This window comes from Barbus barbus, assembly GCF_936440315.1.
Source record: "Barbus barbus genome assembly, chromosome: 28".
Classification (NCBI taxonomy): Eukaryota; Metazoa; Chordata; class Actinopteri; order Cypriniformes; family Cyprinidae; genus Barbus; species Barbus barbus.
In genome coordinates this window covers 18422236-18532254 of record NC_136756.1, presented here as the reverse complement: position 1 = coordinate 18532254, position 110019 = coordinate 18422236, and the positions used below count along the sequence as shown (strand labels likewise).

At 37.2% G+C, this 110019-nt stretch overlaps 11 protein-coding genes and 1 pseudogene across 17 annotated transcripts; 8 read left to right on the top strand and 4 right to left on the bottom strand.

Annotated features, from left to right (window-relative positions):
- Nucleotides 1-3623: 3623 nt before the first annotated feature.
- Nucleotides 3624-13469, bottom strand: LOC306848539 (properdin-like). 2 transcript variants are annotated; one of them, XM_079383150.1, is made up of 13 exons: nt 13384-13469; nt 13079-13123; nt 12569-12657; nt 12268-12350; nt 11827-11971; nt 10291-10457; nt 10032-10202; nt 9756-9950; nt 9498-9671; nt 9005-9196; nt 4169-4280; nt 3945-4056; nt 3624-3849 (listed from the first exon to the last, which is right to left on the bottom strand). In XM_079383150.1, the coding sequence occupies exons 4-13, from the start codon at nt 12320-12322 to the stop codon at nt 3841-3843; spliced, it is 1332 nt and encodes a 443-aa protein (XP_079239276.1). In that variant the 5' UTR covers nt 12323-12350; nt 12569-12657; nt 13079-13123; nt 13384-13469; the 3' UTR covers nt 3624-3840. The 2 variants fall into 2 exon arrangements, with proteins under 2 accessions (XP_079239276.1, XP_079239277.1); XM_079383151.1 differs by having other exon boundaries at nt 13285-13430.
- A 3277-nt stretch (nt 13470-16746) lies between these two features.
- Nucleotides 16747-28442, top strand: LOC306848329 (peroxisome proliferator-activated receptor delta-like). Its single transcript, XM_079382806.1, has 8 exons — nt 16747-17494; nt 21009-21462; nt 22498-22649; nt 23108-23246; nt 25289-25488; nt 25725-25928; nt 26120-26363; nt 26599-28442. The coding sequence occupies exons 2-8, from the start codon at nt 21063-21065 to the stop codon at nt 26844-26846; spliced, it is 1587 nt and encodes a 528-aa protein (XP_079238932.1). The 5' UTR covers nt 16747-17494; nt 21009-21062; the 3' UTR covers nt 26847-28442.
- A 580-nt stretch (nt 28443-29022) lies between these two features.
- Nucleotides 29023-32384, top strand: LOC306847842 (uncharacterized protein). 3 transcript variants are annotated; one of them, XM_079382027.1, is made up of 8 exons: nt 29023-29219; nt 30073-30204; nt 30273-30553; nt 30631-30746; nt 30836-31077; nt 31152-31262; nt 31351-31468; nt 31621-32384. In XM_079382027.1, the coding sequence occupies exons 1-8, from the start codon at nt 29059-29061 to the stop codon at nt 31738-31740; spliced, it is 1281 nt and encodes a 426-aa protein (XP_079238153.1). In that variant the 5' UTR covers nt 29023-29058; the 3' UTR covers nt 31741-32384. The 3 variants fall into 3 exon arrangements, with proteins under 3 accessions (XP_079238153.1, XP_079238154.1, XP_079238155.1); XM_079382028.1 differs by lacking the exon at nt 29023-29219 and adding an exon at nt 29450-29639; XM_079382029.1 differs by lacking the exon at nt 29023-29219 and adding an exon at nt 29484-29955.
- A 110-nt stretch (nt 32385-32494) lies between these two features.
- On the top strand, nt 32495-36490 carry LOC306848813 (Fanconi anemia group E protein-like; the record flags this gene model as incomplete). The annotated part of the gene is given in 12 exon segments (XM_079383572.1): nt 32495-32550; nt 33533-33619; nt 33621-33675; nt 33679-34098; nt 34284-34328; nt 34397-34453; nt 34546-34689; nt 35294-35417; nt 35539-35614; nt 35721-35787; nt 35867-35992; nt 36247-36490. Coding segments are annotated over 12 exon segments (1359 nt in total). The 3' UTR covers nt 36349-36490.
- Nucleotides 36491-36670: 180 nt separating this feature from the next.
- LOC306847883 (large ribosomal subunit protein uL1-like) lies at nt 36671-39472 on the top strand. The gene is made up of 6 exons (XM_079382109.1): nt 36671-36868; nt 37292-37363; nt 37918-37998; nt 38415-38563; nt 38662-38834; nt 39257-39472. Exons 1-6 carry the CDS (start codon nt 36864-36866, stop codon nt 39425-39427), a joined length of 651 nt encoding a protein of 216 aa, XP_079238235.1. The 5' UTR covers nt 36671-36863; the 3' UTR covers nt 39428-39472.
- A 4953-nt stretch (nt 39473-44425) lies between these two features.
- LOC306847844 (innate immunity activator protein-like) lies at nt 44426-54151 on the bottom strand. Its single transcript, XM_079382032.1, has 10 exons — nt 54070-54151; nt 49647-49760; nt 49176-49309; nt 48031-48153; nt 47571-47802; nt 47406-47459; nt 47062-47287; nt 46188-46343; nt 45248-45944; nt 44426-45154 (listed from the first exon to the last, which is right to left on the bottom strand). The coding sequence occupies exons 2-10, from the start codon at nt 49699-49701 to the stop codon at nt 45062-45064; spliced, it is 1770 nt and encodes a 589-aa protein (XP_079238158.1). The 5' UTR covers nt 49702-49760; nt 54070-54151; the 3' UTR covers nt 44426-45061.
- Nucleotides 54152-55248: 1097 nt separating this feature from the next.
- Nucleotides 55249-58542, bottom strand: LOC306848590 (protein FAM107B-like). The gene is made up of 5 exons (XM_079383233.1): nt 57989-58542; nt 56363-56390; nt 56051-56195; nt 55730-55874; nt 55249-55535 (listed from the first exon to the last, which is right to left on the bottom strand). The coding sequence occupies exons 1-5, from the start codon at nt 58034-58036 to the stop codon at nt 55437-55439; spliced, it is 465 nt and encodes a 154-aa protein (XP_079239359.1). The 5' UTR covers nt 58037-58542; the 3' UTR covers nt 55249-55436.
- A 541-nt stretch (nt 58543-59083) lies between these two features.
- Nucleotides 59084-60732, bottom strand: LOC306848544 (protein CFAP276-like). The gene is made up of 5 exons (XM_079383159.1): nt 60246-60732; nt 60018-60134; nt 59748-59863; nt 59377-59489; nt 59084-59284 (listed from the first exon to the last, which is right to left on the bottom strand). Exons 1-5 carry the CDS (start codon nt 60321-60323, stop codon nt 59214-59216), a joined length of 495 nt encoding a protein of 164 aa, XP_079239285.1. The 5' UTR covers nt 60324-60732; the 3' UTR covers nt 59084-59213.
- Nucleotides 60733-60759: 27 nt separating this feature from the next.
- On the top strand, nt 60760-75509 carry LOC306848533 (endosome/lysosome-associated apoptosis and autophagy regulator 1-like). Its single transcript, XM_079383141.1, has 22 exons — nt 60760-61019; nt 63159-63279; nt 63409-63589; nt 63860-64007; nt 64240-64320; nt 66799-66904; nt 67009-67158; nt 67818-67906; nt 68049-68226; nt 68412-68540; nt 68711-68801; nt 68936-69041; nt 70658-70792; nt 70925-71188; nt 72096-72269; nt 72373-72523; nt 72610-72703; nt 72852-72953; nt 73462-73588; nt 73717-73895; nt 74556-74721; nt 74877-75509. Exons 1-22 carry the CDS (start codon nt 60912-60914, stop codon nt 74943-74945), a joined length of 2949 nt encoding a protein of 982 aa, XP_079239267.1. The 5' UTR covers nt 60760-60911; the 3' UTR covers nt 74946-75509.
- A 178-nt stretch (nt 75510-75687) lies between these two features.
- Nucleotides 75688-80765, top strand: LOC306848812 (basal body-orientation factor 1-like; annotated as a pseudogene). Its single transcript has 10 exons — nt 75688-75814; nt 75911-76163; nt 76258-76323; nt 76469-76610; nt 76719-76799; nt 77639-77779; nt 79623-79648; nt 79745-79849; nt 80489-80557; nt 80666-80765. The product of its transcript is annotated as a basal body-orientation factor 1-like (transcript).
- Nucleotides 80766-81383: 618 nt separating this feature from the next.
- On the top strand, nt 81384-95750 carry LOC306848541 (mitogen-activated protein kinase 14A-like). 2 transcript variants are annotated; one of them, XM_079383154.1, is made up of 12 exons: nt 81384-81871; nt 84066-84195; nt 85088-85146; nt 87642-87753; nt 87895-87924; nt 88480-88527; nt 88639-88753; nt 90340-90411; nt 92115-92194; nt 93639-93717; nt 94025-94198; nt 94823-95750. In XM_079383154.1, the coding sequence occupies exons 1-12, from the start codon at nt 81753-81755 to the stop codon at nt 94888-94890; spliced, it is 1086 nt and encodes a 361-aa protein (XP_079239280.1). In that variant the 5' UTR covers nt 81384-81752; the 3' UTR covers nt 94891-95750. The 2 variants fall into 2 exon arrangements, with proteins under 2 accessions (XP_079239280.1, XP_079239279.1); XM_079383153.1 differs by lacking the exon at nt 92115-92194 and adding an exon at nt 91198-91277 and having other exon boundaries at nt 81458-81871.
- A 375-nt stretch (nt 95751-96125) lies between these two features.
- Nucleotides 96126-109688, top strand: LOC306848537 (SRSF protein kinase 1-like). Of its 2 annotated transcripts, none has more exons than XM_079383146.1 (16): nt 96126-96210; nt 96914-96968; nt 98329-98456; nt 99047-99155; nt 99252-99339; nt 99585-99672; nt 99950-100056; nt 100843-101008; nt 101253-101278; nt 101992-102199; nt 102323-102670; nt 102942-103042; nt 103430-103537; nt 103679-103748; nt 106360-106452; nt 108320-109688. In XM_079383146.1, exons 1-16 carry the CDS (start codon nt 96198-96200, stop codon nt 108502-108504), a joined length of 1893 nt encoding a protein of 630 aa, XP_079239272.1. In that variant the 5' UTR covers nt 96126-96197; the 3' UTR covers nt 108505-109688. The 2 variants fall into 2 exon arrangements, with proteins under 2 accessions (XP_079239272.1, XP_079239273.1); XM_079383147.1 differs by lacking the exon at nt 106360-106452 and adding an exon at nt 105733-105825 and having other exon boundaries at nt 96137-96210; nt 108320-109684.
- Nucleotides 109689-110019: the final 331 nt, after the last annotated feature.

The window sequence follows — 110019 nt, the reverse complement described above, 5'->3', positions numbered from 1 at the left end:
CCTCCATCACCCTAAGTACTGGAGCCCCTCAAGGTTGTGTTCTGAGCCCCCTGCTGCACTCACTGTACACTTATGACTGTGTGGCCACTTCCAACTCCACCACCATCATCAAGTTTGCTGATGACACTGTTGTGTTGGGCCTGATCTCAGACAACGACGAGACGGCCTACATACAGGAGATTAAGAACCTGGAGAGTTGGTGCAGTGCCAGGTGAATAGTCTACACCTGAACATCAGCAAAACTAAGGAGCTGATAGTGGACTTCAGTACGAAGCAGGAGCGGTCATACCAGCCGATCACGATGAACGGGACTCCAGTGGAGAGAGTGGACAGCTTCAGATACCTGGGTGTTCACATCACGCAGGACTTGACTTGGTCCTGTCATACCAGCACCCTGGTGAAGAAGGCCAGGCAGCGTCTGTACCATCTGAGACGCTTAAGGGACTTTAGACTTCCCTCTCGGGTGCTTAAGACTTTTTACACCTGCACCATCGAGAGCGTCCTGGTTCGGGAACTGCACTATGCAGGACAGACGAGCCCTCCAGAGGGTGGTGCCATCCACACCGAGCTCCCTGACCTGCAGGAGATCTACAGCAAGCGGTGCCTGACCAGGGCCAGGAAGATAGTGAAGGACCTCAGCCATCCCAACAATGGACTCTTTTCTCTGCTGCGTTCAGGGAGACGCTTCCGCTCCATGAAGGCGAACACAGAGAGAATGAGGAAGAGCTTCTTCCCGCAGGCCATTCGGAGTCTTAACCTCTCTCCACTCTAAGCACATCACCCCACACTTCCACTTTGCACATTTTCAATTACAATCTGCACTAATTTGTAGAAGGTTACGTAAGGATAAATGAGTTGATTCACATACCATTTGTGTAACTGAGTTATTTGGGACTGTATTACACTAGTTTAGGGTAGTTGCATTCGCACTGGTGCGTCGGTCAGAACACAGGAGGCATGAATATGAATCAACACTCTTTAATTGAAGTTCAGCAAGTGATCAGCACGACACAGCACAGCCAGACCACTGGGCATTATTTGCCATATTAATCTTCAGCAGTGATATGAAAGGTAACTGTAGGCGTGTGTGTGTGTGTGTGTGGTCTGAAACAATCAATAATAAACAACAATTAGAAACATCGACAACTTCAGCATAATAACTGGCATTTGTACTATTCACTAACTGCTCCTTGTAAATATTAATTCTCGGCAGTAACACCACTTCTCAACGCTAGATGGCTCATGACGCTCATAAATGGAATTATTTGCTGCGTCATCACACAATCCGTTAACTAGCACTTGTAATCTAGAATAACTACAGAACGGGAATATACAACATTAAATCTACATCTATACACAATGTAAATATCAATCAGTTATGTTCATTTGAACACTGAATCCAAGTATAGTAAATATATCGTGAGGTGAATAAACATTTTAGGCGCTGGGTTTAGCGTCATCACTTATGTTCCCGAACGAACTCACAACATCTTATTAATTATGCATCATAGGACACCTTCAGTAAAGGGCAATCATAAATGAACTTACATGTTGTCATTAACGCACAACTTGGACACATATATCTTCAATCAAGCAAAGTTAAATTCAGTCCGTATTCTGGAGAACCCTATACGTTACCTCGACTCAACCTGAACTGAAAGTTACTGACGTATACGGTAGCCCGTGACCTGATTGGTCATTCCTTCTCAACAATTTGTCTTTAGTATTCCTTTTACTCACTTATACACTTTACTGCACTGCACAGCACACGGACACTTTATCACTGACATACACTTTACTTTTTATAGAATCTATATAGAATCATTCTATTTTTATTCTTCATATCTTTTTTATTCTCATATCTATTTTTTATTTTATTGCTAGTTTATTTCTGTATATATGTTTACTGTACTTTTTCTATTTGTATTTTTGTAAAACTTGAGGTTTTTCTTAATTTTGTTGGACAATTTGTTGGACAGTCGTACAATACATTTCACTACATGTCGTACTATGTATGTATATGTATGTGACAAATAAAATTTGAATTTGAAGTGCTCAAAACTAGCCACTTCAAAGGGCCCTTCGGAATTAAGGATGGACACTTTGGGGCCCCATGATGCTTTGCGCAGAATCTTTGCATGATGACAGCGCCTCTGTGTAAAGATTTCCCGAACAAGCAACCGTATTTTTTTTTAAAATAAGCCGAAAAACCCGCAACCTGTGACCAGGGATTTTTTCACACAACTTTACAAAAAAAAGAAGCCCAATCATAACGCCGAATCTGCCATTTTTGTCCGACAAATAAACCAAACCAGACTGGAAAATGGATTGATGTTGGTGGATTTGAAATTGAAAAATGGTGTGTATGTGCGGATGAAAGAAGAAACCTTTGTGATGTTCATTCATGTTTATTTCATGCTATAACTAGTAAAGAGGAAAAGATGATGCTCGTACCGCTTTAACTGAGGCGCTTCAGCGATCTTTCACCACACATTAAATAGCCATAAAATGGTATGTATTGTTTGAATTTCTTAAAAAATTACAACATTTGAGAGCGTTTCATAGGTCATATATGTTTTTCAAAGAACTTGTTCATGTCTATTAGACACATGAAAAAAAAAGAACAGAAATACCAGGTTCCTATTACTTCTCTTTCTGTGCATTGAGCAATTTTCTTACACAAACCTGTTTACATTTGCAGACAGGGCAGCTCACTTCTTCTGAACATGCAAAATGTACATTTATTATTTATTATTAGGCTACATTTGTTTGCCTCTATGTGCCCACATACTGTATTTTGATGCAGCTAAATTCTCAATTAAACTGTTTTCATTAATACATTTGACTGTTTCTGTTGTCAGACAACGGAATGAATATGTAATATGCGCTGGGAAAGAGAGACCTCGGCGGGTGAAGACCGTAGGTATCCTTTATGTATATACATATAAACGGTCATGTATTCAGTTAAGTAACTTAACGTTATACATAAATGATGCTTTCAGTTTGTTATCATGATGTCTCAGCCAACCAATTTAATGAAATTAAAACATACCCAGTTTTTATGTGAGAATCTTCCAGAAAAGAAAGGAATGTCTTTCGAACGCCTATAGCAATTTAATTTCAATTTACAAGTACTTTATTGGCTTGACTGTGTTTACATACGATATTGCCAAAGCATTACACACAAAACAAGTCGTCATTTCGAAGACTGCTGCGCCATCCTGTGGTCACATACTTCATCGAGGATGTTATAAAATTGGTTGTTATTTATTTTGGGACATAAATAATAGTCATTTATTTATTTATTTTGGAATGTAATCGTTACTGTTCTGAAATGAGGTAGCCTTAATAAAGTTGTGCTCATAATATGCGACTACAGGAGGGCGCAGCAGTTTTTGAAATGAGGGAGCTAATATAGTCATACTACATAGAGTCACGTGGTCTATGAGTGAATTTGTCGGGCCAGTGGCGCAATGGATAACGCGTCTGACTACGGATCAGAAGATTCTAGGTTCGACTCCTGGCTGGCTCGCATCTTTTCTTCTTTCGAATAACCAGTAATAATGCTTGTGTAGCCTAAGAGAAGGTAAGTTATTTTATCCCATGTACTACATCACAAGGTGTTACTTTAAAACTTTATTGTGGCAGCAAAGCAGTTTACAAAGGTGTGCATTAATCAACATCAATACAATCCATATAACAAAGGTTAATAAAGCATTTTTTCTGTTAGTAGCACATTTCATAAGAGAACAGCTTGGCATGTTGAATCCTTCCAGCTGCTGGTAAGGTTACTGTGTAAGCCAGCAGGTCCTCTTGTCTTCAAGCTATTCTGGAGACTGCTCATTCATTCTGGAAAACAGTAACAACATGTTGTTAAAATTCAAATGTATTCACTATAATTAACAAAAAATAATACACATAAGCTCTGAACATAAAATTACAACCTCATCCTTGCACTCAGGAACATTTTTACATTCTTTTCTCTCGGTTTGTCGGTTATCCAAACCCTCACAGTTAACAATTGGATCCCCTGCAAAAATACTGCGGTCTTGGGAACTATAGGAGATAAAGAAAACCAAAAAATATGTAAACTGATTCTTAAACAATGCACGATTTATTATAGACAATGTCTTATTTCAGTTAGTAGCATGAGATGTTTTTCTCCTACCGGTATTTAGAGATGTCAGCAACACACTTTCTTTCTCTTGTTTGTTCAGAGCCTTGCCCACAGTCCGGTTTGCAATTACTCCACTCACTCCAGTCTGACAGGACGCCCTTCACTGAACACAGTCAGAGAGTTATTTGTTACTCCATAACCTACAATACCTTACATCTACGATGGTTAGGAAAATCCTCATTTTGTCTGAAACTAGACAAACATCCTCTAATGTCATCATTCACAATATGTAGAGAGATTATACAATTAGTTAAAAAGCATACAAAAAAGGTTGCCAGTATTGTTAAATGTAATCTGACAAATTTTAAACACATAAGATCATACCTATCAATGAAGGCCGCAAAGCTCTTCTTGCATGCGATGATCTTCTCACACTTTTCTTACTGTTTAACTAGCTGGTCGCAAGCCAATAAAACAACATTGCAACCATTGGAGTCACTCTATAAACGGGCTTTAAAGACATTGGACCGTAAGGGTAATAGCTATCGCATAATCAAAATCTTGTCGCATAATCAAAAAACACAATATGTTTAGCTTTGAAAACTTCAGACACTTTGCTGATGCCTATCTTGTCTTTAAGATACTCCGTGGGATTGCTCCACCACCATTGTGCCAGTTTATAAAACAGAAAGATAAGGTCAATAGAGTTACCAGAGCAACCACCAGAGGGGACTGCATAGTTCAATATAGACAAAGTAGGATTGGAAACACAGCCTTTTCTGTCAGAGCCACAATTTTTTGGAATAGTCTGCCCAATGAGTTAAGGGAGTGTAATAGTCTCTCCTCTTTTAAAAAACAGCTTAAATCTTGGATTAGAGACAATTACAATTGTACCCATACACCAAATACTTAAGTCCATGAACTTTTTTTTTTTTTTTTTTTTAATATATACTGTATTTACTTTATACTGAAATTAATTTAAGGGTTAGGTGAGGTGAGCAATATATTGTCTGTTTGAGGGTATGTTTATATTGTTTTAAAATTTCTGCTGTATTTATTACATTGCTACTGTATTAATTAAATTTATAGTGTAATTTTATTGACTTTTGTATTTTAGGGTGCCTGTTAAGAACTGGCTAGGGACAACAGATGGAAATTAGCACTTGTAGCTAACTCTGGCTTGTTTACAGCAAGTTACTTGTTTGTTGATCAATGAGCATTGTCCCTATCAAATAAATAAATGTAGTATATGCTGCATGGCTGCGCCTGAATATGCCTACTTCAATACTACTTACAGTGGGGGAAAAGTTATTTCATCCCCTGCTGATTTTGTATGTTTCCCACTAACAAAGAAATTATTACTATAATTTTAATGGTAGGTTTATTTGAACAGTGAGAGACAGAAAAACAACCCAAAAAATCCTGAAAAACGCATTTCAAAAAAGTTATAAATTGATTTGCATTATAATGAATGCAAACATGCCTTAAAGCATGTTCTAAAATATAGCCGCAGTGTTTTATTTATTTTAAAGCTTATTTATTTTTTATTTATTTTAAAAAAGCCTAGCTTGTTGTGCAATATATATATGTATATATATGTATATGTATATATAGGTATATGTATATATACCTATATGTATATATATACATATATATACATACATACATATATATATATATATATATATATATATATGTGTGTGTGTATGTATGTATATATATATATATGTGTATGTATGTATATATATGTATGTATGTATATTTATGTATGTATGTATACATATGTATGTATATGTATATATATATATGTATGTATATATACATATACATATATATATATACACATATGTGTATATATACACACACACACACATACATACACATACATATATACATATATATATACACACACACATATATATATATATATATATATATATATATATATGTATATATACATATACATATATGTGTGTGTATATAAATATATATATATATATATATATATATATACACATGATACAAGTGTATGTGTATGTATGTGTGTATATATACATATACATATATATACATATATACATATACATACATATATGTCAGGATCCTACCCTGACAGTCTTGTCTGTCTTGTCCCTGTTCAATGTTTCTTTGTTTGTTTTGTGTCTGAGCACATGGCTCTGTCTCTGTTTGTGTTTGCCACGTGCTCCTCTTGTCCAACCTCCCTGTTTCCCATGGTCACGCCCCCTTGTTTAGTCCTTGTCTAGTCCTCGTTTGCTTGATTGTGTTCATCTGATCCTCGTGTGCTCTGCTGCTTTATATTGCGTTCCTTTCCCTTGTGTCCTTGCTGGTTCGTTTTGGTGTCTACCAGTTTCTTGGTCCTAAAGATATCCTTTGATCTAGCTCAAGTGATTTTTGATCTCTTGTCTTGTTATTTTATATTCTTGGTTCCTTTTTTGTTTTCTCTAGTTCTGTCTAGTTCTTGTTTTTTTGATTGTGTATTCTTATCTAGTGTTTTCTCTTGTTTAGATTTTCTTTTTGTCTGTCTTGTGTCATTGTGTTGTCTTGAGTCTTGTCTTGTTTGTTATTGTGGTTTGCCCTGTTCTGTCCTTACCCAGATTCCCTGGCCTCTGACCCCTACCACCTGGAAGCAGCTCTCCACTCTCACGAGTCAGGTCTCTGGTTCTGTGAGTCACCCCCTGGCGGCTAGACTGGGGCGACTTCTGAGATTCACTTCAAGCTACGGGGTCCCTGTCTTCCTGCCTTCCTCTGGAGCTGCTGCCTCTATGCTTGAGTCCGCTGCCACCTTGGACAGGCTCAGTGGTCATCCCTCCTGCCTGTATTGTTGTCTGCCCTGCCCCTCTGTTTGGACCGATTCACTTCTCACTCCCCTTGCTGTTTCTAGTCAACGTCTTGTCAATAAATTACCATTGTCCGCTCATTTGCATCTGGGTCCCATTTCTTGCAGATCCCTGACACATATATATATATATATATATATATATATATATATATATATATATATATACACATATATATTTTTTTTTTTGTTTAAATTAATTCGGGATTAGTTATTCTCTTAGCTAGAAAGCTTTTTTTGGCACAAAAGTGTTATTTATTTTAAAGCGTATTTATTATTAAAAAAAAAGCCTAGCTTGTTGTGCAGTATTTTGTTTTAGTTTTTTAAGGCTCTGTGGCTTTAGTATATTTTAATTTTCTTGTATTTTTTATTTAAATAGTTTAAATTCATTTGGGAATAGTTATCCTCTTTGCTATAGCTTTTTCTGGCACAAAAAGAAACAATAAACAATTCAGGAGTGTGTACAGAGTGTTAATGTCTAAAGTGTCATATGTTACAAAATAGTAAAAGTAACACTAAATAGTAAGTAACACTATAGTCCAATCTAAAGGGTTAACTCAAAAGACATAAATACAACAAGGTATTGAATTTTATGAAGATTAGACTTTATTACCACATGGTGTTATGGAAAAGAACCATGTGACAGAAATTAAAAGCAATAATTTGAGACCAGAAAAGCATCACATAACTGTAAGAGTTAATAATAATACTAATAATGACTATGCACCCATTTGTAAGGAAGGTTGTAAATAATAATAATAATAATAATAATGACTATGCACCCATTTGTAAGGAAGGTTGTAAATTAACTAATTTCTCTGTCCAAAACTGTCACGTCACGTGACAAAAGAACGAACGACTCAAACCCGAAGACTCTGTCACTGTCGCGCGATGAACGAAAAACTCAAACCCGAAGACTCGGGAGGTGAACTAATTCCAGTACAGGACCCATAGAATGTTGTGCAATGCGCATGCGCGACTGAACGAATCACTCCCAGAGACTACTCGTTCTTCCCGAGTCACATTAAAGATTCGTTCAAAATGAACGTTCAAGAACAACCCATCACTATTACACAGATATAAATGTGGATGCCCCGACGGACAGAGATTAGATGCGGCGGCTGTCATTTCGGTTTTGTTGCTGTGGTCAATAAAGTCTTATTTTAACATCTGGAACTCTGCTTCTTGAGCTTTATTGACAAATTTGAGAAGACCATCGTTTGTTTCCACAACATTTTCTCGTGTTTTGATGTTGCCCGTGTTTCCTGGATTAACCCTTGCCTTGCCAATGTTGTGCCCTGCCAGATTATGCACCCCTTCGTTGAAGTCGCTGCCTGATTGCCTAATTGCAACCCCACCCCTAATCCTAAACCTACCAATACTAGGGGGTGCATAATTTGGCAGGGTGCAAAATTCGGCACAACACCGGTCGGACTCTGTTTGCACCTCGCTCGGACTATTGCTCGTGTACCTGGATTATCTCTCTGCCTTGCCCTGTTGGATATTGTTCGGCAATCGATGACCCACGCTTGCCCTAAGAATACTCATTGTCTTGCCTCATTCATGTCTGTTTGCTGTTACTGAACCATGCCTGTTTGTGATCACGCCTTTGAATAAAGCTTGCAAATGGATCCGCTCGCCTCTCGTTGGCTCTGTAACATTTATACAGGTAACAAACTAAGATTAGGAGCAGTCCCTTTAAGAGAGTGCTCTTAATCTCAGCTCTTTACCTGTATATAAAACACCTGGGAGCCAGAAATCTTGCTGACTGATAGGGGATGAAATATTTATTTGACTCATTAAAATGCAAATCAATTTATACATTTTTTGAAATGCATTTTTCTGTTGTTATTCTGTCTCTCACTGTTCAAATAAACCTACCATTAAAATTATAGACTGATCATTTGTTTGTCCGTGGGTAAACATACAAAATCAGCAGGGGATCAAATAATTCAAGCTGTCAACTAAATCTATTGTCCACTAGACAAAATGCAATTTCGGACACAGCTATGATTTTTCTTTGCACTTACTGTCACAGTCGTGTATGTCATAGCAGTTGCCATGTTGAACAATTTCTCCTTCACAGAGGCTTCCATTGTGTTTTATATCAACACAGTCCCTCTCTCTCCTTCGGGTTCCCTCTCTGTTATTGCATTTAATTTTTCTAATGGATGGTTGTCTACATGGACTCCACTCACCCCATTCGGTCCACATCCCATTTACTGACACACACAAAAAAAACAGGCAGAAACATGTTCAAAGTTAAACAATCAATTATTTTTTGTTTGTTTAGATCAGAGGTCTTCAACCGTGCTGCTGGGGACCCACTCTCCTGGAAAGTTTATTTCCAACTGGCTGCATCACACCTGCCTGCAATTTTCAAGCAGTCTTCAGGAGCTTGATTGGCCGCTTCAGATGTGTTTGATTAGGGTTGTAGCTAAACTCTTCAGGATAGTGGGTCCCCAGGAACAGGGTTGAAGACCTCTGGTTTAGATAAATCTTTCATTGTGTCACTCTACTTACCCGGACAGGGGACAGCAACGATGCAGACACCAGTTTTTTGCTCTTCACCTCGACACTGTCTTCCACCATGTGCGGGTTTAGGAGAATCACACATCCGTCCTTGAGTCTGCTGGCCCACTCCACACGTCACAGAGCAGGGTGTGGAACCTCTCCAAGCGCCCCAGTTTCCGTCAGCTGTGGAGCAGAGATATAAAGCTGTGGTTTCTAAAAACCTCTTGTACGTTTGGCTGTTTTATAGAAGACAACAAAGTATATTACATGGGCAGAAAGGTAGTCCGCTGCATGGACGGCCGTCTGTGTTGGAGCCTTCGCAGTCATTGCCACGTGGAACCACAGATGGAGGAGGGTTGGTGCATGTCCTTATACGAAACTCTTTTTCAGGATTGCGTCCTTCATAAAGACAAGTAACTGGACAGGGACTCCAACTTCCCCAACTGGACCACCCGCCATGAGCTAGACATCAAATGAGAGCATGTTCTTAATTTTCAGTATCTTTAGTAAGTAAAAAAAAAAAAGAGCAAAAACTACACTTACTCGGACAGATTATTTCAGTGGAGCAATTGGTTGTTTCTTCCTCTGCACCGCTACAGGAGCCCCCACATTGTGGAATGGGTTCAGAGCATGTTCTTCGCCTCTTTCTCATTCCATCGCCACATGTGACTGAACATAGCTGCCATTTCCCCCACTCTGACCAGCCACCTTCCACTGAACAATATATATATATACAGAAACATGAGAAAGGACATGGAAACCTATATGTTGAAATGTAACAATTGCTTAATGTTCTTTCTACCTGGACAGCAATCTTTTTTCACACATGGTTTAGTTTGAACCGTTCCTAGATTTTCAGGATCTGCGCAATCACCAATTCCATAACAAGACCTTCGCCTTTGGCTGACTCCTTCTGTACAACTCACCGAGCATTCGCCCCAGCGAGTCCATTCAGACCACGCTGGCCGCCTGGAGGTCAACAATCAACATACAAGACGTTTCTAAGGGATATGCTGTGCGCATCATTTGATCTCATTCATTTCAATTCAGCTAATTCAGTAGCCTCAAGAATTACATTATCTGAAAGGTAAAATGGTGATGGGTGAAGGTCTCCCAATGTATTTTCTTTTCATAAAAAATGCAATACTATTTATAAAGGTTTCCACAAAAAAGACCATTAACATTGCATTTTAAAGTTGCGATGTAATGGAAGTAGTGACAGATAGTCTCCGCCATATTGTGACATACATCAGAATGTAACAGACTATAGAAAAAAGAAAAATGTAGTGCAGGGCTTTGTTCTATGCATTGGTAGATGATTGGATTTTGAGATGTGGACATTGCACTCAAAAATGAATACCAGTGTTTCCCACACATAGACGAATCTGTGGCGGTGCGCCACAGATTAAATTCCGACCGCCACATATTCAACACCGACCAAAAAAAAAAAAAAACAATACCGACCGTCACATATTGCGTTTCGTTATTCTTTTGTACGCTATTTAAAACACGCAGCGAATTCGTTCAACTGCATTTCCTTTCCCTGCTGAGGACCATCCTGAACCGGAGGTATCAGTCTGAAACAGATCTTAGTCCGACCAGTGTAATTAGTTATGTTATTGTTTACAATATTTTCAGGCTTCAACTAGTGCTGCTCAAGCAGAAAGACAAGGTCAGGGAGAGAAAGAAATAGATTTGTTAGGCATTGAAGAAAGAGTAGGAGAGGAGGAGAGAATTAATGTAATAAAGTTCTGTGTAACCAATTATTAACAGTTTTTTAAAATTATTAACCTTTAGGAATTTATTTAGGGGATCCAATCGTATCCCCTATCCAATCGTTCTTTTCATCTGCACCCCCCCCCCCCCCCCCCCCCGGACAAACATCTACCCCCCCCCCCCCCCCCCCCCCCCTCCACACATTGCCTACAAACCTGTGGGAAACACTGAATACAAATTTGTAGACGGTTGAGATGGTGTGGGATTTCAGTGGACTAAAAGTTTGAAGGTCAGCAGAAAGAAGTCTGCCATTTTAATTTTCACTGAAATATTAGGACATTTTATTTAAAATAAAAAAGACCTCATTTCAGACCTATAACAGGCATTTACCAATAACAGATGAAATTTCATTTAAGACCTACTTATTTAAAGTGAAAATGTCTGCGTGTTATAAATTTTAAAGAAAACGTAAACTTTAGGACTTAGAAATAGGAAGTAGTTCTCCCATTTTAAAATGAACATCTGTTTGTTTGGGGTTTTTCAATCTAATAAACAATAATGAAGCTCATTTATCGTGTTTTTGGACATGGACATATATAAAAATCACATCACTGACACTCACCCACAGGACCTACAAATGCCATCTGCATCTTTGTAGCCATAGTTGGTGTTCAAGCAACAGTCGTCTTTTTTAACCTGACCCAAAAGACCACTGCATTTCCCACTGGACAGGGTAAATGATGAAAAACAGTCCACCATCTGTGAAACTTCAGAAACACGCCAAATTAATGAAAGAATTAAATACTTATTACACTTATTGCCTGGTATGTGTCATGGCACAGATTATCAGGATGCATTAATAGGTTTATTTTATTATAATTAAAAATGTGCATGATTCAGTTGTTTCAGAGATTTAATTACTGACTATAATTTACAAAAACAGATAATTTACAAAAAGAGATAGCGTGGAAGTCAGTACAAAAAGTATTTGAGAAAATAGTTTTGCTTAATATTCATGTAGATACAACTGAATATTTGTATGTCATCACAAAACATTTCCAACCTGATTGCTGGACATAAATCCCAAAGAGCACAATCCCCCACAAGATTAGATTCATGGCTGAATCAGTGTGACAGAAATGCTTTCTGAAAGTAGAAGGACTTGTAAATAAAATGACTGCAAGTAAACGCTGTCAAATTATGACTAGTCGTCACAAAAAACTGAAGCCACAAACAAATGTGAGTGTGGGTTAATACAAATTAATTGATAAATTGATCAAACAAATGAAAGGTTCAAATACTAATGTGTTAAGTTCATAAAATTACGAATTCAATATTTTAACCAATAAGATTTAACCACTTACCTTACACACTTCCCTTTATTGTGACAGTTTAAGAGACGAGTGGTTTTGTTTCACCCTGCCTAGCTGCCTCAAAAGTAACTTTCAAAAACCTTAGAGAGATGTTTATGAAAACAGGAATTAGGCTATTCATTGTGAAACATGTTAACCAGCTTCCCTTATTCGAAAATGATTTTGCAGATTCATCAGCATTACTTGCTGCTGGTTTGTAAAAGAATACAATTGTTTCAGTTCCACCCCTTCCGCAGTTCAGGGGTGCGTTTCCCAAAACCATCGTAAGCTAATAGTCGTAGTCTATTGAACTCTATTGGAAACGACGGAATTTGCGACCATTTGCTTTTGGAAAACGCACCCCAGCGCAGTTGTTGCGCACAGACACGTACAACCCAAGCGTATCTCTTTGCTAAATTCTTAATAAGTGTCCTAACCCACCAACAAGCATATAACATTATTTCAAATAAACGCTGCATAATAACCTACATGCAATCATGTTTTCATGCAAAATAAACTTACCCGATCCGTGCAAGTTTTGTTCAGGGCTGTTTCAGGAAATTTCCCCTGAAGAGAGAAAAAAAAACTCAACACAAGAACTCCGTAGAACTTTTTTTTCTCTCTCAATTATATGGATGGTATATAGGGTAAATAGCAGCCTAATATCAAAGTTCACGAGAAATTAACATTAACAATAAGTCATGTCTCAAATCTTTGGACTATTATACTTTGTCCTGAAATATCTTCCACTCCGATATTTATGCATGTAGCCTATGTTTGTTTCGTACGGACAGAGATGTGTAACGGGTTTAACATGATTAGCCTACTCCCAATGTTCTCATGCCTCTTGTCCGCTTTCTCGCCAAGTGTCATTGACTTTTGCATGTAGGCCATATGAGTTCGTGTTTTTTTTTTTTTCTTTTTTAGTTAAGCAATATCAGAGGAAGAGGGCTGTTTTCCCGAACATGACATTGTAAATGTGAAATTTGATAACCTGCAGTTCAGAAAGAAGTTCATTTTAAGTGTATGACATGCCTCTTGTCCGCTTTCTCACCAAGTGTCATTGACTTTTGCATGTAGGCCATATGAGTTCGTGTTTTTTTGTTTTTTTTACACAGTTAAGCAATATCAGAGGAAAAAGAAAAAAAGAGAAAAAAAAAGGCAAATCAACCCAAGAGAAAGGGGACGCTAGTGACGCCAAAAGAAAGAAACAAAAACCAATTCTAGCTTATTTAAACTTCTAAAAACAGAGTAAAATAACAGCAAAAACAGGGAGCAAAAGAGATCTCTATTCACGCTTTTCAGCGTCCTTTTATCTGCCAGCGGAAACTTTACTGGCAGCAGATAGGTCGGCGTCACATCGCTTAATGATGACTGACAGCTTCGTGAGCCAATCAGCAGTCAAGGGAGGCGGCCTAAGAGATCGACAGGGAAAGGAGAGAGAACAAGCAGGAGAGAGAAAAATAAAATAAAAATACAGGTACTCTCACAAGGACATTTATGAACGTAACAAAGTGACTTACATTTTAGATACAGTAGCCTGTCTGTTTTGCTCTATATCTCCAACGAAAATAGTTCAAAAGCAAGTAAGCAGAAGTGTTGAGCATCTCCGATCAACATAGATGTTCGCTTCCTGAATAAATCCATGTTTTGAACAAGCAAATGACTCAATTATATTACCCATTCATAAAATCATCAGTCACCGAATCAGTCCTTTGAACGAATCGAATGATGACTCATTTAAGATGACTAATTTAATAACGACTACTGGATGTTTTAGTTTTGTATATAAACTATATAACTATAGTTAAACATAATTTATTATCCACGATCATTTTTAATATTCCTATGTTAATAATGTTATATTTAAAACATTAATTTTATAAAAAAAAATTATGCAATTTTAATTGTTTTAAGAGCATTCATGCCACCCTTGATCTGCATTAAACAGTCTGTGTAAATAAATCTGATGCCACTTAAGATGTTTATTCAAAATATTTTAAATGGGAGTTTGCATTGTCATGCAGTGCCATGGGTCGGCACTGACAAGACAGCACAGCCAAAAAAGGAAAAAGACTGATGAAATGAGAGTTTTTTCAAGCTGCATATTGCACAACCATATTTTTAGGCATGGTGCAATCACATTAAGGTTCTTCGTGGTTATGCACTAAAATACATAAGTATGGTCATGTGGAATCTGAAAGCACCACAGATTTCTGTTGGATTGTATGCCTGTGACTCACAAACTACACATCCTCACATATTCGTGGGGAAGTCGTGGCCTAATGGTTAGAGAGTTGGACTCGTAATCCAAAGGTTGCGGGTTCGAGTCTCGGGCCGGCAGGGATTGTAGGTGGGGGGAGTGAATGTCCAGCGCTCTCTCCACCCTCAATACCACGACTGAGGTGCCCTTGAGCAAGGCACCGAACCCCCAACTGCTCCCCGGGCGCTGCAGCATAAAATGGCTGCCCACTGCTCCGGGTGTGTGTTCACGGTGTGTGTGTGTTCACTGCTGTGTGTGTGCACGTTGGATGGGTTAAATGCAGAGCACGAATTCCGAGTATGGGTCACCATACTTGGCTGAATGTCACTTCACTTCACATATTGCATGATATGGTGTAAAATATTTGAGCTAATTTGAATATGCTACCAATAACAAATAACAAATGTGTTACCAATAACAATAACAAATTTACATGTTACAAAAACAGCATTGCCAAGCTACAGAACATGCTACCTGTTTCAGGTGCAGAAAAGCTAGTTAATGCATTTGTGACCACTAGACTGGATTATTGTAATGCACTGCTCAGTGGTTGCCCTGCATCTTCAATAAACAAGCTACACATAGTTAAAAAAAATGCAGCCGCTAGAGTCCTTACCAGGTCAAGAAAATTTCATAGTCTCTGCACTGGTTACCTGTTAAATTCTGTATCAGCAACAAAACATTAGCCTATTACTATAAGGCCCTAAATGGTTTAACTCCTGTGTACTTAACTAGTCTTTTATCATGCTACAATCCATCAGGTCACAAAACTCGGGGCTTTTGGTAGTACCTAGGATAGCAAAGTACACTGAAGGAGCTTTTTTACAGTTGGCTCCCAAACACTGGAACAGCCTTCCTGATAATGTTCGGGGTTCAGACACACTCTCTCTGTTTGAATCTAGATTAAAGACACATCTAATTAGCCAAGCATTCACATAATGTATCTCACAACCTTGCACTTCAGTTTTATCTGATCAAATGCACATGACCATTCTTTTGTTTGGATTGAACGGCAGCTACGCTAATTGTTCTCTGTTTGCTTCTCTTTTTCTGCTACGGGACTTGCATCCTGAGGTAACTAATTACACATCTTCAGTCTGGATCCAACCCTTGCAGAGATCTGAGATCACCGAACACCTGAGAAGAGATGACACCAACCCCTCAGAGGACCTCAGATGATGTCAACTCTGAACCAACATACAAAACTACCAAATTTTGCTATAAGTTTGATGGCAACATATAATGATTGCTGTTAGCGTTCATTGTCTGTCTGAATAATCCTACATTCTGCCATTTGGACATCACCTTGACATAGTCACCACTGATAAGATACTCCTAAATATAAAGTAGAAACTTAAATTTTCTGTGAAGCTGCTTTGCAACTATTTGTGTTGTGAAACACAAACTTGTCCTCAAATGCTTTGTAATCCATATTCAAGATGAGATTTGAGAGCTAAAACAAGACAAAATCATAAATGAATGACCTGTTTAATCTATTCTATATCTATCACTCCTGTTTCGTTGTATGGACAGCAGGACATTCAGCTAAATATCTCCTTTGGTGATGCATTAACTTGAAGTCCATCTGTTTACTATTAGACTCCGATCTAATGGCCCCATCTACAGGAGCACTTTGGAATTTATTATTAGTATTTATGTATTAAATTGAGCTCGTTTGTTATCATTTAACAATATTTATTACATGGAATTTTCCTGTAGCTCAGAGCACAGAGTATAACCCTCGCGGGAAATAACATTTATGATTCATACAGCAGCATCAATATTCACCCTTTTCCTACTGGCTGAATCTAGCCACATTATATTACGTAACATTCACCCCATGCTTTTTCTCAGCTGTCAACCACACACCCGCCTGTAAACCAGAGAGGAAAACAGACTCTGAACTAAACCCCTCTGCTCGAGCTGTGATTGGACAAACGCATATCACGTGATTAGGTCATACGTCAAACCGCGGTGAGGGACATTTATTACACTCACGCTGAAAAATCGCTTGTAGATGTGAATTGTTCTACGCGTATTTAGTTCTGTTTGCATGTTTATACATTTTAAATACGGCTGTACTAAATATAAGTAGTAAAATTGAGTTCGATAATTTGTTTTGCGCTTTATGCTCAGTGACCTCACGGACTACTTTGGGCCGCAGAGCGACCCCTTCAGGCTAAAAATAAAGAATACGCGCATCTTTTCTAGTTCCTTCACTTCTGTCATCCCTGACAACCGAGTAATCAAAGTGAATGTAGTTACTAGACCAGATTGAGCAAAAGTTGGTGTAGAATAACAGCGCGATGGTTATCGCTTGATCCGTTTTCTGATAGGATTTTAAAGCAGAATGGATATAACAGAAATCTGAAATGAAAAGGCCCGTATTTGGTATCGTAAACCTATTTAGCCGTAGTTATTTTGCCGGGAGACATCTGAAAGCGTGTACAACAAAATAAAAAACAAAAACATGTTAGCGTTAAGCTAGCTAGTGCTAACGTCGGACTAGCATGTGTGGAATAAGAGACACAGGGACGCATTGATGACAAACCTGATGTAAACCGACGGACTATGAGCTCATTTGAGTCTCAAAACAACTTAACTTCACGTACGAAGAGCATATTTGTATTTTATCGACCGCTGGGAAACTTCGATGCTGGCCCGTAAACACCAAGGTAAACCAGAACGGGTAGTTAGCTAAAACTCGGTGTTTTGCTTAAAGTCTCATATCTGCTTCATCCGATTACTGACAAAGTAAACGTGTCCCTATTAGAATAAGGGTATGTTGTAGTCCGTTAAACAGTTGATGTCATGTTTTTGTCAGCTAGCTAGATTTGTTGTCTGTGAGGTTGATGTGCCACCTAGTCTGCCTAGTTTTTTGGGGGTATTTTGTGTTATTTGTCAACATATAACTGTTGAGGTTAATCAGCAATGGGCTTCATGTCAGTCACTGTTTCTTAGCTAAAAGTTTCTCCATCTGTATTATAAATTTGTAAGCTTTGCTTCCTTAGCGATGTTCATGTTAACTTTAAGTTAGATTTTCAACAGCTAACTATTAACGATATAAGGAACAAGGGATGTAACGTTACAAGGAATACATTAGTAGGCATTAATATTATACAAATATTTTAACTTCATCTTATTAACAATTTTAGTCCTAAATATATATAAAAATTATGACCAGACAATTAAAGCAACATATTATTATAAAACATTTAAATGTCAATGAGTACTGTTTTCTGGAACAGACAGTATCACTTTTTTTCAGAGAAACAAAGAAGCTTTTAAATGTACATTATACTGCTAAAAATAAGTGAATTTTTTGTTTTGTGTATTTGAAAGGCTTCATGTTGAAGTATCAAGTGTGACCTTGTGTACACAGAAGACCAACTGCTTTCACTCTGATTACAAGGATACAGTTTGAACAATTCATGTGAAGATCTACTGTATATAATCTTCAGCAGTTGTTTTGTACAAGTTCGTTATTAATTTTGGCCAGATTTGTCCTGTCCTTTAATTCTTAAGGCAAGACATCACAGGTGAATAAAGTCTCTTTTTATATATATATTTTGTATAATAGATATCACTATACTTACCCAGTTGATTAATAATTACAGTACAATAAGAATGATTTTTTTTTTGTAAGTTTTCTGAAATGTTATGCTTAAATTGGCAAATGATACGCCCTAAATTATTTTTATTTGCATTTCTAGAACAGAAATCTGAACACTGGATATAGCCAGGTTCAAAATGTATGATTCATTTGTTTAGGTTTTTAAAGAGGGGACGTTGGATCTCTCTTTTTGCCACTCAGAAATGAAATAAATCAGAGAATACTGTCAAGAGTCAGAAAAAAATAATGTTTTCAGGAATACAATGTTATATAAAATAAATAATGATATATGAATAAACCACTCTGTAAAAACTTCAGAATAAAGGTAAGTGCTACAGAAGTGGAGTTATTTAGAATATTATAAATGTTTTTTTCCTGTGGTGTCTTGCCTTAAAAACAAGGAAGAAGCATTTGAGAGGTCCAGACACTGGAATGCATGTCAGTCAAAACCTCTGCACACTGACTCATTTAGTTCCTCTGTGCGGGTCGCCTCTAGCATGCAGCCTCAGTTCAATGCAGATAGTCTGAGAACCAGAACGACTGGTTGCTGACAAGTCTGAACAGTGGCTCAAAGCATTTCTGATCGCTTCATTTACTGTGTGTGTATATAATTTAACGTAAAGTCTGCACATAGGCTATACGGTAGTGCCGGTTTTTTCATGTTGTCCAGTGTGGTTCAATATCAACTGAGATGATTTATTTATTTTTTTTAAATTGCATTGCCTTAGTCACACTGATGTGGCTACGGCGTAATCCTCTTGTCAGAATCCAAGGATTACAAACGTCGTCTGTTTGGTAGGGGTCTCTATCCTCCATATGACCAGACACTCACATCTGTTATCAATGTTCTCCATGCTGGAGCTATGATGGATGTGACCGGCTTATTCATCCAATGTTTAAAATTTTTGTCCCTCATGTTGTCCCAAAACTGTATACTTTTCATATACGGGACAATTGTGTATGAATGTTTTTGTTTTTTTGTCTATACAATGAAAGTCAATGTGGTTCAATGTTGTTTAGACTCCAGATTTCTTTAAAATATCTATATTTTTTTTTTTGTGTGCGTGTTCCCCAGAATGTTTGGAAAGACATGAGGGTGAATAAACTATGACAGGATTTGAATTTTTTGGGTAAACTACCCCTTTAAGACATTCTGTAAACACCTTGTAGTCTGAGGAAGTACACCGTTTACCAGATGAAACACAATATAGCTTGACCTTTGTGTTGACAGATTGGTTTTTTTGTTTGCTCGTGTAAATGGGTCATGAGTGGATCTCTCTAGTAGTTTACAAATAGCATTTATTCAGGTCTCAGTGTTTGACATGGCTCATTGCCCAGTTGTTTTTCTCTGTTAGGATGCAAGTTATGTGATCTGTGCTTAACTACATACATGGGCACAGTCAGTTCGGTGTCTCTTGAGGAAGGAAGATCACAATTATTCTTTCTATTTTCATTCTGTTTTGATACACTATTCTTGTTCAGGTGACCTGATTATGTAGGATCTGTAACACCAAAGTCTTTTGCTAGATCTCTTTCTATTGGTCATATGATCTTCAAGCTGCTGCTTTCTTTTCAGGGTTATCTTATCTGTTTAAGTAAACAACCTAGCAGCGCCTCATAATGGATTTATCACCTCTCACCCTTTATGTGTAGACTAAATATACCAGAGACCTGTAATTGCTGACGGCACAGTTTGCATCTGACTCCCTCAAAAAGATAAAGGTCATGTAATCGGAAGTGGTGAATGAATGAAAGGCCTAAAAAAGACAAAAGCTACTTTCTGATTCTCTTCTCCTGAAAGCATTGGAGCCGGGCCTTAAAAAGATTGACATTTCATGTGGCTAACAGAGTGCAACAGTAAACGCCCACTTTTTCAGCAGGCTTGGTTTTGCAGTATTTTCACATTCATTTTCTTCATAGGCATTTAAAAAGAAAAAGTAAAAAAATAAAAAGATGTGAAAATATTGTGAAATATTAATACAAAATGCTAATACAATTCTATATTTATGTAGCCACATGGTCATTATTTTCATATGCTGATTTGGCACTCAAGAAAAATTTCTTATTAGCAATATTGAAATTGCTTCTATATTATTGCTTAACATTTTAGTGGAAACTGATGCATCATGATTCTTTTATTAAAGAGAAACAGCATTCTTTTGAAATCTTTAGTTTATTGTTAAAAATCATTCTTTATGAGGAAAGTTAATGAGATTTTTTACTGACACAACCCTCTTTTGCAGTATATGTTTTGAAATGTCAGACTCTGCACATGAAAAATCTGAATTAAGAAATAGTTTTTCCTGCAGTGTGAACAAAGCCTTGCTGTGCTTTAAAAATCTTTTTTCCCCTTTAATTTTATTTGAGTCAGCAGAGAGGTAACGGGGGTGGGGTGGAGTTAGGAATGACACAAGCAGCACTGGATCTCAGGTCAAACTCAGGTCATCCGTGTAATCTCTGGAGCATGTGCACTAAACTCCAGGTCACTTCACCAGAGATGATCACTTTCTGATACAGTGTTGTATTAATGCACCATTGCAATAATGCACATCTCTACTTGTCTTTTATGTTTTCAGAGGCAATGTCACGTGATGGATGGTTATGAGATTTAGCAGACATATAGGAGAACCATGGAACAGGTTGAGCAACCTACCTCAGAAAAGAAATGTGACAGCCCCATAGACGTCGCAGCAGACCAGGAGCCCCTCGTATTCACAGGAGTTTCGGAGGGCCAGTCCTCTCCGCAGAGAGACTTGAGCCCTGTCCAGATTCTTGAAGACACAACATTGATGGCAGTCCAGGAGGGTGAGTCTGCATCCTCAGACTGTGGAGGGGCATCAGACCTACAGGAGCCAAGCTCAGCGTCGGGTGAGGAGGTGGAGGGCAGCGAGACGTCTGATGCTGCAGGATTAGAGGTCTCACCCAGCAGCAAGGGATCGTGGAGGGGTACCCTACAGAATGGAGATGGGACATCGCAGGAGAGTCCTCAACAGAATAGTGACACTCTTGTAAAAGCTCAAATGTTTCCAGGTAAAACTGCGCTTACACATCAGCGCCAAGTATTATGACATTCTGACAGAACCCCCCCCCTGAAAATATGTATATGTCATATTTGATACGTGGCTTTCAAAGGGTTCTACATTATTAATACAATCAATGTATTTCTGAAAAGCATAATAATCTTTACTGTATTTATGCATACTTTATTTGTACTTTACATTTCATATATATATATATATATATATATATATATATATATATATATATATATATATATATACGTTTTGCTGTCCATATATTGTAACGGGGTGGAAGAATCACGCAACAAGGAGAGAGCAATTAAATTCCCCGGAGGGTGGATTTATTAGCAAAAGAGTCTTTAACTGCCGTGACTCGTGCTCCGGTGCAAAGGTGCTCTTTGAGTGGGCGATTCCAGGTGCGGTGGGTCCGTGCGTTGCTCGGGGTGGCTGCTCGGTCACACACTGCGCTCTGGAAGAAAGTAAGGGTAAGCATTAGTTTACAGCTTCCTGGAGAAAGGTCTCACCTTCATCGGTGCTTATCTAGCCGTGGGCTGATTAAGAGCAGCTGTGACCAATCAGCGTGAGATGAGCAGGTGCTCCGTGTATGTTTCCAGGGCAACGCTGATGAGAACTCGGGACGCTCGTCACACTATATATATATATATATATATATGACAGCAAAACATAAATACATTTTATTACTACTAATAATACTGTATTTATTACTATTATATGTTATTATTTTAATGTAAGTATTATTTATATAGTATTTTTTTTTACTTATTCATGACCTGTTTTTATCCTTTGTTGGCTTTGAAACTTAAAACAATATTAATATGAGATTAAAATCAATAGTAAAATATAGAAGAGAATTGTTTTCTGACACCAAAACATTCAATAGACATTAATTTTCAGGCTTTCTGATGTTAAAATAAATGTAAATAAATACTTTAGTAATATCTTATTCATAAAATATATACTTTTGCAGTACTCTGATAAGAGATGTTTTAAAAAACATTTTTCTGTGTCTGTCTTACATTTATAGATCCGTTACAGAACCCCTCTCTCTCGCTGTCAGACCAGTTACGGCTGGGTCGGGATGGCCCTAGTAGTATGGGCCTGAACGTTGAGTGTCGCATATGTGGAGATAAAGCCTCAGGATTTCATTATGGAGTTCATGCTTGTGAAGGCTGCAAGGTGATTTTGCTGAACTTGTCCAAACTACTACAGTCAAGGTTTTTCACAAACCGTGGGTGGATTTGTGGCCTAAAATAAACGTCATCTATAATATACCAACATTAAAGGTGCTGTAAGCGATGCTTTCTAACAGATATCACTGAAATAGATTTGCTGAGAAATCACATCTGGCAGGGTTTTTTCAACCAATCAGAAACCCGGTCTGCATGTGAATTGGCTGGAATTTTGGAGGGGTTTTTGTGTTTGAAGGGATGGGGCAGTCTAATTAAAGACTGTCATTTTAGAGAAATGACTGAAATCTCTTACAGAATCTTTAATAAAACCACTCTATTTCTTTCCCTTATATCACTGGGCTTCCTAATGCTTAAAGTTGCGTTTCTGTGGTGAAATAATTCAGCAATCCAAGCGCATATTTGCCTTGCTGTTTTTCAGTGAGGAAGTGTCATCTTTTTTTAAAGGGGTTTTTCAGACGCACCATTCGTATGAAGCTGGAGTATGAGAGGTGTGAGCGTGCCTGTAAAGTCCAGAAAAAGAGCCGGAACAAATGCCAGTACTGTCGCTTCCAGAAGTGTCTGGCATTGGGCATGTCACACGATGGTGAGCAGCCTGCATATAACCACAATTTAAAGCATTCAGAATTTTGATTCTCATTTTACATCCCACTTAAAGGAACACCACTTTTTTTGTAAATAGGCTCATTTTACAACTCCCCTAGAGTTAAACAGTTGAGCTTCACCATTTTTGAATCCATTCAGCCAATGTTTGATTGCGGTCAGGCCAGCCTCCACATTGAAAAACACGGTCATTCTAGCCGCCACGTTATTTTGTGGTGTGCGCATATACTAGGCGTTGCGGTAATAGAGTGTAAAAACTCAGATCAAAGGAAAAGCGATCTCTGCCACTCATTTATTAAGCCAGTTTCTTTGTCAATAATAAATGAATGAATGAACGAATACATTTTAAATAATACAAATATTTAAAAAAGGTCTGCTAAAATGAAAATGACTTCAAATGTTGAGTAATATTAAATGTACAATTTCCAAATAATATGAAAATAATTGTCTGATAAGAAATAACAAAATAAAAGCATTTCATTAACTGGCATATAACCATATTTATCTGTAAAGTCACAGTGTTATAAAAAGAAAACTCAGTTTCCACAAAAAAAGTTTCACTTTTGATTAACAGTACACCACTCCAGAAAGTAATTTGCCCAATGTCAGTGCTGTCTGATTTCCTACTACAAAATAAAAAAAATGATATACCATATATGACCAGTTTTGTCTTTGAATTTGGATAGCTCTAAGAAGGAAACTCCCTGTTTCCACAGACCAGTTTCAATTCAGATTGACAGCCCACTACTCCACGGTGTCACTCAACCAGTTTCAGGATGGTCTGATGTAGCATTACAAAATAAAAGCCCTCCAAAATCTCATATATAACCAGTTTTGTCTGATTTTGAATACCTCTAAAAATGAAACTTCGTTTCCACAGACCAGTTTTGATTCAGATTGTCAGCCCACTACCCCACGGTGTTACTTTCAGGATGGTCTGATGTATAATTACATAGTAAAAGCCCTCCAAAACTCGTATATATAAAAAAAGAAACTCCCTGTTGCAACATGGGTGCAGCAGGCGCAATGATATGACGCAGTGCCTGAAAGTAGTCCCCAGCTATATCATAACCTAGCTGAGGACTACTTTTAGGCGCTGCGTCATATCATTGCGCCTGCTGCACCCATGGTACGGCAGTAAAGTTCCTTGATTATTACACCGGAATGAGAGTATTGTTCCTAGCCATATCGGTCTAGAAAATCACAACTTTTTATTTTCGGTCGGCCTTTGTACACGATGTAACTACAGGATAGTCAAGCTTTAAATAAGAAAATTATTGAAACTATTTGGTAATTTTTGATGACCAAATGCTAATGGTCTAATCCGATTCAATGATCTATGCTAAGCTAAGCTAAGTTAAAAGTGCTACTACCAGACCCAGAGATCGGCTGAATGGATTCAAAAACGGTAACTCAACTGTTTAACTCTAGAGGAGTTGTAAAATGAGCCTATTTCCAAAAAAAGTGGAGTGTTTCTTTAATGTGCAAACTGAATATTAAAGGAATAATTCACACACAAAAAATGAAAATTTGCTGAAAATGTACTCACCCTCAGGCCATCCAAGATAAAGATGAGTTTCTTTCTTCATCAGAACAGATTTGCAGAAACTTAGTGCTATATTGCTCACCAGTAGATCCTCTGCAGTGAATGGATGCTGTCAGAATGAGAGCCCAAACAGCTGATAAAAACATAACAATAATCCACAAGTAATCCACATAACTCTAGTCTGTGTGTTTGTTAGAAACATATCCATCATTAGGATGCTTTAATGTTTCACCGTCACTGTTTTGTCAACTGTTTGAACCATTATTCTGACGGCACCCATTCACTTTATCTTTTCCGATGAAGAAACAACGTCATCAGAAACTTGGATGGTCTGAGGGTGGGTATATTTTTGTGTCAAAGATTCTTTAATAGTCTTTCTCTGCAATTAATATTTCACTGTTCATAAATTGTTGCTTTATTTTGAAGTGTGCGCGGTTACTTTGTGATAAATGGAACTCATTTTTGTTTCTTTGCCTCAGCGATCAGGTACGGACGTATGCCAGAGGCGGAGAAGAAGAAGCTAGTGGCCGGGCTCCTCGCTGGGGAGAAACTGCAAAGCTCTAGTGGAGCTGACCTCAAAACACTGGCCAAGCATGTCAACACATCCTACCTGAGCAACCTGAACATGACCAAGAAGAAAGCACGGAGCATCCTCACGGGCAAGACAAGCTGCACATCGGTATGCGCTCAGCTTTCAGTGAGATGCCACTGACAAATTCAGTTTTCCTATATCATTTATTTTAGAAAGTCCAAGGATGCATGTTATTGGAAGTTCCGGCAGATATGATAAGCCAATATATATTTTGATGTTAAAACTGATTTTAAAATGATGTTCTTGTGGGTTTGTTTATTTATTTTTACACAAAATAGTATATGATTGATTTGTAGTTGTTTTTAATTGTTGTCCCTCTCCAGCCTTTTGTGATCCATGATATGGACTCGCTGTGGCAGGCAGAAAACGGGCTGGTCTGGAACCAGCTTAATGGAGCACCACCCAACAAAGAGATCGGGGTTCATGTCTTCTACCGCTGCCAGTGCACGACAGTTGAAACTGTGCGAGAGCTCACAGAGTTTGCCAAAAACATCCCTGGCTTTGTGGATCTCTTCCTTAATGATCAGGTGAGCATGATCCATGTTGCTTTACTACCTTGTAATCCATTAAATCTATTGTTAGTTATTTATTAATTTCAAGTAGTGACTGCTAGGATTGCTGTTTTTTCCCCTCATTAGATAAAAAAGGATTTATTATACATGAATTAAATATTGATGCATATTCTTCCACTAAAGTCATTTCCCACTTTTTCTCTCAGGTAACGCTGTTAAAATATGGAGTCCACGAGTCCATATTTGCAATGCTCCCATCGCTCATGAATAAAGATGGGCTGCTGGTGGCCAATGGGAAGGGCTTTGTGACGAGAGAGTTCCTGCGTAGTCTACGCAAACCTTTCAGCGAGATCATGGAGCCCAAATTTGAGTTTGCGGTTAAATTCAATGCCCTGGAGCTGGATGACAGTGACCTGGCTCTGTTTGTGGCAGCCATTATACTGTGCGGAGGTAAGGCCTTGGTGTTTGTTTGATCAGTATGTTTTCAAATGTCCTTTGTTGTTGTTTTATACACTTTACATCCACCAATGAGAACCAAACATTAGAAGAGATCAAAAGCTTGTTTATCATAACAAGAAAAAGCACACTTTACACTGGATGTAAACCAATTAATTGTAATGTTCACATGTCAGTAAAATAGCTAAAGAAGAAAATGGATGCTAAAAATGGTTTCTCTTTGCTCTAGATCGTCCCGGGCTGATGAATGTGAAGCAGGTCGAACAGATCCAGGATGGCATCCTGCAAGCTCTGGACCAGCATCTTCAGATGCACCACCCTGACTCTCCTCATCTCTTCCCCAAACTGCTCCAGAAGATGGCCGACCTCAGACAGCTGGTCACAGAGAACGCCCAGTTGGTTCAGATGATCAAAAAGACTGAATCTGAGACCTCCCTCCACCCGCTTTTACAGGAGATCTATAAAGACATGTACTGACATACAAGGACCTGACTGAAGAATGGACTTCAGATTCCCTCCCGAACGGAGAGAGTGCACACATCTTAATGGCGCTGCGGTGCTGTTTGTTTTTTAAAATGGATTTTTGTAAAGGACTTTTACAAATATTGACTTTGAATACTGACATTTTCTCTGATTTTTGCGGAGTGTTTTTTATTTAAACTCAAGGACGCAGAACACCTAGTGACTGTTTACTACTACTACTACTACCACCGTCATGTTATTCTTCATTTGCTTGATGAGGGCTAACACCTTTACAAGTTGTCTTTTCCATCATGGTTTTGGTTTGCAAGTGATAGCATGTTTCTTTGAGGAGATCAGAGCATAGTCAAGCTCTTGTAATGCCACTGTATGTGTTTGTATGGGCTTTTATTTTGTAGTTCTTCTTTCCTCCTGATTCTGTTTGATTAGGCACTTTTACTCAAGTAAAAGTTAGACTCCACACAAAACTGTACATTCGTCAGTTATATTATTTTGGAATTATGTTACTTTGTCGAGGGTGTTGTTTTCAGCGTCAGCTGCTACAAATATATATTGGTATTGAAACTGAAGACAAATCTGTTTAATAATTCACTCTTTGGGATAAACCTACAACAGCGTGATAATTTCAGCTGTATGGAAGGAAATGTTTGTTCACATGCTATATGTTGATATAATTCTTCTGTACTGATCTCTTTAAGATTTAGTACCTTGATGGTACATGTATTTTAGCACACTGTCCGGTACCAGTCTTAAAGTCATATTTACTGATTTGAGACATGACATCACTTAAAGATCTCATTGTCGTCTTAATGAGCAGTTGTATTAAATTAGGTCTTCCATTATATGTTGATTGAACATGTATGAATATATATATTGAGTGATTGAAAGCAAGCAGGCAGTGGTTACATTCAGACTAGAACATTATGGTCAAATTGATTTATAGTACACATCTAAACTTAAATTCATTCTTTAAATCAGATGATCATGTCATGATAGTTGTTTGTACATGGATGGCATGGATTTTGAGCAAACACATGCATTGTCCTTTATTGAAGTAACTTGGACACTTCTGAGTTTAGAACGGGTCTTGTCAAAAACAGTGCCCAATAATTTGGGAATTCAGTGTACACGCATTAAAAAGCATTTTTGATGTTGAATTACATTCATTGGTATTATTATGATGTGCAACACATCTACCATTTCACATCCAGAAGTCTCTCAGAAATGTCTGAGATTTTATAGAGAGTGATGTCTATGATCATGTAGAAACCTGTTACTGTGAAACTAGATAGCACAATAATATGAAATTATGAGAAATACATTTTTTCCTTTTCTTATTTTAAAAATACTTTTTTGTCATCTATTTTCACACCACATGTTCACCAGTATCGTTTTATCTTTCCAGTCTGGCCCATCTCAGCAATGTCTTGCTTAACTGACAAGATGCACAAGTGTTATGCATCTTATTTGTGATATATCATAGTGAAACAATTCCAGACATCTCTAAGTTTTTTTGTGATTTATGAAAAGATCCATATATACCTATGTGTCACAAGCAATTTGCAGGCATAATAAAATATATATGTTAGTGTGATCTTTTTAATCACTTACGGTTTACCAAACTAATTAAAACGTGTGAAAAATTAAACATTTTAATAAGAAACAATTGACATCAATGAATAACCTTTTATTGTGTGACTAAACGTCCCGTTTTATCCGGTGCAAATATTTGACGAATAATTCTTAATTACTTTAGTCTAACTGTAATGTTTAAGTGAATGAAATGTTGCAAGGCATCGTGACGAATAGTTTTTGTTTTTCAAATCTATTAATGAATCGGTTGAAATGCTTCATAAACGAGTTTGAACTACTGAATCGTGATTCTGAATTCAGATTGATTCATTCGCGAATCAAATCGGGCAGTTCGGTTCTCGAGTCATATTGAACAGAGAATCGACTTATCAGAGCTGATTTGAAATGGCATATTTAGTATACATTAGTGTTATTCTATTGTTATATTTAGGCTCAGAGACATATAAAATTACAACAGACACCCATAATAAAAATTAACATGAAGGAAAGTATCGCATTATGACGCAATTGCACCACGATATATAAGAATCGCTAAATTGATCATCTGAACCGATTGTGTTCGAAAGAACCGTTTGCTGTTATTGATTCTGACCCTCACTGGGCATCACGATTTAAGATGCCTCCCTGTCCATCACTCGTCCAAATGGGAAGGCCCCGCCCAACAATTATAAAAGTGTGCATGCCATTACCCATCCATCAGGCAAAGAGGAGCAAGCGCAGGATGGAAAGGGACGCACAATCAGCCAAAGGGCCAGGAGACAGCAGTGCAGTTTGTAGGTGGGTATATACTTCAGCTCTTAGCATTTGCACGAGTGTGCAGATCAGTGGTTCTTGGATTGTTGCAGTGCCACCAAGCAAAGAATTAGGGGAAGAATTATGTTAAGAAAAAGATCTGACGGTTTATATGAATTGTGAGATCCAAATCTCGTTTGTATAGCTGTCACCCTCAAGACTCGCTGTTTATTCTATAGAAATGACACGGGCGTCCCTGGTTGGTCAGCGCGCGTTCTGCGTGACGTGGGTCTCCTCCAGCGCTTCTCTCTCGCTCTCGCTCTCTCTCCAACTCTTCAATCCGTTTACTTACTCTTACAACTGCATTAAATCAAGCTTTTTGGAGGATTTCAAAATGGATCGGTATCGCACACCGTGGAGACGGTCGAGAAAAGACAGCTCAAACGTGGAAAGAGAAGTCTGCAGGTAGTTTCGTGTTTTTGACTGGCCAAAAAGTTCGTTTTTAGTCCCGATCATATGTTTGAAAGTCACTTTTCCTGCTTTAACGTTTCTCGGTGCAGATGTTTACATCCGGTTACGCCAGCGAGCGATTTGTTTTTGTTTTAGTAAACAGATTAGTGCAGTTTCAACAAACATAATGATGGTTATTATACTTTGAACTGCAACGTAGTTTGAAAAGACTGTTGCAAGATTTGTTAGTTCTTAGTTGTAAAGTCCTACAGTTTCCGTGTACTATCGTAGTCAATAACAACATGAACAAATGCTCGAGGGTTCAAAACTGGTACTATTTCCTCCCCTTTTTTTAATTATTTTTTATTAAATGTTGCAAGTTTTCACAAACTTGAGACGTGCTGCAGTTGTCAACAAATGTATGTAATTAGCATGTTGTGTTTTGCAGGCAGTTCATCAATGGATCTTGTCGCTATGGTCCAAGCTGTTACTATCTACACGAGTTTCCTGCAGTACCGTCGTTTCAAGTTCAGTGTAGGTACTTCCAGAAAGGTGGCTGCTGGTTTGGTGATCGTTGCAGGTAAGGAGCCAGCTGGCTTTTTTAAAAATGTATTTAGAAGAGCAGTTTACGAGTTGACTGTCTCGCAGGTATCTCCATGTTCCTCAAGCGGGTGAAGGTTCTTCAGGGAGCAGTAGACGTGGTTCAGCTCCTGCGGTGTTCCCCTCAGCGCAGGCGGGACGTTCTCTGGCTGACCGCCGAGGATCTGAGCCCTCTCTTCCACCTCAAGGAGCCTACAGCCTGAATCGAAGGGGTTCAGAGCCTCTGGTCACAAGTATGAGCGTGTTGCAGCAGAACTTTGAGCGCCTGACTACAGGCATTGCTGAGGAGGAAGAGTTCGGTGTTGTGGAGGATGGACCTCCCCAGCAAGGTATTACTGCTTATTCAGGCTTTGCTTTGAAACTACACATTACATTTTCCTTTTATGAATTGAATTGTCCTCTTTAGATTCAATGAGACCGCTACAACAAATCGGTGCTACAGATTCCAGTTCTTCAGCTCTTGTACCTGGCGCAGCACCTGCCGAAGTCCAAAAAGTAACCGTATCTGAAGCCGAAACGCAGGTCACAAACACTACACATTTCTGTAGCTCCTAGATAAAGCTATCTGGGTTTCATCGGCGTGGGTTTAATGAAGTGTTATTGGATCATAGGTGACCGGTTCACCAGAGAGACCAGATCAGGGTGGCGCTGCAGTGTCAACGGAGCAGCAGCGTTCAAGGGCCTTTGACCAAAGCAAAGATGTGGCCTGTGGCATCTGCATGGACAAAATTTCTGAGAAATCCACCTCTCAGGAACGGCGTTATGGCATCCTACCCAACTGCAATCATGCTTTCTGCATCAGCTGCATTGTTACATGGCGGAAAACAAAGGACTTCCAGGAGGACGTCATCAAGTGAGTTTCTCTTTTCCCCTTCTCCCTTTTGTGCATATAAACCTGTATATTTGTGTAACTTTTTTTTTTAATAGGGGCTGTCCACAGTGCAGAGTGAAATCCTCCTTTTACATTCCCAGCAAGCACTGGGTCTGTGATGGGGAGGAAAAGGCATCATTGATAGCTGCTTTCAAAGAAAGAAGCAGGTTAGAATGGTTCCCATTCATGCGGTCAAATCTTTTGTAATGGTTTGTTTGATCCTTTACATTGACTCTGGAACTTTGTTTATTCTAGAAAGTTAAAGTGCACTTTCTTCATGCGTCACGGATGCTGCCCCTTTAAGTCGGAGTGTATCTACAGCCATGACATGCCCCCTAATCACACACACCGTCGCAGGCGCTCGGCACCCAGGGTAACGTTTTTGTTGAAGTAATTTTACTATATTTTGTGCCATGTTTGTTAACTGTAGTTTGTTAAATAAATGGGAAAATGTTCACTATGCTGTATTGCAGTGCTAAGCTTGCTGTATTGGACAACATCAGCTAGCCATTTTATTTTTTTCAGGACACAGCTGAGATGTTGGAGGATTTGGGCATTGATGGCATCCAACTTTGGAGCTACATTTTTGCCTTAACTCTTTTGGATGAAGATGACGATGACCTTCTGGATTTTCTTGATGATTAAGGACGTTCTAGTCATGTATATGTTGGCTTAGCCTTGAGTGAGCGTCGCTTATCTTCTGCACTGAAATGTAATCGTCTCTTTTTGGGGTTGGTTTTACTTTTAGCTAGCCCTAAATGTTTGGCTAATTCTTTAGCCGTGTAGATTTACCATGGGTTTTTTTTTCTTTTTTTTTGTATGAGTGTGTGAGTCTTTTGCCTTTAGTTTAAGGGAGTGGGTGGGAGGGGAAAAAAAGTTTGAATGCTCAAATCCCAAATTGAGTGTCTCTTCAGGTTGAGTTGGGGAGAAACTAGGGCAAAAAGTTGATGTGAACCGAATGCACGGTCACTTATTTCAGCTTGCTTTTCACTTGTTGATCGTTTAGTACTTCCATCTGTGCCAATTCCTGATTGTTGCACCCTTTTTTTTTTTTCTGATACCTTTATATGAAATCAGATTTTAATTTTGTATACTTGGTGTAGTAGTTTATAATATTGCCGGTATTTTGCAAAACACTAAATGTGCAACCTGTCAGCAGGCTTTTGTATTGTTCTCCTCAGCAGTGTTAACAGGTTATACCAGGACTTGATGTCACATTTTATTACTTTTAGTACATGTTTGTATTCAAAGAAAAGTGAAAATAAAAAAACGTTCCACTGTTTGCCTTACCTGATCCTCTCAGTCTCTTTATGTGAGATGCCAGTAAGATGTTGAGGAGGGTGGGGGGCACTTTTTTTTTTTAACATTCCTTAATTTTAAGAACACTACATGGTTCAGAATGTCGTCAGAGGGCTTCTCGATTGTAATCACGCTCCAAACCTGCAGGGGTCCTCAGTGAATAAGCGTTTGTTTATAGCTAACGTTACAAAGAATTGATTCGAAACTTGGTACACACAACTTCCTACAGCTTTAAGTGGAGTTATGAGCTCTCATTATTTAGACGTTTCGCTACGACTATCATTTTGAAATGACAGTAGTAGCAAGCTTCGTCGATATCTGTGACTGAGGTGCAGTGATTGATCGGAAAGCGCTGTTGCAGCGTTTTGACAGACGGTTCCGGTTGCTGGTTCATTCGCTGCATTCAGGAGCAGACGGATCATAAATCTGTGTAGAATAATGTCACTTGGCAAACAGTCATAATTATGAAATTTTCTTTTTGGACTTTCACAAGAAACGGTCTAGTGATGTGTGTATATATAAAAAAAAAAAAAAAGCTGTCTTAGTATTTTTAGAGGTTTAGTATAAATAAAAGGCTTAAATCGACTGTTATTCAGATGTCATACGTGTCAATGTTCGAAAATAAAGTTATTTCTTTTTTTTGTGTATAAAGTATTTATATAAATTAGTGCTGTCAAACGAATAATCGCGATTAATCGCATCCGCAAAGTTTTTGTTTACATAATGTGTGTGTACTTTGTATATTTATATAAATACACGCATGTATACATTTAAGAAAAATATATATATAAATATGAATATATGCACGTAAATATATGTAAATATTTTCAAAATATATGCTGTGTGTATTTATAACACAACACACATGTAAACAAACTTATTTTGGATGCGATTAATTGTTTTGACAGCACTAATATAAATATATTTATTTGCACTAATCAACAAAACAGTTGGTTATGCAATCTACTCTTTAAATGCAATTTACTCTTTGGAGAGTGAAATGAAAAATAATTCTCCTGCTCATTCATTTTTGAATGAGTCCTCATTCATTTTTATGTTCCTTTCCTTTTAAGAGTTCCTTCCATTGTTAAACAATACACTGAAATCGTTTGTATGAGTAATTCTTTTTGTTTTACAGTAAACCTTTGGTGTGCCTGTTTTCTGAAGGCTTTAAGCGAAATCTGCTGTTTTCTCTGCATCTGATTCACCCTGGACTGCCCAAAGACCATGATCTCCACTTCAGTGCTTCAGTGTCTGACTCAGGATGATGTGGAAAATCAGTGAACTTGTGCCTTAATCAAGCAGCTCCAAAGAGATATTAAGGGCACTAGGAAAGAGACCCTTCTCACCTCAGACGGTAAAGGGAAACTAAAGAGTCTCTGTGAGAGATTCAGGAATGCTAATGCAAAGGGTAAATGGGCTTATTGTTTTGAGGATCTTGAAGCAGAGGATAAAGAGACCAACATGCCAGTTTTATCTCAGAAAAAAAGGAAAAGTGACAACATGGATCATAATGGAGTTGCCCAAAATGATCACCACAGTAAAAGAGTAAAGGATTTCTGTCCAAGTGAAGAAGAAGAGAGGTTGACTGAAGAGGAGGAACCTAAAATGAGAATGTCACAGCTGGAACAGAGTGCTGCTTCTGTATCACAGGCTCGCTCTGATGTGTTGGGGTCTTCAAAAAATCTGCCAGACCACATGAAGGTAAAGTGGAATTCAATGCAGTTAAACTGATTTTCATTCTCACAAATAACCCATTTTATTTGACATAATTTGACATTTAAAAGTTAGACAGATAGGTTATTAAAATCTCTAAATGTTTTAACCTCAGAAAAGTTACTGTTCTTCAGGATAAATACATTTCTAACATTTTAACATTCCCTTTTTAGGCTGCTGTTCCTGTGATCAAAGAATTACTAGATACAGAGTCAGCAGTAAGAAATCTGCTTTATTATGCAAATATTTTAATTTGTAGAATTTTTTACATATTTTTCCTTCACAGTGGGATGAGAGCTCTGTGTCTGCTCTGAAAGTATTTCATGAATGCGACCCCAATGAGGTTTGTGGGTTTGCCTTGAAAATGAATTGAGTTTTGGATTCATTACTCCAGAAATGTTACCATTAGTATGGATTTGTTGTATCTGATCACAGGTGGAGGTATTGTGTTCGATGCTGTGTTTGTCTGAAGCATCTGAACAGAGTTTACCTCAGTTCTGTAGCTGCCTGTTGGAACTGTCGCCAGACCTCAGTCACAGCACTGCTTCTGCTGTGATCACACACCTTCTGCTGCCAAAAGTTAGTATGTTCACAAACTTCACATTTGCCGCAGGTTACATAATTGCGTGTTTCAATTGCATACATATATTAAAGTTTAAATGTATGGCATCAGTAAGATTTTTTAAAAAATAAATAAAATTACTTTTATTCAGCATTAAATTCATCAAAAGTGACAGTAAGAAAAACCCTGAAAAAATGTATCATGGTTTTCACAAAAATATAAAGCAGCACAACTGTTTTAATCATTGATAATAATAAGAAATGTTTCTTGAGCTCCAAATCAGCATATTAGAATGATTTCTGAAAGATCATATGACACTGAAGACTGGAGTAATGGCTGCTGAATGTCATCAAAGGAATATATCATAAAAATGTTACCATCTTCACTATATTTACTATCAAATATATACAGCCTTAGTGAGCTTAATAGTCTTTTTGTAAAAACATAAAAAATCATACCAACCTGAAACTTTTGAACTGTAGTGCCTATAGGTGTTTGACTCCTTTTATGCTATTTTTAAATTTAATTTGTAAGTGTTATGCTGTGAATACAGCTTTTAAGTGTTGTTTTTTATATATATATAAGCGTAATTGCACTTATATATGCATTTCTCTGCCTTAGATTGTGTCCCTTGCAGAACCTGCCTCTCGCTGTTTGGTAACAGCAGTAATGTCTCTTTGCACTCGTTACCCCAGGCCGACCTGCCAGGCTCTGATAGAGCCAGTTTTACGGAAGGGTCAAACTGGTATGAGTATGTTGTTTTTTTTTACCTGGATTGGTTAGCAAGATTATATTTACCATTTTTATTTATTATATACTTAATTTCAGGCATCTATTGAGTAAATACGAATTCTATTTTTCTTTAGGAAGTGCCCAAGCAGAGGTACTCTGTAGACTGGTAGTGGACTGCCTTGAGCCACATCACAGGGTTCTTGTATTTCGGTCAGTCTGAAGATCACAATTCAGCTTTCAGAAAGGTCATTTCTGGAATATATTATGCTTGAGTAATAGGTTTAGCTGATCACAGAAACTTACTTCTAAATCTTAGAACAATACTTGGAGTGTCCTGGGATGAGGGAGTGTTATCAGTCATCCATGCATTGCTGGATTCAAAGGTACTTTTCAAAGGAAAAGCTGTTTTGAATCTTTAAGGGTCTTTTAGTCCTATGTTAATGGTTTCTGTTATGCTGACAGCGTGAGCTGAGTGAGGAGGATTTCTCTGTCTTTACCGATCAGCTTTGCAGCCAGTCTCCACATTTCAGCAAATCTATGAAGTTTTCCAAGATGTTGCTGAGCGTCTTAACCAAGTATCAGTCACATGTGAGTATAACTGTAATGACTGGAAATAACTCATTCAGAAAAAACATGTCAACAAAACCTTCAACCACAATATTAAGTATAATGTTATGGTCCTCACAGCGTGCAGACAACTATGAAAACTATTTATGCTCCATATGCAAATTTCAGAGGCATAGAAAGTAAACAATAATAAATATATAGATGTTAAAGTGTTTTTTTTTAAGCTAGCGTAAAACTGCTGATTAATAAGAGTTTTTTTATTTGTTTGCTTTCAGGTGAATCCTGCATGCCACCACACACTTTCTAGTTGCCTGTCTTTCAATGAAACTTTCCTGAAGAAATCATTGCAGGCTGCATTAAAACGGATTTCCCTTTGAATCATATTATGCCAATTTTAAATGGCACGTAACTAGATGAGTTTGTCATTCTGATTGTAAAAAGTTGTGAATATATTTTGTAAATGTAATAAAAACGTCTTTGTATTGTATAGTTGCATTGACATTAAAAAAATTGTATTGGATAACTCTTCATATCAGTATTTATTTATATTATGTATCAAACGCAATAGTTTCAATTAAACTATCTGTATTCATAGTATTTAAATGTTATGACCTAGACACATTCGAATGCTTTAAGATGAATTATTTTGATTGATTATAAATATATAAAATTTAATGTAACTGTGCATGGCGCGCGCGCACACACACACACACAAACAAACAAAAGGTTGTGGAATGTAAAGTTCTTAGCAGGTTACATATTTCTGTGGCCACAACAATCATGGCGGCTCCGGAAGTCCTTTTTTTTCACACTCAGGCGCATATATTCGACGCAACTTCCTTTCGTACTTCCTTTTTCGAGCTCTGTGTGAAAGAAGAGGCGTCACGGCAAAATGAGGCACGTGAGAAATGTTCATATTTGAAGCATTTAATATTTTATAATGTTTATACCAGTATTTAATAGCTATGTAAGCAAATATATCATCATGCAATGTCAGTCGGAGACCTTGAGATTTGTTTTCTTTGACAAACTCGAGCAGCTCTTGAGAGCCACCCCATAGCGCACCGGGTCATCTGGAAAGCAATCCGGTTTAATCTGACAAATATTTAACCTAATCTGAAATTATAATTATTCTGATGGTTATTATTCATATCTATCTTAAGTAATATAGATATATTGAGGTTTGGGAAACTGAGTTTGGATGCACATTAGTGATGCGTTCACCGGTCAGTCTTCGCGACATATATGCACTCGGAACAAACTTGTCATGGAATTTAATTATTTTATGTATTTATTTATTTTCTTTTTTTTTTATAACAGCAAGGTCTCAAGAGACACTTTGTACGAGGCAGTTCGGGAGGTCCAGTCTGGTGCCCGTCTTAAGAAGAGAAAGTAAGAGTGTCATAGTGTTAGCATTAGCTGACAGCATAAGTTTGTGTAGCAGACCATATGAACTTTCATAGTATCTGTTTGTGTTTAAAAAAATTACTAGCGAGTATTTCACTTGTGGATAGCTTTTTTTTTTTTTTTTTATTCTTTAGTAGCTCAGTTGTGTAGAAATTGAGCTCGATACGGGTGTCCCTTCACTCTTTATGTACTGCTGTGTAATAAATTCGTACTAGTGAATACACTTGCAGCTCTTGGTATAGTTACAAGTAACTATGTAGTAGTTTCTAAAGAGTTATTAGTACTGAACTGAAAAGGGACAAGCAACGTTTTTTTCTTTCTTGGACTAGTAGTCACTGGTAATTTCTGGTCAACACAAACTAGTTGTTCCTTGCAAGTAATTAAATAGCTGTTCTTTAAATGAATGAATGTTTAACTGTTTGCCTGAAAGATTAAGACTATGCTTAAGTATCAGATGTATTTTTGTTAACAGCACCAAGTGTTTACCCTCATTATGTAGCCGCTATTTGTATACATTTATGTTGACTTTTCTATTCAAGGTTTCTTGAGACTGTGGAGCTGCAGATCAGCTTGAAGAACTACGATCCCCAGAAGGACAAGCGTTTCTCAGGCACTGTCAGGTTCGGACCTTTACTGTATCGCCCAGCCTTCTGTCTGCCTGCCCTTTTCTCTGCCTGAATAAATATCTGGATATCTTGACATGAGGTAGTTATTTGGTTGATTAAATTGCTTGAGCAGGCAGGTTAAAGGCAGGCAGTGTAGAACAGCCTCGGGTAGTCTGTCTGAACCATTCATTCTCTGGCTTGGTGAAGCAGGCGGACCCCTACCCTGGGTCTTAAAACATGAGGGGAGGCTATAGGTGACTGCATTCATGCTGTCATACCTAAGCCGACCATTTTATTATATGCCTGTGCTATCAACACCTGATTCCAGCTGAGGTGGTATGGGTAAGACTCTTCTGTTCTGCCTCACGTGGGTCAAAAGGGTTCTGACATGGTTCTGTTTGTCAGTCAATCTTTTCTGTTGCCCCTCTCAGGCTGAAGACCACCCCACGTCCCAAGTTCTCCGTGTGCGTCCTTGGTGACCAGCAGCATTGTGATGAAGCCAAGGCCGCTGAGCTTCCACACATGGACATTGAGGCTCTTAAAAAGCTCAACAAAAACAAGAAAATGGTCAAGAAGCTGGGTGAGTTTCCTTTTGAGAGAACATTAGCAATAAGACGTGCTATAGTTTATGTTCTGGAGTGAGTCTGTGTTGATGCATCTGGTTGGTTCTCTTTTTAGCAAAGAAGTACGATGCTTTCCTGGCTTCTGAGTCTCTGATCAAGCAGATTCCTCGTATCCTGGGACCTGGCCTCAACAAGGCAGGAAAGTTCCCCTCTCTGCTCACCCATAACGAGAACCTGGGCACCAAGGTGGATGAAGTGAAATCCACCATCAAATTCCAAATGAAGAAGGTATGTTTTTATTCAAGTGCTTTGGACATATTAAATTGATCGTATAGACATTTATACTTTTACAAAAGGCTTCTGTTTTAAAGAAATGCTGAATCCTTTTTATTTTTTTACTGCTCATGAATTGGCAATGTAGGACTGTTTCCCCACATGTAAATGAGTATTGGCTGCTGCAAATTACAATACATTCCATTTTAAAATAAAGTAGAAAATGCTTTGTTTTACTTGTAGTATTATAATAATATACTTGTAGTACATGTAGTAATATAATATCCCAATATTATGGTTTACTGTGTTTTTGTTCAAATAAATGCAGCCTTGTTAAGCATAAGAGACTTCTTCTTTCAAACACAAATCTTATCAACCCTATATTTTTTTAACTGCTAAATTTGTATTACTTAAGTTGATAACGGTCATATGTTCAGGTTCTGTGTCTGGCTGTGGCTGTTGGTCATGTCAGGATGACTGAGGAAGAGCTGGTCTACAACATCCACCTGGCTGTGAACTTCCTGGTGTCTCTGCTGAAGAAGAACTGGCAGAACGTCAGAGCGCTCTACATCAAGAGCACCATGGGAAAGCCACAGCGCCTCTATTAGAGACTGTTCCTCAATTTTCTACAATAAATGTGGAGTTGATCCAAATCTCATGTTTTTGTGTCTTTCCTAATGTCCTTTAAAATAAATGCTTAATATTTAGCAAATTATATCAAGTTTCATATTTGATCTGTTTTATCAGTGTAAAAATTGTGCATTAATTGGAACAGTTTTTCAAATGTTTGCATCACATTGATAGAGCACAAGGAAGCTGTATAATGCTGTCTAGTTATTAGAAAAAAGCTTGATGTGAAACTACTTCACATGCATAAATTAAGAATTTTATATTAAATTGGCTACATCATCTAAGGCGATTTTTGCAAGATGGCTCACCTTCGTGGTGTTTTGTAGTATGCTCACCAAGCTAAATATATTTTGCGGTAGTGTTTCGGTTCTTCACTATCTCTTAATGAGATTAAGAGTCTGTTAGGAGCAGGAATCGAGGTGGAGAACAAGAAACCACAGCAAATGTCATGGTAAGCAAGCGTAAATGTATCTTTATTTAATGATACTGTGTGGACGTTACATTGAGCTGAAGCGGTAAATCTGAATATTAGAATGACGATTAATGAGGTTGGACTGAATTTGTGTTAGTAGAGGGCTTTTGTTCATAGACAAGAATATGGTGGCAGAATTCATAACTAAAAATAAAGTCGCGTTTTTAATGTTTAAAGCGTTAAATGTTAAACATTTGATGTTGGGGAAATAAGGATGTATTTCAGTTAAGCTTCTACAGGCTGGATACATTTCTTTAGACATAACTCAGTTATTTGTTTTGCTACATGGGATTATCAAGATGAATGAAATATAAATATTTTGAACGTTTCCATTAGCTTTGTTTTTTAGGTAAAGTAGTATTCCAATCAGTACTATATAGTATTATATACTACAGTATAAATAGCGATATATTTTGTTTAAACGATAACGTCTGATTAGGCCTGTGAAGACCAGCAAGTTCTGACCAACAACCAGACAGAGGACAGTGACAATGACTCTGAGGAAGGTAATGCCAAAACTATTTACTCACCATACATTCATGCTATACAGGGTATATGAAAGAAGTTACTTTTTTCCTCTTCTGAAGGGTCTAGACATGAGGACCAAACTGGCTTAGAAGAGTCATCTGTTATGGTGAGGCTGGGTCCAAACAGGTGATTTATTCAGATAAAAACAAAAGCTAGCTTTTACTACAGCTAGCTTTATATCAGCCATTTATTTGGTTATCTAGATATTTGATTTTTGGTTTGTGGACATAAATTCCTATAATATCTGTTATGTCACTCCATCTGCATTGTTGGTTATTTTACATTCGTCATAGTGTTGACATGACAGAGGAGGAATTGGAGGTCAGTCCTGTTTGATATAGATAGATAAATAGATAGATAGATAACATACATACATAAATGGACATTGTGTAGTGATGGTTTTCAAGAATATCACTCTCTTTAAAGTCTGGCATGCCTTCATAATTCTGTTCCATGTAGATTGTATTTTTATCTAAATAAATGTTTTAATGGTATTTTTTATTTTAATATTAAATTGTATTTTTTAAATAATTTAATTTAGCTTTTCATTACCTTACAAACCCCATGCACAGGCTGCTTTCTCTCGACTGTCTCTGGCCTTTCGCTGTGACCAGTACACACTGTGTCAGAGGCTGGAGACAGAGGAACACTCTCGAGACAATGCTGAGGACAACCTCAGACTGGAAGTGGACAGAGGCATGGAAGTGCTTGAGGTATGACTACAGTCTGAGAATAGATTTTGTGAAACATTGCTTTTTTAGATTTAGCCTATGTCAATCACAGAATTGTATTTTTGCCACTAGACACTCAAGGAAATGTGTTTAGATATCAAACGTGCCGGGCTTCTCCAGCGTCTTGAGTTGTGTCTTAACATTATCGGGGGCACCATCGGTCGAATCTCCAACACAGCAGAGGTTCTTGGGGCTGTGCATCAGGTATCGGTCCATACTAGATTTTACTCTGGTAGCAAAGCCAGATCTCATTAGATTGATGGTTCAATCAATGGGCTTTTAATATGCTCAATCCCGTTCTGTGTCTGCGTAGGAGGCCAAAGTTAGCCGTGCAGTGGAACTGATGGTGTCTCATGTGGAGAACCTGAAGCGCCGTCATGAGAGGAATAGCATTGAACTGGAGGAGATGAAGAAACAGATGGAGAAAAGCAGCAGAGAGCGACATGTCTGTGAGCAGTGGGGTAGGAAAACACCCATTCAAGTTCTTTCACAATGTTAAAGTTACAATTCATCCACTAGCATTTTGAAATAATGTATCTGTGTCACTGCAGAGGAAAAGCTGGAAAAAGACTCACAGAAGGTACTGACTCTGTACTTCGGCTTTGTCTTGAAAAATGTGATTTTGTTGTTTGTTTTCTTAATTTATGTAGATATATAAAAAATGTACAGTACAGATGTGAGTTATATGATTTGTTAAGAGTATCATCAGTCTCTTTCTTTTGTCTCAGCCTCAGTTACGGCGTAGAATCAGTACAAACATCATTGCAAAGCAAATCCAGGTTGGTGCACAATGAGTCTCAACCATTCAATTACATTTTAACTACAATAAACATCTAATCTTAATTTAGTTTAAATGCACTTGTAATTTTCTTTTCTTTTTCATTTGAAGAAGCAAAAAATAAAGGAGTCAGAAGCTATATTATCTTCAGTGACCAATGAGATTTGTGAAGAGATAAAATCAAGCACAAAGAAACCAGACCACACAGATGACTGCCAAATTAGCAGAGGGTAATTTTGATACGTTTGTATATATATAGTTGCGTATCTATGTAACAGAAGTAGTGACGGATCTTTTGTTCTGTACAGACAGCTTCAGGGATGATGTATTTTTGTAGGCCAAAACCCAGAAACAAGTTAGCATTTTAGCATTTGAGGTTCTATCGTCCTGAAGTCAATGATTGAAGTCAATTTTTTCACTGGGTTTTGGGTAAAAGTTTATTTTTGGGGTAAAATAAGGTCTGTGCAAGCCCAGTTCAAGTTATTTTCATGTTTACTTATTTTGAAAAAGGCAGGTGCTAACAGCTGGTTAAATGGAACTGCAGAGGTTGTCGGGATGTTAAATGCCATCATATCGCACTGGTAAACTCATCTAATCACTAGTCCACTTTCACAGCTTCATTGTGTTTATAGTCACACACTAGTTTAACTCAAACTTTCAGAGTAAATAAAGACTGAAAGAGTTGTTGACAGTTTAGTGAATGTGATACCATGCGAATCGATCATGTAGGTAATTTCATAGCCTACATTTAGCTTTTTACATCTGCCAGTTGTATTTACTTCAAAATAAATAGAAGTGGTGTTCATTTGTGAAATTATAATGATGAACAGACTGTGTAAGGATCGTAAATTTTTTTCTACAATAATCCAAAAACCAATGTAAAAATCCATTGGGTTTTTGTCCAGGGAACCAATGATTATCAGAAAAAAAAAATATGCTGGAGACTTGAGTCAAGTCTTTTTTTTTTAAACCAATGATATACACAGGTGAACCATTCACAATCAAATAATTTATAAAATATATAGAGTGAATTTTTATCAACATGAAATCAAATGTTAAACTTTGACTGACTTTATACACATTTCTAATGGATAAAATTGAGTCCTGCCAATTTGTCTTGTTTCATACCCTTTTTTACTTGGGAATACATAACATTTTGGAATAAAATGGGTTGTGAATGATGTTTTATGCTGACTTATTACAGTAAAAGTGTGATTAATAACCACATCCAAGTCTCACATTTTTTTAGGCTAGTAGTACCTCAAGATGACAGTCCCTCACAGACTGCCACAGTAAATGCTCCTGAGGAGACATCCTCTGCCCAAATTGATCTGGACCCCACCTTTGTAAAAAAGTAGGTCACCTTAAACATGGGCACACTATTTTTGAAAGTCATGGAGAAAAAGTTTCAGGAATAAAGGAATTTGAATGTATCATTGCAGACATAAACAATCCACAAAGTTTGATTTAATGCTAAGATTTATTCTGCTACAGTTATGCAGTGGTATTTTAACCATTTCATAATTTTGAAAATAACAGACACACAAGTTCACTGCCAGTGTTACCTCAACAAAGGCTGAGGAGGAAGGCGTCGCTGGAGCACAGACATGCCTGGCTGAAGAAATCTGAGCGCTACCTCAGAGACTGTCATAGATGTGTCATTAGCTTGTAAGTTACACTTCATATTCATCATATTCATATATACGCTACTTTTTCACATAGTCTTTTATTTATTGAATTATTAATCCATACTGATCATTTGTATTGTTTGTGACTCCACCTACAGACAGCGCCCTCTTATGCAGTGGATGTATCATTGCCGCTGGATAGTCCTTGTCATTTACCTCACTGTTCTTTGCGCAATTATTATGTTAGCCATGTTAGTGTGGTTGCTGCAAACCCCCGTCTTATGGATGTGAAAATTATAATAAATATCTACAGAAATGCTATGTTAAAAGTAGTGCTGTCAAACAATTAATCGCGATTAATCGCATGCAAAATAAAAGTTTTGTTTACTTAATATATGTATGTGTGCTGTTTACTTATTATGTATATATAAATAAATAAACACAGTATATATTTTGAAAGTAATTACATGTATATGCATTTATATATTTAAATTTAATATATAAACAACACATTTTCTTAAATATATACATGCATGTGTTGGCATTTATATATACAAAATAAATATACACAGTACACACTCATATATTATGTAAACAAAAACTTTTATTTTGGATGCAGTTAATCGTTTGACAGCACTAGTTAAAAGCACTATTGATAGCTCTTAGTTACTATATGGTAGATGTTCTAACTTTGTTTTAGGGGAAACTGTTTCATGTATAGTTGGAAATGGTCTCAGAATAAAAGTTTTACACTAGCAGTCAATGTATACTCTACATCTGTTTTCAAATAATGTCAATGTGAAATATCTGAAAATGTGACAAAATGCACAAGGCAATAATGACGATCTGTAATATTGTTTATTAAAGTGTATTATAAATAATATAAAATATATTTCATAATTAGTTAGTGTACAAACAGGAAGTAAAACATCTGCATTTGGTATTATTAAAATTCGCAGATGGATTATTCTTACAATGCATATTACAGTAGCTGAGCAACACTTCACTAATTTAAAAAAATGGTTAGGAAAGGGGTAATATTAATTCACAAATAAAAAATATAATGGAAAAATAATATATTATTTCATAATGTGTTCAATTAAATAAAAACACGGGGAAACTAAGAGATTACTTAATACATTAATTATGAAGAATCGTGTACCAGACACAAATATATACTAAATTATGTCATTTCCATGAGGCCATTCATTTGCAAAAGGTGGGCCACACTCTCCTGACATCAATAAAATCACAATTATATTATACATTCATCATAAACATCTGGCATGATGCCTTACAAGGAAGTCTTAGACTTGAAATTTAATCACAAATGTAGGCATATATGGAATTGAGGCATACACTGGCTCAGCTCCAACCACATCAGTGAGTCCATTGGCTCAATAAATAAAAATAAAGACATGTACAATGAGAGCACTTATTCTCTGTGTCATCTCCTCCAGGTTTCTTCTACCAGGTTACACCTGACTCACAATCTCGGAGTCTTCCTCTTCGTACCACTGCAGCGGCGTTCCATCAGAAGCCCTATGCAGAATCACCTTCTGAGAAACCTGGATAGAAACAAGTATGTTCATTATTTACCAAGAACAGATTTCATTTACGAAACTGGTACTGATAAATACACCTATTGGTCACATCTTTACCTGTTTATGAGCGGGAATCTGGTGGTAGGGCGGCGGTTCTGGGCGCTTGATTCGAATCGATCCTTGCCGCTCAAGTGAGCGAGGTTTGGATATGACTATATTATTTTTCTGATGCCAGGTTTTAAGCTCCCCAGATACCACATCTCGAGGAAGAACACGGCTGGAGTGGTTGGGATATTCTCTTAGTGACGCTGTGCGGACCACCTTTGTGTATGGCGGGGGAGGCTTGAGCATTCGTTTGGGTGAAGTAACCTCGACTCGTTCGGGTTTATTAGTATGTACAGGATCAGATTGTGAATTCTGTCCGAGTTGCAGCCTTGCCATGTCTGCCTGAAGTGGTGTCCCATTGCTAATCTTCACTCGATTGGGGCCAGGCACGAGGTTAGGTGGGATTTTGTTGTTGTTTTTGAGTGTACTGTGGGTGTTGAGCTGGCTTGGTCCTGTATTTGGAGCGGTGCGATGGTAGCCGTATGGAGGCGGACAGGGTTTAGGTGCCTCGGTGGTCGTCTCTCGGCTGGAGGAACTGCTATATGAGGAAATGGAAAGCTCGGAGCTGCTGTCTTCAGAGCTGCACTGATATAAACGTTGAACTGAGTAGGCTAATGAGAAATCGGTCACTCGTCGACGTGGCAGCTTTATCCGGCCCCGTCCCAGGTCTGAGCTAGCCTTGGTCAATTCTGGTTTGCTTCTGGGAAGCCTATTTGAGAGGAGATGATAACAGATTAGTAAGGTAAGACATTTTGGCAGATGGAATAGAAATACAAATGTTGCTCATTAATAAACTGAAACTTATCAATCAAAAATATTTAAATGATACTGTTTCACCAAATATTTTTGTATGCAACACAGGTTTTATTAGGTCTTATTCTAATTTTAAGCCATGTATTTGACAAACAGCTATTCAGACAATCCTGAAGTACCAATACTGGATGTTAATTACCTGAAGGACTGTGAGAACTGTCGGCGCAGTGGCAGCTCTGGGGTGGAGGGGGCGCTGTTTGGCTGATTGTTTCGCACTGGCAGACTCTTAAACACAAACTGGGGTGCTGGAGGAAGTTCTGCCATTCTTGTGTCTGTTGGTGAGCCTGTTGGACTGCTGCTGACACAGAAGCACAACCGTTTTAAATATTGATAATAATGTTTCTGCACCAAATAAGCATACTGGGATGATTTCTTATGGGTCACTTAAGACTAGAGAAATGGCTGCTGAAAATTCAGCTTTGCCATCACAGGAATAAATTACATTTCAAATATTTAAAATAGAAAACAGACCTTCTAAATTGTAATAATATATCACAATATTACTGTTTTTACTGTAAGTTAAATAAATGCAGCCTTGATGAGCACAATACACTTCTTTCAAAAAAGGTAACACTTAAAGCATTTATGTATAATGCATAATAAAAGTGGTTTTAATGCATACATTTTGCCTTGTAATACATCTTATAATCTCATGAATAATTGTAACCACAGTTAATACATTATAATGCTTATCAATTCATTGTTACACTATGCATTTTAAATTAGTTTGTAATTATTTATGACAAAATATAATGTATTACAACACACGTTATCAATAATTATAATGCATTATACACTTAAATAACCCTTTATAATGCATTATACATAAAGGCTTAATGTAAAGTGTTACCAAAAAATCTCACCAACCCCAAACATTTGAACAGTAAGGTGTATGTTAACCAAATGCTCTATCAAGTACCTTTAAAAGAGCTCTGAGAACACAAAGTAAAGGTTTGCTTATATTGCAATTAAATATCTACCATGGGACTCAAAGCTAGAATATCCCACAGTACCTTGAGCGGCTGCTACAGGCAGAGTGAGAAGGTTTTTGTTTCTGGTAGGGCTGGTCCAAGCTGGACTCCTTCCATGGAGAGTTCTGGATGGGTGAAGCATCATAGTCCAGACTGGAACTGGAGCTCGATTGCTTTGGGGCTTTATTGGGCAAGAGAGTCAGACACTGGAAACCGCTGTCTGTGGAAGATCCCAGAACAGCTGTAGAAAAGGGAGTAGAGTCTGAGTCTGTAGATAAAAGACAATGTTTTCTAAATTAGCAAACTCCTAGAGTCTAAACATCAAATTTCCACATACAGTGGAGTGTGAACGTATCAGTTTGAGGAAAAAAGGGTTGCTTACTTACCATCATCCAAGGCAACAGCATCAGACAGTGAGCTGTCATCAGACATACAAAGATCTGGAATGGACCAACAAATATTTGTTCATTCAAATCATATCTTTTTAGTAATACAGTCAATCGCTTTTATAATGCGTAAAATTGAGTTCATATGAGAATCGACTGGCTGACCTCTCTGTCTAGAAGAATAGCAGGTCTGTGGAGAAACACAGCCATGGTTGATGCGGTGTTTCAGTATCGCATCATGCAGCTCTTTCAGCTTCTTCTCTTCACGTTTACACTGCTGCAGTCGGCTTTTCCTCACCGGTTTGCTGATGTGCTCCTCAAGGGAGAGCTTTCGGGCTGCCTCATAAATCTGCCGCTGCAGGGCGAGATCAGCCTCAAGCGCGTGCAGCTCAGACTCCTGGAGACAAACATTTCAGGGGGCAACCGCAGGATTACAAGCTAAAAATGCTGAAATATGGATTAAATGCACCTCGTAAAAATCTTTTTCCATATAAGTGCTCTAAACCAAGAAACCCCTTTCACCACCATAAATAATAATTTTTAAAACTTGCCAGGTAGGCTCAAATAACAGTCAATTGCATTAAAGCTATTAAAGTAATCTCCGTGTAGAAACTGTGGCCTATACCTCGCCATCTTGTGAAATAAAACCCTCATCCAGTTTGAAAGCGGCTCCGATGCGTCGCCGGACCTGCGGAGGCTTCTCGTCAGGCAGGAGAGGGTAATCGGAGGGCAGCTTTCCAGTCAGCTCCTGTTAAAACAAAGGGCATTTTAATCTCAAAGAAAACAAACTTTTGTGTTTGTCAGTCAATACAAAACAAAAAACATCTTTGAGCGAGCAGATGCTCGTCTTTATATTGTTGAAGTGTCCACAAAGAGTTTTCCTATGGTTTAATGATTAGGCCCTTAAATCTTCTCCCTGCTTGGCCAATAGTGAATGACAGACATGTGGGCCAACATGCAAAGAAGCATCTGTTTCTTGGACATTGCTTTAGTGCCTCTATTGAAGGGCTGTATTGAGAACAAGAAAAAGCCCAGCTTAATCAGAACAATCTGATTTATGCTTATGGGCCAGCTGACTTTCCTACTGAAACTTTCCTATTCTTTTGAAACTTTGACACAGTGTGTGTGCAAAGTAATTTACGCTTGCATGTAATACAAACTACTTTTCAAAAGTTTGGGATCAGTAAGATTTTAAGCAAGAAAGCCATTTTCAATATTAATAAAAATAAGAAATGTTTCTTGAGCAGCAATTCAGCATATTAGAATGATTTCTGAAGAATCATGTGACACTGAAGAATGGAGTAGTGGCTGCTGAAAAGCTTTGCATCACAGGAATACATGACAAAATATATTAAAATAGAAAGCTGTTATTTTAATATTTCATAATATTACTGTTTCATTGTAATTTTAAAATCACAAAAAAAAAAACTTTCTACCAACCCCAAACTTTTAAATGGTAGTGTGATTGTTTAGCCTGATTAGAAGTAATTAGGGGGGGTTCATGGCTTACAAATCTTTATTGAAAACGTTTATGAAATTTCTATGGAGAAAATGAATGGGAAATATCATATTGGCTGCCAGTTTGTCCAAGCAGATTTTTGGTCACAATTCAAGAATTTTCCACAGACCCTCTAGCTATTTGTGATGGTTTGATTTACATGTAAATTTAAGCCCCATGCTTAAAAAAAAGTTATATGTACACATATATGATATATGATGTCTGTGAATTTAGCAGAGATGGCAATACTGATGCCATTTTTTGTCACTCACAGCCTCTCTAATGCAGAGTTTCTTTAGCTCCAAGACACAAAGCTTCAGTCTATCCTCAAGGGCCTGCTGCTTCAGCCTCATGGCACGTGTGTGAGTGTTCAGGTCCTTCACCGGAGACGTGGGACTGTCTGGGCCTGGATATCACAACAGATTTCATTACACAAGAGCACACACATACAGGGGGCTAGCAGTTGGCCTGCCCTGACACAATGAACTCTAGCGCTCATGTTAGAAACTAGAGTTTTACTATCTGACTTTCCTACAATTCTTGTGTTTTTAATATTATCTATGATTAACACAAAAAAATAAATTTAGATAAAATAAAGCTAGAAAACTTCACTGTTTATCAACTGGTATACTGATAAAAATCTTTGGGACTACAGCACCAAATTTTGGTTACTGATATGCATTCTGCTCCCTCCTAAATATTATTTATCATTAAAAAAACAAAAACAAAACAAAAGCACTCACCAGAGTTCAAAATGATCCCGCTATCAGAGTCACTGATCTCCTCCTTACACTCCATGTTTATTTTTGTTACTCTGCAGCTTTCAACAATATCCGAGTTCAGTCTGCAGATGTGACCTGTTTATGGGGAAGAGAAAAGACTGAAACCCGTTGTTTGATTTCAAGCACTCTCCATTTACTACTGCTCTCCAGTCCAGCAACCACTAAGTAAATTTGCCTTCCAAATAGTGGCTTGTGGCTGTGCGATTATGTAAAACCGAACCTCCCGAGAAGAACCCTTCACAGGCACCTCAGCGTCTCCTCCACATCTGACAATGCAACTGGTCTTTCTCCTCATCCACCCCTATTTCAGTCTGCGCACACACGCACACCCCCCAAATGTTTGAATGTCTCAAAACACAATAGCTGTGCGCCAAGAGTTGACCGCACACATGTGGGGGTCTTATCCTTCCCATACAGCACCATAGCAACCTGGATCACTATGACCAAGCAGGCGTGTGTGAATTGTGATGAAGTGTGTTTGGGGGAAAACTAGCAGTCAACAGATGGCAGAAGGGACTCTCCCCCTCCCAAAGACCGCACCTGTTCTCTCCAAGACCCCCTCTCTTCTTTCAGTGCCCACTCGCCATAGCTTTGAAGTGGAACAATGTGTCCATGCTGATTCAGCCTCAGGCGGGAAATGCTGATAACTTAGATAACCGTGTCAGGGATTCTCTTATTACCATGAAGAAAACTTACAGGCAAAGTTTTTTTAAAGGATTACTAGAAATAATGTTTAGGGATTTCTGACTGTGACGTCTCAGATTTCGCAGGCCTCAGTATGGAGAAAGTAAGATGAGGAGATACTGCTGTGACATTTACATAAAGTCTTGTTCTGTTATTGTAAAGGAACATGTTAATGCATTGGGCAGAGGTTGAATGACAAATCGGATCCTCTTACAGATGTAAAACGAATCAATCAAGCTGGAAACGTTTCTCTTTAAAGGGGAAGTTTACCCAAAAATGAGAGTGGATAAATCATGGCAAAATTGAAATGAAAGTCAATGGGGTTCAAAACAACACCGGACCCTACTGACTTGCATTATATGGAAAACGAATAATACTTTTTAGTATTAGAATTTTTTTCAATTCAATTCAATTTCATTTTTCCATTTTTGTGTTCCACAGAAGAAAGTGGCCTAAAGTTTGGAACAACATGAGGAGTAAATTATGACTGAATTGTCATCATCTTGAGTTTCAGGATTACAAAAGATCCTTTCATATCCAGTAACAAGATTTGAGGAAGATACTAGCTCAATTTATGACATTTGCAAAACTGCTTTTTTGAAGTCCTACAAAAAAGTAAGAGGTTTCATGTTCTGAGAAAGTAAAGGCATTAATACATTAATATAATATCCACAAAAAAAAAACATTCCCTAAATGTATCCCTCTTACATATACACATTTATTTGTTTATTCATACATCCATTCATTCCAGGAAATCAACAATCTAATTAATGAATTAAATTAAATCATGTAATACCCACAACACAGTTAAAATGACTAATGTGCACACATAATATTTATGCATATTGCGATTGTCTATTTATTTATCTTTACATTTTCAGAATCAGTGTTGGACTGTTTGAATTACTGGTATATATGGTGCAAAAAGTTTGTATGGATGTTATGGAACAGTTTTGACATATTGGATGAAATCCATGGAATTTAGGATCAAATCCAATCGTGTGTTTTAGAAATAGGGCCCATGGCTCCTTGTTATATCTAATGAGCACTGGTATCAAGCACGCAAAAAAAAAATCTAGGACAGACGCTGTATTTATATAAATGCTATTTTAGGGGGAAATCTAGTTGCCCACCCACATCACTAGGGACAACATCCCTGCTAATGAGTCGGCGTGGATCCTTATCATCCCGCTTCCTGAGTTCTGAGGAAGAAAATTTGACAGGATGTGATTGTGGAGCTTCTAAAGGCTCCATCCTCATTCAGTTCTGTAACTCATGTGGATGGATGCAGCTCAGTATAATCCAACGACTGAAAAAAAATACCAGCAAAGCTCTGTGTCAACAAGCCCGAGCGGCCAGTTTGCTGAGAGGTCAGTATCTGCTGATACAACAAGACTTACAGAGGGCAAAAGAAAGGCTGATGAAACTGCAGCAGGAATTAGGTCACTGTGACAAACTGTGCTTTATTAAACAAAAAACAACTCCCAATTTTAGTTCACCCCAAAATTATAATTCTGCCAACATTGACTCACCCTCACGTCTTTGAAAACCTGTACGCCTTTCTGCCATGGAACACATACAAAGAAATACTGAAAACTGTGCTGGCTGCTCTTTTCCTTGCCATTTCAAATCAATTACTGAAATAAGTGTCTTGAATTGTTTTCTCACACAAAGATATTGTTTGACTTCAGAAGACTAACATGTTTTTTAATGCATGGAACTTGTATAGACAAATGATAACACTTGTGTTTCCACTGCAGTAAGTATTGTATCAAATCATAATGTAATCATGCCAAATCAATATAGCACATGGGTCAAAGTTGATTAATTTATGGTGCTTTTGCATCATTTTTGATGCTTGAATGCTTCAGTCTCCATTCATCGTAAAAGGCTGTATGCACTGATATAGCACAATATATCCTTCTAAATAAAAGAGTCAGTCGCCACAATGCCAGTTGTTCCTACATTTTTTAAATGATTTAAATATGAATTTGGCAAGCAGTTTTTGAGATCTAAGTATTTCACCATTCAAGTAGATCTGTCACTACATGCCTAATATTTCCCAAATGGACATTAAATTAATTTCCTTGAAAGTCAACGTGTTGTGTTGTAAACGAGTGAAAAAGAGCAATCAGCACAACCTTCAGAACTTCTCTTTTTGTGTTCCACAGAAGAAAGGAAATCACAAGGGGATGGGATGAGTAAATCATGACAGATTTTAATTTTTGGATGACCTACTCCTTTCTAACCCACAAACTGCACTTGCAAGGACCTCCACCCTGAAAACACATTAGGTCTGTCTTGATTAAAAAAAACACATTAAGGCCAGAAGAGCAGACAGGACGTAGTCTTCTCGACAGCAATCTCAGCAGCCGAAGAATAACACAACAGATCCACCCATCCTCTCTTGCAGTCAAGCATAAAGATGAGACATCAGTGAATAAGCCCATTTTCAATAGTCTGCTATTCTCATGTCATCTCCGCCAAATTCCCAAACACCCTTTCCTATGAGTCTGTTGGGCTGTGATCTATTGAAATGCCTACTCGGCCAATTTCATTACCACTGCGGCCAGGTCTGGAATTCCCAGAGAGGGCCAGAGCTTGGAAAATGTGACGGGAGACTTGAACATGACCCAGATTGTATGCGGAGCCTGTTATTATAGAGATGCTGAATTGTGTGGATGCAGATGTTATGGGAGAGACAAAATTTAGTGTGTGACTTATTTCCACAGCTGGTGCAAAGCCAAAAACCAGTCGAATGTTAATGAAGCCATGCAAAACATGGCGGAGAGCGAGAAACAGAGAGAGAGAGTGTGTGAAGAGACTTGAAAGACAGTCTTTGTGATTCCACTTCTCTCCTTTCATCATGCCACTTAATGAAAATGAAGCGATTAATCAGAATGCATGACAAAACCCTCTCAAAGACGAAAACACCTTTGGCTAATAAATTAAAGAATGTTTCTCTGCCAGAGTAAACACAGACTCATTCTCCTTTTTGAATGGACATCCACTTCAATCTGTATTCCAGTACAAAGTTAATTAATATATACAATGGATTTCTGAAAAAAAGATCAACCCTGTAAGCCTTTATAAAAATAATAATGGCTTTAACTGTAAAATGTTCTTTTCAACTAACTTTTAACAGACCTAATGTCTAGAATGGCTGTACCAATACCAGTGGTTCTGGATCAATGGTAAACAACACTCGCAAGCATAGGAAACATGTCTTTTAAATGCATGGAACTTGTGAAGATAAATATTATTGTAGTAGATATTCCATATAATCAATCATAAAGCAATTATGCATAATGCATCAGCATCTAAACCAACTTGGGCCCCATAAATATCATGCAATTCAGGTTTCATTTTATTATAGCAACAGTCTTTAATAATTTACATGCTTTGAAAATGTTGGATGACCTTATAAGCAGCTAGTCCATGCAATTAAATGGTCAGCATTTATGTATGTTGTAAATGTAGGTTTAAGTCCCCAAAATATAAATGCACTCAAAACACATTTAAGAACATGAGTACAGAGCTTATCAAAGAATTAGCGCATGCCTTCGAATGAATGATTTCATGGAGCCTTTGTGCAAAGCTTTAATACAATGTATTTTATGTGTGGAAATTACATTTATGCCACAAAAAAGACAATACACGCATTTAATATTTCTAATACAAATATTTATTTTTACCATACCTTTCTTTGCAGTATCCAGCCCAATACACACCCTCCGTTCACTCCATTCCCGCAGATGCGCGTGTGCCGGTGACTCCACAGTGCGGCTGGATTGGAGTCTTTACTCAAGCCAGCCAAAAGCCACTGGACTGTACCAACCGTTTTGGCGCAGGGGGAGTGTGACAGGTAGTTGAAATACTCTCCAGTTTCTATTTATAAAGTGACATACGTATTAGCATAAATAGACGACTATTTCGTATTATAATCAGGACAATTTTTAGACCGTGCTTGTTAACAAGTTAAGAAGTACAAAACCAGGCGATACCATCGCAACTGCCCCCTATCGCGAATGTTTGTCTAGATGCTTCGTAAGCGTGCGTGATCTTTTGAAGGCAGCACACGCTTCTTCTGCGATAGGCGTGTCTAACAGAGCCAGCGGGAGAAAACCGAGACAATAAGAGTTAAACAAGAGGACAGCTGGCGAATAGTCCTCTGGACTGTATGAATTGTGTCTGAAATGGCACGCTGCCACAACTTGATTGTTTTCCTGCGTGGCGACATGCACGTTACTGCTCAAAGTAATTTGCTGAAAGAGTATGTGTCGTAACTGTCGTCAGCCTATAAACATACACATTTTGAGAGCACAACATGGCTCGAGTTTCTTCCTACAAACGTTTCTTTGTCGATTTGCTTCCCATTTGCCTCCTGTTGTTACCTTCCTGATAAAGGCGGGCTACGGCAGATGGTCAGGCTTTCTTTCCTCGTGCCTCTCCCTGAATTTAAAGATCAGCTAATTAAACGGGCATTTCCATGTGAAAGGAAGAGTCCGTGGAGATTTCTCTCCGTACTGGCGACGTGCAGAAGTGCCACCTGTAAATGCAAAGTCAACGAGACACCGAATCGATTTGGGAATTCTAGTGTAGGGGAGGAAAAAAAAAAAAAAAGCGAAGTAGGCTCCATTTAAAAATAAAATAAGACCATGCTAGGATATTATGGTGCCGAGATGTGGCTGAATATTTTGTCATTTGGTTGCTAGGAAGTAACTGACTTTTCAATATGAAAGTCCCATTGAAGTATGACAGTTTGGTCACCTCCTTGACAGACGTTGTATGTCAAATAGGAAAGTCATAGCATCATAAATCAAAAGTATTAGGCCATTACTGGTGAAGAGAAAAGAAAAAAGACAGACAGGGTAATATTATACAAGACATTAATAGCTTTAATTTGACTCAAGTTTACAGAACATTACAGTACATTTAAATAGAGGGCTTCATTACAAAACTACATGATAGCTGTATGCAACTTAATTTCATAACATTCTCCTTTATTATATGAAAACAGTAAAAATTACAAGGCGCATTTCTTCTCCATAGGCCCTTCCAGTTGTTTTATTCAGTCGACTGTATGCGACGCAGATTTTCTTTCACTCGTACAAATTCTGGAACATTCTTCTCATTCTCCATGCGCCTCTGTTCCTCCATCTCATACTGTGGAGAAATATTTAAAACTGAACTTCACAAAAACACTAAAATATAGGAAATGTGGAAGTCCATTCAACAAAATACATAGCTACAATTCAGTTCATAAAAAAAAATAAAAAAATACCGCCTTGCATCTGGCAAAACTCTTGACCTCTATTTCAGTAATAAGGAACATTAAGTGGACAGAGATTGGTCAGTACCTCCTGCAGTTTCTGCTGTCTCTTACGGAGCTCTTGTTCCAGGTCAGAAGGAGGTCGGAGGGCAAGTTCCTCCTCTCGGTGCAGGTCAAGCCTCCTCTGCTGTAACACACGCTGCAATTCTGGTTTCTCCTCGAACAAAAGGCCTCTGGGAAAAAAAAAAAAAAAAGTTCATAAGGATAAATGCAGGTTAGTGTAGGTTTGATGCAAATTTAAAACGCATCTTTCAACTTGGCGTTTACTTTGCTTTTTTTTTGCAAATTATTTAGTTATGTTGATGTATGCCATAATTGCAAAGTAAACATTTTAGGTGTTATTTTTCACCTCTTGTGGCTGAGCAGAAGCTCCTTATGTAGATTCTGGCGACTGGGACACTCGCCAGGTGAGCCATTCAATTTCCTGAGCGGAACAAACTCGTCTCCACTGTCTGTGCTTTGCTGGGACACAGGAGAATGATACACACAATTCTCTGAAAAGATAAAGATTTGAAACCTTTAGACTTTTGAACAAACAAATCTTCAGTTGTGATTTGACATTTGTTTATTTGAGAAGCAAATTGTAAGATGTCTAAAATTATGTCTACATGTTTACATGATGCAATGTAAATTAAACTCTTAGCATAGTCAGTGCCTGTACCTTTTCTGTGATGTCTGAATCCTGGCCGCTGGAGAGAAAGTTAACAATAAAAGTGATAAAATATCAATATACATTAATATAAACTTTAAATCAAATAAAATTCACCCAAATAAATGGGTTACTTCTAGAATGCTATTAAAATAGTGCCAGCATGTCCACCTGCTGATGAAAGCACAGAATCAAATCAGCTCAGTGGACTGAGATGACACATGCTCTGCCTCCTAATGTGTGTTGACTTGATTTACTGAATGAAGCAAAGAGGACCATTTATAGCTCAACACTGAGGCTCTCTCAAGTTATTTTCGACCAACTGACCTCTGAAACACAGGCTCTGAAATATGACTACAGCAAATAGGACAGAGAAAAGGAGTTCAAAATTGGCTTTCCGTAGTAAGCATTAAATATTACATTCAAACTTGAATATATACAAACTTGCAAAATTATTACTACCACCACTATTAATTATTATTGTAACATTTACACATTTAGCAGACGCTTTTATCCAAAGCGACTTACATTGAATTCAAGTTACAGTTTTTACATTTTATCAGCTCTTGCTTTCCCTGGGAATCGAACCCATGACCTTGGCGTTGCTAGCGCCATGCTCTACTATTTGAGCTACAGGAAAGCCTTTTAAATTAGTAAATTTAATAAATTATTATTATTAAAAACCATTATATCTATCAATAACTATTGACTTAACCATTTTGTATAAATGTATGTAACAGGAGACAGACACGCTTTTGCATGAACCCAAAAAAAAACAAACAAACAAAAAAAAAAAAACACAATTTAGTCACATGAAATGTGTATCCTTGTTCTGGCTGTGTTTAAAAGTTTTTATTGCTAAATGCTTTGATCCAAATCTACTAGCATTTTACTCCCAGGACACACATTATAGATCTTCGTGCATTGCATGTGAACCTATGAATTTGACGTTGTTAGTACTATATTCTACTGTTTGGACTACAGGGACATTTTAGGGACCTTGACGAGTCCACCTCTTAATGAGACGTTAATCTTCTGGGGCATAGTGTTTATAACCAAGACCGGGTTAAACCGGTTTACTCGGATCCAACAGAGCCACACTCAATGGCCATTTGTGTGTCAGCCACATCAAACACAGCCCTGTCCCATCTCCACACTCCTAAACCAACATGACATCAGACTGACTGAAACACAGGACTCATGCAAATTATATCAAGGTTTGTGATAGGGTCATAAAAACGACTTGCTGGGACTGACGTTATTACATGGGAACAAAATTTAGCGTAAAGGCTAAGTGCATTGTTAATGCAACAATGAATAACTCCAGAAACACTTTAATTCATAAGATAGTTTTTATATTTGAAAGGGACTTCTTGTTGTGTTCAAGGTAAATAAGCTTCATAAAAATGCTAAAACCAGCAGCTAAACAAACACCTATTGTTCCTCTTAAAATGAACTATGGAAAAGTAACTGCATAATAAAAACGTTTAATTCCGATATAATCGTTTTTCCCATTTTTTTTAAAAAAGCTCTAAACTCAGTTACTAAAAGAGAGTGACTTTATCAAACACCAGCAATCATTCACTTAAGATTCATAAAATAAGCTCGAACTACATTTTTTTTTTTAGGACCACTCACCTCCACGCACACAGTTGATTGCTTTTTTGTCGTGTTCAGGTCCAGCATTGTGCGACTAGAGTCGAAGCTATGGCCTTCGGTCAACGTTTGCTCTGTTTATGTTCAGTGATGCTTGTTGCAGACATTACGTTGAAACTCATTACGCCATTCCAGATTACTCTGAACCTATACGAGGCACGCAGGATGCCAGATTAACTAATTACCGTAGACATCAGTGCTGAGCTTCCTTCCTTGGAAATATTAACTCTTGATCTCTTTATTTTTTCCTCAGTAAGACAAATGAAAAGACCGACAGACGTCCGTCTTTGCTAGTTAAATAATCAAATGCCTGTGTTAAGAGGCGTTTGTTTTCTGACAGGGTTACTTTATTATCAATAGAAAATCTTGTCCAAATTATGTAGTTTTACTCTCTGTTTACTCCTCTACATTTAAGTTATATCAACTAATAATCACTAATCTATAAGTATTATAATTTTATAATATAATTAGTTGAAATATATATATATATACATATTGCGCGCATGCTCCTCAATTTATAAAATCTTACCGTGACTAACCACAAGAGGTCAGTGTGATTTTTAATGGTTGTTTAAAAGCTTCCCATGATTCCAAAGTGCTACTTATTGACGTCAAGCAGGATGTGAGGTCATTGAGTGAATGTGTTCGCTTGTGTGTGGAGTGAGTGCTGTGAGAGTGCTTGTTTGTGTTTTGTGAGAGTATGTGTGTGAGTGAATGAGATAATTTTAAAAAAATCTACACAGTGATCTTATTTGATCTGGTCCGAGTTGTTGCCCTGCTCGGATACAGAGATGATAATAACCGACTCGGGAGCTTTTTGTAGCGATGATCGTGAGGCTTTTCACAAAACTCGGGGCATCCACAGTTGAAACTGTGGTAAGAAATGATGAGTCGATCAGATATACTAGAACAGGCAGGGTGCTGGATCTCGGTCCTGTATGTTTTGCTTGTTCACTGAGTATAACAGCGATTCTGATCTCACCATTACTTCACAGTGAGCGAGTCCTTGAAGTCTGAGCATCACGGAGCTGCACGACAAATGTACTGTAGCGTTATTCATTTAAAGAGACCACACCGGCATATCTACGGTTCTTTTATTCTCTTTTTTTCAAGCCCTTATACGTGGCATTTATTTTACCCATTGTTTAACAACTGATTGGTGGGAGTACGGATAACCCGTCTTAACTTGTAAATCATATGTTTTGTGTTACGTAGAGTAAAATCCGCCATCATGCTTACGAGAGTAACCTCGGTTTGTAGAGGCGGTGTGGTGAGACTCTGTAAATAAAAAAATAAAAAAACACCGTGTTTAAATTCTGTAACGCTTCATTTTTAAAAAATATCCTTATGGGTTGAGAATTGAATCTCACCTATGGACCCTTTAATACTGTATATAGAAGCCTTCTGGGTGTCGACCCACACTCTCAATCCTTTGTTTGCAGTCTCGCACATTGATTCTTCTAATTCTTTGTTTTTCAGTGTCCTGTGTGGGGAAAAAACACAATGGCTGCGAGTTTTAGCCTTACTGAGCCTTTAAACTAAACATTCTGCTGTTTGGATGTCTTTTTTATTTCATTAAAGTATCAAAAATAAATATCTAAGAAATACAGCTAACACAAAAAACATGATTTATGAAAATTAATAAAGGGTATCTGTTTTTGCAAATAAACTCGTATATTCAATATATAATATATATTATAATATATTATAATATATAATATAAATGATTTAGAGGCCTTACCCATTATCCAATGCAACAGTTTCCTTCTGCGTCACGGTTTGATTTTTGTTTTGAAGTAATCCTAGATGATGATCGTATGTGGATTTTAGATGAATGTCCAGACTGTCCTTTGGTGCCTTGTGACAACATTTTAGCAGTCAGTACATTTCAGAAACACAGCTTTGAATCAGAACATGCTTGGATTTACTTCAGGTACTTAATTTTTAAGTAGCTAGTAGTAACGTTAAGGACATTCAAGTCTTCCTTCGAGGTTAGGCTACATCAACTCACTGTAGTGTCATAATGAAAGGCATTTCGCCGAGAGCTGGCGTGTGTAGTCGTGTTATGGAGTCTCCTCCAGGGTTCGTCGTTTTGTGCGAGATGGGTTGGCTTGTCATATGGCAGTTTCTGATCAAGCAAGGTTAAAAGTAAGAAATATGTAAACGCAAATGTAGGCTATAATCAAAAAGCATACGAACTAGAAAAGTTATAAAGTTTGAAGTTCATCATTTGAATTACCTGAATTTCCTTACTCCCTGTAAATGTATAATCGTTCTCATATTGCGGGAATGGAAAAGGATCTCGTTCTTGTGGCATATTTCCACAGTAAATCCAAATGAGTAAGTTATGTAGTATGTAGCAGATCGACGGTTTGGGATCTCTCTTGTAACTTTTGTTGTTGTCCCTCCTACCGTTGCCTAGAGACCAGCAGTGAGCGTCAGGTCTACAGCGCCACAGCTCGAGACGTAAATATGCTAACTAACCTTACAGACAAGCGCATTTTGGTGTAAACCTTTATATTAACAGTTGATTGGCTGGCTGTTACCGCGTTGTTTTTACAACAGCAAAAAATAATTTTAGTTTCCCCAGAATTTGCTGCTACTTACTAAAATGTTTCCCCAAATGTAGACCTCATACTGTTTGTCATTCAGCCGTGTTCTCGGTGCTTAATGTGATTTTTTTTTTTTTTCTTTACGAATATTAATGTCTTGACATTTATCTATACAAGAGGGACACGTTTGCAGTTGGGACTCCATCCCAAAGAGACTGGCCAATAGGAGAGCAGAGCGCGTTACACGTTTAGTATGTGCAAACAGTGTCTGGATAAAAGCCCAGCAATATTTACACCACATCTGTTACGGTCACACGCCTTGTCTGAAGTCAACGTATCTTTTGGAAACAGAAATGTATTTAAGCCATGTGCTTTTCAATGTTGGTACGCAAAGCGTTTCTGTTATTTTTCTGCTTCACTTACTTTTAACGGGGGCAAGTGAATTACCCAGCTGCAAAGAGGTAGGTGCTACTTTACCGTGTATTATAGGCCTACAGATTTTCTGAGACAGTAACGTGAGGTACTACAACAGTCTTTTAAAACAACGTAATTTCAAGTGATTTGAACTATTTATTATATGCTGTTTATTTCTGACAGCTGCTAGAACTACATAACGCACTGAAATTATTGTCTGACTGGCTGAACATGCATTAAAAGAATAACACGTTTGTGAGCTAATGCTGCTGCTTATGGAATATTGATCATTATAAACAGCCAACATTGTCTTGGAGGACTAGGCCAGTACATTCTATAAAAAATATATATCATGTAAGGTCCAGTAATAGTAACAGAAAGCATTGTTATTCCTCATTGATTACATGCTGAGAAAATTGTAATGTGTATCACATGACGCCACTTTACAAAAAAGAAACCGTACAAATTTCATAAAAAAAAGGAGCCTGACAGCTCATATTTAATAAAACAAGTAAGGTATGTGAGCTGGATGTTTTCTTAGTTAATAAAAAGCTCACATGCATCATTAGTATTAGCGTTCAGTAAACTTGTTAACATTCTGCTGTATGTATGTTTTAGCTCTCGGTCGTCTTTTCCCTCAAGAAAATAATGATGTTTGAATAAGAGTGAACATCATCATGGAAATGGGTGACCCATTTACTTTATCATGTCTAGATAAGCTTGTCCGTTGGCCCTAGAGAGCTGTGTGAAAGGGGCATCTGCTGTTATGATCAGCCGACAAATGGCTGCATTGTTATTGGTGTACATGAACTGATATACCTGTCTATAATAATAATATAATTTTAAAACATTTTTATTATTGCAAATATAACTGAAAATGGACCAAGTGAAAATTTCCATTAACCTTGTGGAAAAAAACAGCCCATGTTTTCTGTGGGAGTAAGAGATTCATCAATTAATCTGACCCCTAAAAGACACCATAGAAACAAATGTCAGTCTGTTCTGTTTCCTTGGTTTCTCGGTTTCATCATTTATATGGATGTGAGGATTATGGCGTGGACTGCTTGCGCAGAACAACAACTTTCTTTCTTTCTTACTAAACATTACTAATGTTGCTGCACTAACACAAAGCACTTAGGAAGCACGACTACTCGTCACATTGAGGTCTTGTTAACTATTAATCTTGTTTAATTTCACATGGGTCATTCTGATTTGCTCTGTGAAAGTGAAGTGTCTGCTGTTACCTCAGGTGCCATTCTGTCACTTTAATTTAGGTTCTTGTTTCTTGCCAGCAGCCTGTTCTTTGGGGGAGTTAGCTGTCAACATTTGAGTCTAAATAATTATTTCATTTAAACCACACCTTTAAGCATTTAAGTATCTTGTTACAGATAATTATGTCCTTCGTTAAATTAGGATAAACTGATAAACAAGATGTTTGGAGATGTTAATATATATTCAAGATTTTATTTTATCAGGCTCTCCTGCTTTGCATAACGGTGAGTAAATAATACCTGCTTAAGACTGTTTGTTTAGACAAGGATTCGAAGACTTCCTTGAAGTTGATCTTCAGTGGGTGGATCCGCCTACTGTGGAAATATTGATCTTACGCAGTATTTTAGAAGGACATATAATCCAGAGGAACATTATAAACAAGATGTTGGTAACCACAATTTTATATTATGTCTGTGAAGCACAAAATGATGAGTTGTGCATCTCAGCTATCAACGGTAGTGAAAATTACCTAAGAGCACTCAGAGACAGACTTTGTACCACTGCAGTTTTAATATTGCTGTAATATAGTATTGTAATTAAAACTTTTTTCTTAGCAGAAGCTTTATGACAGTATAAATGACATAATATAAAATAATTCCAACTCAAATCAGCATTTCATTTCCATGTATTTATTAATTTATTTGGTGAGTAGGTACCTGTTGAACACTCCACGTCAGCTTTTTATCATTTAATCTGTTTTTCTACATTAATTGGATAGCTATACAATATAATTTACTTACTTCAACACTAAATTAATCATTACTGAATAAGGTTTATGTGGTTGATATCTCCAATTATACCAACAAATGTATTACCGTGCACAAAACTTTTTACAGTGATCCTTTTCTTTGTCTTATTTTCAAAATGAATGACATTTCAATGCAGCTGTTTTTGTATGTTTCAATATTTTGCAGTCCGATTATCATTTTGAGTACACAGACTGTGACGTTTTGGGCTCTCGATGGAGAGTAGCGATACCCAACAAGCCTGAGACCTGCACTGGCCTGCCTGATCCAGTCAAAGGCACCCACTGCAGTGAGTAACTGCAACACACACACCGCCAATAACGGTCTCTAGCATGCTGTGTTACCAGGTGCAGGGTTTTCAAAACTAGAAATACATTAAGATACTTTAATCTTTGTTGTTTTTTCTCTCTTTTGTCAGCGTTTAGCTGTAATGAAGGCGAATTTCTGGACATGAGAACTCAAGAGTGTCAGAAATGCGTTGCAGGGACCTATTCTCTTGGGACGGGTGTTGCTTTCGACGAGTGGGACACTTTGCCCACTGGCTTTGTCAGCCATGGCATCAGTATGAACTTAGGAGACACTCACACAAATTGCTCCAAGTGAGTGACTCATATATGTATGAAAAAATAAGAGCTACTGCATTTCAGCATATGCAAACAGGTGCTAGGGCTTAAAATTCATGATCAAGTGGATGGCTGAGCCATTCAACATTCCCTTAACAGTAATTGCATGCGCAGAATGTTTATGCAAATGTGCTTGACGAGTCAGGACCTTGAATCTTTTGGAATTAAAATGAAACCAAAGAATGGACATTTGTGGAAATTTGATTTAATGGGGACCCATTGCATGTGTCTCTTGCATCTGTGCAGCTCAACATGGATCTCAAAAGGTGACTATATTGCCTCTAACACAGATGAGTGCACTTCAACTCTTTCATATGCTGTGAGTCTAAAGAAGCCTGGATCTGTGTCCTTCCAATACTTCTATCCAGACAACCACATGTTTTTTGAGTTTTATGTAAGTACTGTGGCTATATTTTTATATATTTTTCCCCAAATATACATATGTAGAATTTAAAAAAAAATTATGGTTACTTAAATGGAATTTGTATATAGGGCATTTTTATATTTAATATATAAATAACATCTAATAGGCAATGTAAAATTAATAAATTGAGTTTCGTAACAACCACAAATGTGCCAGTGTTAGATACTGGATGATATGGGATCTGATATGCATGTGCTAACAGGTTCAGAATGACCAGTGTCAGTCTACAGACTCTCAGCGTCGCTGGATGAAGATATCAGAAAGTGATTGGGATTATCATTATGTAAGTCTGTGTGTGTGTGATCCTGGTAAAACCTACATTATGGGGACAAAATGTCCCCACAAAAATGGCATTATCCGAAATCCTTTTCCTTGTGGGAAAATGTTTTGGTCCCCATGAGGAAACAAGCTTATGAAGCATACAAAATGAAGTTTTCTGTAAGGGGTAGGTTTAGGTGAAGTTTTTACAGTATAAAAACCATTACGTCTATGGAATGTCCCCATAAATTATGGAAACTCAACACGTGTGTGTTTGTGTGTGTGTGTGTGTGCAGGGGCGGATTTACCCATTAGACAAAGGTAGGCGACTGCCTTGGGCCCCCAAAAGCCAAGGGCCCCCTAAAATACTTGTCACATAGGCGACGAGTTGCGCATTAAGCGCGGACACGCGAACAGTTTCTGTTTACGGCGTTTATTACCACGACAACCGTCTGCGTGTCCGAGTTGAACGTGCTTCTTGTGTTTCCTGGTTGTAGCAAATGGAAATATTATGCATCTGAAGCTGACTGCTGCGCGAACGCGAGCTCTCTCTTTCCCAGCGCGCACACACCTCTCTCTCTATGTTACTCTCTCTGCGTCTGCTCTGTAACAGCGAGCGGCGCTTTCTGTTAAAACACAGATATGTTGCTTCTCTCATTTTACATGCAGGCATAGCCGAAATCACAGCACAGCTATTGTCTTTATCTTATGTGTAGCCTGTTTGATTTTATCAGACGATATAAATCAGTTTTTTTGCAGATTAACATCTTGGAAGGGAGAGCTGGTTATGTAGTCTTAATTTGTCGCGTTTCAGTCAATATTACATATTCATTCCGTTGTCTGACAACAGAAACAGTAAAATGTATTAATGAAAACAGTTTTGTTGAGAATTTAGCTGCATCAAAATACAGTATGTGGCACATAGAGGCAAACAAATGTAGCCTAATAATAATCAGAATCAGAATCAGAATGAACTTTATTGGCCAAGTATGTTTACACATACAAGGAATTTGTTTGTTTTAGTGACAGAAGCTCCACAGTGCAACAGAAAGACAGGACAGGACACAGATAATAAAGAATAATACAAATATCCAAATAGGCAATGTACAAAACAGCAAAAATACAATATATAATATAGACAATTAAAACCTATAATAAATAGTAAATGTACATTTTGCATGTTCAGAAGAAGTGAGCTGCCCTGTCTGCAAATGTAGCAAGAAAATTGCTCAATGCACAGAAAGAGAAGTAATAGGAACCTGGTATTTCTATGTTATTTTTTTTTCATGTGTCTAATAGACATGAACAAGTTCTTTGAAAAACATATATGACCTATGAAACATGACTTACTCTTCATGCTCTGTTAACTGTGGTTTCACTAATAATATACATATATTGCATGAAGCATCCATATTGGTCCATGCCCATGTTGATTAGAGATAAAAATGTCCGATTAAGTTGCAAATGTTCATGAGTTAACACATGACAATCATGCGATTAATCGCGAATAAGTATTTTAATCGATTGACAGCCCCAAGTTAAAATATCTAAATCAGTGGACTTTCCTCGTCAATATAGGCTATATTCACACTTTTCTCATTCTCACTAATTACATTTTTTATAAGAATGAACCTCTGAAGGGAACCGATTGTCTTCAGAAAAGTTTCGATGGCATTTTCATTTGACCTGATAAAGTATAATTTATTAGCCGAGCGCTGCTTTGTTTACAGAGCATATTTCTGCTGTTCCAAAAGCACCTCCTACTGGCAGAGAATGAATGTGCATTTTCAATAATCCGGTCTGCAGTTTTTGTTCAGACCAATGTGAAAATCCACCCACATAAACCCATTTTAAATAATATAATAATTTATACTTCTGACTCATCCCTTTCGTCGGTTCAATTGTGGGTTTTATAATTTTATAATTTTAGTTTTTTGTTATAACTTGCATCTCAACGGTAAATTGCTATTTCATGGTCTACAACATAAATGAATAAAAGTGTCTGCTAAATGAATAAATGCAAATGTAAATGAAAGAATCCCATTATAACATGTACATGAAAAATGTACAAACATTGGACACAGCTATGGGGCACCATTGAGAAGCAGCAAGCATCCCAACAAAAAAAGGAACCTCAAGGTTGATTTAGGTAAATCAACCTTGGGGTGGTGATGGCGCAGTGGATAAGACACATGCCTTTGGTGTGAGAGACCCGGGTTCGAATCCACTGTGAGACACCAATGTGTCCCTGAGCAAGACACTTAACCCTAGTTGCTCCAGAGGCGTGCGACCTCTGACATATATAGCAATTGTATGTCGCTTTGGATAAAAGCGTCAGCTAAATGAATAAATGTAAATGTGTGCAAATGTCTAGGGCCCCATTCCTATTTTTGCCTGGGGCCCCCAATTCACTAAATCCACCCCTGTGTGTGTATGTGTGTGGTTTCAGAGAATATGTAGAAGCCTCAGGCCTCAAAACCTTTTCTTCTTGCTATCTATCCAGGTGCAGCTGAGTAGTGGTAACAATGTCTTGTACTGGAGAACAACAGGTTTTTCTCTGGCTGCCAACACTGCCAAACCGGTTCTACTGAAGAACATTGCCATCTCAGGTATTTATCCATCACAATTCATTGTGCACTACCTTGAAAAAAGATGGCTTGAATTTGAATGCATGAAAAAATTGACTTAGTAAATAATAATTGACCTTCTTCAGGTGTCTCGTATACATCTGAGTGTTTTCACTGTAAGCCTGGTACCTATAGTGACAAACCAGGGGCTGCCCGCTGTATGCCATGCCCTGCTAATTCGTACTCTAATAAGGGAGCCACTGCATGCCAACCCTGTGAGGCGGACAAATATTCAGGTTTGTGTCTCAGCATTTTTAAAGCAATGTTCATGTTAATTCAGGTTAGTCATCAGCTGCTACTGTTATCATTTCACATTTATTATTGCTCGTAGTGTTATTTTTTCATCTGTACTTAGACAAGTATATGAGTGTTTACAGGGTGTTTTGTGTATACTTACAACATATTTATATTCCTTGTGTAGGTGCATAAATTATCCTGAAGTCTTTCAATTAAAAGAAGTATATATATATATATATATATATATATATATATATATATATATATATATATATATATATATATATATATATATATTTTTTTTTTTTTTTAATATATATATATATATATATATATATATAATTATTGAATGATTTTGTAGTTAAACTAACATATATCAGTCTTATACTAGAAAACCATGAGGAATGTAAGCATAGTTATTTTAAATGACCGGTGGTCACCCATCATATGCCTTATAAAGGGCTTTAAACATTACATCTGCATAGATGTGATCAAGCATTTAAATGTAAGCTCATGAAAGTAAATGTTCATGTAAATGACCTGCATGCACTAGTGCCTGTACCCTATGGGATTTGCCTACTGTGTTTTATCACTTTATCTAAATGAGTGTGTATTTTTCCTAATGCCATGGGCGTTTTCCTCTGTCGTGTTACTCCAGAAATTGGATCTGGAACCTGTCTACAGCGACCGCCCTGCATGACAACTGATTACTTCTATACTCACACACCATGTGACTCCAGTGGTCAGGTACCACAAAAAAAATCCAACAAATCTAGGGAATTTAATTTAATTTTATTAATGTAACATCTCCAGATGGCTATTTTATTTTATTTTATTTTATTGATGTAACATCTCCAGATGACAACTGACTGCTTATATATATATTTAGACACAACTGATGTATAAGTGGATCGAGCCTAAGATCTGCAGTGAGAGTGTGGAGGGGGCAGTGCAGCTTCCGGCTTCAGGGGAGATGATGGCCTGCCCTCCGTGCAATCCAGGATTCTTCTCCAACAACACTTCCACCTGTGAACCCTGCCCACATGGCTTCTATTCAAATGGGACAGGTAAAGAGAGACAGCCAGCAGATAACAATTAACGATTTCACTCACCTATAACAGCATATGCATCTCTGTTCTATCTCTAGATGGCAACACTACATGTGTATATAACATGTATGCTTTAGTACATTTATTGTAGTGTATCAATAACAGAGCTCACTATTAGAAATGATCATGTTACATGTGTTCAGAATGCTCAGAGTGTCCCGCTGGAACGGAACCAGTAGTGGGTTTTGAATATAAATGGTGGAACAAAATGCCCCGCAATATGAGGAGTTCAGTCTTCAGCTCAGAATACAGAAGCACTGAGAGGAGCACAGGTAGGCCTAAATATCTCCTCACTAGCTCTCCACGCAGTTTTATGCAAATTTGATATAACTTTATAATTTAATATATAATTTTAAGTGAGCCATTGATTAGGGCATAAAGTTTTTGTAGACCGAGTCATTCTGTCATAGGTGTTTGTGAGTTATGGGTTTTGTTGTAACAGGCTGGGAGGTTGCGGGCGAGTACATCTACACCACGCCAAGCAATCAGGACTCTGACTACATGATGCTGACACTCACAGTACCTGGATACAGGTGAGCACATACAGATGGTAACTAATAGCATCTGCATCTTATTAATGGTCTCAATATCTCATATGAAGACAACATTAATGCTAATACAAGAGATTAATATTTTGATCAATATATTTTGTTTTTTCCTTTTCCAGCCTGCCTCATTCCCTGAGTGAACACAATGAGAGAGTTCAGCTTTCCAGAATAACATTTGTGTTTGAAACAAAGTGTACAGCTGATTGTAAACTGTATTTCATAGTAGTGAGTTTGACTGTATTTTATTCTATTGTATATGACATTTACAATTAGAGCTTTAAAAATATTTTTTAAGTGTCTTATGTTCACCAAGACAGTAAATACAGTAAAATTAGCAACATTGTGAAATATTAGTATAATTTAAAATAATTTGTGACCCTGGACCACAAAACCAGTCTTAAGTCACTGGGGTATGTTTGTAGCAATAGCCAAAAATATATTGTTGTCACGATACACAGGGAGCAAGGGAACGAGGAGGCGAGGAGTAGTGCAATTCAAACAGTCTTTAATGGAAACACAAGCAGGGAACAACGAGAACGCTGGAGACATCGAATGACGTAAGACACCAGACGCTAGAGACAAGGAAACACAGGACTTAAGTACAGGGAGAAAACTAGATAATTAATTAAGCACAGCTGAAACCAAAGAATAATCAAACACAGGAGAAACTGGATCAAGGGGAAGGCACAATGGGGAGAAAAAAAACAAGACAAGGGGACACAGGACTGGCAGTCGTATGGGTCAAAATTATAGATTTTTCTAAAGTAAAAATCATGTTCCATGAAGATATTTTGTACTTTACTGTAAATATAGCAAAACGTAATTTTTGATTAGCAATATGCATTACTAAGAACTTCATTTGGATAACTTTAAAGGCGATTTTCTCAATATTTTTATTATTTTTTTGCACCCACATTTTCCAGTTTTTCAAATAGTTGTATCTCGGCCAAATATTGCCCTGTCCTAACAATAACCATACGTCAATGGAAAGCTTATTTATTCAGCTTTCAGATGATGTATAAATCTCAATTTAGAAAAATTGACCCATATGACTGGTTTTGTGGTCCAGGGTCACATTTATATTGGAATAAAGCAAGAAGCCGTGGTTTACAGTGAATTTATCACAGCTAAGGGGCGTTGTTCCGCTTCGCGTCGTGCCTAAAACACCCTTAGCTGTTATAAATTCACTGTAAACCACGGCTTCACAGGGCTTATTGCTTTTATAAAATGGTTATTTCATATACTTAGTAAGGTTTCACAAAATAAAACAGAACAAATAAGTGTAATGATATTAATAAAAACAGTATTCTTCCACCAAACAATGTCGTTCCTCAGAAACAGTTGTGGTTGGAACAAAGTGGTTGCCAAGCAACACACAAAGTAAACAAAGGTGTAGGTTTTTAGTGCAATTTACAACTGTTTGCAACGTGGCTCAACCAATCAGAATCAAAGACCAGAACTATCCGTTTTATAATATATATTTTAAATGTAACTTATTTTTGTGAGGGCAATGCTGGATCTTTAGCAAAAATAATTCTAATATGCTTGTTTGGTGCTCAAGTTTTATTATTAATATCGAAAAAAGTTTGTGCTGGTTAATATATTTAAGGAATGTGTTTGAATAGAATGTTCAAAAGAATAAAAATGGAAATCTTTTGTAACATTATAAATGTCTTTACTGTCACATTTGATCAATGTAATGCATCATTAATGAATAAAAGTATTCTTCTTCTTTTAAACCTTACTTACCCCAAACTTTTAAATGGTACAATCATTGTTATTTCTTAATTCCTTCATTTAAGGAGTATTAATGTCTAAGATTTGTCTACATCTCTTTGCAGGGGCAAAATGAATGGAGTAATATTGTGGAGAGCTGGTCTAGCAGTAGAGGGAAGCAGTCCTTCTCTTATCTTATTAAAAGCAATAACACTGTTAGCTTCACCTGGGGTTTTCAGCGCACTGGGATATTCAGTATGGTAAGATTAAACTACAATCTTTCACTTCTTTTCTGTTTTGTTTTCACTTTTAACAGATATAAGTAACAGTAACAGATATTTTAGACTCCAAAAAAGCGTTTGCTGATCTATTGCTGTGTGCCTGTCTTACAGAAAAATGAATACAGCTCTGACTATGCTAAGATCTACTCTGTCCACCTCACTAATGTGATTGGGGGTGTGGCATCAGAATGTCGCCAGTGTGCTCTGGCTGCCGTTGACTCTGTGTCTGCCTGCGTCCCCTGCCCTCCAGGACACTACATGATGAACGGCACTGGAGTGTGTCAAAGCTGTCCCTCAAATACCATTATCAGGCCCGAGCAGCCAATCGGAAAGAAAGCCTGCATACCTTGCGGACCCAATACTTACAGTAATGAAGTAAGCATTATTTATTCACACAAAAGGAGTTGAACTTTAAAACTTGTCTTTAGACCATGTGCTCTTTTCCACTCCAAAAACATATTCTGTGTGAATAGCCCCTGTTCTTTGAGCTCACTGCAGTTTTAAAGCCTTTGTTTTTAAGTATCAGGCATTGATATAGCTAGCTTTTGAACAGTACCTGTTCCGGCCAGTAGGTGGGAGTGTTGTCAGTCCACAGGTTTACAGTAAACAATATTGATTCAAAGAGCTGATGAGGTAATAATAGAAGTGTTCAGCAATCTTGAGAACTTACATCTAACTTCTGTGCTTACTGAATTTGTGCAAAGTTTGAAATTTGACCTTTTAAATGTATATTAAAAAATAAATAGGAATAAATGCATCTTGAATGCTTTAATGTAGAATATGCAATCATGCAAGCATTCCAATCTATGGATAAATAGTCAAACTCATAAGACAGTGGTTCCCAAACTTTTTAGACCTTGTGTTTAATAATTATTAACCACCCCTAGCATAATCACATCATTGCAATGCATATTATTCATGTAATGTAAAACAAGACTGTAATGCTTGCTGCTTGTATAAAAATCCTAGTCATATATAAGAATTTCTGTCATAAAATGAAAATGTAATTCCCTCATGCATACTTGGTAAAGGGAAATTATTATTTCACTTTAAGTATTCAAAATTATTACATTTATAAAATATCTTAGCATATATAAATGATGTACAGTATATTAAAATGAAGAATATAATAATTTTTAATAGTGATTACATTAGTCTACTTTATTATTGTGTATGCTCATTTTTAGTAACCACTTTATATTGATTTTCACAAATCATGCACCATCCAACTATTTTATATATCTGTTTCCTTCTGTCATATGTTTGTCCTCTCTGTTCACAGGGCCGTTCTGTGTGCATGAGTGACTGTACATTAGCACTGCATCATAAAGGAGAGAGGCTGAATTATGATTTCTCTCCGCTGGCAAATGTCACTGGCTTCCAGAGCAGCTCACGCTTCACCAGTAAAGGGCTGCAGTATTTCCACCATGTCAGTGTGGTGTTGTGTGGGACAGAAGTAAGAGAATTAATTTGACCAGATTCATTACTGAAGTATGTAGTGAAGTCTGAGTTGTAAAAGCTCAGAATGAAACATTAAAGTGTGTCTTTCTATCATTTAGGACAGAGCTCTTGCATCTTGTGTGGAAAATGTAACTGAAAGCAAGAGGGTTGTAAAAGGCTACATCTGTCAGTCTACCGTAGTGCCTTCTGAGGTCAGGGGTCAGAGTGTTGTGTCCTCTCAGCCCTTCACTGTTGGAGATAGTTTAATTGGTGAGTGCTTTGAAATCTCTATCAAATAAACCTATCCCACTGGGTCTGTCCTGTGGATTCATCAGATGCAAACTTTTTATACTCAGGAGTGACAACTGACTTCAAATTTGATGACATCTCATCATTGGATGGCAACTTTCCTGTTGAATCAGAGCTTCCTGATGTCATATTCTACTACAGGTGAGTGTATTTGCATTGATCTGTGTTTAGTTTATTCTAATGCTTTTAATATGTTCACAGACAAATTTTGTTGACCTCAACTCAGTATCTCAGTTGATTTAGTTCAGACTGATCTGTAATGACGTTCTTCCTCTTACGGTGTCAACAGATCTAGAGAAACGACGCAAGCATGTAAAAATGGAAGATCAGCCTCCATTAGGCTCCGATGTGATCCCACTGTAACATTGAAGAACCATGTTTCCCTTCCAAGGTACAACATGAAAATAGCTTTTCCCTCTGGGTAGGGCTGCACCATTAATCAACACAACACCAAAATTGCTTAGTGCGATTATTAAATCACAAAAATAACCCTCACTCGTAAGACCTTCATTCATCTTCAGAACACAAATGAAGATATTTTTGATGAAATCCAAGACCTTTCTGACCCTGCATAAACAGCAACGCAACTGACGCGTTCAAGGCCCAGAAAGGTAGTAAGGACATCATTAAAATAGTCCATGTGACATAAGTCGTTCAGCCTCAATTTTATGAAATTATAATTTTATTCGCCCAAATGGTGCAGCCCTACTTTTGGGGCTATTACAAGGAAAAGACCAATCAAGACCAGTCTGATTTGAAAATGTATGTGTGGTGAATATTGTATGGTTTGGGACTGAACTATAATACTGGTTTTATGTATGTATTCCAACTCAGACGAATCGATGGAAGAATATTGCTGTTTATTGCTTGTTTTCTTTGTGTGTGTGCATTTGGTATAGCAACTGTTCAGAGGGCACCTGTGATGGCTGCTCCTTTCATTTCCTGTGGCGCTCCCAGTACGCCTGTCCTCTCTGTTCTGAGAGGAACTATAAAGAGATTGTGAGCGCTTGTATCCAAGGAATTCAGGTACATGTCAATTCACATCATGATAGACCACACAGTTTGTGAATGAGACAATTTTCCTCCTCTGAATGTTTTTATTGTACCATTTATTAGATGACGTAATGTAGCTAAAATGTGTTTATGTTTCTCAGAGGACTACCTATGTGTGGCAGCAACCTCTGAGGTGCACAGGTGGGGTGTCACTGCCTCCTCAGAAGATCAGTGCCTGTGTGACGCTGGACTTCTGGCTGAAATTTGGTGTCTCCATTGGAACTGTGGCTGCTATATTGCTCATTACCATAAGCTGCTACTTCTGGAAAAGGACACGCAAGTGAGAGTTCATTATTTAATGTGATACTTGAAAATGGGACCAAAAACTGGTTTGCTTACTTTGTACTTACTTTGACATCCAATAATAAAATTGTTGAGGTGGAAAACAAAGCAGCATACAGGTGAAATTATCTAGTTTTAATTCGATCTAATGAAAATGTAAATAAAGATTGATAAATTATCGATGGAAAAATATTTTTTCCACATTATTGTTGAATAAAATTAAATATATCCTATAGATGTTAATCGAGTAATGCCTACTTAAGGAAAAATATATTAGTTTGGTTATTTTAAACAAAAATACTTTTTAAAATATTTGTTTTAGCCCATTGCATCTGGAATTGCATTTTGGCCAAGACTTTATCATATATCTATATTGATAATTACATATTTTGATCTATTCATCGCCACTCGAAAGTATAGTGTAGTGCTCAATCTCATAATTCCATGAATGTAAGTGTAAAATCATAGTGGATAACTGTACAACACTTATTTTGTGAGTGAATGAAATTAAGACAAAAAGAGCAACATACAACTTCATACTGCCACAAAGATGGATATTAATGTTTTTTTTTTTTTATCTCTATAAGCCTAATTGTAGATCAAATGGGGATAAATGAAGGCTACTGTATGTATAAAAGTATTCATACCCTCTCTTTAGGCTGCAGTATAAGTACTCAAAGCTAATGATGACTGCAGGAGATAAGGAGTGTGAACTTCCGGCTGCAGATAGCTGTGCCATCATGGAGGGAGAAGATGCAGAGGATGACCTCATCTACCTCTCCAAGAAATCTTTCTTCACCAAGATCAAGTCATTTTCCAGAGAGGTAAGGAGGTTACAAGACCGGCTTCAGTTTGGCTGTACTATAAACTCTATAGCTATATTCTCGATGGATGCTATACATTTTTTTAATGTTACAGTAATAGTAGCATTAACAGGCAGATACAGACATTTTCTTGACAAACTGCTGATATTTTACAGAGAACGTCAGATGGCTTTGATTCTGTTCCTCTAAAATCATCAGCTGCACAGGAGATGGAGATGAACTAGAACTTCTGAGACACCGGGAGAGCCAGCAAGAAATGTTTGGCCTGTCACAAGACATCCATGACGCAATATCTGACAATATAACGTCAATACTTTTATTCCCAAAGAGACTGAGCGAAGAAAAAAATATTGGAAAATATGTCTGCCTTATTCAAGTCACCTCATAAACCTGTGATTTCAAGACTGGCATAAGCATAAGATTTTGTAAAAACTTTTTTTGTAATGATGTGAGTTTTTAAAGACCTATAGCATTGTGTATATAGGCTACATGTATCACCTGTATGCGTGTGAAAGGTAATGCTGGAAAATTTACATTGCATTTGTTTGACGTCATCATGTGATATTATCAAATATGATCTTTTTTCTCTTAATTTGGGTCAGTGAGATGTTTTCATGCGTTGAGAGCTACACCTGCAATATGTTGCTGTTTCCGTTTTTTTTTTAATCATTCAATTGTTTTGGCATACTAGCATTTATGTTGTGTGGACTTTTTTACTATGTTATTTGTATTTTAGGAAATATCATATTATTTGTAATGGTTTTCTTAAAAATATAGCCTACTTGATAAAACTAATGTGTCCATTGTTTATTAAATCTTGAGATGAACTATAATTACACCAAGCTACAACAAGAAATAATATCAATAAGGACAGGAATAATAATAATAATAAATGTCTAGCTTTTATTTGCTATTTAAATAATTTATCTTATGTTGCGTCAGTTTGTTCGGAAGGTGACCGTCTCCATAGTAACGAATGTAAACAGAATCAAACTATGAGCCCGTGCAGCTCCAAAATCCTCTGATTGCTAGTTAGTTGTCTGAAGCGCCGGAACATGCCGAAAAAGAAAGGAAACAAGGGAAAGGGAAAGGGGTAAGGATGAAAGGATAAGGATTTTAGGTTTGACTTATACAGTAAGCCTTTGCAGTACTTACTCTCTTTAATTGTCTTTACTTCACGTTTTTACAGAAAAGGTAAGAAAGAAGGCAAGCATGAGTCTAAAGCCGACAAGGAGTCAGAGATAGAAAAGTTCAAATCAAACGCTGATTTATGGGAGGCGAAGTTTAATATCACTGAAATATCGCGTGTCGAGTATCGTGAAGCTACTCAAGCGCTCGCTAAAGCCAACGAGGAGCTCGCGTACCAGCAATATAGAGCCGAGAAAGACACAAACGATATTATAGCTTTTCTGAAGAGAACAGACCGTGAAAAGACAGCAGCGGTTAGTCTGCTTTTCATAATTTTACATCTCTATCATAAACATTTCAGTTTTTCCACCTGTGCTGTTCATTTCCTACTAATTTGTCTCCTATAAGATTGCTGCATTAGAAGATAAACTAAAAAGAGAAAAAGCGAAGGCTTTGCAAGAGAAAGACCTTCTGGTAAGCACTGATCGAATCTGAGTTATTTTCCAAATGAATTAGCATTGTGTCAAGCTGAATTACAACTGAATTTCAAGAAGCTGTAGTGTTATCATGCAAGACTTGAATTTCACCCTCATTCGTGTCAACTGATTGGCTATTGCAGGTGGCTGAATACATGCAGAAGATAGATGCTTTAGAAGAGAGGTTTAAGCAGAGGTCAAGCGACTTCCAGAGGATGCAGGACGAGCTCAAAACCATTAAGCATTTTCGCAAAATAAAGGCCAATCTGGAAGAAGACCTGATCAGTGCACTGCACAGTCATTATTACTAATAACTATTTCATGTAGTAAGCAATGTAGATGCATCAAAACTCCAGAAATTTTATATATATAATGTATTTCTTGTGCTTCTAGATGAGAGAAAAAATGCATATTGCTGATCGTGGACACCAAGAGAGTCTGGCGAGAACAGAGTACAAGTTCTACAAAGCACGAGTGAGAAAACCCAGATGCCAGATACACTGAACAAAATTATAAACACAACACTTTTGTTTTTGCTCCCATTTTTCATGAGCTGAACTCAAAGATCTAAGACTTTTTCTATGTACACAAAAGGCCTATTTCTCTCAAATATTGTTCACAAATCTGTCTAAATCTGTGTTAGTGAGCACTTCTGCTCTGCCGAGATAATCCATCCACCTCACAGGTGTGTCATATCAAAATGCTGATTAGACAGCATGATTATTGCACACGTGTGCCTTAGGCTGGCCACAATAAAAGGCCACTCTAAAATGTCCAGTGAGTATGCTGGCCATGCAAGAACTGGGATGTTTTCAGCTTCCGGGAATTGCGTACAGATCCTTGCAACATGGGGCTGTGTATTATCATGCTGCAACATGAGGTGATGGTCGTGGATGAATGGCAGAACAATGTGTCTCAGGATCTCGTCACGGTATCTCTGTGCATTCAAAATGCCATCAATAAAATGCACCTGTGTTTGTTGTCCATAACATACGCCTGCCCATACCATAACCCCACCGCCACCATGGGCCACTCGATCCACAACGTTGACATCAGAAAACCGCTCACCCACACGACGCCATACACGTCTGCCATCTGAGCTGTACAGTGAAAACCGGGATTCATCCATGAAGAGAACACCTCTCCAAAGTACCAGACGCCATCGAATGTGAGCATTTGCCCACTCAAGCTGGTTACGACGACGAACTGCAGTCATTATGGGTAAAGACTGCATATATAACTTTTGTATGTGTATCATTGGTGTTTATTGGTATATATGAGTTGAATCTTCAGTTTTTGCTCCCAATAGGCAGCTCAGTACAGCGTCACATACAGTGTTCAAGGAGAATGTACGGTTGAATGAGGCACTGAATTATTACGTGAAAGAGGCGGAGGAACTGAAGAGGACAAATGTCACCTTGACAGAGAAGAATGCTTCCCTTGCTCTCTTAAAGGTGCTACCACTAACAGACTATCAGGAATTTTAAGAGACAGTTTCTCTGTAGAGTATTTAATTAAAGCATAAATTAAATGAAATCGAAATACAATTTAGCCTTGTAAAACTTGACATTTGAAAAAAATTGTCTGGTAAATGTAATTTTTAGAAATGGAACAGTTTATTGAACAGTTTATTCACACTCGAGAAGGAAAAGAACACAGAAGCTTTAAAACATTTTTTGATCCCCTGCTGATTTTGTACATTTGCCCACTGACAAAGAAATGATTAGTCTATCATTTTAATGGTAGGTTTATTTGAACAGTGAGAGACAGAATAACAACAAAAAAATCCAGAAAAATGCATTTCAAAAAAGTTATAAATTGATTTACATTTTAATGAGTCAAATACGTATTTGATCCCCTATCAATCAGCAAGATTTCTGACTCCCAGGTGTCTTTTATACAGGTAAAGAGCTGAGATTAGGAGCACTCTCTTTTAAAGGGACTGCTCCTAATCTCAGCTTGTTACATGTATAAAATCTGTCCACAGAAGCAATCAATGAATCAGATTCCAAACTCTCCACCATGGCCAAGATCAAAGAGCTGTTCAAGGATGTCAGGGACAAGATTGTAGATACACAAGGCTGGAATGGGCTACAAGACCATCGCCAAGCAGCTTGGTGAGAAGGTGACAACAGTTAGTGCGATTATTCGCAAATGGAATAAACACAAAATAACTGTCAATCTCTCTCGGACTGGGGCTCCATGCAAGATCTCACCTCGTGGAGTTTCAGTGATCATGAGAACGGTGAGGAATCAGCCCAGAACTACACTGGAGGATCTTGTCAATGATCTCAAGGCAGCTGGGACCATAGTCACCAAGAAAACAATTGGTAACACACTACGCCGTGAAGGAATGAAATCCTGCAGTGCCTGCACGGTCCCCCTGCTCAAGAAAGCACATGTACAGGCCCATCTGAAGTTTGCCAATGATTCAGAGGAGAACTGGATGAAAGACCAATGGGTCGTGGATGGGTATTCCAGCATGACAATGCCCAAAATACATGGCCAAGGCAACAAAGGAGTGGCTCAAGAAGAAGCACATCAAGGTCCTGGAGTGGCCTAGCCAGTCTCCAGACCTTAATCCCATAGAAAATCTGTGGAGGGAGCTGAAGGTTCGAGTTGAAAAACATCAGCCACGAAACCTTAATGACATGCAGAGGATCTGCAAAGAGGAGTGGGACAAAATCCCTCCTGAGATGTGTGCAAACCTGGTGACCAGCTACAAGAAACATCTGAACTCTGTGATTGCCAACAAGGATTTGTACCAAGTACTAAGTCATGTTTTGCCAAGGGGTCAAATACTTATTTGATTTTGGAGATTCATTTGGAAGTGCTTCACACATTTGAAGATGATCTTGTATGTAGACAGGAGGCTCTGAAGGCCTATCACTGGAGAATGAATAAGGCTCGGACTGGAAGGTTGGAGTATCCTCGTATACGGACCTTCTCTAATGCCCCGCACTGTCCGATTGCTAAGATCTTGTTGCACTACAAATATATCTGCACAGTTTTGTTTTTATTTAACTGGTTTGCACTCTATCTATTCTGCCATGCGCCTTATGCCACTTTATCTATTTCTTTATTTTTCTACAATGTCCTCATTTGTATAGTTGTATAGTTGTATGTACATATGTTTAAACTGTATTATCTGTATTTGAACGTGTTTAATGTTAACTGTATGCACCAAGGGTCTGAGAGTAACGCAATTTCAATTCTCTGTATGTATGCGCCGTACATGTGGAAGAATTGACAATTAAGCAGACTTGACTTGACTTGACTAGCACCAATGATGTTCAGACTGACCTGGAAGAAGCTGACAAATGGTGTGAGAGCCTTTAGCACAGACTTACTAATTGCTCTTAACGTGCATCACTAATCAAGATGACTATGATGATGAAAATTGTCTGGTGTCATTTTAGGAGCAACTTGAAAAGCTCCAGTGTGGTTATTTCTGATCTAACATGGGAGCAGAAAGAGAGACTACTCAATCTGCTTTTTGCTAAATTGAATGGGCAAAAAACAAGGTAAATAAATTTATATTTGTATTTATAGATATAAATACACACACAAGTTACATATATATTATTTTCAGAAAACTTCAACTAAATAAGTTGTAATGCAAAATTGTTGATTAGTTTTTTTTTTTAAATGTAGACTAATGGTTGGAATTCAGCATTTATTTTGAATGTTATTGTTGTTAACCAAAATATTGTTATTTTATTATTAAATAAAAAATTAACATTAAAAACAAAGAAAGTGATGTCCATTGCAATGTGTGCCGGATCCGAATGGGTAAAAAGGGATTTGGATATTGCATTCTGTTCTATATGGAAGACATTTGGTTGAAATGACAGTATCAAATAAAATAAAAAGAAACAACAACAACACTGCAACATTTGTTTTTAGCACTGCTATGCCGTCACTCAAAGACACGGCATCCAGAATTCATATTTAGATTCTCTTAGGCCTGGATTTCTTTTACATTTCACAAATTCCTTAAGGCAGTTCAGGGTCCCAAATGCTTATGCATTGTTTCATTGTTGTGTGAAAGTGTTCTCGTTTCTGTAGTGACGGACAACACAGTGACAAGTAGCTTTCGTGGCCCACTTCAACTCTACAATTAAACATATTTAGTTTTTTTGTTTTTCTTTACTGCCTGACAGGAAACCAACCCATCTTCCAGCTCTATCAACGTCTTCCTCTGAGAAGATCCAGGTTAGCAGTGATGCAGGGTAAGGCCCACTGTGATGGATAACACTTAGAATGTTCTTTTACAAGAATAATTATAGTGCTGTTTTGTGGTCTTATAAGTGCTAAGTCAAACCATTTTACCTTCTCAGATTTACTGAAGAAAAACGTAGCCTGACCTTTATAACCCAGATGCCAATGCCCAATATGACCTCTGACCCCTGTGTTCTACCAGCCCTTAAGAGCACCTGACTGTAAAACTTTTCATATTGTGTTACAGTCAAATATTTAATTAAAAAAATATATGTAGAACAAGACTGTAATTCCCTGCAGTAAAATCTTCAAAATATATTTCATGCATCTTCAGACAAAAATCTTCCACCTCCTTCTCCATCCATTGATTTATTTTGTTATTGTTCTATTAGGTGCAGTCTGCAATGTTAATTTATGATTTTTTTTCTCTGCTCATTACTGCATTCTGTAACTATATTGTTGTTTTTCTTTTATGTTAATCAAGATGCTATTTAACAAGTTTTATTATTTTTCCTTGTTCTTATAAAATGACCTTGAGTGAATGTTTTTTTGTATACATTGTATGTTTTCATGTAAAATAAAACTAAAAATGATTATAATATTATAACTATAAACATTATTATTATTCCATTAAAAACAAATGTAAAAATATCTTGGAGAGTTTAACATCATCTTCCATTATGTACAGCGGTATGTTCTCTGATGCTATTAAGCATTGTAAAGTTCAAACCACCTAAAACGTTTTAGTGTGGTATATAAATATCGAATTCAGAGACTTTGCATAAAACGTAGTAATACATCAACAACCTCTGTGTGCTGCCTTATTAAACCCTCCTGTGTACGTGTAAATGTGTTGCAGGGGGCGCGCTTGGGAAATCACTTTGCTTTTTTTTTTTTTTTTTTTTACACTGTGACTCATTTGTAGCAGCAGGGAGAGAAGCAGAAGGAATAGTGCTCGAGATCACCGCGACCCGGAACCAAGCAACTTCTCAACACTCACATTCCAAGAATATTTGGAGCCTCTGGCATGAATTAAACACACCGAGGTGGTTCGCTCTTGAGTATCCGCGTGCACGGTCGACTTTATCGGTCGTTTACTTTCCATTTTTGATTGTTGCAAGAAGACTCGACCGCCTTGATTCACAGGCAGGCAAGCTAGAGAAAGCAGAAGTCTCTCAACTCGCCTCGGGCGCTAGTTCTGCAGGCATGTCGCAGAAAGAAAGACCTACTTTCTATCGACAGGACGTCAACAAGACGATATGGGAGGTCTCTGTGCGATATCAGAACTTGTCTCCCGTCGGCTCTGGTGCATATGGATCTGTTTGGTAAATATTTAGCTGTTGTTTCGATGGCGGAACGATGTGTTCCATTCATTCTTACGGGCCCGTACAGCATTGCACTGCGTTAACAAACTTGCTAATAAGACCAAAGTCCGTAGTTTGTTATGCAAGAGGTATTGCTAGTTACAAAAGCGGGTTAAAAGTGCTTGTAGTGTTGCTAAATGTTTTTAACGAGTGTGATTTAAAGTCACGTATGTTGCAAATGCCACCTCGCGTGCACGCACGCACGCCACTTCAGTTGCAAAGTGATAAACCTTTTGCGGTGGATGAGCAACATGATGCACGCGTTAAAATAGCCGAAGATATGAACGCGGTGCGCTGCAAAGTTGTTTTTCTTGTAACTTAAACTGCGATGTTTGTTGATGATCGAGAACCACACGTTTCTTTATTCGCCCTACTTAGTGGTGTAGTGTGGTCTTAATGCGGACATCTGGTGGGGTATGTCCTGAATGAGGTCACCCCATAGATGATGCATCATGACTGTGTCTCCAGAAACAAGGGAGCTGCCATTTTGGGCACCTTAGTGCGCTTGTGAGGCGCTAAATTGCTGTCTTTGTAGGTAACTCGATAGGGTTTGAAAAACGCAGCCAGTGAGTCATAGCACTTAATTTTCCCGTTTGCTTGTTGTAACACCCCGAATGAGGTGAAGCACTGGGTTTGTCTTATTGTATTAATCTCATGATTAATTCCTCTGGATTGCTCGTTTGGTTTGTTTAGCTACGATGAGGAAGTTTGTCGGTGGTTTTGTGCTTGTTTTCTTTTTATTTATGATTCACTTAAAGGTGCACTCAGTAATATAATTGACAAAACATTACAGGTAAATAAATGAACCGCACGTTTGGGAAAAATCATTAAAAATATATTCACAATCAAATTAGGTGTAGACTCCAATTTAACAGTATGAAAAAGCTTTTTATTCTATGTGGAGCGGGTCGCCCCCTCATGATGTTTACATCATATGACTAGTCTGTCATGCAATCAAAACTAATTTACATATAGCACTTTCAGTCAGACAAAAAAAGAATGAAAAATACTAAACAAAACATGCATAAACTGATTGGCTTTTGGTTATAAAGTGCAAAACTACTGGTATTATTGAAATGAAAAAAGAGTGAACAAAAATTCCTGCAAAAAGTTAGACCTAACCTTTATTTTTGCAGCATTAGTGCCACCAAACAGAATCGGAAAAATGACCGTTTCCCAAACAGATGCTCAAAGAAGCACTTTGATGTTTCGAAAGCGACACTGTTTTTAGGGAAACATTCTACAAATTGTTGTTGTATATTAAAGAGGAAGTATTTATACATTGTAAAAATGGCACATTTCAGCAGCTGAATTATTGAGATCAGCAAACACACTTGTCACGAGACAATGTTTCTGAGATGTCTTTTTTTTTTTTTAAACACTCATGTTTGTGCACATCGAGAGACTTCTTTGGTTTCTTCCTTAAACTCAAAACAAGTGTTACCTCAGTCTTTAATGTTTGCAAATGATTTTCAGAAAGGTCTCTGTGATATTAAACAGACAGGTGTTTGAAGGCCAGGCTCATTTTCTAAATTACTCCTACTCGGGGCACACAGGTTGTTTATGCACCAAAGTGACTGTTAGAAGTTGCAATGCTAGGCAACCGTGCTATCTAGATTATATTTCATGGGCCCCCTTATTATGTCTGTGTAATTGAATATCTGATGAACAGATTGCACTGGGTTTGAAGTGCCAGGCTCATCTCTCAGCTTATGCAGTGGTTTCAAAAAAAGAGAAGCACTGAGATTTTCTTTGATAAGATCTGTTAGTTCTCTGTAAATTTATACATGTAAAACAAATATCCTGTGGTTCTTGAAAGGTTGTTTCATGACCCTTGCAGTTAAGACTACTTCATTGTTGTGGTGATCAATGTGTGACATTATTTAACAATTTGTCCTTGAAAAGGTAGTTTCTGATTGGTTGCAATAGGTATGTTTCACTGTTTAGTTCCTTCTGTAAGCCTTGGTGGTTATTTCCATGAGGAAGCGAGAATCTGGACGGTTTTTGTTTCAGTCTGAAATGTATAGCAAGTTAATTCAGTGCCTTTTATATGCTGACTCCTACTTCCAACTGTCTTTACCTCTGGTCCTGTTGTAGCATGTTGGAGTTTCAGTTGTGCAACAAAGTGAGGGCATGTTTGAATCATGTGTTTCAGCTCTGCATATGATGAAAAGACAGGATTGAAGGTCGCTGTGAAGAAGCTGTCAAGGCCTTTTCAGTCCATCATCCATGCCAAACGGACCTACAGGGAATTGCGGCTACTCAAGCATATGAAACATGAGAATGTGAGTTTGGATCGCAGGTATTATCAAACTGAAAAGACTAATATGCACAGTGGTGTATGGTAATCCCAATGATTAAAGGCTTAGTTTATCCAAATATTTAAAATTCTGTCATTATCTACTCACCCAAACCTGTTTTTCTCTATTCCACAAAAGAAAATACATTGGAGACTTCCATTCATTTCTTAATTAGGAAGACTGAGCTAGTCAGAGAAGTGGAATATTTCATTTTTAAAATGCCAAAAAAAAAAAAAAGCCACGCATGCTGTTGTAAAGTCTAACCTTAGCCCTGTTTTCGTTTGCAGAAAATTCAATATGGCTTCTAACCTTATTAAGGTCAATGGGGCAACATAATGACCATGAGTGAACTGGCAAAGTAGAATTTCTAAATTAAGAGAATGTTAGCTAGTTACTGCACAAGATAAAAGTCCTCTTTCTATTGAGTCCCCAACATAATTCACAGTAAACAATTCTTGTTGGAAATCATAAAATAGAATAGGTCAATAATAGGATGTTTACTGTAAAATAGCAGTGATGTGCAATTGGAAATGTGGGTTATTATACCCTTAAATCAAGCCCTGTCATTGAGCTATTGTTTGCTCCAGGGGCTCTGGAACATCATTTTTCTCACTGTATCCTTGAAAATTCCAGCAAATTCTGAGCAGCTCTCCTCTGCTATTAGAGTTGGCCATTATTCTGTCTGTCAGAATCAAACTGGGATTAAAACATAGTAATTCCTCTCTTTTTCTTATTAGAAATTGTGTTATACAGGGAATTCTATAACTGCTTAATTGTAGATTTTCCTCGTCAGGTTACGTAATGAAATCTTAATGCAAGACTGTACATGCTGTACTAAATGATCCTGATTCGTGTTCTTTGCACTTTGTGCTTGCAGGTGATCGGCCTGCTGGATGTTTTTACACCTGCCACCAGCCTGGAAGAGTTTAATGATGTGTGAGTCAGACAATTACTTCCTTCCTAAGAGATCTTTTCACCGGACTTGATTCCTTTTTTTTTCTTGAATATGATTATACTTCATGCAAGTGTTAATTAAACTGGAGGAAATAGTCCACTCAAACATTTGGGGTCAGTTAAATTATTTTTGAAGAAATGAATTCCTTTATTCAACAAGGGCACTTTAAATTATTTAAAAGTGACAGGAAAGACATTTCTAATGTTATAGAAAAGATGTTTCAAATAAAAGTTGTTCTTTTGAATTGTCTATTCAGAATCCTGAAAGAATCCACAAATGTTAAGCGGCTCAGTTGTTTTCCGCATTGATGATGATGATGATAATAATAATAAATATTTCTTAAGTGCCAAATCAGCATTTTAGAATGTCACTGCAGACTGGAGTAATGACTGAAAATTCAGCTTTTCCATCACAGGAATCAATTAGGTTTTAAAGTATAGAAGTTATTTTAAATGTATATTTCAAATATATTATAATATATTATCAAATAGATCAAATAAATAATACTGTTTTATTGGATCTAATAAATGTAGCCTTGGTGAGCTTTTTAGTAACATGAAAGAAAATCTTACTTGCTAAACCTTTTGAAGGATAGTGTAAATTCATTCAGAAAATCATCTTATTGCAGACAGGTGGGCAAAATGAATGGCTACTGCACATCAAAAATAGAAACTCTATGTCTGCCAACTGAAGCTGTGATCTGACGCTTCCTGTGTAAACAACTGTGTTGATCATAATTAGAGCGATTTGGTTTTGATGCGCTGTGTCCTTTAGTTCAGCTTTAATATAAACCCATAATATAATAATACAATTTTTACAGCTTAACATACCCCTGTGTGTTTACCACTAATTTCTCATACCGAATACTGCATTATTTATCTTGTGCCATTTGTTACATGACTAGAAGCATGTTTTCGGGCTCTCGTGGTTTTATGGAGCTTCAGGTTTCCACAGAGACTGAGCTTTTTGTGCTGCCTGGCTCCAGCCTAGCAGCCGTGGGTTGGTGAGGAATGCTAAGGATACGGCCAGGTTGTAAAACTAGATGCTGCTGTGACTTAACATTGATTCTGTTGCCAAAAATAGACCTGATGCACAGTGATGGATGGAGGGCTTTAGCACTTTGCTTCAGTTTTTCATTTGTCTGTGCAAGGAGAAGTGATGCATGTTTGTTTACTGTCTCTAATCTGCCCCCCCCCCCCCCCCCCCCCCCCCCCCCATCTTTGTGAGGGTTGGATGTATTTGTCGATTATCTCTAATGCTGAGTGTGCCTGTTGGGTGGAGAGTATTTCTGGGATTAAGTAGGTCTTATTTTAAGCTCTGCTGTGTGTGTCGTACCACAGTGGCTCTGTTTGACCTGTAGCTCCACCCTCTCGCCAAGAGTCAGTGCTTATTTAGACTCTGCTGTTGGTTACCGTGAAGTGTTTGTTTGAAAAGTTGAAGACTGGAATACAATCTGATTGTTAATGTGCCTGAATATACTGTGAGCCAGGTTCAATGGTCAATACAGATGCACATTAGCAAATTCAAAGGACTTACTCATTTAAATGAACCTTTACATATGTTTTTTCAGTTCTACCTTTAAGTGACTACTTGAGTGTAACTGTCTTTCTTAAGTAATTAATATATATTTATAATTTATTATACGTACACTACCATTTTAAAACTTTTTTTTTTTTTTTTTTGGCAGTAGTCTGTTATGGTGCCCAAGGCTGTATTTATTTAATTAAAAATACAGTAAAAACAGTAATGTTGTTAAATATTATTAGAATTTAAAACACAGGTTTTCTGTATTAACATATTTTAAAATGTAATTTATTCCCGTGATGGCAAACTGAATTTTCAGCAGCTGTTACTCCAGTCGCCAGTGTCACGTGATCCTTTTTAGAAATAAGAACTTTTTTAACAATGTGAAAGTTTTTACTATCACTTTTGCTCCATTTGATGCATCCTTGATGAATAAAAGCATTAATTTATTTAAAGAAACCTTACTGACCCCAAACGTTTTTTTAATCGTCATGTAATTGAATTTATAAGGTCATTCTGTGAATGCCCAAATAAATAAATATTAAATAAGTATCTAAAGTATTTAATCACTATTGTAAGGAAAGCAGTATTGTGAAATATTGATTATATGATTGTATCAGCACAGCTCTAGTTTATATTTCCCTGTGGTTTCCTGTTTCCTCTCTCACAGTCCCAAAATAATCATTAAAATATGTGCGAGCAGCTACCCCAGGATATTTACATGAAAACTGATCCAGTCACACATCTTGATGTTGACAGTGGTTAGAAGTTCCAAAATATGTGTTAAGTTGTTGCATCACTTTGGAAGCGCACTCAGCCTTCAAGCAAAACAAGATTATTGGATTTATCAAAACAGAACTAAATGTTCCCTACATTTCAGTTTATGCTGTCACTCCCAACACCAGGTTAAGCAGTTGGCAGGAGAATAACATTCCTGTGTTCTGTTTGGCAGGTACCTGGTGACTCATCTAATGGGTGCTGACCTGAATAATATTGTGAAGTGTCAGAAGCTGACAGATGATCATGTTCAGTTCCTTATTTACCAGATCCTGCGAGGACTTAAGGTGAAACTGCACTTTTTCAATCCTGTAAAAAACACAAACAGGAATATCTTAAGTCTGATGTAAATAAGACTTGATGTGGAATTTGATCGTCTCACTTAACCTAGCCCCCCCCCCCCCCCATTTTTCTTTTAATTTTACTAGTACATCCATTCGGCTGACATAATTCACAGGGTAAGTGTTCACTCACGCATATAAGAAATGGCCTGCAGGCATTTTCCCCCTTACAAATTTGTTTTGTTGTCCCAAGGAGTCGATTCTCCCTGGCATCACCATGTTGCATGCTCAGGCCTGCTGTTGTGCAAAGACTAAAGCTAGAAATGAGTTCTGACTTAAAGGAATAGTCTGTTATTTTCAGCTTGATGCCTGTGGACAGCATCATTGCCATACTGTCGATTACCACAGAAGATAATTGTGATTCATTTTTTATTTAGTTTCTGTTCCACAGAAGTCACATAGGTAATCTGAAAGATTTTGACATTTCAGCTCACATAACGTTTTTGTTTAAAAATCTATTCATGTTTATGTATTTGCATTGCTTTTAAAAAAATATAGGCATTTTAATTTGTTTTAATGAAATGGAAATGTTTGGTCTCTGGAAATTGAAATGTTAAAAAACGTGTTACATCTATACATTTAATTCATAAATTGCTGTAAATATTCTTTTAAAACAGTTGGTTGTTGTGGTATAAAAAAAAACTAAACTAATTGTCACTAATTGTTTCCTAGGACTTGAAACCTAGTAATCTGGCAGTAAATGAAGACTGTGAACTTAAGGTGAGTTTTATTTTCATAGTTGTTATACTTTTGCTTGTAATGTGGTTACTCAAATCATCCTGTAAACAATAATAACAGTGTTTTTTCCCCTCTTTTTTTTTTGGATCTCAGATCCTTGATTTTGGTCTGGCTCGACACACAGATGATGAGATGACAGGGTATGTGGCCACAAGGTGGTACCGTGCTCCAGAGATCATGCTTAACTGGATGCACTACAACATGACAGGTAACACCACTACACCCACATCTGATGCAATACAAATCAACTCATGTTGAATCAGTGGAGAAAATTGCTTTTTAGAACAAGATGGTGTAGATATTTTATGCACAACTCTCATAGAAATATAATACTATTTTAATATATTTTTGATTATTTTAAATGTAATTTATTAAAGCTGAATTTTCCGCAGCCATTACTCCAGACTCCAGTGTCACATGATCATTCAGGAGTCATTCTAAAATGCTGATTTGGTGCTCAAGAAATATTTTTTTCTATAATATCAATGTTGAAAACAGTTATGCTGCTTAATACTTTTTTTTAGGATTCTTTGAATAGAAATTATAAAGAACAGCATTTATTTGAAATTAGGGATGCACGATATTGCATTTTGCCGATATCCGATATGCCGATATTTTTCAACTCATTTTGGCCGATACCAATATATTTCCTTTTGTTTGTAAACAACACCAAGTCTCTCCTGTGCAGAAATTATAAGCAAAATAATTTTCATTTTGTTTAGTTTTTAACAAGAACTTATTTGTTAGAATGAAATAAACAATAATGAAGGTTTTTTTGACGGTACATTGAAGCTTTGAACCCCCCCCCCCTCAGTAAAAATTCTGAAAATCTGATAAAGCTTATTTGTTTAAAATATAAAACACATTACACATTAATGAATAAGTCTATATATAAAATTATGTAATTTACAATATTCATGACATGTTTGTGATTTAAAAAAATAAAATAAAATAATGTAAACTACAGCTTCTGAACTTTAAATTAAAACATACTCATTATTTTATGACATCAGTTACTGCTTTATTTAATCAGAAACAGTCAAAATGTTATTTGTGAAGGCTATTTTACTTTTAATTTAATTAGAAGTAGGCCAACAGGGCCCCCTACAGATTAAAACTCCTTCCAGAGCGGGTGTTAGGACCTGAGGGAGGCTGCACGTGCTATTACTGTTCATTCTATCACACAACGAACGCATCATTCTGTGCATGCTTTCACAGATTAAATGCAGAGATCCAAAAGAGTGATTCAAATCATCATTCAGACAAAACTTTGCTTCAAGAATGAGCTACACTGCTGACGTGATCTAATCATTAGCACATGTGAGTTAAAGGCAAGACATTTCGGCATAATTTTTCACATCAGGCCTATGCCGATATTTACATTTAAAGCCATTATCAGCTGATTCCGATATCAGTCCGATAATATCGTGCATCCCTATTTGAAATGGATTTTTTTGTAACAATGTAAATGTCTTTACTGTCACTTTTGATCAAGTTAATTCATTCTTGCTGAATGAAGGTATTAAAAATAAAAAATAATAGGCTTTAAAAATAATTTTACTGACCCCAAATGCTTGAATGGTAGTGTAGTTACGACAAATACCAAGCAAGCTGACTGGCCCATGCTAACCAGACAAATCTTGATGGGTTTGCCTAAATGTCTTTTGAGGATTGTGGCTTTTGATCCATGTTGTTTTTACAGCTCTCTGTGACAAGATAGCTGGGTCAGGACACAAGAGAGGGAACATGTGCTTGCTGCCTCTCCACTAATGTTGTTTCTTGATTTCTTTTCAGTGGACATTTGGTCAGTGGGCTGCATCATGGCTGAGCTGTTGACAGGCAGGACTCTGTTTCCTGGCACAGATCGTATCCTTTTCCTCTCATTTCCCCCCTCGCTGACCTGCAAAACGCTCTCTGTAAATTGCACCATGGCTCCAAGCCAGAAAATGCGCAATATTGTGTTTTTAAGTGCGTATTTGCTCATGCTGATTTAAAGGCATATAAATTATGGATAAATGGATAAACACCACATTACAATTTATTTTCTAAGTTTCTCCTCTTTCTCTATCCTTGCAGTGTGTATTTGTAATACGGCAGAAGCTCTTCTCTTAAACTGAATCTTTGTCCTTTCCGCATAAACTCCGCCTTTAAGCTACGCCCAAAGACGCAACAGTGATTGGAAGGATATATCATCCATCATTATGCGAACGCAATAAACTGCCCTGCAGGAAATGACATGCCTCTTTCTCGCTTCTAATTGCCAATGACAAATGTTTTCAGGTTTGAGCACTTGCAGTGTGTTTTCCCCCCTGGCTTTGCATATTTGACGCACTGTATCTTGAACGGCTGCCACTCTAAATGCATCTGGCTCCACAACCTATGGAACAGAAATACTTATCAAATATTTTCCCCCTCTCACAGGCAGAGCACACCTGTGCAGCGTCTTCTGACTTGGTTTTGCTGGGCAGGCTGAAAATATTCAACCTGTGCTATTTTTATCAGCTTGCTTGTCTTTCCACAGATGTGACCAAAGCGTCTATGCTTTCCTGTTCTTTAAGTACACATGAACCCAAAATAAGCGTTTCATGCTTTGTTTTTGAGGCCCGTTCCTTTGTTGAGCCACACTAGTTTTCCTTCATCTCATTTTATTAGACATCGATCAGTTGAAGCTTATTATGCTTCTGGTTGGAACTCCAGGACCTGAGCTGTTAATGAAAATTTCATCGGAGTCTGTGAGTTTGATATATTTAGGAAGTGTGTACTTGCTAAAACTCCTGTCTGTGTTGATTTTTCAAAGTGGAAAATCCATTTGAATCTGGCAACTGTAATAGCTTTTCTCTGGTCCAGGCTGGATGAGGATTCTTTGAATAGGAAGTTCAAAACAACAGTATTTATTAGCAATAAATTTTTTGCTCTGTTATAAATATCTCCACTGCCATTTTTTTATTAATTTAATGAATCCTTGCTGAATAAAAGTACTAATTTCTTAAACAAGTAAATAAATACATTTACTGACCCAAAATTGGTAGACCATCTACAAGATTAGTTACCAGATCTTAAAGTGGAAAAGCTTTTTGAAACATGGTGGCTGGATAACGAGCTAATGATGTGCTTGGACCAGCTAGAAATCAAATACAGTCAACAATATAAGCTGGATTTTCCAACTGGGAATGTGTGTTGATTGTCGCTAATTGAAAAGTATGCTTCTCCAGTGTTCTCTAACTAAACTTTGACCTTCTGGCTTCACTTTTAGATGAAAGACTGATTTGAGGTTCTGTTTGGGACTGAATCATCATCTAAACTGAAATTTACAAGCCTGAGTTTTGTCTTCCAGCTCTACTGATGTATTTCTCAACTGATTCTAATCCTTGTCAAAATCTCTAAAGCATGCCATTCTTCTCTGCTCTATATGAACACAATTTGCATGCCGATTTCTCCTCTCTCTTTCTTTGATCATGTCTTTCTCCCTAGAGCAGTGGAGAACCACAATGTAATGTCTAGATAACATTTGATAAGTTTGAATTACACTAAAATTGTTGACCGTGAGCTCCTTGACCCGGCCTTCAAAGATATAAACCAGCTTCAACAGATAATGCGACTTACAGGAACTCCACCTGCCTCTCTAATAAGCAGGATGCCTAGCCATGAGGTGAGCTCGCTGTCACCCAGCCCCTTGTTTACAGAATACCCATCATGCCGTTTAACCCTTGTGCATCAATAAAAAAATGTTACACATAGGTCCATAGTGGACACAAATTTCCATGTCAAAAAAACGGTCATAAAAATTGGAAGCTTGGGAGCACAGACTTAAATTTGGTCTCATTTTAAAGACGACCCATGGCAGATTATTGTTGAAGTCAAAAAAGTTTAAAAAGTGAAACAAAAAAAAGTTATACAGGTTTAAGATTATGAAAATGAACTCTAAACCTGCTAGAAAATCAAAGCCATGAATCTAAACAAGTTGTGTTCCAAATTTGAGTTTGATATATCAAAAAATTAGCTTTCAGTAAAATTTGGTTTTTATTTGCTTTATAGACCCTTTATGGACCAAACCTGAAACAAATGGCACCATCTGGTAAACAATTTTTTTTGAAGCCTTGGCAACATAATGAAAGCCTATTAACAAATATTGCATAATTTTACAGTTAAACGACACTGTGATTAAAAATAGCAGTTTAAATGGGGACATTTTTGTCCAAAAGGTGCTGAGTGTTTCACTTTTTGTACCTAGTGTAAAATAGATATATTAAAGGAAATCAGGGTGGAATATTAAAATAAAAATAAAAAATATACACCTGAGACAAAATTTATGCAGTTAGCATTAACACAGGCAAAATTATAAAAAAAAATAATAAATAAATAAAATGGACAAAAATGTCCATAAGGGTGCACAAGGGTTAATTAGCAGACCTCATTTTGGAAATACGGACTGCATTTAGAAGAATTTAAAAAGTCCTGTTCACGTATAATAAAGCGATATCACACGATCAAGAGAGATGGTTGTATGTCCCAGATAAACACAGCCATACGTTCTGTAATCACTCCAGTTCCAAGCTTGAGTGATACAAATAGCGACATTGGACTAAAAACCCACTCAGCCAATCAAATTAGGGGAACAGAGCAAACTGATACAATATTCATTAGAACATTTTCATGTCTGGTTAAAACATTATTTTATATGGAGAATACAAGCAAAAGTAATAGTGGTAATAAATTCAACCCAAAGAAGTTTCTTTATCTTCTCCACTTTCTCCTTTGCTCACCGCTTGCCGCTGAGCCATCATCCAGTTATTCACTGATCTATGCGAGCTGAAATCACTGTCCGTCTTTGCCCCTCTGCCTTCTGAAGTGGTTTGTGTGCTGCATTATTCAAATGGCACTGCTTACTAACAAAACAATGTTATGATTCACAGGGTTAGCAATGTGCAAAACACAAGCAGTTGTCATGGTGAACAAGTCAAGAATTGCAACAAGCTCGATTCTTAATTGTAATATTAACTTGAAATGAATATAGGTGATACTTTGATAATGACAGTAATCAATATTATTTCATTGCCTCTGACTGCTCATGGTTCACCTGGTTTTTTCCACAGGCTCGTACTTACATCAACTCACTTCCTCAGATGCCCAAGAGGAATTTTGCTGATGTGTTTGTTGGAGCTAATCCACTAGGTAAAAATGGCAGTTGTGCTGCTTATTAATTTTGGGGAAAAAGTGATACATTTTTAGCGTTCTTGATGAACAGAAAGTTTGAAACATTCTAATTGTCTTTACTGTCACTTTTGATCAATTTTAGTGCATCCTTGCTGAATACAAAAAAACAAACTAAAATACGTTTTAATGGTTGTGCATGTGCAAATACAGTGTTGGTATATTTAGTGTAAGTGTACGCATTATTTATGAAACAGGGCAGTAAAATATTTAGCGGAAAAAGCCGGAAGGACTTGTTTTTGATGAAATATTTAATTCTTTGTTTTAGCTGTGGACCTTCTAGAAAAAATGCTAGTTCTGGACACGGATAAGCGTATCACAGCGGCGGAGGCTCTGGCTCACCCGTACTTTGCTCAGTACCATGACCCAGATGATGAACCCGAGGCAGAGCCTTTCGACCAGAGCTTTGAGAGCCGAGAACTTGATATTGAAGAGTGGAAACGTGAGTTAAAATGCCAAAAAGTTACAGGTTCTTTAAGGAATTTTAGCAGTTTTGTTCACTTGAGGCATTGAGTTAGACACCCCCCCCCCCCCCCCCCATCCTATCAACAACACATTGTCCCCCTAAAACCCCCATCCTCCCACCCTGAACCAATGTTATTCTATTATTTTTATACTATTATACTATATTTACATTCATTGACTATTTTCAGAATAATCCATTGCTATTACTAATTGAATTAGGTTTTATTTTTAGTTTATTTTAATTAAACGAGTCATTTTGTTCTGTGCTTTTGTCATTTTTAGTAATTTGTTTGTTTTAAAATATATTTAGGTATTTTCATTTTAGTTCAGGTTTAGTTTTTATTAGTATTGAGTTAGTAATTTTAGTGCTTCAACTTCAACAAATGATTTCAGTTAGTTGCATAGGCACTATTTCTAATTTGTTTAGTTGTTTTTCATCTAATATTTATATATCTTTCAGCTTTATTTCAATTAATAAAATGTTTCAGTTAATGAAAATAACGGGCAGTTTTGATAAAGCCATTATTTAGGATAATCTAGATTTATGTTTTAATGTATGTTGCAGTCACAACCTTAATTGTTTGTTTCTGTTCCTGTTCAGGTCAGACATATGAAGAGATGATCAGTTTTGAGCCGCCAGTCTTTGAGGGAGATGAAATGGAATCTTGACCTTCTATTCGGAATGGCAATCAAACCAACTGTACTACTTTTACAGTAATGCTGTCATTTTGCAGTATTGTAATCAGCCAGTCAGGAGGATGTTTGACTTTTTCTCTTTTTGTTTAATGTTGTCTGCTGGGCCAAACAGAAGGAATAGATGTCATAGAAAATCATTGTTTTTACACATTGAATTTCTTCAAAAGATTCTGATAGTAATATCAACAATTGTTTTTCATGCAAGTCCAACTGTAAATGTAACATCTACCTGAAATTTCTTATTTAGTTGTGCTGTTAAAATGTTCTTTTTGTGTACAATGCATCACATTTGCAGTACTTTTAAAATGTTCAGAAAACATTGTTCATTTAGTTTCTGTTAATATATTTTTTCCCAATCAAATAATGAGCATTGTACTTAAAGATTTACTGTGTTCCTCATTAATCAGTTTTCATAAAGATGGGATTTATTGGAGTCTCCTTTGATAAAATGTAAATTGTTGTATTGGTGATATGTTTAGGCTATTTGTAAATATACGTTCCATAAAGCTTTTTGAATCTTTAGCTGTTTTATTTCTGATCTTTTTCACATTGTTTGTGTGTGTTTCCTTGGGAGAGAAAGTGTGTGTGTGTGTCTGTCCACCTGAGGTTGCTACTATGAACAGTATGCATATGATTCTGCCTTCAGTAGCTGTTCTTAAAAAGCCATTAATTGAATGTTCAAATAAGAAATAGAGTAAAATATTTATATACTGTTGAGGTGGTATTTATGAACCTGAAAAGCTTCAATTGTCTTTGGCACCTGACATAGAAAACATGGAATCAAACACACCATTGTTTACTGAAAATAAAGGCCGATATTTTTCAGAAACTTCTGCTTTTGTTTTGATTGTTTTGTGTTGAACAACAGAGAGTGAGGCCATTATAGACCTTCTCCACCCTAAGTCTGGATTTCATTTAAAAATGTATTAAGATGAATTTTATGACCAATGCACCAGTTTCTTTAGTGTCTTATAACAAATTACCACAGAAACCATAATTTACAATAGTAACCGCTGTATCTAAGGCTACCATGATGCATTTTGTCCCGTAGATTTACCTGTGCTTTGTTTTCGTGTTAAGATGCGCTCGTCTGGCTACTTCTGTCACATCTTTCACCTTTCGATGTATAATTGCGAAAGCACATACATTTTAAAAATGTGCTCTGACAAAAAAAAAAAAAAAAAGACAGTTCGCACTGTGAACGCGCAAGAGTCAAGACGCGCGTGTCCGGAGGTGCGCGCATGCGCAGGGCCACCCAAGCCGCCAACTAAGGGGCCAACATGGAGAGAAAAGGTAATCTCTTCCTTGACTTTCTCTGAATAACATTTGCCTTATTTGAAGCTATAACGTTTATATATGTGGCAGTGTGACTAACGTACGTTCTGACTCAAACGAGTAGTGTGATATTAAAGCATAAAGTCGCATTTTGATTTGTATTGGGACGCATGGGCTGGTGTCTTTAGCGTTAGCATGTAGCCACTCAGTCTGCAGCTGAAGTGAGCTAAATTTATTTTCATCACGCCCCAGAGGCATGTTTTATTGTCTGTTTGCATCGCCTTCACTTTAAGCGATTTCGCTTTTCGTTTTTTTAGATAGACGTTAATCTTCTGAGTAGGCGCGTGCACGTATCAACTGGATGAGAGTTGAAAGCGTCTGTTTTCCTCTTTGCTGTCGTGGAAACTTCAGGAATTCATTTCCTACAGCCTCGTTTTTGCATCCATGTTCCTGGCGTTATAAAACAGATGAAAAAATGCATGTTATTAAAGAGCCACGTCTGCACTCATGTAAAGCTCTCGGTTCCTGTCACACTGTAAACACCCGGCTGTGTTTTGTTTATGTGCATTACATAAGATTACATGAGATCACTATCACCGGTCTGTGTGTCTCCTGTATTATTGTCAGGCTATGCTGTCTTTGAGTACCTGCGTTTAAGTGATTTTTTTTATAATTATTAATAGTTTCATTGTCATATGTTGTACTTCATTTGCCACACCAGTTCTGGCACTTCAGGCGAGGAAGAAAAGGGTCAAAGCCAAGAAGTCGACCAAGAAGTGAGTTTGTGCTTTATTCTCTTGTGTTTTTTCTCCTGCTAGTATTTATTTATTATTTTATTTATTTGGGTGTTAATTTTAACTTTAAGTATACTATGTATACTACTGGGTTGTGCACAGTTACAACTCTTTTCTGGGTCATTATTGTACATTAACATATTAGGAACCATAATATGGTATTCTGTCTGTTGACTTTTTTTATGATGGTCTGGAAGTTGATTAGTTAGTAGGTTGTTAAACACAGTGTCTGTTAGGAGCCACTGTTTTGATGTGTACAGAATGAGTCCTCTTGAGTTTACTCTGATTATTCAGTCTTAGTTGTTGAACCGTGTTCATTTGATGTCTTTTAACATTTTGGTAAATTAAGTCATCTTTATGGCATGCAGAGTATCAAGTTGTGCTTTCTTTCACTTCAGTTTTTGTGATGTAAGTCACAGGTGTTTTTCTTGCATGGGTTAAACCAAGCATGGATACATGCAGGATGTATGCAGTCAGTGGAATGCATTGAAACACTGGTAGACTTTTTTTTTTACACAAGAGTGTGTCAACATTGTATTTAACAAAAGATCTTATGCGGTAGAAAACGAAACACTAGCTGTGTGCACATTGTGTTTTTTGCATTTAGATTCAGATGACTGATTCAAATGAAGTTTAAAAAAAAAAAAAAAAAAATATATATATATATATATATATATATTAAACAAGTCAAGTTGATTTATTTTACACTCTTAATAATGGTTTCAAAAGGGGATTTTGCCATAGATTAATATTTTTTGGTTCCCCAAAATCTATCAGTTAAACCTATCAGTTTTTTTTTTTTTTTTTAATGTGAAAAATATTTGAATGATCTAAATAACTTTTTTCCACTATAAAGAATCTTTTGTGGACTGGAACTAACAATGGCAACTTTTAACAATGTCGTTTTTGTTTTTTTGTGTAGAATACAGGTAGTTTTAAAGCAGATTTGCAGTAGTAAACTGCTAAACAGCACCAGCAAGTTGTTCGATCAGGATTCCATAATTTTAGTTATAATGACAACTTCTGTTTCACTTATTCTAAGATTATATAGCTGCTTTATTCAGGTCAGTCCAGTTCGGTTATTCAGTGAGCTTACTTAAGGTGTTTTTATGTAGTCAAATTTACTTTTTATGTTGGTCCTTTGAGTTTAGCGTGTCAAAAATAAAAGTCACATGCTGAAACGGTTGTCAGAACATTTTAAACCATGCAAAATCAGCATCAAAGAGTCTTTCATGTTAGATGATGGCTCTATGAGTGTTTATACTGTAAGACGGCCGCCCTATATAGACTGTGCTGTAATGGGTGTCCATTGACCTAAATGAAATGTACTGTCATCCCTCAGGCCAGCACATCCTCCACGCGGGGCATCACAACAGCAGCCCCCTACAGAGACCCAGATACAGGAGCCTGATGAGGAAATCCTCGGCTCTGATGATGAAGAGCAAGAAGATCCTAATGACTATTGCAAAGGTTGCAGACAAAGCTTTATAAGTTATTTTTTGACAGCAGAATCTACAGCTTGATTATTATAGACTAGACTTAAAATTGCTGAAATGACAAGCTCAGTCTGAGAAAGTTAAGACAAGAAGCACTTCCTTGTTTCACAGTTGTTTTTCTGTTGGTGAAACTACAATTTCTTCCTAGAAGTGCAACACATAACTACTGTAAACTGCAAAAGAAATGGATATTTTGTACTGTAAATACAGGAATGTCATCATCCTCTGTTTATATACCCCTATCGCTGTATGTTTCAAATATGTTGTTTTTTTTTGTTTTTGTTTTTTGTTGTTTTTTTGTATTTAATGTAAAAGGGAAGGGATGTTATTATTATTCACTTTATTCTTTTTTATTTTTGCTTTATTATTTAAGTAAGTGTACTGAGTACTTTTAAAATGTCAGTAATCTGATCAAATTCTAATTTTTATTTTTGGTCTAAACATACTTTACTTTGATTGCTCAAAATCAGTCCACAAAGGACAATGACGATCAAACTAGCCCTAAACGACAATCGATGAGCTGTCCAAATGCAAATTGAAGGATTGCTGTTCTTCTTGGGTTAGGAGGATATCACCATGTGAAAATAGGGGACCTATTCAATGGTAAATACCATGTGATCCGGAAGCTGGGATGGGGGCATTTCTCTACTGTGTGGCTGGCCTGGGACATCCAGTAAGAGTTTTGTAATTTTGAGTAACAACACTATAATGTGCCAAAATCACATATGCATGAGTCATTTTTTTCTCTCTCTTCTTTCTTTCTCTGCAGAGGGAAGCGGTTTGTTGCCATGAAGGTGGTAAAGAGTGCAGAGCATTACACTGAAACAGCTCTAGATGAAATAAAGCTACTCAGATCTGTAAGTATCCAAAGAAACTTCTGAAACGGAAATGCTTTAAATAATCATTTTAGAAAAAAGGGAAGATAAAAACAATGAAGGTGAAATATAGATTATCTAAATAATTTTTAAGGAAATATTTTGTATTTTTAATGTAAATATTGATGAAAAAAAACATTTTTTTTTTTAAGTAAGCATAGTTTGCTATATCACTAAGCCAGGATGCTTAATTTTATTTATTTTATGTTACGCTGTTTTGTTTTCAGGTCAGAAATACAGACCCTGATGATCCAAACAGAGAGATGGTTGTGCAGCTACTGGATGACTTCAAGATCTCAGGGGTCAATGGAACTCGTATCCTTGAATATGAAGAGTGTTGTGTGTGTGTCTGTGTGTGAGAGAGAAAATGGGTGAAGAAGTCTTCAAGCAGGTGTCCCATGCTATTTTAAGATACCCCAAATTCTTTTACAAGGGCACTTGTGAATGCTGACTTCGAAACAGTTGTTGCATGGTAGCGATTATACTGAGAGAAGCTGTTCTGGTGTTATTTTTTCAGTTAGAACTTCTGCACTTAGTTCTATCAACAGCAGGTTCTGTTTTAAAAGCCTTGGACCTTCACTTGACCTTTCAGATGTCTGCATGGTGTTTGAGGTTCTAGGGCACCACTTGCTTAAATGGATTATCAAGTCCAACTATCAAGGCTTACCTCTGCCCTGTGTCAAGAGCATCATTCGACAGGTAACACAGCACACTGTCACACAACCAGATCAGTGTTCACATAATTACGGTTGGACTAATTAACTTCTATCCTGGATTCAGTGGATCAGGTACAGGTTAATTATGATGGATTTACAGTCTTGCTTAACATTTTTGGTTTTATTAAAAATTCGGAATGATTTGATAGTGACATCATGTTTAGTTTCAGTCACATCTGTTTTTAATAAAACCATGAGAACAGACATGTTTCTAAGGGATAATGTACATTACTGTCAAAATTATTATAATTTTTTTTAAGTAATACTTTTGTTTAGGAAGAATGCATTAAATCGGTCAAAAGTGACATTAAAACAAAATATTTTGGGAAAAAATGCTGTTCTTTTGAACATTCTATGAAAAATTTGTGCCTTCAGTATTGATAAGAATATTTTTCTTAAGCACCAAAATCAGAATTATTAGAATGATTTTTGAAGGATCATCTGACTGCTGAATTCATCTTTGCAATCACATGAATAAATTACATTTTAAAATATAGTGAAATAGAAATAAGTTATTTTAAATTGGTTATATTTCACAGTAGTACTGTTTTTGGTATATTTCTATTTAAATTTTATTTAAATAAATGCAGCCTTGGTGAGCATAAGAGACTTCTTCATGACAAAAAACAAATCATCCGTTTTAGAGAGCTGTGAATAACCAATTATAATAATAATGTAATTATGTGTTGTGTTGCTTAAGTATGTTTAGAAAGATGCTAATAGATATTTCTGTAGTTGTTTGAGTGTCTGTATTTTTTAAATCTCTCAGGTTCTTCAAGGTCTGGATTACCTGCACACCAAGTGTCAAATCATCCACACAGATATTAAGCCAGAGAACATTCTCATGAGTGTGGATGAGCTGTATATCAGGCGGTTGGCTGCAGAAGCCACTGAGTGGCAGAAAGCTGGTGCTCCCCCTCCATCTGGGTCAGCAGGTACGGCAGCTCTGCTTAATAACACACACATGATGAAGCACACTTATTACACGGCTTCAGTCAGTTTGGAATGATTATGTGTCAACATTTCCCCACTAGTTTTTTTTTTTTTTAATTTTAGCCAGTTCACATTCTCTCATTAACACAACTTGTTGGTTAGCTTTCTTACCATCTAGCACACTGCTCTTAAAATTGGTTTACTTTGCAAGCTGTCATCGTGTTGTGTTGTTTTTTTATCTTCCAGTGAGCACTGCCCCAGCACCTAAACTGGTATGTTTTCCTTCTTTAGGAGATGTTTTTATGCATTCCATTTCAAAAAATTTAATTATCTTTTTCTTTTCAATTAATTTTTATATCCTGAAGAAAACTATTCAGTTATTCTCATTCTTTCTGTAGTTCTCAGAATATAATCTTGAGCTGTCATTCCCAATTCCAAGAATGTTTTGGGTTATTTACAACATAAAATCTTGCCTCTGTGACTGTGAAGACATTTATAATGTTACAAAAGATTTATATTTTAAATAAATGTTCATCAAAGAATCCTAAAAAAAAATGTGCCATAGTTTCCACAAAAATATAAAGCAGCACAACTGTTTTCAACATTTATAGTAATACATTTTTCTTGAGCAGCAAATGAGCATATTGTAATGATTTCTGAAGGATCTTATGACTCTGCAGACTGGAGTATTGACTGCTGAAAATTCAGCTTTGCCATCACAAGAATTAATTACATTTGAAAATGTTTTAAAATAGAAAACAGTTCTTTTGAATTGGAGTAATATTTCACAATATTACCGTTTTTAACCAAATAAATGCTCCCTTTTTAAGACTGAGTCATGTTTCAACAACATCTTGAAAAAAAAATCTAAACATTTGCATGGTAGTGTAAGTTTATTTGTCAAATAACCTGGAATATTTCAGTTGTCATCAAAATGCTTTTGCTTTTTAGCATTAACATAATAACCCAACTTGCTCTTTCTCAGGCTCCAAAAATGTCAAAAAACAAGAAAAAGAAGCTAAAGAAGAAGCAGAAGCGTCAAGCAGCGCTCCTGGAGAAGTGCATTATGGACTTGGAGGAGATGGAGATTGGGCCTGAAGGCAGGGAGGAAGAGGAGGATGACCCAGAATCCCCCTCCTTTGCCCCACTCAGACAAGAGTCACTGCAGGACATTGCTTCTGAGGACACAATAAGTTAGCTTCTATTTGTATAAATAAAAGTTGTTTAAAATTTGCTATTATTTGTGATTCCATACAAACCAGTTAGCATTAACACATCCCCAACATATTTCTGTTTCTCTGCACCTTGCATAACAGTGGAGACCAGAGAGAGACTAAACTCAGATGCTTCACTTGAGCTCAACTGTAACGGCTGTATGCACTCCAGTCAAACACAACCTGAGGAGGATGATCAAGGAGACCAGCAACATGGCCAACTGCTACAGGAGGACCACCATAATGCAAACACAGGCCCAGAGGACACTGCTCAAAGCATGTATGAGTACTGTAATGGGGCAGAGTCCCCTGAACTGGACCAGGCCTGCTACAGTAATGGCACCTCAGGCCAAGAGCAGCCGGAGGAGGGAGAGCTGCCATCCGGAGAGCAAGATCAGCAAAAGACTAGAACCAGAGCCAGGGAACAGAACAAGGATAAACTAAAGAACGGTCAGTGAATTTTCTATAGCTTTTTAATTCTTTTAGTGAGGTTTTTCAGAGATTATATGAGTCTTACATTCTGGTAACTGTTTGTATTAAAGGGGTAGTTCACATAAACAATGAAAGTGTCATTATTTGCTCACCCTCATTTTGTTTCTAACCTGCAATGCTCTTATTTTCAGGTGAACACATAGTGAGCATTTTTTATGAGTCGCTTTACAATTACAGCTCATAGTGACCACATATGTCTGTTTTGATTAGCTTTTTCCTCCTCTTCCAGATAAGTTGTCTTCTGGAAGCCTATTGGTCAATCCACTGGAGCCATTTAACGCAGACAAAATCAAGGTCAAGATTGCTGACCTTGGCAATGCCTGCTGGGTGGTAAGAATCTTAATAATCTGATGAAATCCAAATTGTCCAAAAACGCAAATTAGAATGATTTCTGAAGGATCACGTGATACTAAAGTAATGTAATTAGTAATGAATGATGAAAATTATGCTTAGCCATCACAGGAATAAATTAAATAGTTATTTAAAATTGTAATTAATTTTTACTGTATTTTTGAGCCTTGGTGAGCATGAAAACATTAAAACAATGTTTTTGTCCCCAATAGTTTGAATGTTAGTGCACGTTTATTTGCTTGAGTGTGGAGTGATAAATGCTGCACAGACATTTATTAAATATAGAAGTTGATTTCATCTTTTTATAAACTGAATAATCAGATTTTGTCCAGAGCTGAGTATTGCTGTGATTTTTCTGCTCTTCAGCACAAGCACTTTACTGAAGACATTCAGACCCGACAGTACCGCTCACTGGAGGTGCTGCTGGGATCGGGGTACAGCACACCCGCTGACATATGGAGCACAGCCTGCATGGTGAGAGGCTACACGTGGTCTTTCATCAGTTTGTTAAATCTGCATTACTTCTACATAAATCCACAGGCACCATTGTGAGATTAGGTAAATCAATTTGGTAACAATTCAGACCTGATATTGGATTGCTCTTTCTCTTTTCAGGCATTTGAATTGGCCACTGGTGATTATTTGTTTGAGCCCCACTCTGGTGAAGATTACTCCAGAGATGAAGGTAATGCAATATTTCTTCTTTCTGCCTGGAATACAAAAATGATGAATGTTTCCTGCATGATGGTAAAGTGATAATTAATCCGGATTACAGATGCATGTACATGCCTAGAGTAAAGGACATATCTAATGATTTCAGTTTTAATGTGACTGAAAATTTACTTTGTCATATTAATGTCTCACTACAGGCACTATGCAATAGAATTTAAATAAATTATTTATTGTATGTTGTTTTCTTCTATTCTAATATGTATTGAAATTTCAGTGCTTTAAGAGTTTGAGTAATCCTGTGGTTATTTCCCTGCTAACAATCAGAGCCTGCTGTTAAAATGCATGGAGGCCCTGTCTCCTCTATAAAGTTCCCCTTCATATTCACTTCCTCCTCCTCCTCCACCTTTCGCCCACTACTTCTGCTTCTTTTATTGACCCAATGCTTCTTTGTTCCTCCTGGTGTTCTATTCTTAGTTGATGCAGTAACTAAATGGACTTAAACAGAAAGATGCATATGTTGCATGCCTTTAGAAATTGAGTATGGGAAGAATTTGTAAACTTAAAGCCTAATTTTTTACCCGTCAGTCAAGCTTCGTTAGCGGTTTCTAAGGCATTCTGTCATCTGTGATCTAATTGTGTTTACACTGGAGGGTAAATTCTGTTTAAACAGATCTTGGGAGTTATGTTAGTCATGATCAAAATTTGCATCTTTTGAGCCACTATGTGGTTGTTTAATAGATGTTTCTTTTCAAGTGAAATTTCAGATTATTCTATTGATTTAAAAGGCAAATCATTTCATGGCATTTTACAAGTATAGAGGTTACATAGATTTATCATTTCGTTGTAAATTGTGCATTGTGGTGCTTAAATTTCTATCTGCAAGGTATTTAGCAGAATCTGGTCAGACAAGAAGTCAAACTGGAGAGACTGCTAGAAACCATTAATGATTCATTATGCTCCTGCTTGTGGTAGACCACATTGCACTGGAATCAGCTGATGTAATTTTCCTAAAGTGAGCCAGAGTGAGCAGAATTAGATCACACTTCAGCCTTCTTCCAGTTTAAGTCATCTCAAAGAGGAAGGCAGCTATTGAATTTTCCTATTGGCATAGAGAACTGTCTCATGTTTTTTTCTGTCACCATCCCATCCATCATGTTGTTCAAGTCATGTCTCTGTGATCGATTTGGGTATTTTTTTTAAATTATGTTGTTTAGTCTTGTAATCGCATTTACATTTTTTTTTTCTAATGATATATAAAATGTTCAAATTAAATTCAAAGTGTTTTTTTATGTGTGTGTGTATGTATATGTGTGTATGTATATGTGGGTATAAGCCCCTTTCGCACCGCTTTAGTTCCAGAACTAAAAGTACAGTACTAAAGTTTGCGCAAACTATTTCCCAGTACCATTTAAAGGGTTGCATTCGCACCGACAGTGGGTACTAAGGAGTGACGAAAGCCGGTCGACAGCGACGTCAATTGTGCGTGCCGTTCAACAACGAAAACAAAGAACAACGACGTTAACAACAGGAAGATGGAGGACACTGTAATCGGAGCTGTGTTTTTGTTGTGTCTTGCAGGTTTCACAATAATGGACATGGAATGTTTACACAGTATATGTTTACACAGTGTTTTAAATCATGGTGGGTGAGGGCGTTTTGCAAAAAGTGGGTAGTTCCACCTGCGGTGCGAAGGATATATATATATATAATATAAAAAATGTACACACACACACAGTCTTACTATAAATACTATATAAATAAATAATGGTTACTATGAAACATACATTTATATGCTGAGACTGGAGACACTGATGTAAGACACCCTGTTTAGCTTGTAATCTGTCATTCTGGCCCACTGTCATTTGCCTTGTTTGTCTTTTTTTTTTTTTTTTTTTTTTTTAAGATGATCTTCAGTTTCTTTCTGCTTGTCCCCATTCCATTATCATGTTCTCTTTCTGTCTCTGTCTTCTCTCTCTCTCTTTCTCTCTCTTTCTCAGACCACCTTGCTCTGATTATTGAGCTTTTGGGGTATATCCCCCGTCACTATGCTTTGAGCGGGAAATTTTCACAGGAATATTTCAGCCATAAAGGTACGCCTGACAGTCAGGAAGAGCCCTGCCCTGAGGGAGTGGTTTGAAGGGAAGAGAGGAGATCCAGCAGCTCCATTGACAGCACAGCCTTGTTACACTTTTTTGAAAACATTTTTCTGAAGGTTTTGCGAAAATCTTCTTCAGCAAATGTCCAGTGTTTCACAAGGAGGCTGAGGCAGCCCTAATCACAATAGATGAACTGTTGTAGCTTCAAAACCACTGAATTGAAGCATGACTGAATTAGCTTGAAGCTTCACCAGAGGCAAGAGAACCTCAAAACACTTCTGCATTACACAAGTCCAATTCTTCTTGAAATATTTAATCTGAATCTCCGATGTGAAAATAGTTCACTATGTGACCGCCGTCTGTGCTGTCAGGACATGGCTGCATCTCCTTGTTTTCCCTCTCGTCTCTCTGCTCTCAGGATGGGTGAATGACTGTATTAACACTGTCTGATCAAGTTGTCCAATGTTTGGTCCTCCCCTCCACCTCACCACCCCCTCCCTGCTCGACACTCTCTGTGTGTGATGGCAGACCACATTGCTTTGATCATTGAGCTGCTGGGGGCCGTCCCACGTAAACTTATATTGACCGGAAAATATTCCAAGGAGTTTTTCACCAAGAAAGGTAATGAGGCCATTATGACTATATTTTATACCTAATCATGATGCTTTTATTTCAGATGATTAAATTGTAATGCAAACTTTAAAAACTAGTATGTGCACTCCTGTTCAAATATTGATAACATTTTTTGAAAGTTTTTCACCAAGGCAGCATTTATTTGTTTAAAAAGACAGGATATAATATTAGAATTTAAAATATTTTTATTTTTATTATATTTTAAAATCTAATTTATTTCTGGCCATTACTCCAGTCTACAGTGCCTCATGATTCTTCAGAAATCCTTCTAATATGTTCATTTGGTGCCCAATTACCATTTCAGGGCTCGCAAAATCTCTAATTTCCATGAGATTTTGGTGGCCCAAAATGAATTTAACTAGCCAAAAAAAAAAAAAAAAACATTGGTTGAACTTCACTGTGGACAAATCAGCATAATTGAATACTTCAGTATTTTGTCTTCAAATAACAAGTCCAGACTGTAGGGGTGCAAGAGATCACAAATATCATGGTTCGGCTCACATTACGGGGATTTAGTCACAAATCAAATCAGATTGTTTGGGTGAGCAAAAATTTTTATTTTTTTTTTTTATTTAAAAAAATTATTATTTAAAGAACACTAAGTACTTCGATACCACAGGAAAAACTTATAGCATAACTAATAAAGGTCAAGCATTATTAAAGACAAGTGAATGCTCAGTAATAAAATAAGAACATGGATAAAAGCATAGATAAATAAAATAGAACAAAGCTACTTTACTAAATAAAGTAAGGTCTAACATCAGTTTTCAGGCACTGCAATGTAATTAAGTTTAAAATAACACTGTATAGTGTTCACTGTATAAATTAAATGTTGATTAATCTTTGCTAAAGTTGTGTTTCGTTGTTTGATTAACATTACTGACACAGACAGCAGGAGGTATTTATAGGCTGCTGGCCATTTAAGGCCTGACAATCTAAAGTAATGATACACATCCGATTTCTTTCTGATTGTGTTTGCTTTACTTGAGACATAACCAACTGTTTAAGATAATACTTGCTGAAACAGCTATTTTGAGGTAATTTTGTGCACGCACGCACTTTGAGTGTGCGCACAAATAACAGCGCGTCAGTACCGAATTCTTTTGCCTCTTCTTGCGCTTGAATGGTTTAAAACGCTCTACTGTTTAAATCGGCAAGACATAGAAATGCATGCAAATGATTAATTAAGATCTGTTTCACCACTACAAGCGAGTGAACAATGCAAATCAAGGAAGGGATTTTATGTCACCATTCAAGATAGAGCAGTGATACATTTTTATTTTGGTAGCCCGACTGGAAAACACAGTAGCCCCGGGACATCAAGCTAGCGATTTTGCGAGCCCTGCATTTATTATCATCAATGTTGAAAACAGTTGTGCTGCTCCAATATTTTGTGGAAACCACAAAGTTTCAAAAGAACAGCATTTATTTGAAATGGAAATCTTATGGAACAATGTAAAAATCTCTCTTGATCTGCATGTTTGCTGAATAAAATAATTGCTTTAAAAAAAAAAAAATGTACCAACCCCAAATAAATTCTAAGAAAAGCCTCGTGGATGGATTTTTATGTACATTTGGATTTCTGTACATTTTACAGTTAACATTTTACAACACTTTATTCCAAATAAGCTTGTCTTTGTAATGAAAATGTATTAACTTTTCTCTTTTATTATTTCTTTGAATATATATTCACTCTGAAAGGCATCCCATTATCAACTTAAAATTAAGTTTAATGTTGATTTTATGTGGCTTTGTGGAGCAACATGTTAATGCCAGAAAGTTGCAAGGGAAAAAAACAGTATTACAGTACTGCATGGAATGAGAAGCCTGGACTCTAATTGTGTGCTTTCTGTAGGTGACCTGAAGCACATCACTAAACTGAAGCCGTGGGGTTTGCAGGATGTTCTGATGGATAAATACGAGTGGCCTCGGGAGGAGGCCGAGACCTTCACTGATTTCCTGATTCCAATGCTGCAGCTCCTGCCAGAGAAAAGAGCCACTGCTGCCGACTGTCTGCAACACCCTTGGCTTGCCCTCTAGTGGCCTCTTGCTATCACTGCACATACTTCAGGCCATCTCTCCCTGAACTCAAGAGACTGCAACAGATCACTTTCCAGTTCATAGAGCATATCGGCGTAATTATTTTTCTTCTGTTAATCTGAGTGATTTCATTTGCTTGGCTCACCAGAGGAATAGTAAACCTGTCTGTTTTTGTTCTAGCTGCTTTCTTCTACTTTTTTTTTTTTTTCTCTTCAGAGTTGAGGTTTTTCTTGAGGATCACACCTGCCTCGCTCCCACTGCCGTCCCTGTTATTTTGGCAAAGGATGAAATTTAGACCTAGAAGGCGCCTGTTTAGGTACCTGGGGTATTTTCTGAAGTCGCAAAAAATTAAGATGGAGGTCTGTTTTTTTAGCAGTACTAACATGAAATGCAGTCCAATCCTCCCGAGTACCGATGACTCGGGCTGCAGTGCAATGCACAAGAGATCATTTTGTTACTCATAGTTTTCTGAGTCGGAAAGGAATGGTGGTTTATGGAAAGGGAATTGTTTGGTTTACCTTTATGACTGTAGAATATAAATTAAGATGTTTCTGTTCTGCATCAAGATTCGCCACACCTCTGTGTTTCTCTTCCAACTATACAATTGTCTTTTGTGTGTGTGTGTGTTCATTAGTTCAGTAGGTTTTGATCTTGTCTGTCTCGGATTAGATTGTAAAGAGCTGAAGTCTTCTCGCTCATGGTCAGTACATTTTGTGTACAAGAAGCTTCCACAGAACGCGAGTAACTGTCAAGGGCCTCCAAAAGTGTCATTTGGGAAAAAAGAAAAAAAAAAAAAAAAAAAAAACATTTGTGAGTGTGTTGTATGTATGATTTATGTGTGCGCGCATGTGCATGCGTGTGTGTCTGTATATATGTGTACCAAAGAGTTTGCCTTGATCTGTATATTACAGCCATGTACAGTTTTTAAAGAAATCCTACTATTGCATCTAAGCTAAGATTATTTAGCTGGATAGAAGTGTTTTAATAAAGCATTTGACAGATGGGTTCACCTGTTAGTCTGATTTGCTGTTTTCAAAAAATGTAAAATGTTATAAAATGGAGATGATAAAGCGGAGTACTTTTCATTTTGATGCACACTGATCTTTTGTACAGGTGAAAGCTGATTCATTTTTGTGTTGCTAAATCTGTGCAAAACAATAGATAAAAAGGTAAGGAGTACAGGAAATCAACTGTGTATTTTATTTTTATTTATTTTTTAATTTGGTAACATTTTAGTACATGAAATACCTCATAACCAGGGATTGTCAATCTGGGATCGATCTGGATTGACAGTTTTACTTTATAGCCTTAGGTTTTTTTAAAGACTGAAAAAAAAAAAAAATATATATATATATATACACACACAAATACATACACACACATTTAGAGATCGACCGATATATCGATTTACCGATATTTTTCCCGATATTTAAGCATTTTTCCATAATCGAATATCGGTTTTGTAATATCGGATTCCCCGATAAACACCGCCATCTTGTGGACGTTTTCAGAATT

What these genes read in the sequence shown, in the direction of transcription:
- LOC306848539 (XM_079383150.1), bottom strand. Translation starts at nt 12,322, where the DNA reads ATGAATCTAATCTTGTGGGGGATTGTGCTCTTTGGGATTTATGTCCAG. An exon ending in TGACATACACGACTGTGACA is followed by an intron (nt 4,281 to 9,004) that starts GTAAGTGCAAAG and finishes GACTGTGTTCAG; the next exon opens with TGAAGGGCGTCCTGTCAGAC. An exon ending in GCTGACATCTCTAAATACCG is followed by an intron (nt 4,057 to 4,168) that starts GTAGGAGAAAAA and finishes TATCTCCTATAG; the next exon opens with TTCCCAAGACCGCAGTATTT.
- LOC306848329 (XM_079382806.1), top strand. Translation starts at nt 21,063, where the DNA reads ATGGAACAGGTTGAGCAACCTACCTCAGAAAAGAAATGTGACAGCCCC. An exon ending in ATGCTTGTGAAGGCTGCAAG is followed by an intron (nt 22,650 to 23,107) that starts GTGATTTTGCTG and finishes CTTTTTTTAAAG; the next exon opens with GGGTTTTTCAGACGCACCAT. An exon ending in AGCCATTATACTGTGCGGAG is followed by an intron (nt 26,364 to 26,598) that starts GTAAGGCCTTGG and finishes TCTTTGCTCTAG; the next exon opens with ATCGTCCCGGGCTGATGAAT.
- LOC306847842 (XM_079382027.1), top strand. Translation starts at nt 29,059, where the DNA reads ATGCCTCCCTGTCCATCACTCGTCCAAATGGGAAGGCCCCGCCCAACA. An exon ending in TGGTTTGGTGATCGTTGCAG is followed by an intron (nt 30,205 to 30,272) that starts GTAAGGAGCCAG and finishes ACTGTCTCGCAG; the next exon opens with GTATCTCCATGTTCCTCAAG. An exon ending in GCTTTCAAAGAAAGAAGCAG is followed by an intron (nt 31,263 to 31,350) that starts GTTAGAATGGTT and finishes TGTTTATTCTAG; the next exon opens with AAAGTTAAAGTGCACTTTCT.
- LOC306847883 (XM_079382109.1), top strand. An exon ending in CGTTTCTCAGGCACTGTCAG is followed by an intron (nt 37,999 to 38,414) that starts GTTCGGACCTTT and finishes TGCCCCTCTCAG; the next exon opens with GCTGAAGACCACCCCACGTC. An exon ending in TCAAATTCCAAATGAAGAAG is followed by an intron (nt 38,835 to 39,256) that starts GTATGTTTTTAT and finishes TCATATGTTCAG; the next exon opens with GTTCTGTGTCTGGCTGTGGC.
- LOC306847844 (XM_079382032.1), bottom strand. Translation starts at nt 49,701, where the DNA reads ATGGAGTGTAAGGAGGAGATCAGTGACTCTGATAGCGGGATCATTTTG. An exon ending in CGGGATCATTTTGAACTCTG is followed by an intron (nt 49,310 to 49,646) that starts GTGAGTGCTTTT and finishes TGTGATATCCAG; the next exon opens with GCCCAGACAGTCCCACGTCT. An exon ending in GCCTGTAGCAGCCGCTCAAG is followed by an intron (nt 46,344 to 47,061) that starts GTACTGTGGGAT and finishes CTGTGTCAGCAG; the next exon opens with CAGTCCAACAGGCTCACCAA.
- LOC306848590 (XM_079383233.1), bottom strand. Translation starts at nt 58,036, where the DNA reads ATGCTGGACCTGAACACGACAAAAAAGCAATCAACTGTGTGCGTGGAG. An exon ending in ATTCAGACATCACAGAAAAG is followed by an intron (nt 56,196 to 56,362) that starts GTACAGGCACTG and finishes TTATCTTTTCAG; the next exon opens with AGAATTGTGTGTATCATTCT. An exon ending in GACAGCAGAAACTGCAGGAG is followed by an intron (nt 55,536 to 55,729) that starts GTACTGACCAAT and finishes ATTTCTCCACAG; the next exon opens with TATGAGATGGAGGAACAGAG.
- LOC306848544 (XM_079383159.1), bottom strand. Translation starts at nt 60,323, where the DNA reads ATGCCACAAGAACGAGATCCTTTTCCATTCCCGCAATATGAGAACGAT. An exon ending in ACTGTTGCATTGGATAATGG is followed by an intron (nt 59,490 to 59,747) that starts GTAAGGCCTCTA and finishes TTCCCCACACAG; the next exon opens with GACACTGAAAAACAAAGAAT. An exon ending in CAGTATTAAAGGGTCCATAG is followed by an intron (nt 59,285 to 59,376) that starts GTGAGATTCAAT and finishes TTTTATTTACAG; the next exon opens with AGTCTCACCACACCGCCTCT.
- LOC306848533 (XM_079383141.1), top strand. Translation starts at nt 60,912, where the DNA reads ATGTATTTAAGCCATGTGCTTTTCAATGTTGGTACGCAAAGCGTTTCT. An exon ending in CTTCTATTCAAATGGGACAG is followed by an intron (nt 68,227 to 68,411) that starts GTAAAGAGAGAC and finishes ACATGTGTTCAG; the next exon opens with AATGCTCAGAGTGTCCCGCT. An exon ending in TGTTGGAGATAGTTTAATTG is followed by an intron (nt 72,524 to 72,609) that starts GTGAGTGCTTTG and finishes TTTTATACTCAG; the next exon opens with GAGTGACAACTGACTTCAAA.
- LOC306848541 (XM_079383154.1), top strand. Translation starts at nt 81,753, where the DNA reads ATGTCGCAGAAAGAAAGACCTACTTTCTATCGACAGGACGTCAACAAG. An exon ending in CTGGAAGAGTTTAATGATGT is followed by an intron (nt 85,147 to 87,641) that starts GTGAGTCAGACA and finishes TCTGTTTGGCAG; the next exon opens with GTACCTGGTGACTCATCTAA. An exon ending in TCTGTTTCCTGGCACAGATC is followed by an intron (nt 90,412 to 92,114) that starts GTATCCTTTTCC and finishes CGGCCTTCAAAG; the next exon opens with ATATAAACCAGCTTCAACAG.
- LOC306848537 (XM_079383146.1), top strand. An exon ending in CCCTCCATCTGGGTCAGCAG is followed by an intron (nt 101,009 to 101,252) that starts GTACGGCAGCTC and finishes TTTATCTTCCAG; the next exon opens with TGAGCACTGCCCCAGCACCT. An exon ending in CTGCCCCAGCACCTAAACTG is followed by an intron (nt 101,279 to 101,991) that starts GTATGTTTTCCT and finishes GCTCTTTCTCAG; the next exon opens with GCTCCAAAAATGTCAAAAAA.